The 140,202-nt window shown below is 49.2% G+C and overlaps 1 protein-coding gene across 3 annotated transcripts; it reads left to right on the forward strand.

Moving 5' to 3' along the window:
• The first annotated feature begins 28,029 nt into the window (after nt 1-28,029).
• On the forward strand, nt 28,030-116,900 carry LOC142469116 (uncharacterized). 3 transcript variants are annotated; one of them, XM_075576040.1, is made up of 5 exons: nt 28,030-28,201; nt 81,855-82,049; nt 88,414-88,617; nt 88,808-88,931; nt 115,633-116,900. In XM_075576040.1, the coding sequence occupies exons 2-5, from the start codon at nt 81,975-81,977 to the stop codon at nt 116,445-116,447; spliced, it is 1,218 nt and encodes a 405-aa protein (XP_075432155.1). In that variant the 5' UTR covers nt 28,030-28,201; nt 81,855-81,974; the 3' UTR covers nt 116,448-116,900. The 3 variants fall into 3 exon arrangements, with proteins under 3 accessions (XP_075432155.1, XP_075432154.1, XP_075432156.1); XM_075576039.1 differs by lacking the exon at nt 28,030-28,201 and adding an exon at nt 50,557-50,677; XM_075576041.1 differs by lacking the exon at nt 28,030-28,201 and adding an exon at nt 71,961-72,312.
• Nucleotides 116,901-140,202: the final 23,302 nt, after the last annotated feature.

The raw sequence follows: 140,202 nt of genomic DNA on the forward strand, positions 1-140,202 counted from the left end.
TAGCTAGGACTTGTGCTGAAGCATTATTAACACACCAGCTGCTGTGACAGCTTCAAACTATTTAGGACTATAGCCTTTGACCTTTGTTCATTCTTGTTATTAGAATAGACTTCATATGTAAATGAATACTAAGAGATAGACAAAAATGATCTTCAAGCTCATTCCAGAGTTAGAGCAGTTTTCTTATAAGACACCATTTCAACAATTGTCCTTTAATCATTCATTCAGATGTGTGTATATGTTTAAACTTCTTTTAAGAAAAAGACAATTTCTTACACTGTCTGTCAAGTTTATGACTATTTTTAAGACCCCGTTTTATGGCTGATTGACTATAACCCCTTGCCTTAAATCTTTTGCTCATTTCTATGGATTGGGTTTTAAAATTATCCATAGTCGAGCAATTGCGGCGAAGTCTGATAAACTCACCATTGGGTATACCCCTAATCTGGTGCGCAGGATGAAAACTGCTTGCGTGCAGTATAGTATTGCAGGATGTTGTTTTCCGAAAGATATCGGTCACTATACGACCATCAGAGGCAACACTGATACTGAGGTCAAGGTATTTTACGTTAGTTGCACTTGAGGTGTAAGTGAGCCTGATATTAATGCCGTTGTGATTGAGAACATCGAAGAACTGTTTCAACAGTAATGCAGTGCCCTGCCAAAGAATGAAAATATCATCGATGTATCTCAACCACAACAGCACATGGGACGTGTACTCACTATTGGCTTCCGAAAAGACCTCTTCACGTTCCCACCACCCCAGGAAAAGATTTGCATAGGAGGGCGCACATGTAGCACCCATAGCTGTTCCTCTGATCTGTAAATAATAAGTATTTTTAAATAAAAAGTAATTATGTTTCAGTACGAAATCCAGGAGGTGTATTAAAGTGTTTGTGAGATTAGTACTGAGGTTCTGCATGGATATAAAGAATCTTGTGGCAAAAATGCCGTCTTCATGGCGGATACAGGTATATAGTGTTTCAACGTCACAGGTGACTAATATGGTGTCGTTGTCAACAAACACATTATCCAGCCGTGAGAGTATATCCATGCTGTCTCTGAGAGTATATCCATGCTGTCCCTGAGAGTATATCCATGCTGTCCCTGAGAGTATATCCATGCTGTCCCTGAGAGTATATCCATGCTGTCCCTGAGATAAGAGGGTAAAGTTTCCACAGATAAACGTAAAAATGCATCAATGAAACGGCTTATGGGCTCACATAGCCCTCCTATACCTGATACAATTGGTCTTCCCGGGGGGTGGGAGAGGCTCTTGTGGATTTTGGGCAAAAGATATAATGTTGGTGTAATTGGGTGCTTAGTGATTAGGTCGTCATAATGACGTCTATTGATAACACCCTCTGTCAATGCCTCAAGAACCAAAGCATCAAGCTCTTCCTTAAACTTTGCGGTAGGGTAACCCCGCAGTTCCCTATAACAGTGTTTATCACGAAGTTGTTTAAGTGCTTCCGCTTCATATAAATCTCTTTTTTTTTTTTTTTCTATTTTTCATTATTCAGTGTTTGAGTGCACCTCTTTGACCCTACTTTTTCTTTTTCTTAGTCATATATTTAAGTTTTACTCTGAGTCAACTGGGAGATATGGAGTCGCGACGCAAGTCCAAAGAAGCCGAACTGACAACTGCATTGAGTGTGAAAAGAAGTGCAGAAGGACAGCTTCAAGAGCTGAAAAATCAAATAGCTGGTCTTAATGAGATTTTAGGGGATCCCACGAAACGGCAGTCACAAAAGGAGACCATGGAGCGTGAATTCTATGTTCCCACTTACCCATGTGAAAAGTCTGCAACCGTCCTTGATGCCCACATTCCTGATGTCCATGCCTCTGCAATGGAGTTGAACGTATCCATTGGGAAGTTCCAGATTCCAAAACTAAAAGAGATATATTGGTCACAAAAAGAGACCACGAAGAGTGAACTCTGTGTCCCCAATGACTCATGTCAAAAGGCTGCAGCCGTCCTTGATGCCCACATTCCTGATGTCTCTGCCCCTGCTTTTGGGCTGAACGCACCCATTCGGAGGTTCCTTGCAGCAACCAATGTACCTGTGGAGTACCCTCTGCCCGCTGACAAACCACCAGAGGTGGGTCACCTTGAGTCCACTTTTCATCAAGGCCTCCGGGAAGAGCCTGGAGGATCATCCGGAGAACACTCTCGAGAGGGGGGAGTAATGTCAGGGTCGTCTAGACATCCTGCCTAGCCATAGCTTCCTTGTCCACTGGGTGTGCTGCTGCCTTCTGTTGGCTCTGGGTTCCTCTGTCTGTCTGTCTTCTTGTTGCTCCTGTCTCTGTCCTTTATAGCTTGTTTCTTGTCTGTTACTTTTGCCTTTGCTTGAAGTCAGACTCCTACAGTATTGCCCATGGCTCTGATCCTGATCTGTTTTCTGTACCTGTACCTGTACTTGAGTCTGTTCACAGTAAAAGCCCTTGCTAGTAATCTGGCTTGTCCCTGTTTGTTCCTGCACCCCGGTCTCAGTCCCTGCTCCCTGTTCTCAGTCCCTGTCCTGCCCCACCTGTCCTGTTCCAGTCTCCTCGTTGCCGACCTCTGCTTGTTACCTGACTTCGCTACCTGCCGCTTGCCTCGGACCTCTGCTTGTTACCTGACTTCGCTACCTGCCACCTGCCTCGGACCCCTGCTTGTGACTCCTACTACGCTCGTGCTGTTCCGGCCACTGAGATCCTACCCGCCACAGGAGTCTCCCGTGACACACACACAGCGCCTGTCAGGAATCGGTGTCCTCCGTACTCCCCACACAGAGCACTCTCTCCCCTCAGGGAGCCCCTGGACACACGAAACAATCCTGCCTTACCGACCTCTGCGGCTCCCCGCCCCTGCCGCCATCGCGGGATCACTTCCCTCGGCGATTCCTCTGCTCAGCGCCAGGCGCGCCCATGCCCTCCCGCGTGCACACCTGCACCAGCCACTGGCTCGGTCCACACGTGTTCACGTGTTACGGAGCACGCTCATTCTGCACACTCTTCTTCCCGTCCCCCGGACCTCAGGCTCCGCCCCCGCACACCACACGAGCATACTCAGGTTACCAACAAGACTCACCTGGCCTGTTATGCCTGCACCAATCTGCAGTGTCTCCCTGTAGCTCTTCCTGTCCCGCCTCCGTTCCTAATTGGACCTTCCTGCTTTATCTAGCTCCTCTCTGCTCTCAGTCTTTGCTCGACATAGTCTCTGTATGGAAGTACTTCTGGATTCTCTCAGTGTTTTCACAGGTTCTGATGCGGCTTGTACGACTACACCCACTGGCTCTCGATCTCGGCACTCCTTGGACAACGCTCACTCTGGTATCTCCTTGAACACGGCTTGGACTACGACCTATCTCCGCTCTCCACTCCCTGACCTCGGCAAGGCATTCTTCACTCTATCTCTACAACCATACCGGCAAGTATTGTCTACCTTACTACACCTGGCCTGGCAACACTTTATACCACACTCCGGACACGCTCCCTTTGCTGCAGGTGCGTGTATTACCACTTCCCCCTTCAGCTCAGGGGACGGGTCTGGTCTGCGGGCAGCACCAGCGTAACATTATGTCGAGCCCACAAGACGCAGACCAGACCGAACTTCAACAGTTTCTCTCCAATCTGCTTCAGCAAAACCAGGCCATGGCGGATCAAATTGTGGCACTTACACGCCAGGTCGCAGTACTCTCAGACCGAGTACCGACCGCGACCTCGCCAGATGTAAGCCCCCACTCCGCAAGCGCAGTTAGCAGCTCCGATGTAAGGATTCCTCCCCCCAAGCCTTATGCAGGTGAACCGCAAGAATGTAGGGGTTTCCTAAACCAGTGTGAGGTGCAGTTTGAAATGGCCCCCCATCTCTACAATACTGGTTGCAAGAAGGTAGCCTACATTTATAACCTCCTCACTGGCAGCACCCTAGCTTGGGCTTCCCCGGTTTTGGAGCGACGTTCTGATCTTACCCAAGATTACCTGGCATTTAAAGCAGAGTTCCTACAAGTATTCGATTCCCCCGCTCGTCGGGAGATGGCATCTATTTTTCTTCTCCAGATCACTCAGGGACGGCGAATGGTGACACAGTATGCTGTGGAATTCCGGACTCTAGCAGCCGAGACTAACTGGGGACAAGAGGCTCTCGTCTCCGTTTTCTGGCAAGGCCTGGCAGATCCCATCAAGGATGAACTTTCTCGCCAATCCAGGCCTGATCAATTGGAGGTCCTCATTGATTTGGCCGTCCGAGTGGATCAACGTATCCAGGTACGCCGCTCAGAGCATCAGCGCACTCGCTTCCATAACTTTCAAGTTCCGTTCTCCAGTACTCCCAGCAGCACTCCTGCTCCCCCAAGTGCTACCACACCGCTTCGTCCTGCACTGGAGTTGCCAGAGCCAATGCAATTGGGGGTACAACGCATCCGCACACCGATACGGCAGTTCCGCCACGCCGGGGGATTGTGTTTCTACTGCGGATCCATGGAGCATCTGGTTCGGGAGTGTCCACTGCGTCCGGGAAACGGAAACACCCAGTGAGTACAGAGGGGCTCTCTCTGGGTGTAATGTCTCCACGTCCCCTTCATAAAGGTGAACTCCCTAAGAAACTTACATTTCCAGTCTCCCTTTCAGGCGATAAGTTCCAGACTTCTACTGCCGCTTTCATTGACTCAGGAGCTGGAGAAAACTTCATGGACCTTGAATTCGTCAGGTTAAACCGCATACCGCTCTAGAGGAAGAAGGTTCCCATCGCACTCGTCGGTATCGATGGATGTCCTCTTACCCCGGCCCACATCTCCTTAGAGACGGCCCCCTTGCTTCTGTCCTCACATCTGCACAAGGAGATCTTAGTTCTCGATGCCATTCACGCTCCTGGGATACACATCACACTTGGTCTTCCTTGGCTACAGCTTAACAATCCTCTCATTGACTGGACTTCCTCTGCTCCCATCTCCTGGAGGCCGAGGTCAGGCGAGACTCATCAACTGCTGGCCAATACCTCTGTTCCCAAAGTTATTCTACCTTCTGTTTACCACCAATTCCGGGACGTTTTCAATAAGGTACAGTCAGACCTTTTGCCGCCACACAGGACTTACGATTGTACGATCGATCTGGTTCCAGGTTACTCCCTACCCAAGTCCAAGACCTACCCCTTGTCGTTACCAGAATCTCACGCTATGGATGAATATATCCAGGAGAATCTCAAGAAAGGCTTTATTCGTCACTCCAATTCCCCAGCAGGGGCTGGGTTTTTCTTCGTCAAGAAAAAGGACGGATCGTTGAGGCCTTGCATCGATTACAGGGGTTTGAACCACATAACTATCAAAAATCGTTACCCCCTTCCCCTTATTACCGAACTATTCGATAAATTACAGGGGGCCAAGATTTTTTCCAAGTTGGATCTACGTGGTGCCTATAACCTGGTGCGCATCAGGAACGGGGATGAATGGAAAACGGCCTTCAACACGCGTAGTGGACACTACGAGTATCTTGTAATGCCTTTCGGCTTATGTAATGCTCCGTCTGTCTTCCAGGATTTCATCAATGATGTTTTTCGTAAGGTACTCAATATTTTTGTTATAGTATACTTGGATGATATCCTGATTTTTTCCAAAGATCTCCAGGACCATATACGCCACACCTCCTACGTCCTTTCCCGTCTTCGTGAACACCATTTGTACTCCAAACTGGAGAAGTGCACCTTTCATCAGACATCTACTCCGTTCCTGGGGTACATCATTTCCGATGAGGGGTTTATGATGGACTCCGGTAAACTTCAAGCAGTCACTGAATGGCCAAGACACAAGTCTCTCAAGGCCATATAACGTGTTTTAGGGTTCGCTAATTAGTATCGTAAATTTATACGGAGTTTTTCTACCATTGTGGCACCCCTCACTGCGCTCACCAAAAAAGGAGCTGATCGTTCTGCTTGGTCATCAGAGGCCATCTCCGCCTTCGAGACACTCAAGGAAGCTTTTATATCCGCACCTATTCTCCGTCATCCCAACATTGAACTTCCCTACGTCCTGGAGGTCGGCGCTTCTGATTGCGGCGCTGGAGCCGTTCTTTTTCAGAGACCCATGCCTCAAGATAAGTTACATCCCTGTGCATATTTTTACAAGAAATTCTCATCCGCCAAGAGGAACTATGACGTGGGTAACAGGGAACTTCTGGCCGTGAAGATGGCTCTTCAAGAGTGGAGACACCTGCTGGAGGGGTTGAAAGAGCCGTTTACTATTCTCACGGACCACAAGAACCTTCTTTACATAGAAAACGCTCGACGCCTTGGTCCACGACAGGCTCGTTGGGCTCTTTTTTTTCTCGATTCGATTTTCACCTTTCCTATATTCCCGGGACTAAGAACATAAAGGCAGACGCACTCTCCCGAATATATTCTTCTGAAGAGAGACCAGAGGAACCTTTGGAGACTATCCTTCCGCATGAGAGGATTCTCGCCACGTCTTCTTTCAAGAATCTTGACAAGATTTTGTACTCCCAGAGACGCATTCCCAAGGACTTGGTCGTTCCCGACAACAAACTCTTCGTAGCTTCCAAGTTTGTTCCAGAGGTCCTGTCTTGGGGTCACTCCTCTAAATCTGCAGGTCATCCAGGTTTTAAGAAGACTACTGATCTCATTTGTCAGAATTTCTGGTGGCCAAGGATGTCTCAAGATATTCTGGAGTTTACCCGCGCCTGCCCCATGTGCGCTCAAAGCAAGACTCTCCGTCAAAAGCCTCAGGGTTTTCTGTTACCTCTTCCAGTTCCCGACCGCCCGTGGTCCCACATTTCTATGGACTTTACCGTGGAGTTGCCCAGGTCCAGTGGAATGAACACTATCTTGGTGGTCGTGGACAGGTTCTCGAAGATGTCCCATTTTATTCCACTTAAAGGATTACCCACCTCCCCCGCCCTTGCTGATATCTTTACGGAGCAGATTTTCTGGATTCATGGGATCCCTTCGTCCATTGTTTCTGACAGAGGATCTCAGTTCGTATCCAAATTTTGGAGAGCTTTCACCAAGAGATTGGGCATCTCTTCTTCTTTCTCTTCCGCCTATCATCCTCAGTCCAATGGACAAACGGAGAGAATCAATCAATCCCTGGAGAAGTACCTGAGATGTTTCATATCCGATTTCCAGGATGATTGGGCTCAACTCCTTTCTTGGGCAGAGTATGCCGTCAATTCTGCCAAAAACGAGGCCACCCGGGAGTCGCACTTCTTTATAAATTATGGGTTCCACCCTCCTTGTCTTCCCATCCCCAACATCCCTTCTGGAGTACCAGCCGTAGATGAACGCATTTCTTCCCTCCAAACGCATGGTCCAGGATTCCGTCTACCCTTCTCGACTCCTCCCGCAGATCGAAACTACAGGCCGATCGTCGTCGTCGTTCGGCGCCCAGTTACAAACCAGGGGATTTGGTATGGCTCTCCTCTAAGAATATCCACCTCAAGGGTACCATCTCCTAAACTGGCACCTAAGTTCCTGGGTCCCTTCCATATTTGTGAACAAATCAATCCCGTGGCAAACCGGCTCCAACTCCCACCCAGTATGAAGATTCCCAATGTCTTTCATGTGTCCCTCTTAAAACCATTGATCTCCAGTCACTTCTTTCCGGATCAGACTCGTAAACCGAACCCCATTACTGTCCAAAATAACAAGGAATACGAAGTTCACTCTCTTTTGGATTCTTGCCTATCCAGGGGCCAGCTCCAGTTCTTGGTGCAGTGGAAGGGCTTTGGCCCTGAAGAGAGATCCTGGGTACCTTTAAAGGACATTCATGCCCCGGCCCTTCTTAAGTCCTTCAGGAAAAAGTTTCCAGAGAAACTGTTCATGGACCGTCCTGAGGCCGTTCCTGAAGAGGGGGTTACTGTCAGGAATCGGCGTCCTCCGCGCTCCCCACACAGAGCACTCTCTCCCCTCAGGGAGCCCCATGACACACAAAACAACCCTGCCTTACCGACCTCTGCGGCTCCCCGCACCTGCCACCGTCGCGGGATCACTCCTCTCGGCGATTCCTCTGCTCAGCGCCAGGCGAGCCCACGCCCTTCCGCGCGCACACCTGCACCATTCACTGGCTCGGTCCACGCGCGTACACGTGTTACGGAGCGCGCTCATTCTGCACACTCTTCTTCCCGTCCCCCGGACCTCAGGCTCCGCCCCCGCTCACCACACGAGTATACTCAGGTTACCAACAAGACTCACCTGGCCTGTTATGCCTGCACCAATCTGCAGTGTCTCCCTGTAGCTCTTCCTGTCCCGCCTCCGTTCCTAATTGGACCTTCCTGCTTTATCTAGCTTCTCTCTGCTCTCAGTCTTTGCTCGACATAGTCTCTGTATGGAAGTACTTCTGGATTCTCTCAGTGTTTTCACAGGTTCTGACGCGGCTTGTACGACTACCCCCTCTGGCTCTCGATCTCGGCACTCCTTGGACAACGCTCACTCTGGTAACCCCTTGAACACGGCTTGGACTACGACCTATCTCCGCTCTCCACTCCCTGACCTCGGCAAGGCATTCTTCACTTTATCTCTACAACCGGTACCGGCAAGTATTGTCTACCTTACTACACCTGGCCTGGCAACACTTTATACCACACTCCGGACACGCTCCCTTTGCTGCGGGTGTGTGTATTACCACTTCCCCCTTCAGCTCAGGGAACGGGTCTGGTCTGCGGGCAGCATCGGCGTAACAGCGACACACACAGCGACACACACAGAGACACACACACACACAGAGACAATCTAGTTGGGGCAGACTATATACTTTGGAGGCACATGAACGGACTTCACACTGGGTCAGTTGTTTACCTACTTAGTGCTCTGTTGGGCTCGCTATGTGTGACTATTCTATGGACTGTGAGCCACACTTGGGGGGTCTCCAAGGGTGTTTAATAGCCCCAGTCTTTGCTTACAGGGTTAAAATATCTACTACAACTGAGCCATATCTGCTTCAGTGCTCCTCTGTATTGCTACACTTACATCTTTCAGCTGTGTGTACTTTACACTCTAGCCTAGTGTGAATACCTGTTTACACTAATGAGGCGAGGTCTCTTTTCACCACATTATAGTAGTATCCTCACCTGCTGATTTGGATATCTATCTATATAGTGTGCTGTACCAACGAGGCAGACCAGGCTAGTGTCTGGGTTGATACACGACCTTGTTACAGTGACCACATGACTTTGGTTTCTTGGGGACAGTAGTTGATTTATCCACTAGTCCACCGCTGCTTGTTACACACTGAGGTTTACTCGCAGTCACATTTACCGATCCAGAACACTGACCATAGTGTTCACACCTTGGATCCTAGCGTTTAATACTCCTTTTAAAACCCATTATTTTTATTTGGTTATTAAAGAGTTGATTTTTTTAACTATTTCATTTCACATCCAGTTGGTGTCTGAGTGCCCATACTACTAGGTTTCTTTTCTTTGTCTGTCCTTCTTCATTAATTACCTTGGGAGCACCTTCACCACACACTACTATTGGCAGCTGCGGGGGTTCACCTATTAGCAGTGGTCGACAAATCACCAAAAAATCTACTCGCCACCTAGTACCACACGTGTGCTGCTTGGGCCAATAGGAGCTCGCCACGATGTTAAATCCACTCGCCTGGGGCGAGCAAATGTATAGGTTTGTCGAACACTGCCTATTAGTATACGTTTGTTTTACACTGCCAGATAATATTGTGTACATGAATTATCAAATGTGACAGAGTGATGGTGCAAACGCAGGCGCTAAAAACAATACTAGTGATCACTAAAAATAAAGTGAAAATATTTTAACAATAAATATTAAGTGACTTTCAGTGATTAAAATAGTGCAAAAAACAAAAAGATTGATAAAGGTTGTAACTCCCTGCTCAGACCCTCTGGAAGGGACTGTCTTCACTGGTCCCAGATGATCGATATATATTCTCACAACCCAGGGGGAGCATATAGGAGAAAAACAACAGAAAAACAATCTAAGTGCAGACGGTTATGTTCAATGGGAATATGGTGAATATCTTGGCTCTTCTGTGCAGCCTACTCACAGGATAGTAGTATTGTAAGGGCAACAACAAGTAGCATGGATTGGTGAAATCTTCTGTATGCAGACAGGATCAGGCTCTCACTCAGAAGTCAGGTCAGTTTAGGACATGGAGAGATAAAGAAAAATCTCCATAGTGCAGATCAATGGTATAAAAATAATTCTTTATATTAATGCTTAAAAATGCACACTTACAATATAAAAGAATTAAAACAACATGTATCACTCAAAGTGAATGTGGATAGATTGAGATAGTGCCGCAGCTCACCACACCGCCTCCGTTCTGTGATCTGTATATATCTGTCCGTCTGTTGTCTCTCCTGCGCTGCAGCGTTCAGAGCTCAACTTCGGCACTGTCTCCAGTGCGATACGTCACTTCCGGTCTCCTCAGGGGGGGGGGGGGGGAGGGGGGAGGGGACTCCGTCACGTCACTTCCGGTTTGGCTTGTGATGGACAGCTGCTGGCACCAATCCTCTCTTCCTGGGTGGGTTTACTCTACGCGTTTCGCCAATAGGAAAGTGGCTTCGTCAGGAGTATGACACCCCCCTCCCTTGAGTTCTTAATATACCACGATCAATTATTACTGATATTAACCCTTACACGGCATGTGAAATAGGGAGAATCTGGAGTGGGATATGATGCATACACATTATCACTTAAAAAAAGGGAACATTAGGAGGCGCATGCGCGACGGCTGGAGTGCATGAACGTGTGAGCCATTAGCTCCGTTCTCAGCCGGCGGCAATTTTAAATAAAAAAGCAGCAAAACAGCACAATCAAGCCCCAATTCATATCTCCACACTGCCTCAAAGTCCCAGGATGCCGAGAACGACCCGCTCAAAGAGTACATCAGCGGTCCTGACAGATTACTTTACTAAAGGAGATCCAGCGCGGGCCCCCAGCCAGGAGGGAATGGCGCCAAGTGATTCCGAATCGGAAGAGGAGGAAGATGTCGGCCAAGACACCAGCAGAGACAACCAAATTATGAGACGCAGAGACATGAGAGAGTTCTGCTTAGACATCAAAAAGTGCTTTCAGTCTGAAGTGGCAGCCCTGAGAGCTGATATCTGCGGTATAGGAGAGCGCACAGACTCTCTTGAAAAAAAAATGGACGCCACAGTCAAAGCACTCCACAAAACAGACAGACAGGTGGCACAAATGAGGGAAACAGTCAGGGATATATTGGATCGGCAGGAGGATGCGGACAATAGGGATCGGAGGAACAATGTGAGGATCCGGGGGGTTCCAGAGACTGAAATGGATCCGGAGGACTTTATGTGCAGATGGCTCCAAAACATAATGCCCGACCGTTCGGAAGCAGACCTGCACCTGGACCGCTGCCACAGGGCATTGAGGTCGAGACCACAGCAAAATGCCCCCCCAAGAGACATAATAGCCCGTTTTCACTTTTTTAGAGTGAAGGAGGCATTCTGCCAAATGACCAGATCTCAGGGAGACTTTGAGGGTTATAAACTGCAGGTCTATCAAGACATCTCACCCACTACCCTGCTGAAAAGACAACAAATTGCCCCCGTAACTAAAGTGCTGAGAGAGGCTGGGACCCGCTACCGTTGGCTGTACCCGTTTGGGTTAATGGTGATACAAAATGGCGCTGCCACCACGCTGCGGAGACTAGAAGATGGCAGCAGCTTCCTCACCAAACTAGGGCTCCAGGACAAAATACCCGCAGAACTAGCCACAGGGGGAGCTGCACCCGACACTTCATGGAAGGAGGTGAGAAAAGCCGACAAGCGACGTCAACCCCACAGCCCGAAATGAAATCGGGACCTGAGCCGCAAATAAAGACAAACACCCTACCTGTTCCCGTTCCAGTTACTGTTCCATAGTTAAAGAAGCAGTTCAAGACCCGTTCAGGTCAGTTCCATGGCTCCCCGCAGCTTCGGCAGCACCTCTCCACGAATGGCGGCCATCTTGGAGCAGCTCCCGATCCACAATGAGAGGGGAGGGGCCGGAGGAAGGAGACTGAGGAGGCAAATCTCGCGAGAGGACGGCCTGCCACTACCAAGATGGCGACGGTCGTCGTCACCAGGGGAGGAGCTGCAAAGCATCACGAGAGGTTCCCGACTGCACAGGAGCCACAGACGGAGGGTTTGGAGGCTGAGCAGCAGACCTGTCGAGCTGGATTGAGTCCCGTGGCAAGGAAGAAGCAGAAGAGGGGAGGGGGGCTTAAAATGTTTCCAGTTACTCAAGGTTTAACACAACACACCACAGTACATTAATAAATAAAGTGACAGGAGGAGAAGGTGTAGCACAAAAGGTATAGTATACTAAAAAAAAAAAAAAAAAAAAAAATGATGAATAATAGTTTAATTTTTATTATTACCTTATTACTGTTTACTGTTAATGAAGAGTAATAAGTGATGTTTAAAAAAAAAAAAAAAAGTAAGAGGTCAAGGGGGACCAAACAAAAGCTAGGGGAGGGATTCCGAGTTAGTTATAGGGAGGGAGGGGAGCTGGAGGTAAGCTAGGTTACGTAGTTAGGAACGCGAATAAGTTGGGGGGGGGGGTTTTGACGATAGAGTCAGTTCTTTAAAAGTGCTAGAGGATAGCTCATGGCAAGAGATACCACGTACATAATGGTAAAATTTGTTTGCCGGCGGGGGCTTCAGTCTGGCCGTCGCTGTGCGTCTACAGACTCGGGCCGGGGTGGATGCCCAGGTAGCCGAGAAAGTCCTTGGGAGAGGGTGGAACGGAGGAGCCCTGTGGAGGGGAGGAGGGAGCCAGGGGCGCGGGAGGAGTTCCACCTACCCGAAGGCAAGGTGGGGGTGGTGGTCTGGGACCATTATTACCTCACCCACATGGTTGTTCATATCAATGTTGTTTTTTTCCCTTTATGTGTCCTATGTCCCATATGTCTTTCCCCTACCCTTCCCCCCCTCCGGCCGGAGAGGCAACCCGCTGCCATTGAGCGCACCGCTGTGCACTGCAGAGAGGCCGAGTACTCCCGCGGGGCACCGGACACCCCATCTGAAGACACACAGGACAAGAGGTGAGAACACACGCACCTCATGTCACTAACATTTATCTCACACAACGCCAAGGGGCTGAATTGCCCGCGTAAGCGGAAAATAGCGCTCACCGACTATAAACGTAAGGGTGCGGACATTGTGTTGCTGCAGGAAACATACTTCAGTACCACCAGTTTCCCCAAATATTTTGATAAGCAATTTAGACAAGTTTACCTAGCGTCCGCAAGGGTAAAAAAACGCGGAGTAGCGATACTGATACATAATAGGGTGGGACTGGTGGTGGATGAGGTGAAGAGGGACAAGGAGGGTAGGTTCCTGTTACTCACAGGGTCCATTAACCAGCAACCGCTCACGATCGCCGTAATATATGCCCCTAATGGACAAGACCCGGCCTTCTTCGCCTCATCCTTTGAAACTATCCGCAAACACGCTAAAGGCGCATTAATTATAGGGGGAGACTTTAACACGGTATCAAACGCAGCCCTAGATCGCTCAGGGCCCTACAGAGGCCGAACGGATCCTGGATCCAGGGCCCTCGAACAGGGACTGCGCGATCTACAGCTGGTCGACATCTGGAGGGAACTCCATCCCCTCACCAGAAACTATACTTTCTACTCACACCCACACGACTCATTTAGTAGAATCGATTACTTCTTTGTCTCTAGTAGACTGGTCCCAAAGATCGCCCATGCGGGAATCCACGATATTTCGTGGTCCGATCACGCACCAATAGAGCTACGGTGCACACAGATAGGACTGGACAGGCCAGGAGCAAACTGGAAATTAAATGAATCCCTTCTAAAAATCCCGGATCTACAGATCAGGATTGGAGACGAAATCCAAACATTCTTTAGAGAAAACAAAGGAAGCGTTAGCTCTCACATAACCCTCTGGGAGGCACACAAAGCAACAATAAGGGGGAACCTGATTAGTATTGCGGCCCGTAAGAAAAAAGAGAGCAACGCTAAAATCAGGAAAGAACACGCGGAGCTAAAGACACTGTGGGATAAATATAAAATCACCCCAGACCCTGCCACCCGCCAACAGATTGGCGACGCTCAGACTAAACTAAATCTACTTCTGGCCTCTCAGGCGGAGAAGTCGTTGAGTTGGACTAAGAGAAGATTCTTTGAAAAAGCAAACAAACCAGATACCCTGCTGGCTAATATGATCAGCGCTAAAACCAGTAATTATAATATCCAGGCCCTACGGCTGGAGTCAGGCAACATCACGGCCAACCCGCAAAACATTGTAGCGGAGTTCAAAACATACTACGCGAAATTATATGATGGGGACAAAGTAGCCCATTCGGCTGGCACGGACAAAGCCCTGAAAGATTTCTTGAAGGGCTTGAATCTACCGGGCCTGAGTAGGTTGGACAGAGAGGCAATGGGTAGTGACTTTACAACGGAGGAAATATTGGAGGTTATCAAACACCTAAAACCCTCTAAAGCCCCGGGTCCCGACGGTTTCTCGAATCTTTATTATAAGAAATTCGGCAAATTCTTAACCCCGTTCCTTCGCAACATGTTTAATCAAGTACTGGGAGGCACCCCTTTCCCCAAACAAATGCTCCAAGCGTCCATCTCGGTAATACACAAACAGGGAAAAGACCCGTTGGACTGCAAAAGCTACAGACCAATATCCCTGATCAATTCGGACATTAAAATATATGCCAAACTCCTGGCCAATAGATTGGGTCTCATCCTACCCAGACTGGTGCACCCAGATCAAGTCGGGTTTGTCCCGGGTCGACAGTCTTCAGACAATACTCGACGAATCATTGATCTGTTAGAAATAGCCAATGCCAGATCAATACCAGTTATGGCGCTCAGTCTGGATGCAGAAAAAGCATTTGATAGGATAGACTGGCCATACCTTGAGGCCACGCTTGGAGCGTTTGGGATGGGAGAGAAACTAACTAAAGCAATTTTCGCCCTTTACGAGAATCCGTTGGCAAGGGTTACCCACCAGGGGTTCGTCTCGGACCCCTTCCAAATTAAGAGCGGAACAAGACAGGGCTGCCCGCTCTCCCCCCTCCTCTTTGCTTTGTGTATGGAGCCACTGGCCGCCCACATACGCGAGAGCAAAGACATCACGGGTATAGACATTGGAAACCAGTCGCATAAGGTGGCACTCTATGCGGATGACGTGTTCCTGACTATATCTAGACCCCTTACCTCTCTGCCAAATCTTTTTGACCTGCTGGGGAGATTCAACAGGATCTCTGGATTCAAAATAAACCAGTCCAAATCTGATGCCATGAATATTAATCTCCCCACGCACATGGAGAAGCTGATCGCCTTAAATTTTAATTTTAATTGGCAACCGAAAAACATTAGATACCTGGGGATCAACGTCACCAAGTCCTATGACACGCTATATCAGGCAAACTATCCCAAATTGACACAGACTTTGAGAGGGGACCTCAAAAGATGGTCCACCCACAATATTTCGTGGATCGGAAAGATCCACTGCGTTAAGATGAACCTGCTTCCACGCATCCTATACCTCTTCCAAACCCTCCCAGTGCCGATAGGATTGAAGGATGTCCTCTCACTTCAATCAGCTATAGATAAATTTATCTGGGGAGGCAAGAAAGCGAGGGTGGGAAAACAAATTATGCGTAAACGAACGGAAGCAGGAGGGCTGGCGGTACCTTGTTTGTTGTCCTACTACAAAGCGGCGCAATTATGCCAAATCGTGCAATGGCACACGAATCCAGACTCAAAAAGATGGGTCGCCCTAGAAAAGGAGCTCTGCTCCCCTGTGGCTCTGGAACATGTAATCTGGCTCCCCAAAAAGGCACGGACTGGTGCCAAACTGCCGCTATCCTCCATGAACAACTCGATTTCGGTTTGGGAGGCCACACGTATGAGATGTAGCCTGACCCATAAAGCGTCAGGTATGACCCCACTTTGGGATAACCCACTTTTTGCTCCGGGCCGGACCAGCGCAGACTTTTCTATCTGGAAAAAAAGCAAAATTAACAGGCTAATAGATCTGGGGGGAAAACGAGGCGTTCAAACATTCGATTTACTTAAAGAATACCAAAACATTCCCAACGCCGAGTTCTTTAGATACCTCCAGCTCAGAGCGTTTTATCAATCAGTGCAGCCCCACATACCAATGACGAATTTTGAAAAGCTCTGTCGTTCGGGGACATCCACCAAGGGACTCACATCGCAGATGTACGGGGAAGTAATCGGTTCTAGTAAGACAGTGACGGACAAAACGGGGTATATGATTAAATGGGAAAAGGACTTAGGGGAGGAAATTGATGTAGAGGAATGGACAAAAATTGTGACGGCGACTTCAAAAAGCTCAATGTGCACGACTTTGAGGGAGAATGCATATAAAGTTATGATGAGATGGTACCACCCCCCCACTAAATTAGCTAAATTTCTGCCCAGCTACTCCCCATTGTGCCCAAGACAATGTGGACAACAAGCAGACTTGCTCCACGTGCTGTGGTCTTGCCCCAAACTTACGCCGGTCTGGGATTCAGTTAATGATTGGCTGAATAGGATCCTCGGCACATCCACCCCCGTCGACCCATGGCGGTTCCTTTTGAACAGGCCGCAAAAAGGTCTCTCCAGGGGAGCAAATAAACTGGCGGTACATTTCGCAACGGCGGTGAGGGGGGAGATCGCAGCGCGTTGGAAACAAAAAGAAATCCCAATAATCGCAAAGATCAGGAACCGAATTTGGTCAGTTTGCCAGATGGAGAAATTGACGAGTCTGGTCAATGACACTGGCACAAATTTCTTAAAAGTCTGGTCACCATGGTTGGCAAAGACAAACATACAGGGGGTAGATAGGGCCACGATTTGGCATTGATAGATGTAAAATGCATTCTCCCTTAAAGAGGCCCTAAGACACCTCGACGGTCCACGAGCACACACAGTTCATGGGTGGACAGAGAGTGTGGGGTACACTGGTTGCCCACCGGACTATCGGTTTTCTTAATTGCAGAGAGCCAGCGGTCGCACGTTTAGAAACGGAACCTCGGTCGGAGATCCCTTCCCACCCCCCTCCCCCCCCCCATTTCCCCCTCCCGGCTGGGAGCTATATGTAGTTTGTCGGTTAGTCTGTCTGTCTCCCCGTTTGTCCAAAGTACACAGATATTACGCATGCTGCATGTTCCCCAATTACAGGAGGCACGTTTCCCTCCAAATGTTTACCATGAATGCATGACATGTATGTTCACACAATTTAAAAATAAAAAATTTCAAGTTGAAAAAAAAAAAAAAAAGGGAACATTAATGATGGATGCCATGGAGATGAATAGAAATTTGAGTGGATGTGGCCATACATCTATCTATTAGATGGGAAATATCTTATGAAATCATATTCATCAGGCCAGCAGGATATTGCTTATATAGCAATGAGAAAAAACAATGAGGTCAAAAAAGCAGCTATATGCACAAGGACCAATAAAAAGGCTCATATGCAGATTAGGGGAGGGAAAAAGTATATATGTATATGGGATGGAACTAACAATGTGAATGCATCACAGCTTGGTGCTCCATGATGCTGAATACATTAAGTATCAGAGACTGAGTGATGTCTCTGAACATGCCATTATACATATACAATAGAACATATATTAACTTGTCAATTCTAGCGATAGGGCAAATTAATAATAATAATGATTAACAAGGCACAATGTAGTATGGAATTATAGGATGGGGTGAACTCCTTCCCAGTACATATATAAAAATATATAAAAAATGCATGATAAAGATACATAACAAACCATAATAAAAAAACATAATAAGAGACGACGTGTTGAATTCCTATATGGAACAGGGGTGGATGACAAATGGAAGAAGAGAAACAGCATCAGAACCAAACAATTATCTCAAGAAAGGTGTAATGTCTATTTCCATGTTCAAACCTCTAGGGGAAAGGGTTCGCAACTTATGGATCCAAAAGGACTCTCTTTTAATAAGTTCTAGATTTCTGTCGCCCCCTCGCCAATGTTGTTTCACAGACTCTATAGCCATATAGGTTAGTCTCCTAGAGTCTTCCTGATGTTTCTCCAGAAAAGGGTTAGAGACACTACGTGTAACCAGATTTCTTTTTATACTGCTGAGATGGTCCAGTATTCTGGTCCTAACTGGTCTTTCTGTCTTGCCTATATACTGCATTTTGCATGGGCACTCGAGCATATAAATGACGTGGTCTGTTCTACAAGTTATACAAGATTCAATCTGGAATGTTTCTTTGGTAATATTTGAACAGAATGCTGTCTTGTTTTTAGCTTTAAACTCGCATGCTCTGCATGTATTGCAGCCAAAGAATCCTTTTCCAGTGTGGAGCCAATTAGTAGAATTGAGATTTTCTCTTTTTTTTTTTTTGTTTCAATTTTTTTATTAGGCAGTTATAACAGTCAACATATTTTCTATGACAGTCCATTTGTGGCCTAACACAATTTTTAACATATTAAAGAAAAGTCTCGACGTCCCCCTGTTCCTCCAGGGTCTGTCGGGGTGACGCGAGAGTTGAAGTAGAAAAGGGAAGAGAAGGAGGGTAAAAGAGAGAGCGGGGGGGAGGGGGAGGGGAGTAGTTGTACCACTCCCTCGCCTTGGCATGTGCATTTAGTCTCCGTTACCCATTGTGGCTCATACCTCTATCCTTAAATGGCGTTTCTGTGTGTCAGGGCCATTCTAGTGAACCACGGGTCCCATATATTGTAGAAGGCCGTGGTGGACCGTTTCAGAAATGCTGACAGCCTCTCCATTTCCTTTACTTCGTTAATTCTATTTATTACTGTCTGCTTGGAGGGGGGGGACACTTTCTTCCAGGCGGCTGCCACCGCACATCTAGCCGCCGTGAGAATAAAGGAGATCAATTTGCCTGTTGGTCGGTCCAGTGTTTCTAGGGGCCTGGCCAATAGGTAGGTCAGCGGTTCAACCGGGATTGTGAGGTCTGTGACCTCTTTTATAAGATTGTGTATAGTTTCCCAGTATTTCTGAATTTCTGGACATGACCACCAGATGTGGGCCATGTCCCCCTTTTGACCGCAGCCTCTCCAGCACAGATCCGAGGCCAGGGGGTAGATTTGGTTAATTTTGGCTGGGGTGAGATACCAGCGAAACAGTATTTTATATAGATTCTCTTTTATTGTGGTACATATGGAAGTTCCTGAAGCTGTTTCCCAAATACTTTCCCAATCCTCTCGGTCTTTAAAGATATCCAATTCTGCTGCCCAATGCAGCATATAGTCATGTGTGGGGGCTTCTGAGGCACTCTCCAGTTCTGCACAGATTTGAGTTGTTAGACCTTTCTGATGGCCGGACTCCCTGCAGAGCCTTACAAAGCCAGTGAGAGGTGGAAATTCCAACGTTGGGGATAATGTTTGGGTAAAGTGCCGAATTTGTAGGTATTTGAAAACATTCAGCCCTACTATCTCATATTTGGTTTGTAAGTTTTGATAACTCAGGAACTCCCCGAAGCTCAAGAGGTCGACAATTGCTCTAATATTTTTGGTTTCAAATTGATCAAATTGTCTGGGCTCACATCCAGGTGGGAATTTTGGATTTTTGTAGATTGGTGTGAGTTGGGAGCGAGGTGTCGTGAGCTTAAATTTATATCTGCATTTCGTCCAGGTCTCCCAAGTGTGTCTCATCGGGCCTAGTTTGAATTTGTTGCTTAGCATGTCTTCCCTGCTCATGGACCAAAGGCAAGCTGGTAGTGAAGGCGTCCCGGCATAGTGTGTTTCTATACCTAGCCAACAGTATTGTTTTGGGATAGCGTTCCATACCATTACCTGCCGTAGTTGTGCGGCTAGGTAGTATCTTGTTATGTCTGGAACTACTAGGCCTCCTCTCCCCCTTGAGGTCAAGAGAACCTTTTTGGCGACTCTAGGCTTTTTGCCTTGCCAGATAAAGTGGAAGATTAATTTTTGAATATTTTTTAATTCTGAGCCAGGGATGGGAACCGGGAGGGTCTGGAAATAGTATAGTAACCTAGGGAGTATGTTCATTTTGACCGAGACCATCCTCCCGATCCATGATATCTGGTTTCCTCCCCATTTATCTAAGTCTTGCTTAATTTTTTTGAACAGGGCCGGATAGTTATATTGGTATAGTGTTTGGTAGGTCCTCGATATCTTAACTCCCAAGTATTTGATATAAGAGGAGTTCCAACGATAGTTAAAATTTAATTTGAGGAGTTCCACCTCTGACTCCGGCAGGCTGAGGTTCAGGGCCTCCGATTTGTCGTTGTTTATCTTATATCCCGAGATTTGTCCAAAGTCTCGGAGCTCTTTTTGGAGGTTGGGCAGGGAGATTTGGGGTTTGGAAAGGGTTAGGATGACATCGTCCGCGAATAGGGATATTTTGTGCTGCCTGTGTCCAATTTCTATTCCTTGGATGTCTCTATTGAGTCGTATTGCTGATGCCAGTGGTTCTATGGTTAGCGCAAAGAGGAGAGGAGATAAGGGGCATCCCTGTCGAGTACCATTGGTGATCTCAAACCTCTGGTTATTGCCCCCTGGTAGTTTTACCGTTGCTGATGGGTTTTGGTATAATCTACGGACCCCCTCTAGGTATGCGTCTTTGAAGCCAAATTTGCGCATAGTTTGGTCCAGGAATTGCCAGTTTATTCTATCGAACGCCTTCTTTGCATCTAGGCTTAACAAAAGTGCTTTGGTCCCTGTGAGGTGTACATGTTCGATGATGTTGATTATCTTCTGAGTGTTATCCGAGGCTTGTCTGCCCTTGACAAATCCGACCTGGTCAATATTAATTAATCTCGGCAAGATGGGATTTAATCTGTTTGCTAAAATTTTACTATATAATTTGAGATCACTGTTGAGGAGGGAGATTGGACGATAGCTTCCACACTGCATCGGGTCTCTGCCTTCCTTATGTATAATGGCCAGGTTGGCTAAAGACATTGATGTGGGAATATAGTTCCCTTCCATGAAATAGTTAAATGTTTTTAGAAGATGCTTAGATAGTGTGGGCAAGAATCTTTTATAGTAGACGTTGGTGAAACCGTCAGGGCCAGGAGACTTAGTGATCTTTAGTGATTTGACGGCCTCCTCCAGTTCCTCTTTTGTGATCTCAGCATTGAGGACTGTGTTTTCCTCCTCCGTTAAAGTGGGGAGCTGACATTTGTTCAAATATTGTGTTATGGCCTCTATGGCTATTGGTGCGGGGCGGTCATTTTTAGATCTTAAATTATATAACTCAGTATAGTATTTTGTAAATTCCTCTGCAATTTTCTTGCCACTATATTGTATCTCGCCAGATTTACTTTTGATAGCTGTTATTTGAGATCTCTTTTGCACCCCTCTTAGTTTACTTGCTAAGAGTCTATCAGCCGTGTTTCCCTTGTCGTAATAGAGTTGGTTTGTCCATTTGAGGGCTTTTTCTACATCCTCCAGCTGAATCTGCCTAAGTTTTGTTCTAGCTGTAGCCAGCGTTTTATATAATTTCTGTGTAGGGTTGGCCTTATGGGCTTGTTCTATGGTTTTGATGCTATCTGTAAGTTCCTTGATTTGTGTTAGGCGAGCTTTTTTCCTATGGGAGGCGATGGAAATAAATTTCCCTCTGATGTTTGCCTTATGGGCTTCCCATAGGATTGCTGGAGAGGAGACTGTTCCTGCGTTGAAAAAGAAATAGTCCTTAAGTGAGGCTCTAATTTCTCTTTCTATCTCTGGGTGGTTTAATAGCGAATCATTAAGTCTCCAGGAATAGCTTGTTGTTTTTTCAAAGGGGAGTGATAGTGTTAAGGTGATTGGGGCGTGATCCGACCAGGTGATTGAGCCAATGTCTGATTCAATGGCTGCCGCCATCACGTTTTTTGTGGTCAAGAAATAGTCTATTCGAGAGTAAGTCTGGTGAGGAGCTGAGAAAAAGGTATAGTCTCTCTGGCCTTGATGTTGGGATCTCCACACGTCCACTAGTGAAAATTCGTTTAGAATTCCCCTAAACCTTTTCCCCTTGATCTGGGAGTAGGTTGTACGGAGGGGACCCATCGTGGTTGATCTATCCTCGGTAGGGTTTATGACCATATTTAGGTCACCCCCTACTATCATCGATGATAGATATTCCGGGTCTACGCCCTCGAGAACCGCTTGGAGAAATTCTGTTTGGTTCTCGTTTGGGGCGTATACATTGATCAGGGCAATTGTCGAGACCGCTAAGGAGCCATAAACCACAAGGAATCTACCCTCTGGGTCCGCTGTCGTTTTGATATGATTGAATGGGGTGCCTTGTCAGATTAGGATAGCCACACCCCTCTTTTTACTACTAAATGAAGCAAAAAAGCTTGTTGGGAACATTTTTTTGAATAAATTTGGGGGGTCTTGAGATGTGAAGTGTGTCTCCTGTAATAATATGATGTCCCCCCCTGATTTTTTCATGTCCTGAAGGGCCAATCTCCGCTTCCTGTTGTTTTGCAACCCTTTGACGTTTAAAGATCTCACTTTAATCGGGGCTATTGCCATTGTAATATTTTATTTTTGTGGGTCGTGGACTCGGGGTCTCATCTTTCCCACTAGTTGAGACCTTGCTCCTGTTTCCTGGGAGTGTGATATATTTTCGTCTATGGGCTTGGTGAGTGGAAGGTGTAACTTCTTTATTGGCCTTTTGCGGTTTGCTGTTGAGCTGCCAAGGGGAGGGGGGGGGCAGAGGAGGGGGGGGAGGGGGGAAAGGTCTGCTGGGACAGGGTCAGCAGATGGAAGAGAAGTAGGATTAGGCCTTGTACAGGTCCTAAAGTGATAGTGCCCTGTCTCCTGGAGACCGGCATTCGGAAAATTTGCCCGTTCTGGGGTGGGTCCGGAGCCCGAGGCCGGAGTGCAACAGGGAGGTCCTGGCCCTCTGCTGCGTATGTTGCCCTTCAACCCCTCGACCCTTGGTTACAGGTGGATATGTTGAGGGGGGGGGAGGGATGGGGGGGACCAGGGGGGGGGGAACAAGGTAAAGGTGTGGGGGGGGGGGGAGGGGGTGGAAAAAAAAGGGGGGGGGAGGGGGAGGAGGAGGGGGGAGGGGAGGGGGGGGGAGTGACGGGTGAGGAAGGGGGGGGGAGGGATTTTTGGCCGGGTAGAGAGTAGAGAGCAGAGGGGGGGGGGGGAGCCGTGGGGGAGGGACTATAGAGGGAAGAGCAGTGAGGTGAGGAGAAGGGCTGAGGAGGTGAGGGGTTGGGGGGGGGAAAGAGGGGAGGAGAGGGAGGGGAAAGTAAGTAGGGGGGGAAAGAGGGAGGTAGGTCCGGATCTTTAGTTGGTCAGATGCAAACCATATTTCACATTTCACATTTACCCCATCTTTTGCTGGGGTATGAAGCTCAGTGCATATTATACATACATATATATATTAGTACATTTGTTGAAATTGGGGAAGGGGAGGGGGGGTGTCTCCACGGGGCAGGCCGGGGGGGGGGGGGGAGGGCACGCGGGGGGCAAAGGTGGGGGGGACAAGGACAGGGGGGGGGAGAGAGGGGAAGGGAGGGGCGGGGGCGGGGCCCGCTGTTTGGGTGGGTGGCTGACTGTGAGTACAATTAAGTCAACATGGTCGAGGCCTAGCTTTTGACATATGGTATGCATGTGATAATACAGTGTCGCTGAGGCAAGACACAGACCGCAACGGATGTTACTGGAACCTGCTGGTTCTTCCTTAGCGCCTTCGTTTCATCTCTGTTCTCGGTCTGTCTGTTGGAATGGCAGGAGTTGGGGGAAAGCTCCGGATTCAGCGATTCTTGCGGTGATTCCGTTCAGGTTAGTAAGGGGGGATAGGGAGGGGGGGGTGAGGGAGTACGAGGGCGGGGAGGAAGGGGGGGAGGGGGGAGTTATTGATAGACTGGGGGGGGGAGAGGGAAATGTAGGGGGCTGGGTGGGGGGAGTGGGGACAGGAGGGAAACGGGTAGGGGTGAGATAGGGGGTGCGCTTCTATAAACTCCTAGCAATTTTGAACTTATAGGGATGGGGGATAGCTAGTGTCACTCTCGCTTCAGTCCTTACGCACAGCTTAGTGTCATTTATTAGGTTTTAAGGACTCTGAGGACTCAGGGATTGCCTGCGCATGGGGCGTTGTTCCAGGGAACGCGGATGCCTCGCTTGTAGGGGTAATGTACTTACAGTTTCGGGGGGGGGCGGTGCCCTACCTGGTGTGGACCTGTTTGCCAGCCTCTCATAGGGCTTATTGCCTTGAGGTGCCGGCTGCTGTTACTCGGGGGTTGGTGAGGAGTGGGGGCGACGGGGGTAGAGGGGGCCATGGGGTTCCCCATTGATCTTTGCTCCTCATGTAAGATTCTCTTCCCTCCCCACTCCCGCAACAGTGAGCCCCCCCCCCTCCCAAATAGAAGGCCTCTTTAATACGGCTCCGGCTGACAGCCTTGTGTCGGTCTTGCGGCCGGCTCCTCTTGGGCGGATGAGCGGCCTCTCACAGTGGACACTGCGGCTTGGCAGGCGGTCTTCTTTGTTCACTGCTACAGGTAGGTACGGCGTCTCCCTCTGTTATGCGTGGTCCTCGTTGTGGCTGCCTGTCTAGTAGTCGCTTTGGCTTATGGGCAGGAATCTTGCTGAGTCCTCGTGTGGCGTTCTTGTGACACTATAGCGCTGAAACTGGGAGAACAGAAAACAGAAAGATTCGTTTTGTATGCCTTTATTTTCTTTGTTTTCGACCTGCGAGGCGCTCTGAGATCCTCACTGAGGGACCCTCATTCTCCTGTTCATGGGAGTCGGGTGGATCAGCATTCCACGACGGGGGGGGGGGGGGGGGAGACAGGCCCACTGCTTTCGCCAGTCGGGACATCTCAGCAGGGTGTCTAACGACATGTGTCTTCCCATTTCTGATGATTATTAGTTTAAATGGGAACCCCCATTTGTACTTGATCCCATTGTCTCTGAGGAGGGTGGTCAGGGGTTTTAAGTCCATCCTCTTGTTGATGGTTTGCTTTGCTAAATCATTGAAGATTTGCAGATGGTCATCTTGGTAGGTGAGCGGATCTTTCTTCCTGCAGGCTGCCATAAGCTTCTCTTTGGTGGTGTAGTGGTGTAGCCGGACTATGGTGTCCCTGGTCTTATTTGGGTCGTCTGACCTTGGCCCGAGGGCACGATGGGCCCTATCCATCTCAAAGTCCTTTTTGTCCAGGTCTGCGCACAGCGAGGAGAAGAGCCCTAGGAGGTATGGCTGTAGTTGATCTGACTGGATCGCCTCTGGAATTCCGCGGATCCACAGGTTCTGTCGTCTCTCGCGGTTTTCCTGGTCCTCGAGGTTATCTTTCAGGTATCTAATCTTCATTCCTAGCCGGAAGATTTCATTGTCTGCAGCTGTTTGTGTCTGGAGAGATTCCTCCATTTTAGTTTCTAGTGTTGTCGTCCGTTCAGCGAGGCCTGCTATTTCGTGCCTCAGTTCTGTTACGGCAGCCTTCAGGTCTTGCTGTATAGAAGTGTGCAGTTTGTCTAGCATGCCCTTCATCAGATCTTGCATGAATTCCCTTGTTGGAATAGTCTCTGGGCTTTGCGCTCGCTCCCTTTGTTCTCGGGCCGCGGCCTGCTGCTTAGGGCCTCGTGTGTTCGTTGGCCCGGCGCCATCTTGGTTTCTCGGGGTAAGCTCCGAGCTCCGCTGAGATGGCGAAAAGAAGTTTATTGAGCCCTGGCCGGGCGGCGCTTTTTGCTTCGCAGCCATTGCGGGGTGTTTATCCTGCTAGGGGTTATGTTTTTGGGGTCGGGGGGTGGGGTGAAGGGCGCTTGTATAGCGGTTTATGCGCGCGGGCCGGCGGAGCTCAGCTCTCACACGTCCATCTTCTCTGGCGTGCCGGACACTCCCATCCGAGATTTTCTCTTTTTAAAGCACTCGGTGCTAATTTATTTTTTCGGTTACTAGCCTTCCTGAAGATAATGTTTGTTTTTTCTGGGATCACATTCCCTAGGATTGGGTCGTTCCTGAGTATACCCCAGTGTTTACCAACGATATTTCTTATTTCATTTGCCTCCCCGCTATAATTAGTTAGGAAGGCAAAGTCAAATTTCTCATTTCTTGTTGTTGTTTTAACCTTAGTTTTTAACAGGTCTTCCCTATCCTTTGCATCTACTCTCTTCAGGGCCTCATCTAATTTCTCTTCCTTATATTTATTTTTCATAAACCTGTTTTTCAGCTGATTAGCTTGTACATGAAATGTCTCTTTGTCACTGCAGTTTCTCTTTAGCCTTGTGAACTGCCCAGATGGGACACCATCCAACCATCTATCAGTGTCCTTAAAATACGTTTGAGTTTTAATGATATCTTCTTCTATGAAGATCACACGATCTAAAAAGTTTAAACTGCACTGACTATAATTACTCGTGAACTTTAAATTACTCTCATTGATATTTAAAGAGTCCAAAAAGCTTACAAGAGTCTCCTGACCCCCCCTCCATATTGGAAACACATCGTCAATGAAACGGCGCCAGAGGACCAGGTCCGCCACAAGCTCGCCACAATGCCAGATCTTCTCGTCTTCCCAGATGGCCATAAACAGGTTGGCGTAGCTTGGGGCGAACCTGGTCCCCATCGCCATTTATTTCCTTTGTTCATATTAATATACTAGAGCCATTTTAGCAAATAACTAATGTGTGGGTTTGGCTCTTTTAACAATGTACTGGCATTAGGGTTTCTAGCTAAGCAATGCCCATTGCAAGCACACATAGTGCATGTGATATATTGATCTAATGCTTTTAAGTGCAGTGTTCTTATTGTGCCTTTAAACCATATATTGCAATTATTAGACATGCATAGGGCAGGCAATATATGTGAGGATGTTATCCTTACCTGTGTTACTCACCTCACCCCCTAATTGGCCGCGTGTGGAACGCAGGCAGTTCATACACCATCTACAGCATGTGTATGAGATGACGTCATACACGCGACGTCGCGCCACAGCATGGAACGCACTAGCTGATAATGGAACGCAGTGCGCAACCAATGGAAGACGGAAAAAAGGCGCAAATTTTAAATGCACTTATAGAGAAAGGACAGCAGGACTTTTAGAAACCCCCTGGAAGAAGTCTTATTAGACGAAACGCGTTGGGACATTATTTTCTCATTTGCAGAGACTGCACTAGACCCTTGGGAGCTGTCTGGAGCGCTGTACCTCCTCTATGTGATATCCCCTGGTGTATGGCCATCACTGGGGTGTATTGAGAGTTGGGATCCAGTTGTTTCAGTGTAGCGTTTTTTGGTAATCTGGGTACAGTTGTTTTTAGCTTTTATCACATAAAGATTTTATTTTATTTTCCCCTGCGTCCTTTTCCTTTCTAAACTGGAAGTATCCTGTGATTCCATAACCACTCTCTGAAGTTGGTTACTTTAACAACCAAAAGCTAATTATTTTCACATAAAATGTGAGTGCACATTTTGCTCTAGTATTCAATTATTACTCACATATACAGTATTACACTATTTGTGTTTCATCTGTCCCATTGAGAATATCCTGCTACCGGTGAGCCTGCCCGACACTGCGAGTCCTGCTGCTGGTACACATCATCAGAGGTGTCCTGATAACGGAGAGTCTGCAACACCAGTGTGGTTAAACCGAAATGCCCGCTTGATTTCACCAAATGTGAGTGCAATACTTTCTCTGCTCATACTGCTATATACAATATTACACTATTGTGTGTCTCTTGTTCTCTTTATATACTTCCAATTCTGGTGAGATTGTGCGCATTTGGAACCCCCCCCCCTTAGTCTCTGGAGGGCAAACTTTTCAGGCTTCAAAAAGAATCCGGTTTCTCTGCTATTTCGAACAGAGCAATTTTGAAAAGCCGACCTTAGCTTTATCGACACAAGTCACTAGATGGTCTGTGTCACAGGAGAAAAAATAGTAGATGGCAGTGCAGCTGTCTTGGAGGAAAATATGAACCAGAACTGCCAGCTTGCTAAGTACAAAAATTTACATGTGTCACAGGAGAACAGGTATTTACACCTACCTACGTGTCAATAGGCGAAACTAGTAGGGTTTTTGTCCCTCTGGAGACTCCGTAGCTGATTCTGTAGCTGGCAAGGAAGCACTGTCCCCCGTGAACCACCGCACCTGCTGCGCGCACAGATGCGGAAGTGCCGACGGCCGCAACTTCACAACGCCGATCGGAGCATCAAGGCGGATAGCAGGGACTAACATCATCACCTTTCCTGTTCCAGAGCTGTTCGGAAGTCTCAGAGTGGCGAGAGTGTGCCCTTTAAAGCACTCATTGCGATTTTATCTTTGGGAGAATGTGAGTGTGCCTTTCCCCAATTTAAATCCATCTGTTTTGTGCATTAAATTGCATTATGCTATGTACTCTCCATGTGTCTTTTAAGAGAGATAATCACGTGATCAGACCATCCTCCTGCAGATGTTTGTGTGTGATTTGTTCACCTAATCACTAGCACATCACCTTCACTGGTTTATTTCTGGTTTATTGTTAAGCACTCTACTGCACATTTATTTATACATCCATTATAGTGCTGGCTAGCTGCCAGGGACCCAAGGGTAACCATAGGGCTTAACCTTTATTATATAGCCTGGTTACCCTTGCCCGTCACACCCTGCACATAGGAAAGGCTTGATCTCAATCCCCAGACCCCAGTAAGTGTGTTTATTTCTGTCTTTTGAGTTTGTTGTATTTCCGAGGTTTTTATCAAATAAACCCCATTTTATTTCCCTGCCTTATTTTGCCTATTGAATGATCCCGGTATAAATGTGTTAAAAGACCTGGTCTCCCGTGACAGCGGCCCCTCCACAAGAAAGCGAACAGGGCCTCTGCGGATGTGAGGTGGAGCATTGAGGAATGTATTCCCGTTTTGGAGAGTGTAAGCGCTTTGTGATGTTGTGCGGTGCTGGCTCCGGCCAGAATAAATTCTCTTTATTGAACTGCTTTGTCCTGTCTATTGCCTTGATACCGTGGTGACGTTCTGGCCTTCCGTGACAATGATAACTAAGGACACAGGTCTAAGATAAGATTCCAACTTGAGAGGCTGTGTGAGTGAAAAAAAAAATATTAAATTAATAGAACAGCTTGATTTAGAAATATAGTTCACAAAAGTAAGGAAGACCAAAGAGTTTCTTATTAATGTGTGTTATACATTTGTGTTTTGTTGCCTTTATTTTGGTGCTGCTGCCTTTTCCCCTGTATAGTTTGTATGGGACATGTGGCATCTCTGGCAGTTTCAGCCCCCACCTAAGTAAACATATGTGTGATTTGAGAAGTGATGCTAGAGTCCTAATGATTTGGATTTAATTCACCAATTATATTTAAGGGAATCCACGAGACGTATGTAACACATATCTGGAGTTGAAACCTTTGTCTGATTCAGATCATGTGAAAAATCCAGGTCTCCAGAATAGAGATCAATTCTAAAGCAATACTGCCACCGTGTGGTCTTTGTTTGAATGGCAGATATTAAAGCGTTGGCGTCTTTTTACCGTCTCTTCATATATATCTGTTGCTTCCGAGACCAACAAGACGATGTTTTTACACATTAAATGTGTGGTTGCATTTATGTTCATAGATTAAAAAAAAAAAAAAAAGAGAGAGACTAATTAATGCATAAAAAAAGCGATCGATATTTATGCGATTTACAGTTATGACAAAAGGATCAGAAAGTCACTTAAAGTGCTAAAGAAAATCGGATTTCATTCTTTCCTTAACAAATGCTGATACATGAAGCCCAATATATGGGACTATTGAATGGAACATAGAATGAGTGACTATTATGTGAAGCATTTGTTTTGGGGACTCTGTTTTAAGAGCATAAATAATTTGACAGCAATATAATATAGACTAATTAATGCTTGAACATTGTCAATGATTTAGGTAAATATATAAAACAAAGGTAATCTCTTTTCTTAGCAGTGTAAATTAATACAAGTAATGCGTTTATCAGATACATGTTCCTTTGCAGACTGTACAAATGTGTAATGTACACCATGTGTATATGGATCAAACAATGACAATCACTTACAGGGCCGCCAACAGAAATCATGGGGCCCAGGACAAATTAAAGGAGCAGCCCCCCCCCCAACCCATAGCGCACCAACCATGAAAATAATTTTTTTTAGGGCGCAACTTTTACTTAACTGTTTTCTTCTTATTGTAATACGGAAAAACACATTACAATGCAATCTGTTTATTTTTATATTTTCAACAAAAGACAGGTGACTGAGTGACTGGTTGAGTGAGTGACTGGGTGGGTGGGTGAGTGACTGGGTGGGTGGGTGAGTGACTGGGTGGGTTGGTGACTGGGTGGGTGGGTGACTGGGTTGGTGGGTGACTGGGTGGGTGGGTGACTGGGTTGGATGGGTGACTGGGTTGGGTGGGTGACTTTGGTGGGTGGGTGACTTTGGTGGGTGGGTTGGTGACTGGGTGGGTAACTGGGTGGGTGACTTTTAGTGACTGGGTGACTTGGTGGGTTAGTGACTGGGTGGGTGGGTTAGTGACTGGGTGTCTGGGTGGGTGAGTTAGTGTGACTGGGTGACTGGGTGGGTGACAGTGACTGGGTGGGTGACAGTGACTGAGTGGGTGACTTACCTTGACAGGCTGGGTGCTGCTTCCTTCTTCCTTGCCCTTTAAATCCTGGCTCTTTAAATCCCCCTAAGATGTATATGGGTATCTATTATTTTCTCATGCTGACGGCCCAAGTGCTTGGGCCTCATGGCAAGTGGGCCTGTCACTCACCACCCAACCACCCTTGTTTCTTAAGTGTTATGGTTGGGCTTGGTAGCACAGGGGGCAGGCTAAGAGGGGTCATATTTAAGTGAGGTCGTGAACGGGAGGGGGCCTTTCACCTGGTCCCTCTGGAGTAAAACATCAATGGATTCTGTGAGCTCTGCGGTGCTTCCTGCGGTCCGTGCACCTTCCCTCTCGCCACAGATGTTGTTGAGGGCGCAGTCAGAGGGGCCAGAATGGCAGTGGTCAGCTGTTTTCGGCTCCCCACCTGGGCATATTTTTGGTGGGGAGCTTTAACCTGAGCCACTAAGAGAGCCGTGAGGAATGCAGCAGTGCCTTGGAGGAGCAGCCGGCGGCGGGCTGCCCTTTGCCATCTAACAGCTCATCCACGCGGGGCATGGGATAAACATCTGACAGCGTTCCTGCATTGGATCACAAAAGCTGTATGGTGCTCAAACATGAGCCTCTGGCTGCATAGCCCATGGGCATAAACGCTTTGTATAGTGTCCCCTGGAGGTCCCAGATAATCCAGACCAAAATACTCCAACCCTGAAATGAAACCACTTCCACTAGGTACCGAATAGCTGGAAAAGATCCCACTGGAATGATGTGGGACCTTCACTGGCTTGTGACCAGACATAGACATCGGTTGGGCAAGTATTGATAATTCAGGTAAGTAGGTTGGAATAACTCACATTTGTGTGGTCTTCAGTGGAATTTCCTCCGTGGGTGCGTGCTGCCGTTACTCCACAATGATCAGACATCCAAGAAAAGGGGAGATGGAGCACAGCTGAAGATAAATAAACTGCTTGGGAGAGTGGGACCTGGGTTTATTTATCTTATTTATCTTCAGCTGTGCTCCATCTCTCCTTTTCTTGGAAGCGTTCCTGCATTGAGCTGCCGGTAGTCCACACAGAAGCGGGTGGTCCCGCCCTTTTTAGGTACTAGGACTACCGGACAAGCCCAAGGGCTCTGGGGTGGAACAATTACCCCTAGGGCCAGCATTTCCACTACTTCACTCTCTATATTGCCCTTCACCTCTGCCGATACCCGATAGGCATGCTTATGCAGAGGTCGCAGCTCAGCAGGTGATCGGTGATATGTGTTCTGCCTGGCTTGTCCGTGAACAGAACCCTATACTGCTCTAGCATAACCCTCACCTGTACCTTCTGCTGTGCACTGAGCTTGGACCCTATCTCTACCTGCGCTATGGTGCCCCCTGCCTAGATTCCCCTAGGAGGTCAGGCAGAGCATTGCTTTCCGGGTCCCCCATCGGTGGGCTACAAATAGCCAGCACTGTTGCCACACTCTGAAAAATACTCCTTTAGCATATTAATGTGATAGGTCCTAGTTCTTCCTGTCTCTCCATCTAACTGTACAACATAGTTGCACTTATTCATCTTTCTCAGAACCATGTACGGTCCAGACAAGGCAGTCATTAATTTGTTCTGCCGAGTGGGCTTTAGAACAAGAACTTGCTGTCCTGGGATGAATGATCCGTTACGGGCATTCTGGTCATACCAAGCTTTCTGCTTGGTCTGAGCCTCCCTGAGGTTAGCCTGTGCACACCCCATAAGCATTTCTAGCCGGTCTCTGAGATCTACTACATACTGGAGCACAGATGAATCCGTATTAGTAGTCTCCCCTTCCCATCCCTCATGGAATAGGTCAGGAGGTCCCCGTACCCAGCGACCATATACTAGCTCAAAGGGAGAGAACCCGGTAGATTCTTGCGATATCTCGGTATGCAAACAGCAAATGCTGTAGGTAAATCTCCCAGTCCTTCCCTTCAGCTTCTATAAAAGCTTGCAGAATCTGCTTCAGGGTACTATTAAACCTATCACATAGACCGTTGGTCTGGGGATGGTAAGGGGTCATGCGCTGGTGCTTCACCCCGCACGCGTTCCAGAGACACTATAGCAATTCACTCATGAATTTTGACCCTTGATCGGTTAGCATCTCACTAGGGAAACCTACTCTAGTGAATATAACTAGCAATGCTTTCACTACTGCCCTAGCATCGATGGAGGCAAGTGCTACATCTGCAGGGTACCGGGTGGCAAAATCCACCACCGTGAGAATGTAACGCTTGCCCGACTACCTGGGGATCATGAAGGGTCCCACTATGTCCATAGCCACCCTCTGGAAAGGTTCCCTAATTACCAGTAATAGGTTCAGGGGTGCCCTCACCCGATCCCCCTCCTTACCTACTCACTGGCAGGCATCACAGGAGCGGCAGAAATCTGCCACAGCCCCTGTTGCCCCCGGCCAGTAGTAATGCTGTAACAGCCGGGCTCTCGCCCGAGTGACCCCCTGATGCCCCGCTAGTGGAATCGAGTGGGCTACCGGTAACAACTGGTGCCTATACTCCCTCGGTACCACTAACTGTCGCCTACTGGTTAAGACCCTATCTAGACCCATAGCCGTCTGCTCTCTATATAAGAGCCCGCGGTGCCATGAGAACTGTTCTGACCCACTGTCTGAGTTAGGCTTGGATGCCCGGAGCCTCATGCGCTCCAAGCTGGGGTCATGTAAGGTCCGCAGCTAAGCCCCGCCCCTCAGGCGCGTCACGTGGTAGGGATGCCGGGCCGCGCATGCTTGGAGCTGTGCTCACACGTAGTGGCAGAGGCGTGGAGGTGCGACCCCGGCGGGGACGCAACACACCCGCGCCGTCACGTGTCATCAGGCCGCGTTGCGCACCTCCCATGCGTACGTCACTGAACCAGCTATCAGCTGACCACTGGAATGCACACACCTGATTCAGATTCCCTACTTCTCTCTCAGTGCACCGCCATTGGAGGAATTCCCTCACACCCCTGTCCTTTGATTGGATCCTTGCCCTTCTTATACTGGGCTCTCCCACTTCCTCATTGCTGAGCATAAACTTCTATTTATGCGTTGTGCTCGCTGCTGTTCGTTTTTTCCTGTTCTGTTCGTGCTTTGACCCTAGCTTGCTTGGACCAGTCCTGTCTCCAGTCCTGAACTTGGCTTCACTGTGGATTCCTACTATCTCCAACCCTTTGACCTCGGCTACCATTCTACCCTCTCTGCTCCTGGACCACGGCTTACGGACAATGTGGCGGTGAGAGGGTTAACCATGCCAATAATAAAGGTATTATGCCCGGCTGGTTAACACTAAACCGTGTTGGGACAGAAGGGGTTAAAATGTATTTCACCCATCAGCCTGGTTTCCCCTACACAACCTTTATTGTCCCTGTTTTTCAGCTCTGAAGCTAGCTGCAGTTAAATGAATGAAAATGTGCTAACTGTATTTGTAACACAAGGGGGAGCTTCTAGCGCTGAACCAAGCGCTAAGTGAAGAAGCGTGCCTGTGAATAAGTGGCTGATTTGAAGATGGGGATCACTTCCTAAGCCGTAGACCTCTAAACCGCAAAGTCAATTGGATAAGTGGTTTGCGGTCTAGCTAAAGTGCCGTCTTGTCAAAATGTATCCAGCGGTCTCGTTATCCACATAAGCTGAATTGTTGGCGTGAGTCTGTGGTTACCGATCAAAAGCCAGCATGGATACATTGTATGCCGGCTTGTAACCTAGACCAAGTATAGGTCAAACCGCAAACCACATCACAGAGCCCATTCAATTAAGTGGATAACTTGCGCTAGGAAAGAGCTAGCACTCTAATTTTTGGCGTGCAGTTAGTTACGCATGTACCATGAACATACATATGAATTTTATATTTGTTACATATGCAGAACATACCTTTATAAACATACTGTATTTCAATGGAGTTTTAAATGCAAAGGCAGGAAACCCTTTCCGCCGGTCCGGCAATGAATCCTTTAGCATGCCCACATGTTATGGATGAATGAGCTGAGGGATTTTTCATCTCTGGACTTCAAAGGGCACCCTGCTAAGGTGGTGCCCCAGTGTCTAGAGAAGTCCGGAGTTGAAAAGCCTCAGAGACCCTAGGTGCTAGGATGGCCGGGATACTGTTAAGTACCAGATACCGGTGCAAAGTATGGGTACTTCACACTTGGTAGCCAAACCCCTGGCTTACTGTCGCCAGGAAAGGGGTTGGGCCGGTATGCTAAGCAGCTCAGGTGCGAGATTCACGCATGCTCATATCAGACAGGGAAGCAACTTCTGCCCGTTCTACGAACTCCTGGCAAGTCGGGGATAGGCGGGAAAAGGTATTCCCACAAGAGGATTGGGTGTAGATGTTAGGTATAGGACCCTTAATCCTATAAAAATGCCTGCAGCCCAGTCCCAGGCAGATTCATCTCAGATTTTACCAAGAAGCGTTCAAGTAAAGCGTCAGCGGTTCTGGAGTGTGAGGGGTTAACTACACCATAACGATGGAAATCCTCCCAGGGGAGGTCTATACGCCGCACAGCCGTAGAACAAGGACTCCAAAGAAGGCTGATCAGTGATTCATAAAAAACTTTAATGAAACAAAGTGCAAACGGATCCTCTTGACGCGTTTCGGCCCGAAACTTTGTTTCATTAAAGTTTTTTATGAATCACTAATCAGCCTTCTTTGGAGTCCTTGTTCTACGGCTGTGCGGCGTATAGACCTCCCCTGGGAGGATTTCCAGTGTTCCGGTGCCTGCTGCCTGCACGCCGGGCTGTGACTGGTGCATCTGCGTCCCCCTGCTATTCCCGGAAGTACCGGCACTGCCGTCGGTCAGGTGACCACCCACCACGATCGAGCGGATGCAGGGTTGGCGGCAGAAGAAAGTGCTGGTGGCGTGAGAGGATCACTTCATCCAGAGGAGTTGCAAGCAGAGGGATATGCAGCATTTCCAAGCAAGAGGACAGACCAGCCACTTCACTACATCCCCCAGCTGTAAGTTGTTTCCTTCTATGTTTTCTCAAACTTTATTGTGCTTACAGTTAGCCAGTTGCTGAGAATTACACTTGAGAAGGCTACACTGGGGGACAGTGGCGATCATCACCCACTTTTATTGTTGTTTAAACAGCAGTTTACAGCTGCAGCTACATTTTCTGAGCGCCTGGTGGGTTAACTTGCAGTTTACCCGTTTCACACTTACACCATAACGATGAATGGCACCCCTCTTCCAGAATTTGTTTGAGCTAAGGATTCCCGAACGAATCCTGTAAGGACATTACGAAATACTTCCTTTTGTCGGAGATATAGGGCTGGCAAGTTGCGCCCCTAGCCAAGGACTGTCGCACGGCTCACATTGCGCACCTGCCCAGAGACTGGTTCATTCAGTGGACATTTTATTTCGTTTCCCCATCCCAGTAAGTGTATATTTACTGTAATTGTGAAGTATTGTGTGTTTCTCTTAAAAGGAAATAAATTACAATTTATTTTACCCGCCTTGTACTGCTTAGTCCAGAATCCCAGTATTATTTGTTGGTAAGACGTGGTCTACCGTGACAGGCTTATATATTAACTGGTGGCAGCGGTGGGACGCTGACTGAGCCTATGGTATAGTCTCCTGCGGGATTCTATAACATAGTGGGGGAAAATCGTAGATTGCGAGCTTCCCAGACAAGTGGTAACTTACACACGCTTCACAAGAGCACAGATAATTCACCTTGCCCTTTGCCCAAACCCCTGTGCCAACATCACACCATGATTAACCTTTCAGGAAGGTTCCGATCCTGGGACCGAGCACTGATCGTGGAGAGATGTGAGGGCTACTGTATGGATTGCCGACAGACGGTCGGTCAAAGCCGCAACTGGAGGAGGACTTGGAGAATCATGAAGCCAGAATAGCTCCAAAAGAGGGGCCTGGCCCCGTAGCTGCTGTGGCAGCAGACACCAATCAGCCCGGAGTGCAGGAGGTCGATCCAGCTCTGGGGCTGCAAGGACATGGGGAGGGAACAAGTGACCGCCTGAGTAATGGTGGCATGGAGCCAGCGGGTGCAGAGGAGGTAGTCACTGCGGCTACCGGACTTACCGCCTCTGGGCTCACAGCACTCCTGACCGCATGGGGAGAAAAGGCTACAGCAGCGGAGGTTATACAGTTGCTGGCCGCAGTGCACGGAAAAGCCCCACACCCACCTTGTCAACGGGGAACAGGATATTCCCCAGGTGGACCACCACAGCTTCAGCAAGTTCGTGGATGGCACGGATGAGATAGATGCCTTTCTCAATGACTTTGAAATGCAGTGTCTCCGGTCAGGGTCCCACGACGGGACATGGTGCCGAGACTGTGTCCATTGTTGTCCGGTAAAGCCAAGCGGACTGTGCAGGATATTCCACGCGTGGATGCCGATGACTACGGTCATATAAAAAGTATGCTGCTCACACAGTATGCCCTCACCCTAGAAGCCTACAGGGGCAAGTTCTGGACTGGGGAGAAATACCCTCGGGAATCCTATGTGGACTATGGAGCCCACATGGCTTTGCAGGGGACCCAGTGGGTAGAGGGTTACGGGATCACCAAGTTCCATACAGTACACTACTGGACTTGATGTTCCAGGAGCAGCTACTGCAGCAGCTTCCCTTGGACGTGAGGGCATGGGTCATTGACCACAAACCAAAAACCCATGTGGATGCTGCGAGGATGGCGGACGAGTATGTGGCCAGCAGGGCTCTGATGACCAAGAGAGCGACTCCCAAAGATGTGGCCAGCCCGGCCAAGGGAGCCAAAACCACCCCTCAGTGGACCCGCAAGCCTGCAGCAGAAGGCAATGCACCCAAAGCTGCAGAGTTTAGACACGAGAGGCAGTGTTTTACCTGCAAAAAGGTCGGACATCTCAGGCCAGACTGTCCAGACCGGGACCGGTCCGGGGGACCCCATCAGGGGCAACGATCACCAGCTGGGAGGCCGGTCACCCGTGTGCGACTGGCACACACAGAGGAGCCCAGCACAGCCGTGGAATCAACCCAGAGAGGACGTCCACGGGAGAACCTGCACTTGCCACCTCGGGACCAGCAGCGGAGATCGGGGGACATCAGGTTGCACCAGTCAGGATGCAGCCCAAAGATGTCCAGCAGAAGCATCTGCGGAAGGTGACCATCGGGGACCGGCAGGTGAACAGCTTGCTGGACTCCGGTGCCACCGTGACTCTGGTACGCCCTGATATGGTGCGGCCAGAGGATTTTCTCCCTGGCACCGGGATTCAAGTGACCATGCCCGATGGAGGACCGCGGTCCATCCAGGTTGCCCGGGTCTTTTTGGTTTGGGGTGCCGGACGTGGCATGAGGGAGGTAGGGGTATTGCCCGGGTTAGATGCCGAGATCGTCCTTGACAATGACCTGGGGCATGTAACCTGCGTTTTCACAACCGAGCTGGCCCCTGTGGCAGCGATCACCAGGAGCCAGGCAGCCAAGACCGCAGCAGAACCAGCCCCTGTCCCCCTGCATTTGGGACCTACAGTTCCAGGGGTCTCTGCGGAGACCCGACAGGTAAGCCAGACTAAGTCGCACACTGACCCTGACTTACTGTTCCCTTTACCTGTTCCCAGTCCCCCCGACTTAGCCTTGACAAGCGGATGACCAGAGCTAGGTACCCAGCTTAGGGATGCGGTGTGATCTGACCCCAGCCTGGAGGACATGAGACTTCGGGCGTCCGAGTCTAATGCAAGGATTACTTCTTGTGGCACTGCAGGCTCCTGTATAGAGAGCAAGGGACCACGGGGTTAGATGAGGTCTTGACCGATAAGCGACAGCTACCCACGGAGTATAGGCAGCAGTTGTTGCGGGTAGCCCACTCTATTCCACTAGCGGGGCAACAGGGGGTCACTCGGACGAGAACCCGGCTGTTGCAGTGTTACTACTGGCTGGGGGCCACCCTCCCCCTCCTCCCCCACCCACCTCCCTCTGTCTCTCTCCCACCACCTTCCTCCCTCCCAACAACCTCCTCCCTCCGTCTCTCTCCCCCCCTCCACCCTGCCCCCTCCTCCGTCTTTGTCCCCCACCCTCCTCCCGCAGTCTCTCTCCCCACACCCTCCTCCTGCACTCTCCCCCTCCCTCCCCCATCTCCCTGCTCTCTCCCTCCTCCTGCAGTCTCTCTCCCCCCTCCCTCCCGCAGTCTCTCTGCTCCCCCTCCCTCCTCCCGCAGTCTCTCTGCTCCCCCTCCCTCCTCCTGCAGTCTCCCTTCCCCCTCCCTCCCCCTCCCCCAGTCACTCTCCCCCCTCCCTCTTTCTCCCTCCCTCCCTCCACCCGCAGTCTCTCTCCCCATCTCCCTCAGTCTCTCCCCGCCCTCCCGCAGTCTCTCTCCCCCCTCTGTGTCTCCCCACCTACCACCTCCCCTTGCCCCCCCTTTTCCCCTCCCTCCCCCGTCTCTCTCCCCCCTCCTCCCGCAGTCTCTCTCCCTCCTCCCGCAGTCTCTCTCCCTCCTCCCGCAGTCCCTCTCCCCCACCTCCTCCCAGTTTCTCTCCCTCCTCCCGCAGTCTCTCTCCCCCTCCCTCCTCCCAGTCTCTCTCCCCCTCCCTCCTCTTGCAGTTTCTCTCCCTCCCCCTCCATCTCTCTAACCCTCTCTCTCCGTCTCTCTCCCCCCTCCCTCCGTCTCTCTCCCCACCTCCCTCCGTCTCTCTCCCCACCTCCCACGTCTCCCCCCCTCCCCCTCCGTCTCTCCCCCCCCCTACCGTCTCTCCCCCCCTCCCTACCGTCTCTCCCCCCTCCCTGTCTCTCCCCCCTCCATCCTGTCTCCCCCCGCCCTCCGTCTCTCCCCCCCACCATCCTCTCTCCCAACACCCTCCGTCTCTTTCCCCCCTCCCTCCGTCTCCTACCCCTCCCTCCTCCCGCAGTCTCTCTCCGCCCACCCTACTCCTGCAGTCTCTCCCCCCTCTCCCTCTGTCTCTCTCCCTCTCCCCTCCCTCCTCCCGTGGTCTCTCCCCCCCTCCCTCCCTCAGTCTCTCCCCCCTCCCTCTTTCTCCCCCACTCCCTCCACCCGCAGTCTCTCCCCCCTCCCGCAGACTCTCCCCCCTCCATCTTCCCGTAGTCTATCTCCCCCTCCCTCCTCACGCAGTCTCTCTGCCCCCCTCCCTCCTCCCGCAGTCTCTCTCCCCCTCTCTCCTCCTTCAGTCTCTCTCCCACCCTCCATCCTCCCACAGTCTCTCCCCCCTATCGCAGTCTCTCTCCCCTCCCTCCTCCCGCAGTCTCTCTCCCCCCTCTCTCCCCCCTCCCGCAGTCTCTCTCCCCCCTCCCGCAGTCTCTCTCCCCCTCCCTCCTCCCGCAGTCTCTCTCCCACCCTCCCTCCTCCCGCAGTCTCTCTCCCACCCTCCCTCCTCCCGCAGTCTCTCCCCCCTCTCGCAGTCTCTCCCCCCTCCTGCAGCCTTTCTCCCCCTTCCCGCAGTCTCTCTCCCCCTCCCTCCTCTCGCAGTTCCTCCTCCCTCCGTCTCTCCCCCTCCCTCCGTCTCTCCCCTCCACCCTCCGTCTCCCCCCTACACCCTCCTCCCTCCCTCTCTCCTAACCCCCCTCCGTCTCTCTCCCCCAACCCTCCTGTCCCCCACCCTCCTCCTCCCTCCTCCCCACCCTCCTCCTCCAGTCTCTCTCCCCCCACCTTGTCTCTATCCCCCCACCCTCCTCCTTTCGTATCTCTCCCCCCACCCACCTCCCTCCGTCTCTCTCCCCCCACCCTTCCACCCCACCCTCCTCCCTCCGTCTCTCCCCCCACCCTCCTCCCTCCGTCTATCCCCCCACCCTTCTCCCTCCCACCCTCCTCCCCTATCCCCCCACCCTCTGTCTCCCCCCTCCTCCTCCCTGTCTCTCTCTCCCCCTCCTCCATCGCCCCTCCCTCCTTCTTCTTCCCCCCCTCCCTCCTCCTCCTTCCCCCCCTCCTCCCCCAGTCTCTCTCCCCCTCCTCTCGCAGTCTCTCTCCCCCTCCTCCAGCAGTCTCTCTCCCCCTCCTTCCGCAGTCTCTCCCCCCTCCCTCCTCCCGCAGTCTCTCTCCCCCCTCCTCCCACAGTCTCTCTCCCCCCCTCCTCCCGCAATCTCTCTCCCCCTCAGTCTCTCTCCCCCCTCCTCCAGCAGTCTCTCTCCACCTCCTCCCGCAGTCTCTCACCCCCTCCCTCCCTCCTCCCGCAGTCTCTCTCCCCCCTCGCGCAGTCTCTCTCCCTCCTCCTTCCCGCAGTCTCTCCCCCTCCCTCAGCGTCTCTCCCCCCTCCCTCCTCCCGCAGTCTCTCTCCCCCCTCCTGCAGTCTCTCCCCCCTACCGCAGTCTCTCTCCTCCCCTCCTTCCTCCCGCAGTCTCTCTCCCCCCCTCCCTCCTCCCGCAGTCTCTCTCTCCCCCTCAATCCTCCCACAGTCTCTCTCCCCCCTCCCTCCTCCCGCAGTCTCTCTCCCCCTCCCTCCATCCCTCTCCCACCCTCCCTCCTCCCCAGTCTCTCTCCCACCCTCCCGTCTCTCTCACACCCTCCCTCCTCCCCAGTCTCTCTGCCCCCTCCCTCTTCCCGCAGTCTCTCTCCCACTCCCTCTTCCCATAGTCTCTCTCCCCCTCCCTCTTCCCGCAGTCTCTCTCCCAACTCCCTCCCTCTTCCTCCCACAGTCTCTCTCCCTCCTCCCTCCTGCAGTCTCTCTCCCTCCTCCCTCCCGCAGTCTGTCTCCCGCAGTCTCTCTCCCCCCTCCTGCAGTCTCTCTCCCCCCCTCCCGCAGTCTCTCTCCCTCCTCCCTCCCGCAGTCTGTCTCCCGCAGTCTCTCTCCCCCCTCCTGCAGTCTCTCTCCCCCCTCCCGCAGTCTCTCTCCCCCCTTCCCGCAGTCTCTCCCCCCTCCCGCAGTCTCTCTCCCCCTCCCGCAGTCTCTCTCCCCCCTCCCGCAGTCTCTCTCCCCCTCCCGCAGTTTCTCCCCCCTCCCGCAGTCTCTCTCCCCCTCCCGCAGTCTCTCTCCCCCCTCCCTCCTCCTCCCGCAATCTCTCTCCCCCTCCTTCCTCCCGCAGTCTCTCCCCCCTCCTCCCGCAGTCTCTCTCCCCCTCCCGCAGTCTCTCTCCCCCCTCCCTCCTCCTCCCGCAATCTCTCTCCCCCTCCTTCCTCCCGCAGTCTCTCCCTCCTCCTCCCGCAATCTCTCTCCCCCTCCTTCCTCCCGCAGTCTCTCCCCCCTCCTCGCACAGTCTCTCTCCCCCATCCCTCCCGCAGTCTCTCTCCCCATCCCTCCCGCAGTCTCTCCCCCCTCCCTCCCGCAGTCTCTCTCCCCTTCCCTCCCGCAGTCTCTCTCCCCCTCTCCCACCTCCCGCAGTCTCTCTCCCCCCTCCCCCAAAGTCTCTCTCCCCCCTCCCTCCTCCCGCAGTCTCTCTCCCCCTCCCTCCTCCAGCAGTCGGTCTCCCCCGTCCCTCCTCCCAGTCTCTCTCCCCCTCCCTCCTCCCCAATCTCTCCCCCTCTCTCCTCCCGCAGTCTCTCTCCCACCCTCCCTCCTCCCGCAGTCTCTCCTCCCTCCGTCTCTCCCCCTCCCGCAGTCTCTCCCCCCTCTCGCACTCTCCCCCTCCTGCAGCCTTCTCTCCCCCCTCCCGCAGTCTCTCTCCCCCTCCCTCCTCCCGCAGTCCCTCCTCCCTCCGTGTCTCCCCCTCCCTCCATCTCTCCCCCCTCCCTCCGTCTCTCTCCCCTCCACCCTGCTCTCCCCTCCACGATCCGTCTCTCCCCTACACCCTCCTCCCTCCCTCTCTCCCCCCACCACCCTCCGTCTCTCTCCCTCAACCCTCCTGCCCCCACCCTCCTCCTCCCTCCTCCCCACCCTCCTCCTCCCTCCTCCCCACCCTCCTCCTCCCGTCTCTCTCCCCCCACCCACCTCCCTCCGTCTCTCTCCCCCCACCCTTCCACCCCACCCTCCTCCCTCCGTCTCTCCCCACCCTCCTCCCTCCGTCTCTCTCCCCCCACCCTCCTCCCTCCCACCCTCCTCCCCTATCCCCCTACCCTCCGTCTCCCCCTCCTCCTCCCTCCGTCTCTCTCTCCCCCTCCTCCATCGCCCCTCCCTCCCTCCTCCTTCCCCCCCTCCTCCCGCAGTCTCTCTCCCCACACCTCCTCCCTCCATCTCTCTCTCCCCCTCCTCCATCGCCCCTCCCTCCTCCTCTTTCCCCCCTCCTCCTCCTCCCGCAGTCTCTCTCCCCCCTCCTCCTCCCCTCCGCCTCTCTCTCTCCCTCCTCCATCGCCCCTCCCTCCTCCTCCTCCCGCAGTCTCTCTCCCCCCTCAGTCTCTCTCCCCCTCCTCCCGCAGTCTCTCTCCCCCTCCTCCCGCAGTCTCTCTCCCCCTCCTCCCTCCTCCCGTAGTCTCTCTCCCCCCTCCCTCCCGCAGTCTCTCTCCCCCTCCCTTACTCCTCGCGCAGTCTCTCTCCCCCCTCGCGCAGTCTCTCCTTCCTCCTTCCCGCAGACTCTCTCCCCCTCCCCCCTCCTCAGCCTCTCTCCCCCTCCTCCTCCCTCCGCCTCTCTCTCTCCCCTCCTCCATCGCCCCTCCCTCCTCCTCCTCCCGCAGTCTCTCTCCCCCCTCAGTCTCTCTCCCCCCTCCTCCCGCAGTCTCTCTCCCCCTCCTCCCGCAGTCTCTCTCCCCCTCCCTCCCTCCTCCCGTAGTCTCTCTCCCCCCTCCTCCCGCAGTCTCTCTCCCCCTCCCTTACTCCTCGCGCAGTCTCTCTCCCCCCTCGCGCAGTCTCTCCTTCCTCCTTCCCGCAGACTCTCTCCCCCTCCCCCCTCCTCAGCCTCTCTCCCCCCTCCCTCCTCCCGCAGTCTCTCTCCCCCCTCCTCCTCCCGCAGTCTCTCTCCCCCCTACAGCAGTCTCTCCCCCCTCCTGCAGTCTCTCTCTCCCCCCCTCCCTCGCTCGCAGCAGTCTCTCTCCCCCCTCCCGCAGTCGCTCTCCCCCTCCCGCAGTCTCTCTCCCCCCTCCCCAAAGTCTCTCTCCCCCTCTCCCTCCGTTTCTCTCCCCCTCCCTCCTCCCCAGTCTCTCTCACCCTCCCTCCTCCCCATTCTCTCTCCCCCCCTCCTCCCGTCTCTCTCCCCCCCTCCTCCTGTCTCTCTCCCCCTCCCTCCTCCCCAGTCTCTCTCCCCCTCCCGTGTCTCTCCCCCTCCCTCCTCCCGTCTCTCTCCCCCCTCCCTCCTCCCGTCTCTCTCCCCCTCCTGCAGTCTCTCTTCCCCCTCCCCCTCCTGCTGTCTCTCTCCCCCTCCCTCCTCCCGCAGTTTCTCTCCCCCCTCCCTCCTCCCGCAGTTTCTCTCCCCCCTCCCGCATTCTCTCTCCCCCCTCCCTCCTCCCGCAGTCTCTCTCCCCCCTCCCCCCACAGTCTCTCTCCCTCCTCCCTCTCTCTGCTCCTCCCACAGTCTCTCTCTCCCCTCCTCCCGCAGTCTCTCTCCTCCACCTCCCGCAGTCTCTCTCCCCCTCCCTCCTCCCGCAGTCTCTCTCCCCCTCCCTCCCTCCTCCCGCAGTCTCTCTCCGACCTCCTTCCTCCCGCAGTCTCTCTCCCTCCCTCCCTCCTCCCGTAGTCTCTCGCCCCCCCTCCCCTCCTGCAGTCTCTCTCCCCCTCCCTCCTCTCGCAGTCTCTCTCCCCCCTCCCTCCTCCCGCAGTCTCTCTCCCCCCCTCCCTCAGTCTCTCTCCCCCTCCCTCCCCCCAAAGTCTCTCTCCCTTTCCCTCCCCCAAAGTCTCTCCCCCCTCCTCCGTCTCTCTCCCGACTCCCTCCTCCCCAGTCTCTCCTCCCCTCCCTCCTTCCCACTCTCTCTCCCACCTCCCTCTTCCCGTCTCTCTCCTCCCCTCCCTCCTCCCCAGTCTCTCTGCCCCCTCCCTCCTCCCAGTCTCTCTCCCCCCTCCTCCTCCCCAGTCTCTCTCCCCCTCCCTAGTCTCCCTCCCCCTCCCTCCTCCCCAGTCTCTCCCCCCCTCCCTCCTCCCGCAGTCTCTCTCCCCCTCCCTCCTCGCGCAGTCTCTCTCCCCCATCCCTCCGCAGTCTCTCTCCCCCATCCCTCCCGCAGTCTCTCTCCACCTCCCTCCGTCTCTCCCCCCCTCCCTCCCTCCGTCTCTCTCCCCTTCCCTCCCGCAGTCTCTCTCCCCCTCTCCCTCCTCCCGCAGTCTCTCCCCCTCCCCAAAGTCTCTCTCCCCCTCCCTCCTCCCGCAGTCTCTCTCCCCCTCCCTCCTCCAGCAGTCTGTCTCCCCCGTCCCTCCTCCCCAGTCTCTCTCCCCCTCCCCCCTCCCCAATCTCTCCCCCTCCCTCCTCCCAGTCTGTCTCCCCCGTCCCTCCTCCCCAGTCTCTCTCCCCCTCCCTCCTCCCCAATCTCTCCCCCTCCCTCCTCCCGCAGTCTCTCTCCCACCCTCCCTCCTCCCGCAGTCTCTCCTCCCTCCGTCTCTCCCCCTCCCGCAGTCTCTCCCCCCTCTCGCAGTCTCTCCCCCCTCCTGCAGCCTTCTCACCCCCCTCCCGCAGTCTCTCTCCCCTCCCTCCTCCCGCAGTCCCTCCTCCCTCCATGTCTCCCCCTCCTTCCGTCTCTCCCCCCTCCCGCAGTCTCTCTCCCCTCCACCCTCCTCTCCCCTCCACGATCCGTCTCTCCCCTACACCCTCCTCCCTCCCTCTCTCCCCCCACCACCCTCCGTCTCTCTCCTCAACCCTCCTGCACCCCACCCTCCTCCTCCCTCCTCCCCACCCTCCTCCTCCCATCTCTCTCCCCCCACCCTCCTCCTTCCGTATCTCTCCCCCCACCCACCTCCCTCCGTCTCTCTCCACCCACCCTTCCACCCCACCCTCCTCCCTCCGTCTCTCCCCCACCCTCCTCCCTCCCGTCTCTCTCCCCCCACCCTCGTCCCTCCACCCTCCTCCCCTATCCCCCCACCTCCGTCTCCCCCTCCTCCCTCCGTCTCTCTCTCCCCCTCCTCCATCGCCCCTCCCTCCTCCTCCTTCCCCCCCTCCTCCCGCAGTCTCTCTCCCCACTCCTCCTCCCTCCGTCTCTCTAACCCCCTCCTCCATCGCCCCTCCCTCCTCCTCTTTCCCCCCTCCTCCTCCTCCCGCAGTCTCTCTCCCCCCTCCTCCTCCCTCCGCCTCTCTCTCTCCCACCTCCATCGCCCCTCCCTCCTCCTCCTCCCGCAGTCTCTCTCCCCCTCAGTCTCTCTCCCCCCTCCTCCCGCAGTCTCTCTCCCCCTCCTCCCGCAGTCTCTCTCCCCCTCCCTCCTCCCGTAGTCTCTCTCCCCCCTCCCTCCCGCAGTCTCTCTCCTCCCTCACTTACTCCTCGCGCAGTCTCTCTCCCCCCTCGCGCAGTCTCTCCTTCCTCCTTCCCGCAGACTCTCTCCCCCTCCCTCAGCCTCTCTCCCCCCCTCCCTCCTCCCGCAGTCTCTCTCCCCTCTCCCTCCTTCCGCAGTCTCTCTCCCCCCTCCCTCCTCCCGCAGTCTCTCTCCCCCTCCCTCCTCCTGCAGTCTCTCTCCCCCCTTCCTCCTCCCGCAGTCTCTCCCCCCCCCTCCCTCCTCCCGCAGTCTCTCTCCCCCCTCCCTCTTCCCGCAGTCTCTCTCCCCCTCCCCCCTCCCGCAGTCTCTCTCCCCCCCTCCCGCAGTCTCTCCCCCTCTCCCGCAGTCTCTCTCCCCCTACCGCAGTCTCACTCCCCCTCCCGCAGTCTCTCTCCCCCCTCCCTTCTCCTCCCGCAGTCTCTCTCCCCCTCCCTCCTCCCGCAGTCTCTCTCCCCCCTCCTCCCGCAGTCTCTCTCCCCCCTCCTCCTGCAGTCTCTCTCCCCCCACCTCCCGCAGTCTCTCTCCCCCCACCTCCCGCAGTCTCTCTCCCCCCACCTCCCGCAGTCTCTCTCCCCTCCATCCTCCCGCAGTCTCTCTCCTCCCTCCCTCCTCCCGCAGTCTCTCCCCTCCTCCTCCCGCCCCCTCCTCCCGCAGTCTCTCTCCCCCCACCTCCCGCAGTCTCTCCCCCCCCCTCCTCCCGCAGTCTCTCTCCCCCCACCTCCCGCAGTCTCTCTCCCCCCACCTACCGCAGTCTCTCTCCCCTCTCCCTCCTCCCGCAGTCTCTCTCCCCCATCCCTCCTGCAGTCTCTCTCCCCCCATCCCTCCGTCTCTCCCCCCTCCCTCCCGCAGTCTCTCTCCCCCTCTCCCTCCTCCCGCAGTCTCTCTCCCCCCTCCCCCAAAGTCTCTCTCCCCCCTCCCTCCTCCCGCAGTCTCTCTCCCCCTCCCTCCTCCAGCAGTCTGTCTCCCCCCCGTGTCTCCTCCCAGTCTCTCTCCCCCCTCCCTCCTCCCCAGTCTCTCTCCCCCCCTCGCGCCTCCCGTCTCTCTCCCCCCTCCCTCCTCGCGCAGTCTCTCCCCCCTCCTCGCGCAGTCTCTCTCCCCCCCCTCCCTCCCGCAGTCTCTCTCCCCCCCCTCCTCGCGCAGTCTCTCTCCCCCCCTCCCTCCCGCAGTCTCTCCCCCTCCCTCCTCCCGCAGTCTCTCTCCCCCCTCCTCGCGCAGTCTCTCTCCCCCCCTCGCTCGCGCAGTCTCTCTCCCCCCTCCCTCCCGCAGTTGCGATCCCCCTCCCGCAGTCTCTCTCCCCCTCCCCAAAGTCTCCCTCTCCCTCCGTTTCTCTCCCCCCTCCCTCACTCCAGTCTCTCTCCACCCTCCCTTCTCCCCATTCTCTCTCCCCCCTCCTCCCGTCTCTCTCCCCCCCTCCTCCTGTCTCTCTCCCCCTCCCTCCTCCCCAGTCTCTCACCCCCTCCCGTGTCTCTCCCCCCTCCCCTCCTCTCTCCCCCCTCCTGCAGTCTCTCTTCCCCCTCCCTCTTCCCGCCGTCTCTCTCCCCCCTCCCTCTTCCCGCAGTCTTTCTCCCCCCGCACTCTTCTTGCAGTCTCTCTCCCTCCTCCTGCAGTCTCCCTCCCCCCTCCCGCTGTCTCTCTCCCCCTCCCTCCTCCCGCAGTCTCTCTCCCCCCTCCCTCCTCCTGCAGTTTCTCTCCCCCCTCCCGCATTCTCTCTCCCCCCTCCCTCCTCCCGCAGTCTCTCTCCCCCCTCCTCCCACAGTCTCTCTCCCTCCTCCCTCTCTCTCCCCTCCTCCGCAGTCTCTCTCCTCCACCTCCCGCAGTCTCTCTCCCCCTCCCTCCCTCCTCCCGCAGTCTCTCCCCCTCCCTCCTCCCGCAGTCTCTCTCCGACCTCCTTCCTCCCGCAGTCTCTCTCCCCCCTCCTGCAGTCTCTCTTCCCCCTCCCTCTTCCCGCCGTCTCTCTCCCCCTCCCTCTTCCCGCAGTCTTTCTCCCCCCGCACTCTTCTTGCAGTCTCTCTCCCTCCTCCTGCAGTCTCTCTCCCCCCTCCCGCTGTCTCTCTCCCCTCCCTCCTCCCGCAGTCTCTCTCCCCCCTCCCTCCTCCCGCAGTTTCTCTCCCCCCTCCCTCCTCCCGCAGTCTCTCTCCCCCCTCCTCCCACAGTCTCTCTCCCTCCTCCCTCTCTCTCCCCTCCTCCCGCAGTCTCTCTCCTCCACCTCCCGCAGTCTCTCTCCCCCTCCCTCCTCCCGCAGTCTCTCTCCGACCTCCTTCCTCCCGCAGTCTCTCTCCCTCCCTCCCTCCTCCCGTAGTCTCTCCCCCCCTCCCTCCTGCAGTCTCTCTCCCCCCTCCCTCCTCCCGCAGTCTCTCTCCCCCCTCCCTCCTCCCGCAGTCTCTCTCCCCCCTCCCTCAGTCTCTCTCCCCCTCCCTCCCCCCAAAGTCTCTCTCCCTTTCCCTCCCCCAAAGTCTCTCCCCCCTCCCCCGTCTCTCTCCCCCTCCCTCCTCCCCAGTCTCTCTCCCCCCTCCCTCCTCCCCAGATTCTCTCCCCCCTCCCTCTTCCCGTCTCTCTCCCCCCCTCCCTCCTCCCCAGTCTCTCTGCCCCCTCCCTCCTCCCCAGTCTCTCTCCCCCTCCCTCCTCCCCAGTCTCTCTCCCCCCTCCCTAGTCTCTCTCCCCCCTCCCTCCTCCCCAGTCTCTCCCCCACTCCCTCTTCCCGCAGTCTCTCTCCCCCTCCCACTTCCCGCAGTCTCTCTCCCCATCCCTCTTCCCGCAGTCTCTCTCCCCCTCCCTCCTTCTGCAGTCTCTCTCCCCCCTCCCTCCTCCCGCAGTCTCTCCCCCCTCCCTCCTCCCTCCTCCCGCAGTCTCTCTCCCCCTCCTCCCGCAGTCTCTCCCTCTCCTCCCGCAGTCTCTCTCTCCCCTCCTCCCGCAGTCTCTCCCCCCTCCCTCTTCCCGCAGTCTCTCTCCCCCCTCCCTTCTTCTGCAGTCTCTCTCCCTCTCCCTCCGTCTCTCTCCCCCCCCTCCTCCCACAGTCTCTCTCCCCCTCCCTCCTCCCGCAGTCTCTCTCCCCCTCCCTCCCTCCTCCCATAGTCTCTCTCCCCCCTCCCCCCTCCCGCAGTCTCTCTCTCCCCCCTCCCTCCTCCCGCAGTCTCTCTCCCCTTCCCTCCCCAAGTCTCTCTCACCCTCCCTCCCCCTCCCTCCCCAAGTCTCTCTCACCCTCCCTCCCCCCAAAGTCTCATCCCCCTCCCCCCGCAGTCTCTCTCCCCACCTCCCCCCTCCCGCAGTCTCTCTCCCCCCCCTCCCTCCTCCCGCAGTCTCTCTCCCCCCCTCCCTCCTCCCGCAGTCTCTCTCCCCCTCCCCCTCCTCCCGCAGTCTCTCTCCCCCTCCCTCTTCCCGCAGTCTCTCTCCCCCTCCCTCTTCCCGAAGTCTCTCTCCCCCCTCCCTCTTCCTGCAGTCTCTCTCCCCTCTCTTCCCGCAGTCTCTCTTCCTCCTCCCTCCCTCTTCCTCCCGCATTCTCTCTCCCTCCCGCATTCTCTCTCCCTCCCGCATTCTCTCTCCCTCCTCCCTCCCGCAGTCTCTCTCCCCCTCCCTCCTCCTCCCGCAGTCTCTCTCCCCCCTCCCGCAGTCTCTCTCCCCCCTCCCTCCTCCCGCAGTCTCTCTCCCCCCCTCCCGCAGTCTCTCTCCCTCCTCTCTCCCGCAGTCTCTCCCCCCCCTCCCGCAGTCTCTCTCCCCCCTCCCGCAGTCTCTCTCCCGCCCTCCTGCAGTCTCTCTCCCTCCTCCCTCCCGCAGTCTCTCTCCCCCCCTCCCGCAGTCTCTCTCCCCCCTCTCGCAGTCTCTCTCCCCCCTCCCGCACTCTCTCCCCTCTCTCGCAGTCTCTCTCCCCTCCTCCCGCAGTCTCTCTCCCCCCTCCCGCAGTCTCTCTCCCCCCTCCCGCAGTCTCTCTCCCCCCTCCCGCAGTCTCTCTCCCCCCTCCCGCAGTCTCTCTCCCCCTCCCGCACTCTCTCCCCTCTCTCGCAGTCTCTCTCCCCCCCTCCCGCAGTCTCTCTCCCCCCTCTCGCAGTCTCTCTCCCCCCCTCCCGCAGTCTCTCTCCCCCCTCTCACAGTCTCTCTCCCCCCCTCCCGCACTCTCTCCCCTCTCTCGCAGTCTCTCTCCCCTCCTCCCGCAGTCTCTCTCCCCCCTCCCGCAGTCTCTCTCCCCCCTCCCACAGTCTCTCTCCCCCCTCCCGCAGTCTCTCTCCCCCTCCCGCACTCTCTCCCCTCTCTCGCAGTCTCTCTCCCCTCCTCCCGCAGTCTCTCTCCCTCCTCCCGCAGTCTCTCTCCCTCCTCCCGCAGTCTCTCTTCCCCCCCTCCCGCAGTCTCTCCCCCCTCCCGCAGTCTCTCTCCCCCTCCCGCAGTCTCTCTCCCCCCTCCCGCAGTCTCTCTCCCCCCCATCCGCAGTCTCTCTCCCCCTCCCGCAGTCTCTCTCCCCCTCCTGCAGTCTCTCCCCCCCTCCCGCAGTCTCTCTCCCCCCTCCCGCAGTCTCTCTCCCCCCTCCCGCAGTCTCTCTCCCCCCCTCCCGCACTCTCTCCCCTCTCCCACACTCTCTCCCCTCTCCCGCACTCTCTCTCCCCCCTCCCGCACTCTCTCTCCCCCCTCCCGCAGTCTCTCTCCCCCTCCTGCAGTCTCTCTCCCCCCTCCTGCAGTCTCACCCGTAATAATTACTTATATAAATATATGTTGTTCATCTATCTAGACTATTTATATACTATAGTAACATCACATGACATGCAGCAGCCAATCACATGATCAATTTTGTATACAGTACAGTACAGAGTACACACTTTGCTGTCACTGCTCTAACTTCACAATATGATTGGTTGCTGCCTGTCATGTGACCTCACGTCTCTGCAGCGCTTCAACACAATAGTATTTGCAGATAGATGAACTACAAGTCCCATCATTCCATAAGTACATGACAGCCAATCAGTGCAGCGCTTTGGTAACCGCACCTCTTCCCCTCCCACACATGGCTGCAGCAAGGTAAGTTCTGATACTGTGTGTTATATATATCATATATACAAGGTACACACACACACACACACACACACACACACACACACACACACACACACACACACACACACACACACACACACACACACACACACACACACACACACACACACACACACACACACACACACACACGATCCGCAGCACTCACCAGATGTTAGTCAATTGCAAAAAAGTTTAATTGAACAAATCAAGCATTAGGGGACTGTCTTGTGTATGTGTGTGTATATATATATAACAAGGTATGACCTGATACTGTGTGACTGTGTGTGTGTGTGTGTGTGTGTGTGTGTGTGTGTGTGTACACCTTACATATATATATGTAACGGGTTTTGTGAACCGGCCTGACCCCCCCAATCTCATATTGGCCCCTGTGGGCTAACCAGTCCCCATTACGGTGTAGTGTCTGGTGGTGCACCTGTTGGCAACAGGACTCCTGAGTCTCCCGCATGATGGTGTGTGGGGATTTGCCAACCCAGACAGGCAGCTGAGGTAGTGTGCTGAGTTCTACCTATATCCAGTGCAGCGCCTCCACCTCATCAGGGTCCCTTCGGACACTTGGGGATGGTCCTGGCGAGGAACTCCTCTGTGGTGCCCCTCTCCGTGCAATAACTCCACACTTGCACACGAGAGTGTTGTTAATCAAGGACATCTTTATTTGTACGGTGGGCCAGCTGCCCTCCACAATGGGGTGTATTTAGCCCTCCATTGTTCACCGTACTTCCCTTTGAAAGGTGTGTCCTCCTAATGTAGGGATTCCCTATCCCCGCAGGGATACTTCACCTGTGCCAGGTCCCTGGTCACAGTCTTATTAGTCCTTTTATTACCCTAACTCTGATCTTCCTCTGATAACTTCTAGACTAGACAGAACAGAACTGACCTAACTTTTGCTCAGTGCTGTGCCTTATGTATCCTCTGGGGGCTGACACAACTCTGACATCACCAACCAGGGAGTCAGAGCCTGTGACCACTCCCATCCATACATAGGGCACCTCACCAGGGTGTGAGGGCAAACCTCCATGATTACTGCTGGCATGCCCATAACTTACCAGGCCTTACTGTCAGCAGGAGAGATGACTGCAACCATTTTACAGCATGGTTATATTCTCCCCCTGGTGAATCCCACCGGCTCCGGCTGGGACCTAAATTTGAACACCTTTCGTCAGGAAGCACTGTAAAATGGAACATCATTATTAGAACATCACACAGGTTCATAATAACACAAGGAAACAGTACGCATCACGCCAAGCACGCCCCGACCAGCAGCCACAATCCCGCGTAATGCCCTAGTACCTCCTAATAATAGTGTCTTGGGTCCGGTTTCTTTACCTCTCGACCCCCCATGTCTAGGACAGTCACATGGTAGCTACGCTGCGACCCTCTCTCAGGCCTGTATACTACCCTATGCTTGTATACGCTCCTCCCAATGCTCCAAACCCTTATAAGGTGCTCTATCCTCTCTTCTGCCTTGCTACCAGTAATGGCACCCCCTTTGTTGACCATGTACTCCTCAATGGTCTCCCTTAACCACTTATCCCTATTCTCCTCTATCTCCTCCATGAGGGGTTCAGGAACATACGGGTACTCCAACCCATGAGAGTACTTGTACTTCGCAATGATCGCCCTTTCCGCCCTACTACTCCTAGTTAGGTTGGCGTTCCCTGCTTTCCCTGGTAACACCCATGATAGGGGCTCATCCGGATCTACGGGGTCATCTAATATACCGGGGCCCATGGGCTCGATTTCGTTTCGGTCTATCATAAGCCACCGGTATTGCATCTCTTTCTTTCGTTCTGCGGGCATGAAATCCCCTCTAGCCCACCAGTAGTCTACAATGTCATCCTTGCGTAGCAAAAACCGCATGCGGTCCATCCAACCCACGTACCCCTCAAATAAGGGTGCCCACCACCGGGTCTCTTTGGGTTTCTCATTCCACTCCTGAGAGTCTCCCTCTTCAGTACCTCCCCAGGAGCACACCCCAGAAGTCCCTGCAGAACGGGGCCTGGACCACCTCTCGTGTTTCGGGGCCTCCCCAGCAGGTATATCCTCCTCTTCCGGCACCCACCGGGACTTAGTTACCCGTCCCAATTGTCCTCCTCCCCGGGATCCCTCCCCGGAATCAAAACTACTCGTTCTATCCCCAGTCCGGTTCTCTCCAACCCCCAAAGACCCGTCCGACACCCCCAAGCTAGAGGATGATCCCCGGGAACAGGTGACTGGGACAGGGGCCTTAGCTAGGGCATGGGGTCGGGCATAGGGGTAGGCAGTCGGAAGCCACGGGGTTCCGACCCGCTCGCCTTCCTGAGATTGTCCCGTACCACTGGACAGTGGTATCGCCGGTGGCGTCTCACCCCTCTCCGGCCTCCGCGTACTCCGGTTTTCTTATTCGATCGGGAACCACCACCCGATCGCTGAGCTGCGTGTTCTCTGCTCCCACTGGTTCCGCCGCCTCTGCCGGAAACGCTGTCGTCACTGGAAGCGGAAGCGTCGCCATCTTGGGATGGACCCCCATGCGGGATCTCTTCCTCCACAATCAGGTCCGGAAGTCCCTCTGCGTCCCCGTGCGCCGTCCGGGCCTGGCACGGCCTCTCCTCCTCTAACGGGGGTATCGGAGCCTGGCAAGGACAAGGGCTAGCCTTACCAGTCCGCAGGTTGGGCGTTGATCGCCCGTTGCCACTGGACCCGCCGGTCCCGAGAACAGCTGGGCTCCGCCTTTACGGTCTCTGCTCCACCGGGGACACCCGACTCCGCCCACTGTCGCTGCCGGTAAGTGGCCGTTTAGTCCCGTTTCCCCCACCGGGCACTGCCACCGGCCAGACCAGGGTACTTATTGGCTCTTTGGGCCCCTCGTCCGAGGGATCCGCACTTAAGGTACTTGGGGTCACCGAGCGCGGCAACCGCCTTCTCTTCTCACGGTCAGTTGCCAAACCGACCAAATCACACTCCTCAGGGTCTGTACTTTTGGTCCATAGCGCACCGGGAAACTCGCCGGACAGCATAGCAGTATTCCCCCCAGGATCATTGTCCTGTATGGGCACGAAGGTGGGCATGGGCCACAGATATTGTGTGGCACACTGGGGACAGCGCGCGGCCGTGCTCATGGCGCCGCCGGGCAGCCGGCATTGTAGGCAGAGGCCTACTACTGTCTCCGCGCCCCCCACACGTATCACTAGTACCCCGCCGGGTATCGCGTAGGGTTGGGTCGAAACCATCCGGTTCGCATCTGGGGAGCAGGCCATATTCTTGGTAGGAGCTACCCGTAATACTGGTCTGTCCTGAGCGCTGGTTCCGCACGAGTGACCAACAGGGGTTGAATGGTCAGCCACTCCTTGGATTAGTTCCGCCCTCCTCTGACACAATTGGAATCCGCCCCCAGTGGTAGCAATTATGGGCGGGTCCCACAAGGGAATAGGATGTCCTTTAATTAAGGCCGCGCCTCTCTCAGTCCTAGAGGGCGCGACCACAGCCTTCGCGCGTTTTTCCCCAACAGGGTGGGGCTCTGTTTTTGCCGCCAACTCCAGCCGCTTCCTTGCAGCTGCCTTGCGTGCAAAGTATCCTTCTTTCTTACACCCAATTTCAGCTGCCGGAACTTCTTTTGGTAGTGGTGTCGTCAGCGCACCAGCTTCTGGGCCCACGGGGCATAGCTGGAAGCCACTCCCCCTGGTAGATATTAGGGGAGGGTCCCACAGACTAAGTGGTTGACTCAGCACTGGGGCTGAGCGAGTCTCTGTCCATGAAGGCGCGGCCGCAGCTTTCGCGCCATACCCCCCACGCGGTCTCCCAGAGAAGCGGGAGCCGCCATTTTGTAAGTCCTTTCCATCCGCCATAATTTCAATGTCCTCTACACAGTCCTCCAGGGCGGCACCCCGTTGTCCTAGGCAGGACCAGAACGGTGCGGCCACAGCTTTCGCTCCACTCCAGAGCAGGCTTGAAAAAGACAGTTCAGCAACAGCTTGCTCTTTAGTGGGGCGCACGCCACGTGTGCTTTCCCCATTAACCTTCGGTCGCCATTTTGGACTATCCGCACCGCGCGGATCCTCCATTCTTGCGGTCGCCGTTCTCTCATAACAGTTATCGTACATGGGGGCTCCTCTCTGCGGGGCAGCCACCACACCGGTACAATAAAGATGTCTCTGATGCACCACCAATGTATACCTAATGTAGGCTGGACTCATGTATGCACTACCTCAGGCTAGGCTCACTCTCTCAGTGTCTGCTGTATCTCCTTCCTCCCAGTCTGTGCTCCCTACGGTAAGAGGTCTGGAATGGGCTAGAGTACTCTGGGGCTTCCATGCAGTACTGGGGCGTCTACCTGTCTTGGTTAGCCTAGTGCAGACCCTCTCCAGGATTCCTGACCATGTTAACAGGCTATCCCTTCTGGCATCCTACCAACTAGCGCTACCTCAAGGTGACTAGGACAGCTATAGCCCGGCTCCAAACCCCCAACTCCTTTCAGGCCCCTAGGTAGTCCCTGCGAACTGACACACGCCATCAGCCCCCTTGACCGCCCCTAGGTCCGTCCCAACACAGCACAAAGTGGCAGCAGACACTTCTCCCTGTTTCCAAGTGACCTAGCAAAAAGCCTGTCCTGTTGACAGATCTACTTCTCTCAGCAGCGCCTCCAAATGTAACGGGTTTTGTGAACCGGCCTGACCCCCCCAATCTCATATTGGCCCCTGTGGTCTAACCAGTCCCCATTACGGTGTAGTGTCTGGTGGCGCACCTGTTGGCAACAGGACTCCTGAGTCTCCCGCATGATGGTGTGTGGGGATTTGCCAACCCAGACAGGCAGCTGAGGTAGTGTGCTGAGTCCTACCTATATCCAGTGCAGCGCCTCCACCTCATCAGGGTCCCTTCGGTCACTTGGGGATGGTCCTGGCGAGGAACTCCTCTGTGGTGCCCCTCTCCGTGCAATAACTCCACACTTGCACACGAGAGTGTTGTTAATCAAGGACATCTTTATTTGTACGGTGGGCCAGCTGCCCTCCACAATGGGGTGTATTTAGCCCTGCATTGTTCACCGTACTTCCCTTTGAAAGGTGTGTCCTCCTAATGTAGGGATTCCCTATCCCCGCAGGGATACTTCACCTGTGCCAGGTTCCTGGTCACAGTCTCATTAGTCCTTTTATTACCCTAACTCTGATCTTCCTCTGATAACTTCTAGACTAGACAGAACAGAACTGACCTAACTTTTGCTCAGTGCTGTGCCTTATGTATCCTCTGGGGGCTGACACAACTCTGACATCACCAACCAGGGAGTCAGAGCCTGTGACCACTCCCATCCATACATAGGGCATCTCACCAGGGTGTGAGGGCAAACCTCCATGATTACTGCTGGCATGCCCATAACTTACCAGGCCTTACTGTCAGCAGGAGAGATGACTGCAACCATTTTACAGCATGGTTACATATATATACTTTATCCACCTTTAAGACGCACCTTAAGACACACTTGCTTAAAGAAGCATATGAGTAGCACTGTAGATATTACTAGACAAATGATACCTAAAGTTTGGCCCCCTGCAGAAGCACTTACCAAAATGCCCTCCTTCTGTTTCTGTACGTTCCTCCTACATACCAATTAGATTGTAAGCTCCTCGGAGCAGGGACTCCTAAATGTTACGTTTATCTGAAGCACTTATTCCCATGACCTGTTATTTATATTATATTATTTGTTATTTATATGATTACCACGTGTATTACTACTGTAAAGCGCTATGTACATTAATGGCGCTATACAAATAAAGACATACAATATATATATATATATGACAAACAGAAAAAGAAAGCTGCGCCTCTGATTAAGGTGAACCAATAAATAAATGAATATACTTGCTAAAATTAAATATAAAGTACAATATCTACACAGTGTTGACTAATAATAGTGAATCCCTAAATAATTCAATTCTAGCAAAAATATATAAAACCTGTAAATCATATATAAAGATTGTACATATAATTATATTACAACGTAATAGAAAAAGCAAAAAAGTGATAAACCAGTCCTCAGAATAGTTCCAATGAAAATGTGGGTGCTGGTGTAAAGGGTCTCCGGCTGCTCTCAATGTGGACAAACCACGTCCACAGGGAATCTAGAAGGAAAAAAAGAGAGAGCGCACGCCCATAGCGTAAAATTGTATATTTAATGAGGGGAAGGGGAGGAGGGGGTGAAAAATGCACTTACAAAAGTACAATAAAATCAAGCATTGTGTGATTTAATCACCACCATCTTGTTAATGCTGCATCATCTTGGGGCAATCCCAGTCTCCAAATATAAAGGATCGGCGTCCCAGCAGGTTTCCAGGGCTGGTGATGCTGTATAAGAGTCCAAGAAAGTGGCTCCGTATTGTTTAAGCCTCTGTAGCACTCGCGCATGGATCAGTCTGCTCCAGCGCTCGGTAATGACGTAAGTGTCAATGCGTCCGACGTGATGACGCTCCCTGACGCGTTTCGTCACTCACGGGTAACTCTTAGCACTCTTTCATTGCACATCCCTGAGGAAGGTCACGTTTAGCTGACCGAAACGTTGGATGCAGTGCCTTTATTTTACATCAATACAGTTGTTTCTACTACTTGGCTGTGTGCTGTCTCTTCTTTCCGGATCCACCATCTGGTAATATCTGATATATGTATATTTGTATGTATTTGTATTTGTATTTATATGTATGTATGTATGTGTATATATATATATATATACAGTATATATATATACAGTGTTCGACAAACCTATACATTTGCTCGCCCCGGGCGAGTGGATTTAACCCCTGGGCGAGTAAATATTGGCCCAAGCAGCACACGTTTGGTACTAGGTGGCGAGTAGATTTTTTTGTGTGGCGAGTAGATTTTTTGGTGATTTGTCAACCACTATATATATATATATATATATATATATATATATATATATATGTATGTATGTATGTATGTATGTATGTATATATATATGTGTATGTATGTATGTATATATATATGTGTATGTATGTATGTATATATATATATATGTGTATGTATGTATATATATATATATATGTGTATGTATGTGTATATATATATATATAGATATGCCTGTGTAAACACAAAATAAGAAAAAGAAACCTCACAAAGAGGGCATTAGCCTTTATTGTTTTTTCATATCATCTCCTCATTGTACGACCGGCTGGTTGTTAATCACTGTGGGCTCTTGGTCCCCATGGTGGTTTCATAGATTGAGGTTTTGTTTATTTTTCTCCTTATTTTTGTGTTGTAAGAGTTAGTCCTATTGTTATTTTTTGTCCATTGATACTCTTTGAGTCCAGTAGTTAGGGTTTCAGTCAGTTTTCTGTTTTTTTTCTTTATATATTGATTCAATAAATTTATTATTATTTTGCATTATAAGTCTGAGTGCTTTTTGTGAGGTTTCTTTTTCTTCTTTTGTGTTTACATACATTATTAATTCCTCCAGCACCGCCAGCAGAGGTATTCTGTTATTTTCAGTTATGCTCTGTTTTGGTTTAGATAGCATGTATATGTATTGGTTGTTCTGATGCGGTATTCATATTTGTGCGTCATATATATATATATATATATATATATATATATATATATATATATATATATATATATATATATATATATATATATATATATATATACATATATATATACATATATATATACATATATATATATACAGTGGTTGACAAATCACCAAAAAATCTACTCGCCACACAAAAAAATCTACTCGCCACCTAGTACCAAACGTGTGCTGCTTGGGCCAATATTTACTCGCCCGGGGGTTAAATCCACTCGCCCGGGGCGAGCAAATGTATAGGTTTGTCAAACACTGTATATATATACATATATATATATGTGTAACGGATATTCCACCCCACCCATTCACAGATATAGTGCGGGTGCGGGGAACTTAGTGTTACCAGATGTGGTGCTTTACCTGTTAGGCTCACAGGAGGGCTGAGCCTCCGCCACGGGGAACCTGGGGCAATTATACTAAGAGTAACCCTGTACTCGGTGCAGCGCCTCCACCTGCGATGGTTCCTAGCAGAGCAGGAATTGTTCCTCGCAGGACACATATAAATAACCAGCACAACGTATATAAACAATCAATGACTTTACTTGCAGCAACCATGAACGTACTTGCATATCATAACCATAACAGATGCACATATATCAACAGGTGTCCCTCCCTAGAGGAGACACTGACTACTGCGTCTCGCAGGACGCTCCCACCTACACCGGGTGATCCCACCCCGTGTCCAGTAATCCCCACACAATGTCCCGCACTCTTACAGAGAGAGGATATGTGTGACTGCGCAGTCACTATTAAAGCTAATAGGATTGTTGGTGCACTTGTTACGGATTACCTGCCGAGCACTCCAGTGCTCGGGCCTGCAACTGGCTTCGCAAAGGATCAGACGAGCTCCTACACGACATCCAGGATCCACCCGCGTGGTGATCCGTCAGGGGCGATCTCACCCTGAAGATAGTCCAGCTCTCTTTATGGCAGAGACTTGAGCCCAAGTCTCTCAGCAGGAAACGCAGCGTCAGCTGTGTCCCTAACTAACAAATAGCTAATGGGGCAGGGTCCCTAACCTAGGGCCTGTCCCTACAACACTCAGCTACTGTGACTCAGGGCTATCTGGGGCCTAGGGGACTGCTGGCCTAGTGCAGGGAGTCACTGACTCCTGCACCCTACCTCCTTCCCCTAGCTGCTCCGGTCACCAACTGCCCAAACGTGCTGCGAGCCCGTGAAATGTATCTCTTTGCTGAGCAGGGAGATACTGTAGCCCTATTGGCTCCCTGGGGTCATGTGGCTCTGCCTCTGTGCACCCTGGGGGCTGACTACCCTCACTGCGCATGCGCGACCTGTCTGTGGGCCTCCCGGCGCTCCTAGCCCCTGCGCATGCGCAACGCACCTGGCAATGGCGGCGCCCTGCTCCGCGTGCCGCCGGGACCCTAGCGACGCGGCCCTAGCAACGGCCCGATCGCATCCCCGGCAACCGCCCGCATCTCCGAGGTAATGCGCTGGTCGCGCTTCTGCCCCCACACCTCGCGAGCGGCGGCTGTGAGCCCAAGAAGGAGGGGGTCAACGTGCAAAAAGGGGAACATGGCTACATCCTCCCCCTGGTGAAAATCCCAACGTCCTCGCTTGGAAACCAACTCAACCACTTACAGAAATTATATAATAAAAATGCACTTCAAAATATAACTTAGCACATGCATTGACTCTAAACGATATTGCACAATTCTGTGAGCATCACAATCACAGATTGGATCTTGATCCGAGACCACTGCTGAGCCTCATAATGGGGTGCCCCAATTTGATCATAGGTTACCTGAGTTGGAGGGTACCTGACTCTTTGGCTCCTTCGGAGCTGTTCTTCTGCAACTCCCTCGGGGGAGTAATAAACAAAGTCCTGAGGCTCAGCCTCTTCCCTTGAGGGGAGAAATGTCTCTGAACAGTCTCTGTTAGGCACAAAGCACGGGCTCTGTGCATCCAAAGGCTGGCGTGTTGGTGCCACCTTAGTAGGCATTGGCCTACCGGGCCTTTTACCCGTAGCTCCTCCGGGAGATGCCCCTTCTGTGGAGTAGTCCCTTTGAGAGGGTCCTTCCATAGGATCTTCAGGATTTTCAGAGTGGGTCTCGTTATGGACAGTCTCTTGACCCATCTCTGATAAGTCGGACTCACCGTTGAGCAGTATCTCTGCTTCCTCATCTCCCACTTGTGGAATGGGGAGAAGATGATTACGGTGCCATACCTTTACCCGGCCTTCAGTGTCTTTGATGCGATAGACCGGGAGGCCAGGTATCTGAGATTCTATTTCATATACCCCGTCTCTCCATCGGTCGGCCAGTTTGTGTTTTCCCGGGACTCCCAGATTTCGAAGCAGCACAGCGTCCCCAGGACGAAGTTCCAGATATTTGACCTTATGGTCGTATAGCCTTTTATTTCCAGCATTCAGCTTAGCTGTAGACTTCTCAGCCTGTTGATAAGCCTGCTGTAAACTGTCTTTAAGTCTTTGTACGTATTTGAAATGGGTAGCATTGTGTATCCCATCCGTCAAGACTCTAAGACGTACATCCACTGGCAGTCTCGCCTCTCGCCCAAACATGAGGAAGTATGGGGAGAATTCAGTTGACTCGTGTCTGGTACAATTGTAAGCATGCACCAGGGCCTCCACGTGTCGACTCCATTCAGTTCCGAGCATGTCCAGTAAGGTTCGATTAAATCGTTCTGGCAGGGCATCTCCTTTGGGGTGATATGGGGTCGTTCGTGATTTGGCGATGTTCAGCATTTTGAGCAGTTCGCGGATCAACGTGCTCTCGAAGTCCCGACCTTGGTCTGAGTGAAGGCGGTTGGGAAGACCGTAGTGTACGAAGTACTTCTCCCATAATATTTTTGCCACTTTGATGGCTTTCTGATCTTTCGTAGGGAAGGCCTGGGCATACCGTGTATAATGGTCCGTGATGACCAGCACGTTGCATATTCCCCGGCTATCGGCCTCTATGCACAGAAAGTCCATGCACACAAGGTCCATTGGGCTAGAACTCTTCAGATGGCCCATGGGAGCTGCTCTGGTGGGCAGGGTCTTGCGCTGTATACACCTAGTACAACGGCGACAGTGGCGTTCTACGGCCTCTCGCATCATGGGCCAGAAAAAGCGGTCTCTGACCAACCCAAAGGTCTTCTCGATACCGAGATGTCCATGCTCATCATGTAGGGACTTCAACACCATGTATTGCAAGTTCTTAGGAAGGACTAGTTGTCGCCTATCCGGGTGGTTGTGGTATTGCACCACCCGATAGAGTAAGCAGTTGTCTATTTCGAATTTATCCACTTCCCGCATGAGCAAGGCCACCAAGTCATTGGGAGCACGCTTCAGAAGGGCTGGGTTCTTCCTTTCAACGGCTTGCCTAATGATACTAATGACAGGATCTCGTATTTGGTAGTACACCAGTTCTTTCCACCGCAACACTTTATCCTGCGTTATGTTCATCCCTTTTGGATTGCAGTGGGCGGCTGGGAGAGCCTGCGACTGGCATCCCAAAGAATCTGCAACCCTTAATTCTGAGAAGGCCACTTGCTCGTGGACGATGGCGGCAGTACTACACATAGCTCGCACCCCGGGTCCTGGGAGTTCTTCCCATTCCTCATAATCTTGAGTAGCACTTAGCCCTGGCCGTTGGGAGAGGACATCAGCCCCGACATTCAAGGGTCCCGGCTTGTACTTCAGGGAGAAGCGGTAATTGTACAGAGCGGCCAGCCATCGGTGTCCTGCTGCATCCAATTTGGCCGAGGTATTGATGTACGTGAGGGGATTGTTATCCGTCCTTACCTCAAACGTAACCCCGTAAAGGTAATCATGGAGCTTCTCGGTGATCGCCCACTTGAGAGCCAGGAACTCCAACTTGTGGACGGGGTATCTCTGCTCACTGGGTGTCAGACTGCGGCTGATGTAGGCTACAGGCCGAAGGCCCTCAGGGTGCTTCTGGTGCAGGACAGCACCCAGTCCATTGAGGCTGGCATCCACATGCAGAACATATGGTTGTTCGGGATCAGCATACGCATGTACCGGCGCTTCGGTCAGACATTTCTTCAACTTCAGGAAGGCCTGTTCACACTCAGACGTCCATTTATCACCAAACGGTTGGCGAGCCGATACGGCCTTCCTTCCGGTCTCTTCGGGGTATATCTTCAAAAGATTGTTCAGGGGTTTAGCTCTACTAGAGTACCCTTCCACGAAGCGACGATAATACCCACAGAACCCCAGGAAGGATCTTAGTTCTGTGACATTCTCGGGACGCGGCCAGTTCATGACAGCTTCTACTTTGGCTGGGTCGGTGGCAATCCCTTGAGCAGACACGATGTGCCCCACGTAGGTCACTGAGGTGTGACAAAACCGGCACTTGTCTAGGGACAATTTCAGCCCTTCCTTCCCAAGACGGTCTATCACTTTAAGCAGCCTTTCTTCATGCTCTTCCAGAGTTCTTCCGAAGACAATGATGTCGTCCAGGTAGACGAGACACTCCCGAGGGTTCATGTCCCCGATAGTCTTCTCCATCAGTCGTTGGAAGGTAGTAGGGGCCCCACATATAACCTTGGGGCATACGTGTAAATTGGTAAAACCCCATGGTACAGACAAAGGCTGTTTTCTCCGGATCCTTTGCAATCACAGGTACATGATAGTACCCGGATCGTAGATCGAGCACGCTGAACCATTGGCTTCCGTTCAGAGCATTCAGGATCTCTTCAATGCGCGGAAGGTTGTACTGATCCGGTATCGTACGATTGTCCAGGGTTCGATAGTCGACACACAGTCGTACGGATCCGTTCTTTTTCCTCACCACCACTATGGGTGACGCGTAGGGGCCCCTAGACTCCGTCAAAATTCCAGCGGTCTTCATTTCCTGTATGGCGTTCCTCACATCGTCCACATCCCGCGGGGCGATGCGACGAGAGCGTTCCCAGAACGGTGGGGCATCACTCAGTCGAATGGTATGTTGGGCGCTGCGACTGCACCCCACATCCATCTCACTCGTGGAGAACACAGTCCGTCGTTTATTCAACTGGGTTGTCAGCCGCTCTTTCCACTCAGTGGGCAATGTCGACTCGCCGAAGTTGAAGTTCAGATCGACTAACCGCTCATTCACTGCCGCCGCATTCACCTGGGGCGTTGTTTCCACAGGGCTGACTGGATATATGTAACCCAGACTCTGGTCGACATCAAGTTCCATCGGGAAGGGGGAGATGTTCTGCACATACACGTGGGTGCGTAGAGGGATTTTAGTCGTCCACTCCCTCACTTCGGGTAGTACCCTATACCCTCTCTGAACTTCTTCCTCAGGGGTACTCTCCAGAGAGAAAAGCTGATCACTCTCGTCTCGTTCGGGATAACAACACCAGACGGCCATTCGTTGCACTCCCCCTGGTAAAATGGTCGTAACTCCGCGTTGACGATTGTAGATATCCCCGTGGCGCTCCAAGGCATATACCCGGTTACACTCCTCTCGTAGAACGGGGTCTAGGAGCAAATGGGCCAGTGGCAACTCGTTGGTCTCTTTCAGGTAGGATCTGATCACAGCTTGCACTATATCAGTATTGGTCCCCAAGATGATCGGATACTTGCACTGGTCTTGAGGCTCCGGGCATTCCATGGCCGCTACGTGCATGGGGAGTCTCTTGCCGGTGTTCAGTTGGAGTATTTCTAGTTCAACCCTTGCAATCCCGTCGATGGGGTAGTCTTCATTACTTAACCCCCTGACCTTCATATGTTCGGCCGACTTCAGGGGGCAGTGTCTAAGGTGCTGGTCATAGAACTTGCGGTATATAATAGTCACTTGGGACCCGGTGTCCAGTAAGGCAGAGGCGTAGATTCCCCCCAGTACAACAGGCACTATGGCTGGGGGGCCTACTTGACGGTACGCATCCCCGGGTAAGGTGTCAGACGAAGCCTCTTCGGGTACCATAGGGGTTTCTGGATCCGACTCTGCCAGTCGCCTGCTGCAGACCATTGCCCAGGCTGAATTCTCTCTATTTGGAGGTTTTTCCTCCGGGGGGTCCTCCCTTTCTGGACAGTCACTGGAGAAGTGGCCCTTCTTACCGCAGTTATAGCAAGTGATTTCTCTGCGTTCTGGACGAATCCTGTACAGGGAAGATGATTTCCCGGAAGGTCTAGATTTGGAGACCGGGACCTTGGCTGCGCCCTCTTCATCCTGGATTGGGGTTTTCTTGGCCTTTGCCGCAGCAGCCCCCGGAGGTTCACTCGTTGGAGACTCCTTAGTCTTCTTGGGAGTATGCAACTGGGCGTGGGCTTCATGTTCATTTATCTCATCTATTAGCTTCTCCCAGGAAGGGGGATCACCTCGCATCAAAGAGCACCTCATCATGAGTACAATATGATGTTTGGGTAGAGCTCCTCTCAGAAATTGCTCACGGCGATACTCATCCACCTCTGCGGCCGTAATACGTTTCCTTTTACGCAGCTCCCATAAGACTGCTTGAATCCTCTGTAGGAAATCAGATAGCTCCTCTCCGTCTTTTTGGCAAAGGTTGTAGTACCTCTTCATCAATTGTCCTATGTCTTCGGTTCGCCCGTAAGCCCGCACAAGAGTCTGTAGCATTTGATGTGCGGTGACGTCCGCATGCTGATCTTTAGCCATCTGTATTGTGGTGGATGCGGGAGGATGCAGGCATTCCATTATGCGTTGCCGCTTCACCAACTCAGAGCACGTCCACTCTTCTAGAACCTGAGAAGTGTATTTCCTCCAGACTTCAAACGCTTCTTCGCCCGTCGGGGTCGGCTTGGTCCCCGAAAAGATTTTTAGCTTGCGATACTGCTGTTGGGTCGGAGCTTCGGATTTGGCCGCCCCCATGTCTAGGATAGTCTGAGCTAGCATTCGGATTTCATCCCCAAATTTAAAGGACGGGTTGGCAATACTTAACGGTGGACTGTAATCGGTGGTCGCAGCCCGGTCGGCCCTGCAATAACTCTCAGGAGGGGAAGGTGATGTAGGCATAGCAACCTCTTCTAAGTTCTTGTGAGAGCTGCGGGGTTCAGATTTTATGGGCAGTTCAGGGTAGACAACAATACAGCAGGAACCGGTTAGCCTTCCGAGCCACAAGCTGGACGGACCCTGGTCTTCAGTTATATCTTGGCGTATACTCACTAACACGGAGCAATACTACTGGTCCTCCTACTTACGTTGCTCTAACACTTCTATTGTGGCAGCATCCCGGAGATTTGGGTGCTGCCTTAGGGCCATTTGTATGGACGAAGACAGAGTATCAATAGGGACCCGGCTCACCGCGAGCGTGTGGGGCGGCGGCACTTCTGAGTCATACACTTCTGAGCGCGATGGGTACGGTAATGGTGGTGACATTTTGAGAGAAAAAAAAAATGGAACAGGGCACCCCAGGTCTTTATCTCAGCAGCGCCTCCAAATGTAACGGATATTCCACCCCACCCAATCGCAGATATAGTGTGGGTGCGGGAAACTTAGTGTTACCAGATGTGGTGCTTTACCTGTTAGGCTCACAGGAGGGCTGAGCCTCCGCCACGCGGAACCTGGGGCAATTATACTAAGAGTAACCCTGTACTCGGTGCAGCGCCTCCACCTGCGATGGTTCCTAGCAGAGCAGGAATTGTTCCGCGCAGGACACATATAAATAACCAGCACAACGTATATAAACAATCAATGACTTTACTTGCAGCAACCATGAACGTACTTGCATATCATAACCATAACAGATGCACATATATCAACAGGTGTCCCTCCCTAGAGGAGACACTGACTACTGCGTCTCGCAGGACGCTCCCACCTACAACGGGTGATCCCACCCCGTGTCCAGTAATCCCCACACAATGTCCCGCACTCTTACAGAGAGAGGATATGTGTGACTGCGCAGTCACTATTAAAGCTAATAGGATTGTTGGTGCACTTGTTGTTACGGATTACCTGCCGAGCACTCCAGTGCTCGGGCCTGCAACTGGCTTCGCAAAGGATCAGACGAGCTCCTACACGACATCCAGGATCCACCCGCGTGGTGATCCGTCAGGGGCGATCCCACCCTGAAGATAGTCCAGCTCTCTTTATGGCAGAGACTTGAGCCCAAGTCTCTCAGCAGGAAATGCAGCGTCCGCTGTGTCCCTAACTAACAAACAGCTAATGGGGCAGGGTCCCTAACCTAGGGCCTGTCCCTACAACACTCAGCTACTGTGACTCAGGGCTATCTGGGGCCTAGGGGACTGCTGGCCTAGTGCAGGGAGTCACTGACTCCTGCACCCTACCTCCTTCCCCTAGCTGCTCCAGTCACCAACTGCCCAAACGTGCTGAAAGCCCGCGAAATGTATCTCTTTGCTGAGCAGGGAGATACTGTAGCCCTATTGGCTCCCTGGGGTCATGTGGCTCTGCCCCTGTACTCCCTGGGGGCTGACTACCCTCACTGCGCATGCGCGACCTGTCTGTGGGCCTCCCGGCGCTCCTAGCCCCTGCGCATGCGCAATGCACCTGGTAATGGCGGCGCCCTGCTCCGCGAGCCGCCGGGACCCTAGCGACGCGACCGCAGCCCTAGCAACGGCCCGATCGCGTCCCCGACAACCGGCCGCATCTCCGAGGTAACGCGCTGCTCGCGCATCTGCCCCCACACCTCGCGAGCGGCGGCTGCGAGCCCAAGAAGGAGGGGGGTCAACGTGCAAAAAGGGGAACCTGGCTACATATATATATATATTTATATATATATATATATATATATGTCTCATGTGAAAAAGAAAGTACATCCTCTTTGAATTCCATGGGTTTATCAGGACATAATAACAATCATCTGTTCCTTAGCAGGTCTACAAATTAGGTAAATACAACCTCAGATGAACAACAACACATGACATATTACACCGTGTCATGATTTATTTAACAAAAATAAAGCCAAAATGGAGAAGCTATGTGTGAAAAACTAAGTACACCCGTACTGCTTCCATAGGAATTAAGATGCTAAGTAGCAGACAGGTGCTATTAATCAAATGCCCTTGATTAATTGATCATCAAGTGTGACCACCTCTATAAAAGCCAAAGTTTTAGCAGTTTGCTGGTCTGGAGCATTCAGGTGTGTTAACACAATGCCAAGGAGGAAAGACATCAGCAATAATCTTAGAGAAGCAATTGTTGCTGCCCATCAATCAGGGAACGGTTATAATGCCATTTCCAAACAATTTGAAGTCCATCATTCTACAGTGAGAAAGATTATTCAAAAGTTGAAAACATTCAAGACAGTTGCCAATCTTCCCAGGAGTGGACATCCCAGCAAATTCACCCCAAGGTCAGACCGTGCAATGCTCAGAGAAATTGCAAAAAAAACCCCCAAGAGTTACATCTCAGACTCTACAGGCCTCAGTTAGCATGTTAAATGTTAAAGTTCATGACAGTACAATTAGAAAAAGACGAACAAGTATGGTTTGTTTGGAAGGCTTGCCAGGAGAAAGCCGCTTCTCTCTAAAAAGAACATGGCAACATGGCTCAGGTTTGCAAAGTTGCATCTGAACAAACCACAAAACTTCTGGAACAATGTCCTTTGGACAAACGAGACCAAAGTGGAGATGTTTGGTCATAATGCACAGCGCCACGTCTGGCGGAAACCAAACACAGTATATCAGCATAAACACCTCATACAACTGTCAAGCACAGTGGTGGAGGGGTGATGATTTGGGATTGTTTTTGCAGCCACAGGACCTGGGAACCTTGCAGTCATTGAGTCGACCATGAACTCCTTTGTATACCAAAGTATTCTAGAGTCAAATGTGAGGCCATCTGTCCGACAGCTAAAGCTTGGCCGAAATTGGGTCATGCAACAGGACAAAGATCCCAAGCACACCAGCAAATCTACAACAGAATGGCTGAAAAAGAAAAGAATCAAGGTGTTACAATGGCCCAGTCAAAGTCCAGACCTCAACCTGATTGAAATATTGAATCATAAGGTATACTTAGTTTTTCATACATGGTTTCTCCATTTTGGCTTTATTTTTGTTAAATAAATCATGACACGGTGTAATATGTCATGTGTTGTTCATCTGAGGTTGTATTTACCTAATTTTAAGACCTGCTAAGGAACAGGTGATTGTTATTATGTCCTGATACACTGGCGACACACTTTATTCGAGCTTGGCTAGTCCCACGAATTCGGGTATACCCGGGTGTATTGAGGTTTGTGACTGTTTTCTGCCCGAGTACATTGAGTTATTTTCCAAGCAGGGATTGAAGCATTTTATTCCCGCTGGCTGCAATACTGCACAGTATATATATATAAACTGCATTACAATTCATGAATTTATGCCATCTGGTAGACACACGAAGCATTGCAGCCTATTAAATCCTAATCATTATCATTTAACAGATCAGCCGCCCATCAGCCAGGCATGAACCCAGGCAGGGAAGGCAAATGCAACGGGGCTTGTCAGAGGTTAGGAGTGGCGCATTCCAGGTATCTGCCAGGTACATACCGGGTATTTGCTCGAATAAAGTGTGTCGGTGCAGTATGTAAAACCATAGAATTCAAAGAGGGGGTACTTTTTTTTCACACCACTGTAGATCCAATGTTGGTCTTTCTCCCTCCTAATAGAGGTAAATGAGAATTTTAATCCTAATAGAGGTATATTAGTATTTTATCTGGTAGTGTTAGGACCTGCGAACTAGGTCTGCCTTGTCATGGCTCGCAGGCTTACAATGCTTTGGCAATAGGGTTAAACTAAATTACCCTTTTTCAAGAGAATACTATTAGGTCCGGAAATAATTGGACTCTGATACAATTTTCATAATTTTGGCTCTGTACGCCACCACAATGGATTTGAAATTAAACAACCGAGATGCAATAGAAGTGCAGACTTTCAGCTTTAATTCAAGGGGTTGAACAAAAATATTGTATGAAACGTTTAGGAATTGCAACCATTTTCATACACAGTCCCCATATTTCAGGGGCTCAAATGTAATTGGACAAATTAACACAATCATAACTAAAATGTTCATTTTTAATACTTTGTCGAGAATCTGGAATGCATGGACATCACCAAACGCTGGGTTTCCTCCTTTGTGATGCTTTGCCAGGCCTTTACTGCAGCTGTCTTCAGTTGTTGTTTGTTTGTGGGTCTTTCTGCCTTAAGTTTTGTCTTCAGCAAGTGAAATGCATGCTCGATCGGGTTGAGATCAGATGATTGACTCGGCCATTGCAGAATATTCCACTTCTTTACCTTAAAAAACTCCTGGGTTGCTTTCGCAATATGTTTTGGGTCATTGTCCATCTGTACAGTGAAGCACCGTCCTATCAACTTCGCTGAATTTGGCTGAATCTGAGCAGACAATATATCCCTATACACTTCAGAATTCACCCGGCTGCTTCTGTATTCTGTCACATCATCAATAAACACTAGTGACTCTGTGCCATGTAAGCCATGCATGCCCATGCCATCACACTGCCTCAACCGTGTTTTACAGATGATGTGGTATGCTTCGGATCATGAGCCGTTCCAAGCCTTCTCCATACTTTTTTCTTCCTATCATTCTGGTACAGGTTTATCTTGTTTTCATCTGTCCAAAGAATGCTATTCCAGAACTGGGTTGGCTTTTTTAGATATTGTTTGGCAAAGTCTAATCTGTCCTTTCTATTCTTGAGGCTTATGAATGGTTTGCACCTTGTGGTGAACCCTCTGTATATGCTCTCGTGAAGTCTTCTCTTTATGGTAGACTTGGATAATGATATGCCTACCTCCTGGAGAGTGTTCTTCACTTGGCTGGATGTTGTGAAGGGGTTTTTCTTTACCATGGAAAGGATCCTACGATCATCCACCACTGTTGTCTTCCGTGGACGTCCAGACCTTTTTGTGTTGCAGAGCTCACCAGTGCGTTCTTTTTTACTCAGAATGTACCAAACTGTTGATTTGGCCACTCCTAATGTTCCTGCTATATCTCTGATGGATTTTCTTTTTTTTTGCAGCCTAACGATGCCCTGTTTCACTTGCATTGAGAGCTCCTTTGACCGCATGTTGTGGGTTCACAGCAACAGCTTCCAAATGCCAATGCCACACCTGGAATCAACTCCAGACCTTTTACCTGCTTAATTGATGATGAAATAACGAAGGAATAGCCCACACCTGTCCATGAAACAGCTTTTGAGTCAATAGTCCAATTACTTTTGGTCCATTGAAAAAGAGGGGGCTACATATTAAAGAGATGTAATTCCTAAACCCTTCCTCCAATTTGGATGTGAATACCCTTAAATTAAAGCTGATAGACTGCACTTTAAGCCCATATTCATTATTTAACTGTAACTTGAATTTATTTTGGTACACAGCTGAAATAACAAAACTTATATCAGTGTCCAATTATTTCCGGACCTAACTGTATATAAGTATTTTACTGTGTATTTTTGTCATATTGGATGTAGCATTGGGCTTCCCTGTCGCTTTTTGTATTAATCCCAACACTGCCTGCGCTGGTACCAGGGCTTATGTGTTGGGCATGGCAGATTAATAGCCAAGAAGAAGACATGGCTACACACTCCCCCTGGTAGAATCTCACGGACCACACTGAGAACCTAATTTTCTGTATCATCCTTCAGCTGGAACAATCTGAAACAAAGCATAACAATTGACACTTATACAATTGGTAGTACAACAGGAGATAGCGTTCAGTTGATAGCATACACTTACAACAGTGAGGCGTAACAGATCACTCCCATACATGGAATATCTTACCCCCTCTAATAATTATAATGGTAAGGGTCAGGCTTTTTAACTAACCTGCCCTCGTAGTCAGGAACGGTCACCGAGTACACCCTTTTTGAACCCCGCTCAGATATATATTCTTTGCGGTCCATATAGATGCCTCGACCTACCCTCCTTACACTCATTAGGTAGCAGACTCAAATCTTCTGTAAAATACCTGGAGTCACTACACGTAGTGGCTAGGTGTTCCAGAACAGCATCACTTAACCATCTGTCTCGGTGAGCCTCCATCTCCCTCATGATGGGCTCAGGGACATTGGGGTAGTCGAACCCATGAGACTGCCAGAACAGTTGGACTATTAACCTATCAGTCCTCTTAAGCTTTGTTAATGTACGGCCACAGGCCTGGCCCGGTAGTACCCAAAATAATGGCTCCTGAGAGGGTTACTCATGGAAATTTTATGACTAAGCTTGTGGGTTGTATCACCCCTAGCTTGATCTTTTTCTCTCTCTCCTCCGCAATGAACTCCCCTTCCTCCAACCAGTGTTCTACAATGTCCTCACTGATTAACAGGAACCAGGTCCTGTTCATGTAGGGGACATACCCTTGGAACATGGGGTCCCACCACTGTAATACCTTCCCCACATTTGTAGTACTGACTGTGACACATTAGACTCAGATTCAGAAGCCACCCTAGAGGATACTCCCGATGTCTCTGATAATACTAACAGGTCTGACCCTTCCCCTGCAAAGGTTAAAAAGTCTGTCCACCTCCCTCCTTCAGGATGTTCTTCGTCGGAGCTCACCCAGTCTCTCCAGTCCTGGGAGGGTTTGCACACTTTCTTGTTGCCCTGGGCCCGGGTGTTAATAGTCTTTGGCCCTGCAACATTTTTGAGAAGGTCAATGTTAGTAGGCCTACCACGGCCTGTTACCGCCAGCACCTGGTGCTTCTCAGGGTCCGTAGAGGACTTATGCCCTCGGCGCGCTCGTGGTGTCACTGAATGGTTAAATCAAGTGAAACTGTACTCACCGGAGCGGGCATGGCAGGGTCCTCGTCCGCCCTGGCTGTCGCCTCCACGGTGAGGACTTCCAGCTGCACTGGATGTGTGTCGATGTCCTCCGGTTGCACTGAAAGGGCTTTGTCATCCTCCGCGTAGGAAGAAGTAACGGCCGAAACCTCCTCGCTGGATCCCTCCGCTGGAGCCTTGAAGGAAAAAGACACATCCTCACCGCTCCTCTGAATCCTGGCAGTCGTGTGGTCCTCCCGGCCGGGAACAGGCACGTCCGACGCCGTCTCTGTCGGAGCCGCCACGGCCGTAGCGCTCCTCTGCTGCTTGGGTTGCACTGTCGCTCGTAGTGATATCATCGGCACAGGACTCCGTTCCTGCTCGGTCCTGAAGGTAGGCGTTTTTTCCGCAGCCGCGCTGGAGTGATGCTCCGGCTGGAGCATCACCCCGAATCGCCTTCCGCTGCTGTCATCGTCCGATGTTGGGTGGGACACACCCCCAGGGGAAGAGGACCGGGACACCTCGTGGTCGCTGGTGACAGCTTGCCAGCAGCAGTCCCGCTCCTGCGCCACCAGTGGAAGTGCCAAAGCCTCCTGGGCGGTCATCTTACCCGGTAAGTCTTTTGCTGGTTCCTGAACAGGGACACACTTTTCCCTTGGAGCGTCCGTGTAACGGACGTGCTCGCCACAAACCGGGACCGGACCGCAGGGCTGAGGTGGGGATGTGAATACACCGACCTTAGACCACCAAGCCGGTTCAGAATTGCTCAGTCCGTAGTCAATCGTAGCAGGGCAGGGTTGGAGAAGCCAGGGTAATCCATAGACACGCCAGGGTCAGGGTTGGAGACGGTAGGGTAGTCGATGTCCAGGCTGGAGTTCGGCAACAGGAAGTCAGGTGCACACCGCTTCAGCGTAGCAGTTGAAGCGCAAGAATGGCCTCTGCGCGAGGAGCGGGAGCGGCCCATGATAAGGTCTCTGCAAGGAGAGAATTCAGGTCTCAGGAACAAGGCAAGGCTGGCACTGGGGATCCAGAGCTTCAGCACATGAACCAGGAAGCAGACCTCTGCCTGGGGGGAATGCTGCAGGTCTCGGGAAAAAGGCTAAGGCAGGTGTGTTTGTGGCAAACACAGTTACACCCAAGTGAATCTTGGTTTATGCTCAGCAATGAGGGAAAGGGGAAGCCCAGTATAATAAGGGCAGATAGCCAATCCCAAAACAGGGGTGTGTGGGAATTCCTCCAATGCCAGAGCAGAGAGACAGAGCTGCATTGATTGCAAGCACAGGTGATAGTGCTTGCAAATCCAAGGGAAGGTCTATCTGAGAGCTCACCAACTCTGCAAGAGTGAGCTCCAGCCAAAACCAGGAACGGATTCCTTACAGTCCGCTCCCGAGGTCGCAGTCCAGGCTGCACTTTTCTGTAGTAAGGTCGCCTCTTTTCTCTGGTCCGGTAGAGCAAGCAGCGACACCTTTGGCTTTAGATGTGGGGTTTCACACTGTGGACACTTTGATGTCAGGCTCGCCGCTCTGCCAGGAAAGTCGCAGCAGGGGCAGATACATTGAAGGTAGCTCTCCCCGTTAACTTCTACTACCAGGAAGCCTCCTTGTAGCTGATATTGTGACACTTTACACCCGCTTATGGTAGAGTTAATTTCGGCAGTAGTAGTGGGATTAGCTCTTCTCAGCTTGCTCACCATGAGGAACTGAGGGTACAGTAGCTTGCATCCGGCTCCTCCCACAGTGGTGACAGTCTCTTTGGGTGGTTACAGTGCTCCCTCCCTGTGGTGGATTTAGCAGTTTGGGCACAATGTAACAGGCGTGGCCTCGGCTTTCGCGCTGAGCCACTCGCAGCAGGTGGGCGCGGCTCCTGCTTTTGTGCCAAACTGGACACTTTGCAGGACGTGGCTTGGCTTCGCGCCAAGCCCTGCAAAATTTTGCAACTGGAAAAGCTTGCAACTTGCAAACTCCTCCACACGGTCCTCCCAATTTTGGTGGGAACCGCTCCTCACACATGCTGCAGATGTTCTCTGTTGGAGAATATACCCCGGGGTAGGCAAAAACCCCTCCAGTACTCTGCACACGTTGAGTCCATTCCAAGTACACTGTGGCTCCCTGTGCTGTGAGCTGCTAATAGCATTGTGGTGTAAATTATTTATTTATTTATTTATAAAATATTTTACCAGGAAGTAATACATTGAGAGTTACCTCTCGTTTTCAAGTATGTCCTGGGCACAGAGTGAAGACAAATAATACATGGTTACAAATACAGTTACATAAATGAACAGGGTATACATTATATACAAGACATTGCATGCACAGTTAAAGAAAATATATATTATGGGCGTATGAAACAGTTGCAGACCAGATTAAAATGTGAGACAGCCTTAGATTTGAAGGAACTTAAACTGGTGGTGGATGTGAGAGTCTCTGGTAGGCTGTTCCAGTTTTGGGGTGCACAGTAAGAGAAGGAAGAACGTCCGGATACTTTGTTGAGCCTTGGGACCATGAACAGTCTTTTGGAGTCTGATCTCAGGTGATAAGTGCTGCATGTGGTAGGGGTGAGGAGCTTGTTCAGATAGCTGGGTAGCTTGCCCATAAAAAATTTAAAGGCAAGACAGGAAAGGTGAACTTTGCGCCTAGACTCTAGTGATGACCAATCTAGTTCTTTGAGCATTTCGCAGTGATGTGTGTTGTAGTTGCATTGGAGAACAAAACGACAAATGGAATTGTAGAGGTCAAGTTTGCTAAGGTGGGTTTGATGTGGCAAGCCATATACTATGTCTCCATAGTCAATAATTGGCATTAGCATCTGCTGTGCGATACGCTTTATGACCAGGAGACTTAGGAAGGATTTGTTCCTGTAAAGTACCCCTAGTTTGGCATAGGTCTTGGTTGTCAGGGTATCAATGTGCATTCCGAATGTTAAGTGGGAGTCAAACCATAAGCCCAGGTATTTAAAACTAGTGACAGGGGTTAGGGTGTTGTTAGCGTTGGTTCTAATCAGGAGCTCAGTCGCTAGAAGCTTTAAAAATTTAGTCTTGGTCCCAAATACCATTGTTACATTCTTGTCAGTGTGTAAAAACAGTTTGTTTAGGGAAATCCAGTTTCCGAGTCTCAAAAAGTCAGACTGAAGTATGTGTTGAAGGTCACAGAGGCTATGGCTGTGTGCATATAGGATTGTGTCATCTGCATACATGTGTACTGAGGCTTCCTTACAAGCTGTGGGAAGATCATTAATGAACACTGAGAAGAGTAGGGGGCCCAGAACAGAGCCTTGCGGGACACCAAAGGTGATATCCAGGGGGTTGGAGTTGGTCGTGGAGATGAGCGCATACAAAGAGAGAGAGAAAAAAATATGTACTGTGCACAGGTGGTTTCTTTTAAGGGTAAGGGGTGGTTGGTAGGTGAATATAAAATATATAAATAGAAATTCTAGATCTACTGACACGGGCGTTGTCTTTGCCCACGGTTGGTTGCTTCCCACCATCACCTGATGTCATCAACGGCTATGGTGTTCTCGTCACAGTAGCACCAGAAAAAATAAATACATAAATAACAAAACACAGTGGCCCAAGATGAGCAATGAGTCAGAGTCACCTCTGGGTATTGTGTGGGGGGGGGGGGGAGATAGGTCTTGAATAAAATTAAATTCTATATATACTCACACGGGCGTGTGTGAGTAGCAATCACTCAGCGGTGTCTTTTGTCAGTTGCTTCTCTCCGTCAGTGGACATGCGTGAGTAACAGTCGCTAAGCGTGATCTGTGTGCACCAGAGGCTGCTCCCCTCTTTTCAGCTGGCATGTGTAGGTGAGGGACACTTAAGTAGATTTTACTGCCGGCTTCCTTCTATTGTTAGGTGTCCATGTCTTCAGTGTATAAACTGATGTATGACTCGTAGTGGAGAGAGACCAAGGGGGTGTTGTCACGGGAGAGGGTATTTGGCCCGGTAATAAAGGGGTTACACCCCAGCTGGCCACCCCCACCATCGTGTGGGAGGCGAGGGATTAAATGTAATAATGATTACATGTGTTTTTATTCCCCTGCATCAGTACAAAATGTGTTCCCCCCCCCCCCCCTTTGATTGAATGTATTTTCCTGATTACATGTGTTTTTACTCTTACAGTGTATGCACCAAGCACATACACTGGGATCAGGTCGGGAGGGAAGGTGTTAACTGTGTTTGAATGTTTATGGCCCTTTGTTCCCCTTCCCGCCTTTTTGGCCACCATTTGCAGTGACATACAGACTGCCATGTATTCTTATGCAAAGTTTACAGGGCTGTTGCAATTACTGCTGTTTTTGAAATTAGGTTTTGGACCTAAAAACATTATTTCCGGTTCGGTAAAGATTAACCGAACGTAGTATTTTTGATATTTATAAATTGTGATACATTTCTGTATAGTCTGGGCTACCCAATTAGCCCACGAAAGTTCCTGGCCATTTGAAATTATAATGAGCCATCAGGCGCCGGTGTGTCTGGGTGCCTTGTCCTGGTCAAAGCTTCACCCCCCAGATTAAGTATGCAGGGGGAAGAAAGAGCAGGATGTGGGTACTTGTATTAAGTGCCATTATTCACACTTAAAGTCAGAATTTCCCTGTCCAGATCCCCATCTGGCAGACTTGGAGGTGCCATCTTTTTAGTGTGGGGCTAAGGAAATGGATCTCTGACTAGAGGAATTCCAACCCCCTGTGGGCAGGTACTACTTTGCTTCCCACGTGAGTTGGCAAAAGGTAATTGGACCCAGGTAATTGTTCTCCAATGCCTGAGCTCCAATGTTAGGGATAGAGCCCAAATCGCATAAAAACGATTGCAAGCTCTATGCCCATTGTCTTTCGTGTCTTCATTTTGTATCCTGTAATGCCTGATGAACTGCTAACCTGAATCCTGATTATTTCATGGTCCCCTTCCTAAGTAAGTGTATATATTCTGTTTGTTATTTGTCCAATATTGTGTGTCCACCTGTTTTTAAGGAATACAATCTCTTTATTATATCACAGTCGTATTCAATTCAACCCAGTTATTTTGGTGTATATTATAACCCTGTAAGCGATCGTGACAGGCGTACAATGTATAAAACAAAATATGAACCAGATGCAATACAACAAACCAAGGGGTGAAGGGAATGGTGAAAACCAAATAATGCTGAGGCAAAACACTTACACGGGCATGTGTAAGTGAAGGACACTAAAATAATCTGTACTGCAGGCTTCCTCCCGTCGTTTGGTGTCTGCGTCTTGAGATTTGACTCGCAGTAAACCCAGGGAAGGAGAGAGACCAATGCAGTATGCAGTATAGGGAAGCTTTATTACACAACAGTGAGAGAAAATAGTAGTACTGGGTGACTTACATAAAAATAAAAACGGTGAACACTGCAGTCCAGGCTACGGAGACTGCTCACCTGCACTGTTCACCATTTTCATTTTGATTTATTTTTATGTAAGTCACACAGTACTACTATTTTCTTTTATTGTTGTGAAATAAACCTTCTCTATACGGCATACTGCATTGGTCAAGACGCAGACCCCAAACGACGGGAGGAAGCCAGCAGTACAGATCATTTTAGTGTCCTTCACTTACACATGCCCGTGTAAGTGTTTTGCCTCAGCATTATTTGGTTTTCACAATTCCCTTAGCTTTTATAAATCCACCAGGTTATTATTTCACCAGAAGAATCGTGTTGTCTTCTCACTAACCACGGGGTGTGTGTGTGTGTGTACCAACTACAGACTTCTGTATACCGCAAACCTACAGACAGAGCCAGCTATTTGAGGGACAACAGCTTCCACCCGACACACACCAAACATGCAACCATCTAAAGTCAAGCCATACGATACAACCGGATATGCTCCGACACAGCAGACAGAGACCAGCGGATTAAAGCCTTGAGATCAGACTTTATAAACCGTGGATATAACCACAGAATTGTAGACCAGCAAATTCACAAAGCCACCAGAATACCAAGAAGTGATCTCCTTGAATACAAACAGAAGGAGACAAGCGACAGGATACCTTTGGTGGTCACATATAACCCACACCTAGGAGCCCTACGCAAGATCGCCAGGAAACTACAACCCATCCTCCAGGAAAATACAAGACTGCAACAGGTCTTCCCTGAAGCACCCTTATTATCATACAGACAACCCCATAATCTCAAGAATATTATGGTGAGGAGTAAAGTATTCAGCAGTACAACTGAATGCGGGACAAAACCATGCCAAGACCCAAGATTCAAAACCTGCGCAATGCTCTACACAGCGGACACAATACAAATACCACACAGGAATCGGGAATACAAAATCAGAGGAAGGTTCACCTGTTCCTCCAGCAATGTCGTGTACCTCATCATGTGCATGAAATGCCCAGGGGGCTGCTAATACATAGGTGAGACAGGGCAGGGGCTAAACAAGAGAATGAACCTGCATCGCCACAGCATCACACGCGGAACAAGAGACAGTCCTGTTGGCGAACATTTCTCTGACTCTGGCCATAAGATGAACGATCTGAGGGTTGCCATACTCAAAGGTAATCTTAAAAAACCCGAAAGAGAGACGGTTGCATGAATACAAATTTATGCAACTGTTCGGGACACTTAGCAGTGGCCTAAACAGAGATCGAAATTTTATGAGTCATTATTGACACAAGTGAACTCTCTTCCCATGAGCGCTAAAGGCCATGTCTGTACATACTGTGCTATATGTATGCACACACAGCTGTCTCTCACACATACTAATACTCCTTGTTTTTCCATCCCTATACACCAATAGGGACCACAAGGTATCCACACACACTTTTAGTTGTGCTACAAACTCTCACATTTCCACACCCACCCACACCATTTATATCCACTCCCACTCCACACACACCTTTTGTAAAGCACTGTATATACTGTGGGCTCTCCATTCATTTTTATTCACACTGATACACATACACATACACACTCTTTCTTCACTTGCTTTCAGGAACCTTTTGACACCACTAGCCATAAAACACATCCACACCGGGGGAAGGACCAGCACAGATAACATTCCAAGAAACACTGTTTTTAAGTATACCCTTGCTTCATTCATTGTAACATCGCCGGAAGAAGAGATCAGTGTATCTCGAAAGCTCGCACAAATAAAAGCATTTCGTTAGCCACAGAACGGTATCATCTATTTATTTTTTGATTATTGAAGCTCGGCTAACACGGTACTGATACCTCTACATGTGTGTATATATATATCTATATATATATATATATATATATATATATATATATATATACAGTGTTCGACAAACCTATACATTTGCTCGCCCCGGGCGAGTGGATTTAACCCCCTGGCGAGTAAATATTGGCCCAAGCAGCACACGTTTGGTACTAGGTGGCGAGTAGATTTTTTTGTGTGGCGAGTAGATTTTTTTGTGTGGCGAGTAGATTTTTTGGTGATTTGTCAACCACTGTATATATATATATATATATATATATATATATATATATATATATATATATATATATGAGAGAAAATGAGAAAAAAACAGGCGCACACCTAGTGCATTAAAGTAATACAATCATTTTATGGAACATTAAAAAATAGACAAATGCCCACTCACAAATCAAACAATAAAAAAGAGCAGTTATGAGATTGGCCCTCATAAGCCACTGGCAGCGTCTCGATCAGCAATGGAGTTTTCCTCCTCCACACGTGTAGTACAGACTCCTTCACCGGAAGTGACGTCCTCCCGGCGTGTGCCCCGCAACAGGAAGTCCCTCCGGGAACCAAAGATCTTGCCTTCTTTCTTCTGGCTGTTGTACCATCAAGAGTAGTGGAGATCTGCCCGCTGCTTCTTGTCTGTCTCGCCACTCACGATACTGCGTCCGCAATCTGCTGTGTTTAGTGGGAAAGTGCCTCCTCCGTCTCAGCCACGCCCTACGCGTTTCGTCATCAAGGATGACTTCATCCTTGATGACGAAACGCGTAGGGCGTGGCTGAGACGGAGGAGGCACTTTCCCACTAAACACAGCAGATTGCGGACGCAGTATCGTGAGTGGCGAGACAGACAAGAAGCAGCGGGCAGATCTCCACTACTCTTGATGGTACAACAGCCAGAAGAAAGAAGGCAAGATCTTTGGTTCCCGGAGGGACTTCCTGTTGCGGGGCACACGCCGGGAGGACGTCACTTCCGGTGAAGGAGTCTGTACTACACGTGTGGAGGAGGAAAACTCCATTGCTGATCGAGACGCTGCCAGTGGCTTATGAGGGCCAATCTCATAACTGCTCTTTTTTATTGTTTGATTTGTGAGTGGGCATTTGTCTATTTTTTAATGTTCCATAAAATGATTGTATTACTTTAATGCACTAGGTGTGCGCCTGTTTTTTTCTCATTTTCTCTCATAGGTATTTCCAAGGGAGTTGTGTCCCTTTCAAACGGGCTGCCTTTACCTGGATGCACTCTATTGGAACGGGACTCTATGTTTTTTAAGGTTTTTGGTATACATCTAAAGCTATTCATTTTTATTTTTTAGTATTAAAGTTTTTTTGTCACTTTTATATATTTTTTATAGCATTTTTTATTAAAATTTTATTAGTCATTTTTTAACATAGGATCCATCTTATATTATTAACCCCCCCCTGGCCACCCCATTGGTTGTTTCAACACAGTAGCTAATTCACTCACAATTTATAGGTTGTTATAGTAGGCGCTCCTTAAATGTTTTTGTTTTGTTTTGTTATATATATATATATATATATATATATATATATATATATATATATATAGTGGTCGACAAATCATCAAAAAATCTACTCGCCGAACAAAAAAAATCTACTCGCCACCTAGTACCAAATGTGTGCTGCTTGGGCCAATAGGAGCTCGCCACGATGTTAAATCCACTCGCCCGGGGCGAGCAAATGTATAGGTTTGTCGAACACTGTATATATATATATATATATATATATATGTCATTGGTATTGAAGTTTGCACTCACAATTTCACAGAAGGCAGATGCCCATCTCATAGAAGAAATGTAGGCATATAGTGACCAGGGGGATTGTAGGCAGACGCTCACAGAGGTATGCAAGGGAGACTGGTTATGGTGAAATTAAATAAGGCTTTTATTGCGCCTGTTTCCTTAACATCAGGAAACCATCCAAACAAGGGGTAAAGAAAGCTTCTATTCACTTGGGAGTATTTCTTGTGAAATACTATGCAGTCCACAACTCCCTTAGATAAGCATGTCTCCCAGCCCCAAACATATAGCATGAAATGAACAGATATAAAAAAATCTTATAAATGAAAGTCTTATCTTTTTTCCTTGTGGTTTGAAGGGAAAATCTTCTCTGTCCCTGGTTGCTACCTTTTCTTCAGGGTTTGTCAGCATTCAGGTTTAGAAGTTTCCCCAGTGTCTTGAAAGCAGCTCTGCTGTTTCTTCTGGCAGGGCTCAAGACAAGTGTCCCCATGTCAGTCTCACAAGTTGTGAGAGTCAAGGACAATCTTCTCTGCTCTGTCTCCAAGTTCAGCTCAGGTGTGAGCTAAGGAGTCTCTCTTCCTGTCTCAAAAGACAGGTTTTTCTAAGCAATCTAATCAGGCAGGTGGTGTTTGTTAATTGACTACCAGCAGTTAACCACCACACTGCTGGATTAGAGGCACATTACCTGAACAGGGATAACTCCCCTGTTAAAGGGATCCTGATAACAAACAGACAGCACACCGCAGATATGATCCAAAAAAATGTGTATTGTGAACACAAGGCAGCCAACGTTTCGGTCCTCGTAGAAGGACCTTCCCCCATAGGCCCCAGCTAACCCCTTCCAGATTGTGGTTGCTGTAGGGAAGGCCCCACAGTCTCTCACATCTGTCTCCCCCAACAAATCGTCTCAGACAGGAGAGACACGTATTCCATTGTATCCTTTCCTTTCTCTGCAAGTTTACATATACAGCCCTCTTTCTCCATTTATAGGATGAAAATACTGTGACGGACAAATACTATATATATCACTAACTACCGAGGTCACTACGTGGTAAAAAAAATTTCCACAAGAACTAGAGACCATTCTTGGATTATCTGACTAATTTGCTGATGATGGACGAGAAAAATATGACTGGAAGGATCTTGAATCACACCCTGGAGATCATCTACCTCCTGACTGGAGAGGTGAGGGCTGCTGGACAATGTCATAATGACACCACTCTTATCTCCTTCACTACAACAGGGACCCGCAGAGTGTTAATATGGGAGGTGGTTGAGAAGCAATGTCCGAGAGACAGATATAATTAGACAAAGCAAGAACCCAGGAGCAGCCAAGATGTTTGGTCATATGGGGAGCCTAGGACCACCTACAGACATGCTTGGGCAGCAGGAGAACACACATTCAGATAGGGCAGAGAAGGATGTACTTTGGCATGGGTATGGACCCAGTGATTGGATGTACTTGGGTTCAAGAAGATGTTTGTGCAGAGGGATATCTGGGAGACATTTCATATATTATACATATATTCTAAAATGTATGTATTGCACCTGTGCTACATTATTTTTTACTTCATAACTTTGCCGCCTGACTTCCTTTCTCTCTTCTGACACACTTACCATCATCCTGGGAGACTTTTACATACCTATTGGCAATCACAATGTCACATCAGCCTCCCTATTGCTTTCCTTTACCTTCCCCTTTGGTCTCTCCCAGTTGACTACCTCTCCTACTCACAGCAATGATCACTCACTTCACCTTGTTTTCTCCCGCTTGTGCTTAGTCTTGAACTCCTCTAACACTCCCTAACCTTTAGCCTCACTCTATCCTCTGCAACATCTACATCACCTAATTCCACATTTACATACAGAACCTACATGCTCTAGGCCCTTCTAATTTTTCAAACCTTTACAACCTCTTCTCACTCTGATCTCTACCTTTTCCTGTCCTGGCCTTGCATCCTCTCTATATAAAACAGTACACTTTCATGAGCCTTAAACAAAAAAGTTCCTGAGCTCCTGCACCCACATGTTGTCCCCCAATAATTCAAGCCACAACCATGGCACACAAATGTTACTTGCTACCGTGAAAAGTGCTAATCACTGCTGTGGAAATCACTCTCCAAAGCTGATTTCCTCCACTATAAATTCATACTCTCCTCCTATAACACTGCCCTTTCCCTTGCCTAGCAAACCTATGTTTTTCTTATACTAACTCTATCCTCTCACCCTCGTTGCTACTAACTCTCTCCACAATCTCCTGGATGTCCCATCTTTTCTTGAAGCTTAACATGTCCAAAACACAACTACTATTCGTTCCCCCTTCCATTGTCCACCCTACACCCATTCTATCCCTCACTTAATAATACCACTACCTCTTCAGCACCCCAAAACCACCGACTAGTGGTTGTCTTTGACTCTACCCTCTGCTTCCTCCCTCCCATTCTATTCCTCATTAAGTCCTGCCACCTCCACCTCAGAAATATTGCAAGAATACGCCCTTTTCTCACTCATGATGCAACTAAAATCCTAATTCACTCACTCATCTTGTCCCGCCTTCACTACTGCAACATTCTCCTAGTCCGTATTCCCCTCGTTCTCCTAGTCGGCATTTGTCGCGGGAGACCAGGACATTACACCCTTTTAACCAGGATCATTTCACTGAGCAAAACCAAAGAGTAAAACACATTGTGATTTATGTAGTGGAAACAGACATACACGCGCACACACACACACACACACACACACACACACACACACACACACACACACACACACACACACACACACACACACACACACACACACACACACACACACACACACACACACACACACACATACATACACACACTGGGTTACAAGTAGCAGGAAGAAAACACACTTCCTTGGACCTGGGATACAAAACTAGACTCTCCTAAGGGCAGGGAATCCTCACCCTGATCACAGTTGCAAAACAGGACAGAAAATATCCAGGCAGCTTTCTGCTGAAGCCTCTTTTCTTTCTTGCTGCAGACTGAAACTGGACACTTAGCATATGAGAATCTTAGATGACTTATTTAGAACTCACTTAAAACTTGGAACACAACTTGGAACACTCTGGGCTGGCTGCTAACTTTTTTATATATCCTTTCCAAAGCCATCCCCACAGTATTACCGCCAACCCGCAGAGTGGGAACTTTACTGCTAGCCACTGAGCTGTTTGCCAGTCTTGTGAAGGCGTGCAACTGGAGCTTCAACAGGGCACAGGGGCATGTGCGAAAACCACCATCTGGCCTACTAGCCATGCAGAACCCACCGCAGGGCATGGTGCCTCCACGTCTAGGGAGGTGACTACTGGCCGGGTGGCCTGTATTCATCCCAGGACGTTGGTACTTCACTCAGCCATCCTGTCCAGATGGCGTTCACACTTCTGGCCACAAGTGTGACTTTCATGTACGGGCCTAGGGCAGACTTCATGGCACCACACCCTTGTAGCCCATAAGCCCCCCTCAGAGTCCAAACAGTGAAAGACCCAGCTTAGGTTTCGATGTACCAGCATACTATATTTTAAAACCTATCAGTTTAATAAAATATACTTTATACATTTTCTTTTTAAAATGTCCTAGGTCTTTTGGTGTGAGGGATAAAGTGATAATGGGAACTGTTTCATCCCCACTAGCTATATCCCTTATTCTCTGCAAACGTAGATTTCTTTTTTTATTTTAATAAAAGCGCCACAATCTTATACATGACTGGAGCAACCCCTGAACCCCTATACCAGGGTTAAGGTGGTCAGGGCATGATCTCGGCATCCCCCCTTATACACGGGGACCCCTGGTATGTTGCAGAGATACATTAACCCCTTAGTCCCCATTTACCTTGCGGGACTGTGCTGCGAGAAAACAGAGTGCAACAAAGTGCAAATAGGGTGGCGCAGTGATAAAGGGCATAAAATAGTGCCGTCAATATGTGGATATAACATAAAAACTTAAACAAAGTGCAATAATGTATAATCATAAAGTGACTAGAGAACAGTGTGAAAAAATAAAGAGATTTGCAGCTCAAAACCCTTTAAGTAGATGGTCTGTTGAATCCACTTCAAACGTTGATGGCTTCAAGGTGTGAGGGAGCGCAGGTTCAATATGTAATAAAAGATGCATAAAACATAGTGCAAATATAGTTTGTAACCATCGAATATATTGGATACTCGATCAAATGGAGACTTACGTGGTATCAATCAAATAATGGCGTTTCAGAGATCAGTGGCAATGAGCTTGACTCTGGTGTATGGAATATGCAGGAACTTCAGTCAGATAGGATAGTATACGGTGTCACTCAGGGATATTCACCAATCAGGGTAAGAGAGAAAAGACATCCATAGCGTAATCCAGTACAAGAAATGATTTTATAGAAACAATTAAAAAATGAACACTTATACAGTGTCATACGAAATAAGAAACATAAAATGCTGATGTCATCAGATTGGGTTGCTCCCCGCTACCTCCGTCACAGACCTCTCCGCTTCAGCTCACCGCTGTCTGCATCAGTCGTGTGTGACTCCTGACGAAGCTACACACCTAGTGAAACGCGTGACGTCATCAGAAGGCTCCATACCGTTCCCCCTTGGATGTTGCGCCGAGCTGTTCCGTAGACGGAAGAACTGGCACAAAGACCCTCCTATCATCAGGATACTTACCTGCAGCTTCATAAACGACTGATGAAGACAGTGGTGAGCTGAAGCGGAGAGGTCTGTGATGGAGGTAGCGGAGAGCAACCCAATCTGATGACATCAGCATTTTATGTGTCTTATTTCGTACTAGCTGATATACCCGGCGTTGCCCGGGATGTAATTTTGGGGGGGGGGGGGGGGCGACAGGGTTGGGCTTCCCCCCCCTCTTGACAGCTAGGTGGGTGACTGAGTTGACTGAGTGGGTGGGTGGGTCGGTAACTGAGTGGGTGGGTGACTTTGTGTCAGTGACTGGGTGGGTGGGTGACTTTGGGTCGGTGGGTGACTTTGGGTCGGTGGGTGGGTGACTTTGGGTTGGTGGGTGGGTGACTTTGGGTCAGTGGGTGACTTTGGGTCGGTGACTTCAGGTCGGTGGGTGGGTGGCTTTGGGTCGGTGGGTGGGTAACTTTGGGTTGGTGGGTCGGTGGGTGACTTTCGGTCGGTGGGTGGGTGACTTTGGGTCGGTGGGTGACTTTGGGTCGGTGGGTGGGTGACTTTGGGTTGGTGGGTGGGTGACTTTGGGTCGGTGGGTGACTTTGGGTCGGTGACTTCAGGTCGGTGGGTGGGTGGCTTTGGGTCGGTGGGTGGGTAACTTTGGGTTGGTGGGTCGGTGGGTGACTTTCGGTCGGTGGGTGGGTGACTTTGGGTCGGTGGGTGACTTTGGGTCAGTGGGTGGGTGACTTTGGGTAGGTGACTTTGGGTCGGTGGGTGGGTGCTTTGGGTCAGTGGGTGGGTGACTTTGGGTTGGTGGGTCGGTGGGTGACTTTGGGTCAGTGGGTGGGTTGGTTGGCTTTGGGTCGGTGGGTGGGTGACTTTGGGTTGGTGGGTGACTTTGGGTCGGTGGGTGACTTTGGGTCGGTGGGTGACTTTGGGTCAGTGACTGGGTGGGTGGGTGACTTTGGGTCAGTGGGTGACTTTGGGTCAGTGACTGGGTGGGTGGGTGACTTTGGGTCGGTGGGTGGGTGACTTTGGGTCGGTTGACTTTGGGTGGGTGGGTGACTTTGGGTCAGTGGGTGGGTGACTTTGGGTGGGTGGGTGACTTTGGGTTGGTGGGTGGGTGACTTTGGGTTGGTGGGTGGGTGACTTTGGGTTGGTGACTGGGTGACTTTTTCTGGGTCGGTGACTGGGACCGTATACTATCCTATCTGACTGAAGTTCCTGCATATTCCATACACCAGAGTCAAGCTCATTGCCACTGATCTCTGAAATGCCTTTATTTGATTGATACCACGTGGGACTGTGCTGCAGCAGGCATCCTAGTGGTGAGTCGCAAGAACGTTTTCAGGGTAGGAGTTCGACCGGAGCAATGTGCCTCCATGTATCCGAGAATCTTACCTGATTCCCGGGTACATCTTTGGGGTTATCCTGTAACTCCGGAACCCTGCTACATAGTCACAATCTGTAAAGACTTTCTACGCCAACCCTACCCTGAAACTCATAGCCTACAAATCTCCTGGTCCCAGCACCCCTGGAAAGGTAAAAACACAGACATTATTTATTGTCGCATCATTTTACACACAGTCACAATAATGCATATATGACAGTCAGGTCCAGGAGCTGACACTCTAGGAACCCAAAACACGGATCAGGGACAGGGCAACCATGTGGACTTAACCTTTTATCAGTGAGCCTGGTTACCCCTTCATCATCACAACATTCCCCTTCGTTCTCCTAGTCGGCATTCCCCTCATCCAAACTCCAATCCATCCACAATGCTGCTGCAAGACTGATCTACAGTATCTCACTGCTCCACATCTGCTGCTCCACTATGCAAATCCCTCCACTGGCTTCCTATATCCTCAAGACTTCTCCCATGCTGCAATCTTTCTCTTGCATTCCCTACCAGGTATCTCACGCTCCTCAAGCTATTAGACATTACAAAGCTCCCTGAAAACTCACCTTTTAAAGGATGACTATCTGGCAATTCTATAACATATACAACCCTCCCCTCCTTCCCCCAAGCCTATTGGGACCAGCAATGTGGCTGGACCAAACGCCATGCCATCCGACAACCCCTAACATTCACACCCTTAAACCTTAATGGGATCAGCTTTGCGGTTGGCCCATTGGCTGAGTATGCTTATTCTGAGGAATACTCAGCCCCTCCATCTCCAGCCACTTTACCTTTTGTTATAACATTGCCCCTTATTCCCTCTACATTGTAAGCTGTCCCAAGCATGGCCCTCCTCTCCTTTTGTATCTGTAACTGCGCTTGTTTGTCCTTATTTGATACGTTATTCTGCTTATGTAATTTATATAATTGATTCCCCCATTGTACCACACTGCGGAATATGTTGGCGCCTTATAAGTAAACGTTAATAATAAAATGAATAATATCCTCAGAATGTCACAAGTCCTGTAATTACATATCATTCTTAATGTGGTGTTTGCACAATCCATGATCTTTGTGCTCATATAGGCACAGTGGGGTCAAGGTGTTTGGTGCAGTCGTTAGTCATATAATTGACAGAATTTGTGAGGATGCTACTGAATAGATTACTTGAGTATAGTGCTGTTAACGAGATTTGACCTCTCGCTGCAATGAACAAATCTGCAGGAACATGAGACATACAGTGGCGGCCGCCTTTAACCTCCTGCGGCCGTTTCCCCGCGATTTTTAAAATCGCGAGCAGATGCGGCATGTTTTGGGCGCTGCGGGCGCTTTCATGGTTTAGCGCTATTAGCGCTGTCTGATGAATGCGGCTGACGCGCGGCAAAGTCCGTTACAAAAGGAAAACATCCCCGAATTTTTTCGAGGATGTTGGAGGATAAAAGGGGCCGCAACAGTATCAACGTTTGTCTCTTGCTCTGCACACTGATATTTAATACTGTCTCAATATGTAGGATTATAGTGTTGTGAAGAAGCACGGTGAGCATGTCACAGACAGCAGCATTCCCTGTACACCAGAAGGTTTCGGCAGGACCCTGAGACCCATCATGGATCATTCAACTAACTCACCGGTATATGAGAGAAACGATGACAAGAAGCTGATGACTGAGAAGATCCTGGAACACACCAACATGATCATTCGCCTGCTGACCGGAGAGGTGAGAGCTGCTGGACAGTGTTAGATGTTACCAACCTTATTTCTTCTTTCAGCCTTTTGTTGAGGAACCTTTGTTCTATGTATCTGTATTTTCCTCTCTGCCATGCTCACCTGTCTTTCCATGTGTTAAAGATTCTTACAGGAGCAATTGTTATGTTTGGATATTTAGTAGGTGAATCTCTGTGTTTCAGGTACCTATAAAGTGTGATGCTGTTGCTGTCTATTTCTCCATGGAGGAGTGGGAGTATTTAGGAGGACACAAGGAGCTTTACGAGGACGTCATGAGGGAGAGTCACCAGACCTTCAGCTCACTGGGTAACAGGAGTTTTTCTGTTATTCTAATGGAGATGTCAGACATGTTTGAATACAGCAAACAGGAGCTCAAGTTACACTTTGTTTTGTTTATTGTGATGTTTATTTCATGAATAAGAAACAAGTTACAAATCAGGGCAAACCGAGTGTCAGTGGTCTCTGCGCTCCCAGGCTGGAGCTCTACCTGCCTGCCACAGGGGCTGCTGGTACTGCATTGCTGTCTCTACAAGAATCCTCCTGGGGATACTGATTGTCTAATGTAGTGGTGCGCAAACTGGGGGGCGCGAGAATTTCTAGGGAGGGGGGGCGCGGGCGGTTACAGAAGCCCCGCGCTCTTCCCCACGGCATTTAAATTAAATGCCGGGGGAGGCGTGAGGCCACTGTAACTCACTTACCTACTCTCTGCCGGGTCTTCGGCGTCGCATCACCATGGTAATGCGGCTTCAAATGACGCTGCAGGGTCATACAGAGGCGGCACATTTTATTTGAGTGCGGCTAGCTCCGCAAGCCTGGGGATGCCCCGGCATGCTAGCCGCACTCCCTCGGCGTGCGGTCACGCGTCATCGGGTGCCTGCGCCCCCTGCACGCGCGTCCAGGGCTCCCCGAGGGAGCCCTGGTGTCCCGCGATGTGGGGGACGGCGGCAGGGGGTTCTGGGGGACCCGGCGGACCCGGCAGCGGGAGGGAGAAAGCCCCGATCGGAGGGTGCTCCTCCGTGTCTTCGGCGCGCGCCCGGCACCCTCTGGCGCGCGCCAGGTTACTGCTGCGGCCGAGAACGGGCAAATGCTCGAATAAACTCGGCCGCAGCAGTATGACATCACTGGTCGCCATGGCAACGCGCGTCAAATGATGTGACGGGGTCACGTGATGTCACGTGACCCGCGACATCATTGGACAGGGGGCGCGAATGCTGCAGCTCCTGGGCAGGGTGGTGCAGCTCAAGAAGTTTGCGCACCCCTGGTCTAATGCTCAGCTCTGTCCCTCATCTCCAGCCAGCCCTTTATAAACTCCCATTCCTACTTCTCCCTGTCTGTTTATTGTGGTTCACCCTGTATGCAAGTTTGCCTTCCCTTTCTCTGGCAAGAGGTCTGTTTACTGATGCTACCTGGTTACCGCCAGCCCTGACCTTTTTCCTGACCACGTGCTAGCCTGTCCTAGCTTCTGGACTCCAACTCCGTAGTTGCTCCCCGTGACAGAATAAACAGGCCCTTCATGGAGCCCGTGGAACAGGATCCGCTCTGGCTCAGTAAGTGACCACCATGGCACATGTTATTAATGACCTAATTGGACTGATTGTTTCCTTACTAAAAGATGAGGCCCTCTCCTGGGTATCCCATCTTTTGGAGCAAGATAGTCCTTTGTTAGGGAACCTGCAAGACTTCCTGGATGCTATGAGCCTTGTGTTTGATGACTAATTACGACTCTACTTCAGAAGTAATTCTGATTAACCTCTGCCAGGGTAGGCGTACAGCTGCTGAATATGAAGTGGAATTCCATAGATGGGTAGCTGACACAACCTGGAACGAATTAGCACAGAGGTTCCATTTTCACAGAGGCCTGTCTGATCAGATAAAGGATGAACTCGCTCCAACGGTATTGGAAGACTGTTTTCACCTCTGTATTCAGATAGACCTAAGGAGTTCAGAGAGGAGACTAGAGAGACAAGGTTTCATTTCTGGCAGTCCTTGTTTAAGAAGGTGTAAGTCTTCCTGCATGACAAGGGTGTTGAGAATGACCGTTTCCTCAGCTCCAGAAGCTAAATCAATACAGGTGAATACTATTCAAAGACCAAACCGCTCTACGGAAAGAAGCTGATGTCACTCTGAAGACTTATGTTTGTATTGTGGCAACCTTGGGCATTACCTAGCCAGTAGCCCTAACAAGCCTAGCAGCCCTACATCTGCTCAAGGTCCCGAAAGATCAAATACCGCAAATGCCGTTAAATCTGACCAGTTACAGTCTCTGTCACAACTCGTATTTTTTACCACTCGAGGATAGCAACGTCCCCATCCGGCATCCCCACTTCCTTCTGACTATTATTCTTAAGGTCAGTACTTGCCGCATCTCTACCACTGCTATAATTGACTCAGGTGTGTGGGGAAATTTTATGGACCTCTAATTTACCAAAGATACTTTTGTTTAGTCTAGGCCAAAGACACTACTGTTGTCAGGGGGACTCCTGGTGCAGGATGGACATCAGTGGCCAGGACAGCAGGCAATAAGTGAAGGCATAGTCAGGGTCACAGGCAGTGGTTCAGGGCATGCAGTAAGGTGGTAGTCGGGTCATGGGCAGAGGTCGACAGCAAGGAAACAGGATGGGAACAGGTAACAGGAACAGGACGGGACAAGCCGAATACAGGCAAGGATCTTTATTAACTAAACAGGCTATGGCAGAAAGAGTCTCTAAAACCACAAAACAAAGGTAAACCAGAAGACCTGAAACTATTAGAGTACCAAGAGAAAACCACAGAGGAATCCCAGAGAAGACAGGAGCAGAAGCACACAACCGGAAGACAAACAAGGAAACTGTGAGAGAGGGAGAGCCAACTAGGTATATCCCTGACATTACTCTCCCCTCTCGAGTGTTCTGCGGATGATTTTCCATGCTCTTCAGGGTGACCTCGATGGACAGCCAGCTCATGGTGGGCCACTTCTGATAGTTTATTGACGGGCAAAAGGGATAAGTTCAGCAGCTCCAAAGCAATGTCCCATGAAAATCTGATTTTGATAGCATCATAGATGGATTTGGATGACATCACAGGAATCGTAAACTCTGAATCTGACTTGCCGCTCAGCCGACTGTAAATACATAGATACCAGTTCATGATGAGGATCTGAATATGTGGACATGAAGAGTGACAGCAAAGCAGGGGACCTAGGCACAGGCAATTTAAGCTCATCAGATGGCTGACAGAAGGATTCAAATCTCTCCGAAGGAGCACAGAGCACGACGCAGAAAGCACAGAGGATTGGTTAGAAGCATAACGCATAAGTTCCAGTGAAGCAACTCCACTACTCAGATCAGCACGCAGAAGACTCAAGGGCAATCTACTTATCAAGGTCTAGTCCAGTTACACACAGCCATCTATCAGCGACAGGCAAAGTAGTGAGATAATTCTCGTTGGGTTGGCTGTTGATAGAAGGCCAGTACCTTGGGATAATTGAGTGTCAGGCTGCATCAACACAGATGCCAGGGAACCTGTGAGCAGTAAACTTGTCTTTGCAGTGGGGATCATAGAATCAACAGAGGAATCATCAGATACTGAAGGGTAATCAGAAAGAAATGTGCTTGTTTTAACAGCGAGAGCATAGGAATCAGCAATGGGTACATCAGGCTCTGCACAGGAATCAATGAGGGATGTAGTCTCCTTAACCCAGGAGAGGGCTTTGAATCTTCACATGCATTGTGCTGTTATCTTTTTCCTTGTTGCTTATGTGACCATCTGCATCTGGCTCAGCATCATTGATCTCCAGCAGCTCAACCTTGGTGGAGCTCTTCTCAGCTCTGACTGTATCCCGTGACATCTCTCTTTTACAGTCGGCAGATTTGTAGTCTTTCTCGATGCATTAATTTATTCAAACAAAAGCACCACTGAATAACCAGTGATGCCTTTCTCATTCTAGTGAGGAAAAAAGAGAGATCCAGCGCTCCACGGATTTCAAGAAAATGAATTTATTGTGCCACACGACGTTTCGACCAACAGGTCTTTTTCAAGTGATAAGGCATACTCAAATGAGGGTCTACCTAGTATATATACCCTCCAACATTAATCAAACAAGTGAAAAACAAGTGAAAACAGTTACATAATCACCCCAGCTGCTCCCAATCCGCTTCCCCTGATCAGTGCTATCTCCATGCATAGCCATAACAGTCCATGAGAGTTCATTTCCGGTTCCTGTGTCCATTTCCGGTCTGTTCGTTCCAGTGACGTCACGGGACTCTTCTGCGCATGCCCATGCATTCCAGCGTCGTCATCGTCTCCCGGTCGATCTACAGTGACATCAGTCTTCTTGCCTGAGTAGTTTATCCTTCCCTCGTGATGCTGTGGGGGCTGTGTGTTCGCTCTATGAGCTGTAAGCCTTCCTTCCTTCTGCGTCTCGATGTGGGAGGTGCTCCTGCGTCCTGCTTCTTCACTGTGAGATCTCTGGAATCTTGTAGTCCTTAATGTGTCCTGAAAATTGGACTTTACTTCTTTCTCTCTTTTCCTGCAATAAAAGTCCTTTAGTATGTGATCAGGGGTAGCTCTATGTAGTGTGCTCCAGTGTAAATTTAAAATGTGCATAATAAACATTTATTAAAAGTTTATGGAATGCTTATCAATCTATTAATCAAGTCCTTACTCACTTTAAAGGCTTCTCACCAACAGCAGCCATGCCATATAAGAAACAATTTTATCTCCTATTAAGAAAACAGTTGTATGATATGTAGTCATTTAGCCCTTTTGGATAAACTGTGTCCAACGTGTATGTCCAGTATGTCTCTCGCTGTAATAAAAGTGTGTCTACATCAAATCCTGTGGACTTTCTTTGTATTAGTTCTATCCCCATTACACGAAGGGATGAGACTGGGTGGTTGTGGTTTGTACAGTGGTCAATAAAAACCGTATTCTCCGATTTATTATTTATCCTGCTCTTATGCTCAATAAATCTGGTTTTTAGACTCCTTTTTGTTTTACCCACATATAAAAGTCCACAAGGACATTTAATGATATAAATGACTTGTGTGGTAGTGCAGGTGATACGCTTATTGATTTAAAATTTTGCACCACTTCTCGGATGACAAAATACATCACCTGTCATTAAACTGTTGCATACCGAACAATTAAAACACTTGTAGCAGCCTGCTTTTGGGTTACTTAAGAAATGTGTACTCACATAGTGCTCTTTTTTATCTGCTTTTATAAGAATATCCTTGATGTTCTCTCCTCTTTTATAGGCAAATCTCGGTGTTTCTTTACATATGTTTCCTAATATCTGATCTGTTTGAAGAATTTTCCAATGTTTTTGTATGGTTTGTTTAATAAATTTACTTGCAGTGGTCTATTTGCTGACAAAGGTCATTTTATCCTCTTTGGCTATTGGCCTAGTTACCATTAGTGGTTCCTTATACAAAGATTTTTTCACTTTGGATGCTTTATGTCCCCTTTCAGTAAATCTGGTTTTTATATCTGCTATGGTTCTAGCTAGATGTATAGGCCTGTCAACAATTTTTCCCGCTCTGATTTTTTGCGAATATGGTAACATCCTTTTTAATGGGTCTGGATGAAAACTAGATCCATGTAATGTAGCATTTCTATCCGTAGGTTTACGAAAAAGGTCTGTGTGTACCTCATGTCCATCATATGTGATCATTACATCTAGATATGATATTTGAGATTTGCTCCAATTCTTAGTAAATCTTATTGACGTAGGTATTTCTGCCAAATATGTGAAGAACTCAATAAGTTCATTTTCTGTTCCCTCCCAGATAAAAAAGAGGTCGTCTATATAGCGACAATAGAAGAGCATTTTACCAAAGAATTGTGTGTCATAGATGTATTTTTATTCAAAATGTGCCATGTATAAGTTAGCATAGGATGGTGCTACATTGCTACCCATGGCGGTACCTGTGGTCTGCAAATAAAAATTGTTCTCAAATTTAAAAGAATTTTTGTGCAAGATAAAGTGTAACAGTAGCATGATGTAATCAGTTGGTGGTCCTTTATGGTGACTTAATTCTAATTTTTCCCTAACCACTTTTAAACCTTCTGAATGAGGGATGACCGTATAGAGACTAGTGACATTCATGGTCACTAGAAATACTTCTCTATCTTTGAACTCAATTGATCTTATTTTATTTAAAAAATCAAACGTGTCTTTTATATACGATCTACCCTCTCTCACTAATGGTTGTAAAAAAGTGTCTACAAACATTGACAATGGCTGGTTGATGGAATTTGTGGCAGATATGATCGGTCTACCTGGGGGATTATGCAGACTTTTATGTATCTTTGGTAGTAGATTCAGCACTGGTCGGCGTGGGTGGTCCATTGTTAAGAATTCTACCTCCTTTTCTGTTAGCCATGTATTACCCAAACCCAATCGTAAGATTTGTTTTATTTCTTCTTGGTATGGGTTTGTGGGATCATGTGTTAATTTCACATAGCAGTTTGTGTCTGCTAGTTGTCTGTCGGCTTCTGCCCTATACTGTTCATAATTTTGGAGAACGAGGGCCCCTCCTTTGTCTGCCCTTTTCAGGATGATCTTGGGGTTATCGGCTAAATGTTTTAAACACTGCTTTTGACTGATGTTAAGGTTGTATTGTATGCGATGTTTTTTCTTAAAATATGTGTTTATATCATGTTTCACCAAATTCATGTATGCTTGTACTGCTGAATTCTTAACAGGAGGTACAAACGTAGATTTTAATTTACATACCGTTTCTTCAGTCAGATTTTGAGTGGCTACTGATGGCTGCTGCTGTTGCATGGCCGGTCCCCTGTTGAGAAAAAAAGATTTAAGGTTTAGTTTTCTCTCCATCTTAAAAAGCTCCACCTCTAAATCAAATCTGTTTGCTCTAGTGGTGGGTACAAATGAGGGACCTCTAGACAGAACCTCCAATTCTGTATCGGACAGTGAGTAATCAGAGAGATTGATAACAAGACTATGCACACTACTTATTGCCGGGGTCTCAAGACGGGCGGTGTCCGCTGGTTTTCGTCTCCCCCTCCTTGTCTTTTTTCTTTTGCTTTTTCCCCATCCCTCTCCCTCCTCCTAAAAAAGAAGCAGAGTTGGAGGGTCCTGGTGTCTGTCCCCGTGTCTCATCAGCAGATGAACTGGCCTCTTGGTCATTGGAGAAATTTTCTCCTCTTTTTGGATTTTTTCTTGCCTTTCCTTTATTTGTGGATCTGGTGCGTTTATCTTGCTTAGTCCATATGTAAACACTATTTTCTTTATAGTCTCCCACTACTTTTTTGAATTTCTGTTTTTTGAAATGGACTTGTGGACTTTTATATGTGGGTAAAACAAAAAGGAGTCTAAAAAACAGATTTATTGAGCATAAGAGCAGGATAAATAATAAATCGGAGAATACGGTTTTTATTGACCACTGTACAAACCACAACCACCCAGTCTCATCCCTTCGTGTAATGGGGATAGAACTAATACAAAGAAAGTCCACAGGATTTGATGTAGACACACTTTTATTACAGCGACAGACATACTGGACATACACGTTGGACACAGTTTATCCAAAAGGGCTAAATGACTACATATCATACAACTGTTTTCTTAATAGGAGATAAAATTGTTTCTTATACTGTATGGCATGGCTGCTGTTGGTGAGAAAACAAACAGTAGATGGCGCTCTAATACTAGAATTAATCAAGGTGAAATAGTATAATATACAAAAGTGCAATGTGATAATAAATAAAAATCAACAAGTGCAAGTAGGGGTACAAATAAAACACTCAAACCCTTAGATGGACTGTTTCAAGGTCCAGAAACAGTATGTACAGGAAATCAGGGGAGCAGTTGCACCTTAAAATAAAAACAAAATCTACATGGTGTAATATTGTTAACACAGTGAAGTGGTTTCTAAGAAAACTTAGAAAACTAGATAAGGAGGCTATAGCACGTATAACCAGCCAGACAGAATGGTAAAACCATAGGAGGATCTGAGATCTCAAGTAGAGACAAAAACACAGGGATAAAACAAACACTTTATCCACAAATATAAGAATTGGAGGCTTACAGGATCCAAAAGGATATACAGCATAGGGAGTATGTAATCTTCAGATCACTTCTCATCGCCGATCGCTGCTGCTGCTGCACGCCACCCAGACTGCGTCTCGAACAGCCGTCACGTCACTTCCGGAATTCCGGCCGGTTGGAGATGACGTCACGGGCTCAACGTTCTCTCTCTCTCAGTCTCAGGGTCACACTCAACGCGTTTCGACGCTCTAAAGTGACGTCCTGATGAAGACATCACTTTAGAGCGTCGAAACGCGTTGAGTGTGACCCTGAGACTGAGAGAGAGAGAACGTTGAGCCCGTGACGTCATCTCCAACCGGCCGGAATTCCGGAAGTGACGTGACGGCTGTTCGAGACGCAGTCTGGGTGGCGTGCAGCAGCAGCAGCGATCGGCGATGAGAAGTGATCTGAAGATTACATACTCCCTATGCTGTATATCCTTTTGGATCCTGTAAGCCTCCAATTCTTATATTTGTGGATAAAGTGTTTGTTTTATCCCTGTGTTTTTGTCTCTACTTGAGATCTCAGATCCTCCTATGGTTTTACCATTCTGTCTGGCTGGTTATACGTGCTATAGCCTCCTTATCTAGTTTTCTAAGTTTTCTTAGAAACCACTTCACTGTGTTAACAATATTACACCATGTAGATTTTGTTTTTATTTTAAGGTGCAACTGCTCCCCTGATTTCCTGTACATGCTGTTGGTGAGAAGCCTTTAAAGTGAGTAAGGACTTGATTAATAGATTGATAAGCATTCCATAAACTTTTAATAAATGTTTATTATGCACATTTTAAATTTACACTGGAGCACACTACATAGAGCTACCCCTGATCACATACTAAAGGACTTTTATTGCAGGAAAAGAGAGAAATAAGTAAAGTCCAATTTTCAGGACACATTAAGGACTACAAGATTCCAGAGATCTCACAGTGAAGAAACAGGACGCAGGAGCACCTCCCACATAGAGACGCAGAAGGAAGGAAGGCTTACAGCTCATAGAGCGAACACACAGCCCCCACAGCATCACGGGGGAAGGATAAACTACTCAGGCAAGAAGACTGACGTCACTGTAGATCGACCGGGAGACGATGACGACGCTGGAACGCATGGGCATGCGCAGAAGAGTCCCGTGACGTCACTGGAACGAACAGACCGGAAATGGACACAGGAACCGGAAATGAACTCTCATGGACTGTTATGGCTATGCATGGAGATAGCACTGATCAGGGGAAGCGGATTGGGAGCAGCTGGGGTGATTATGTAACTGTTTTCACTTGTTTTTCACTTGTTTGATTAATGTTGGAGGGTATATATACTAGGTAGACCCTCATTTGAGTATGCCTTATCACTTGAAAAAGACCTGTTGGTCGAAACGTCGTGTGGCACAATAAATTCATTTTCTTGAAATCCGTGGAGCGCTGGATCTCTCTTTTTTCCTCAGTGTACTTTGGAATTTCCTGGCAGGTACTTCCTTGAACCAGCAGCACCGGTAAACTGTATGTATTTATTCATATATTGTGGTGTGCAGCCTTAAACCCTTTTACATTGTTTCTCATTCTAGTCACAGACGGAATCTTGATAGCAGTGGCTTTCATAACGAGAAATCTATTTTGGATCATGTAGGCACGGTAGAAAGACTGGATCTGAATTACATTTCAGTCGTAACTTGGCCATTCTTTCCAGCATCTTGTAGAAAGCAGACTGTAGCACTGAGACAGCATTGTGAATGTGCCTATAGAAACACACATCTTGCTTGGTTGGGATGCAGGATCTATATACAAACTGAATCACACAAGCAACTTTCTTCATATTCCTGTAGCATCTTTGTAGGAGAATTAAAAATGACAGCAGCGCACAGCCAAGGGAGTCAGGGTCAAAATAGTGGCAAAAATAAATGTATTAGTTGGACATCACCAAAAGGGGGGTGCAGAGACCCTCCTACGCGTTTTGCACCTTTGGGTGCTTTATCAAGGAGCTCCCTTGGCTGTGTACTGCTGTCATTTTTGCTTCTCCTACATCTGATATTTTCACCTGCAGCTTTTCACGCCCCCAACAGAGACATGAGGAGTGGGTAAGGAATAAGAAAATCAAAGGAAAATGTGAGAACTATGTCTTGTTGAAGAAATTGATCAAAATAGACATTCCCAATGAGGTTTCAGATGTGTGGGTTTTGTTTCACTCACCTTGACCTTCAGGGTATGTCTTTGTACTCCAATCAAATGTTAGAAAGTTTCAGCAACAATCACACATTTGCTTCAAATGTTCATATTTCATCCTTTGTTGTTGCATTCTCCAAATCGACGGAAGAATGGAGGCTTACAGCGATAACACTGACAAGCCTTCTTCCCTCTGTAGGTAGCCTGTATGACGACAGTTGCAGAGTGTTTGCGCAGATAACTTTCTCTTTCCATCTTTCTTTGTATAAAAGCTCTGTAGTATCTCTGAATGTTTGGATGCTTCACTTACTTTCAGAGTGCTCTGATTTTAGAAAATTCTAACTGGAAACATAGGGAGTTGCCTCTTTCTTCTTTCAGGGTGCCCACTGCTTCACCCAGTTCTTCCAATTGCATCCATGACCTTTCTTCTACTAATAGTTTCTTCTCCTCTCCTAATTCATGGAGTTTCATATTTCCTTCACTGACCTGAGCAGTCAAAATGGAATGTATTTCTTTAGATTCTTACATTCTTGGTTTACAGTTTCTACATGTCACGGTAGACCAGGTCTTTTAACACCATTTATATTTAAGGGATCAGTCACAGGGCAAAACAAGGCAGTGAAATAAAATTAAATTTATTTGGGATAAGACCTCGGAAACGTACAAGAATACAAAATACAAAAATATACACACTTACGGGGGTCTGGGGAATGAGATCTACCTTTCCTAGGTGCAGTGACCCACTTCAAATGAGTTTCCCCTGTTCGCTTCTCTGCTTCAGGATATCGGAGTGTGAACACACAGCAGCCCCTATGACATGTATCTCCAGCTGGTCACAGTCCAACTCCACACTCCTTCCCAGAGTGTCTCTCAGATGGTCCTCTGAGGGAATCTCCACACTCCTTCCCAGAATGTCTCTCCCTCTGAGGGATAACTAACTCCTGCTCTGACTAGGAGTGTTCCTTATATACCCCTTGGTGGCTATCCTTTAACATTGAGCAAGGATAGCCAGCCAAGAGAAACAGTGCCTGGGACTCAAACCTGGTAACTGATTCTATTAACTAGTGCCTTACCTTTGTTCTGACCATATCTTTTCTATTTAACTGTTTGTCACGGGAGACCAGCACTTTTAACACATTTATACCCAGGATCATATGATTGAGCAAAGCAAGGAGATAAAATAAATTGTAATTTTATTTCACAAATGGACATATACACAATGTTACACAATTACACTCAAAATACAATTACTGGAATGGGGGCAAATGAAATAGTTGGTTTCCAGAACGAAAAGTTGTGAAATAAAGTCTTTAGGAGCAATTTCCCAGGAGCGGGTGTTGCTCGCAAAACTGCTTGGAAGTGTCCTCGGTCAGCAGCGCCAAATGCAACTGCTGTTTACTCAGACGGAGCTGCTTCTTTCGTTCTGCCACTGCTGTAATGGCACTTGGAACCTTTAGATCTTATGAAGCCTTGAGTCTTGTTATGAATCTTATAGAACTCAGGTGAATCTTAGGTGAATCTTTTTGTTACTTCTTAAGAACTGATTCCCGATGGGCTGCAGCGATTTTTATAGAGTTTAAATCTCTATACCTAACCAGTGCAGCTAATCTCTCCGTGGGGATAACTTTTCCCACCTATCCCGGAGTTGCCAATAGTTCATAAACCTGGCAGAGGTGGCTCGAACCTCGCACCTCTGCCTCTTAGCATATGAGACCAAACCTCCTTACCTGGCGACATTAAGTCTGGGCTTGGCAGCCATTTGCCAAACTGCCTGGACTTCACACTAAGATGGGGGTGTTTGGGTTATCCTGCCCAACTTGACACCTTAGGACCTTTGAGCCTTTCATCTCCGGACCTCCACAGACATTGTGGCATCAAACCAGCGGGATGCCTTAGAAGTCCAGAGCTGCAGATCTCAGCTCATTCACAGTGATTTACTAACACGCATTCCTAAGTGGAGTACTGCAGTAAAATGAATGTTTCCCTGCCTCTGGTGTCTTGAATGAAAGCCCAAATGTGCCTAACATGTTTACACAATTAAAATAGGGGGACTTTCATTCATCAATTTTTATAAAAAGTTATACAAATTGAGTTATGGGGATTTCCATGTTTTTCCCCGAACGACGCTCACAGCAAGTTTCAGCGCGCTAGGAGCTTCCTAACAAAAGTTAGCAAAAACCCACTCTCTGCTCTGCTAAGCGCTGGACTTTAAAAACATTTTCTCATTTTAGTTTGCTGTGTAAAACAGCTCTACATTATACACCATACTTAGAAAACATGTTTCTCTTGTCACCTTATACCTGATGGGAGATACTCTGAACCCCGCACTGGTTTCTGGGCATATACCGGGGACTCTTTGACTGTGATTTATTCTCCTGCCCGGTCTTACTGTTCTGGTCTGTGCTGAAGCAGGGAAATCTGGCGCTGAGCTTCAAACTGCTTTCTAGAGATGATTTTGTCCGATGGTCTGTGTCTTCGTGTCCCCAGGAATCTGGTAGGGTTCCTGAGTACATGTTTTGGGGTAATCAGCAACTCTGGCCCCCTTCTACCCAAACACACCCTGACAACATTTTACCATAAAATCACCCCTGAAACTCACGCCCTGTGAATCTCCGCTGGCTGGCACTCCTGGAACAGTAAAATACACATACATTGTTATTACAATACAGTGTACATGCCATAACTGGGTTGCAGAGGTGACACTTCAAACTCCCTAATATGTTCAGGGGCACCCAGCCGGGCATAATACCTCTTATTATTGGCCTGGGTACCCCCTCACCGTAACACAGTTCAGCTAAAGGGATTACATAGAAATGATAGAAACAGGCACATAACATCCATAGAAATTATAGGAACATTACATAGAAATGATAGGAACAGGCACATAACATCACTTACATTTGCAGGGCTGACGTTAATTCCATCACCACACAATGCCAACTACTGTATCTAGCTGGGAGGAATTGCTAACACAGGCATAGATACAGTCATAAGGTAATTATGGAAAAGACAGGACTAAGACTTACACACAGCAAGCCCAAATCACATCATAAGACAATGCCAGCTTTCTAAACTGCGGTTAGGATGGTCACAAGGAATAAAAGAATACATTCTTTGAAATACATTCTTACAGACATGGATTACATGTAAACATTCCCTGTTCTTCCCCAGATATTAAAGATATTTGGCTGGGTGAAATGTTACTAGGACAGCCAAATTACACTTTTTTAGGGGTAAATAGCTGGGATTTCTCTTTATTAGGTCCCCAGCTACCCCTACCGTCACACCTCCCCCTCAAGATGAAGGCACCAGGACAGTTACCATCTCATGTGGCTTTCTGAGCCTGACAGAAATTGAGGTTCTTGAGGTAAGACAAAGTCTTTCTGGCTGCTGAGGGTTCTTGCCCCCTCCATGGTCTACATCTATCAGGTCTCTGATCAGATGTATAAACACACTGGTTTCCCCACTCCACCCGAGGGGTCCACACTGATCACTGTCACGGGAGACCAAAAATTTACACCTTTATACCGGGATCATATCTCTAAGCAAAACCAAGAAGTAAAATAAATTGTAATTTATTCCATTGAAACAGACGTACACACAGTGAATTACAATAAAAAAGAGGAAAAGCACTTATTGGGGGCCTGGGCTACAAAACTAACCTTTCCTATTTGCAATAGCATAGAAAACAAAGTCTTTACAAAGTCCTTTAGATGATCGGGACTAAGCCCGAAAAGTCCTGGAACTGAAATCGGGATGTAGATCCTGATGCCACCGCTGTATCCACTCTGGAGGTGCTGAAATCCCTTGACTGGGAGCGAGTACCAAACGTCCTGGTGCTCTTTACGGCATGTAGTTCCAGCCGCGACCACTACAAACTATTCTGAGAACTTGGCCCCTAAAAGTGGGACTTAGAAAAATTCTCACCGTGAAATTTCCGAAGCCGGCTCACTGACATTTCTCACAGAGCATCTTTGAATTTACTGCTGCTGTCTTGGTGCTTAGATTCTCCCGGGGTGATTGGCTGCAAGGTTTCTTTTAGGATTTCAGTCCCATTCACAGAATACCTCAACCAATCGGAGCGTGGGAATATTTCCACCAGCCTATCAGCGATTTGCGGGTACCCTGAAGCTGGGCGGGCACGGATTTCAATTCTGCAAAGGTGCATGCACCAACCTGGCACCTCTGCCACTTAGTATATTGAACCCCCCGCCGGGACCAGGCTCCTCAGAGTCTGGGGCCGGGCAAATAGTCGCCGGATAGCCCTTATTCATGTCAGGACGTGGGTACTCAAGTATAACTCCGGAACTCTGCCCTCTCTAACACCTTGACATCTCTGAGACTTTCAAGTCCGGGACCCAAGCAGACTCGGTGGCACCAGGCCTGGTGGCCACCTGGTCTCTCGGGACCAGGGACTTGGAAATTCCCCAGCTCATATACAGTGCATAAAACATATATACCTTTATACACCAGATTAATAAAAATCTCACAAGATTCTTCTAAGTCCCTCGTTCCCTAGGATCTACTGAAGACACGCGCACGTTCATTTTCAGAGCTCCTTGACCTTCCTATAATAAGTTGCTTCAAATAACGCTTAGGTTAAGTTTCAGAGTTGCTTCTATTGTACCGAAGCTGGACTTAGAAATAATTTCACTCTCGCAAACCTCATGGATGGCTGGAGACACCCCAAACCCCTATACCAGGTTCGGGGTTTTGGGGCATATACTATGGGGGACTCCCCCTAAACCAGGGACCCTTGACTATACCCGGGATACACCAATCCCTATGCCCCCTTTTAGCGTTCTGGTCTGTGCTGAAGCAGGGAAACCTGGCGGGGAGTCGCGTAACTGCTTTTCAGGGAGGACTTTGTCTGGAGGTCTGAGTCCACATGTAGCCGGGAATTCAACTCGGTTCCCGGCTACATTTTTGGGGTGGCCACCAACTCTGGACCCCATCTAGCTGAACAAAATCCGACAACACTTTTATAGCAAAATCCACTCTGAAACTCATAACCTGAGACCCTCCGCTGGTTAGCACTCCTGGAAAGGCAAAAGACACACATTCTTTATTGTCGCATATTTTTATACAATGCATGGCAGTACATATGCAACAGTCAGGCCCAAGAGCTGACACTCTAGGACCCCAAAACATGGATCAGGGGCAACCAGGTGGGCATGACCATTATTAGTGAGCCTGGTTACCCCCTCACTGTCACACCTTACGTTTAAATTTCTGTGGATTTAATCATGCCTTCATTTCATTCATCTTATTGTCTAACTGATTCAATGATTTTGTATGGTTTGCAACCAATAGTCTTATTAATTGATACAAGCAACTATCAAGAATTGTATTCCATGCACTCATGAAAAACTGGTCATCGAGATCAAAGAAGGTTGTTTGAGAAATCTCAAACCTCTGGGTTTCCTTTCACATTGAAGATATTTCTCCCTAGTGATCATATCCCACCATTTCTATGTCTCTAAGAACAGCATCTTTTCAAACCTGGAAAATATATATCATGTATGCTGTTTTCTCTACAGAGAGAGAATTAGGAATCGCTCAAAGACCCATGAAGTTTACAAGTGCTATGATGGAAGTGGAGTCAGAGACCAAGGGGTTCATGCAGTAAGCAGCGGAAAGACAATTTTTGCCACTTTCCCGCCAAAAATGGCTACCCCTATTCAGTAAGGGGCGAGAAAGTGGCGAGAATCAAAAAAAACGCCAGTTTGGTTGGCGGTTTTTTTCCCCGCCGGTGGCGAGGTGAGAATGCACTTTCCGCCTAAAATTGAAACATTTTCCGCCACGCTGTATTCTAGTAGTGGCGAGTAGCTTAGCGGAGCTATTCGCCACTCTAGAATGGCATTTTTCTGGCAAATCAGCCACGCAAGAAAAAGTTTGCAAGTTGATGGTGAGAGGCAGCGGATGAGTGGCGAATCGGCACTTCTGGCCTTTTTCCTGGCTGGGTTTGATGCCGGTGGTCTCCGGAGCTGATACCATTAATACCAGCACCTGACCCCCCCAGCATGCATCCGAGGCAGGAAAAATGCATTTAAAGGCCACTTCATTACCCTAGCGGCTAACCGCTAAGGCAATGAAGGGGTTAAACTGCCGTGCCAGGTTTATTGTGGGTAGCGGGGGTGTGTGAAGGGGGTATTTGGCCCTTGTTGTTTGTTTAGGGCTTGCGGAGGGGGTTGCGAGTGCGCTTAACCCCTTCACGACCATAGCAGTTAATACCGCTACGGTCATGAAGGGGCTAAACCCTCCCGCTACCCACCCGCAAGCCCTAAACAAACCACCGTTGGGGCTAATACCCCCTTCACCCACCCCCGCTACCCACAATAAAAAGAAAACACACACAACAGCCCCACACGAACTAAAGAAATATATATATATATATATATAAATATATATATATATATATATATATATATATATTACACCAACAACACCTATACACCCCTAACATACAGTATAGTAATGGGCACAATGACTATTATCCACAAATGGATAATAGTGCATGTGTCCATTTAAAATACATACAGAACAATAAGACATTAAATACATGTAGCACACACCCATGTCCGGCTGCCACGATGAAGGCCATCCTCATCTTCATCCTGCTAATGCCCCATCCGCTTCTGCAAAACAGACACAAGAATAAAAACATCCAATGTAATGTCCCCTAACCCCTTAATCACCATAGCGGTTATTAACCGCTAGAGTCATTAAGGGGTTAACCCACCCTCACCCACATACCCTACCCCACTACCCCCCCACCCCCTGAGGCCTAACCACCCTCACCCACTACCCACAAGGGAGTCCTACCACATACCCTTGGGGCCAATACCCCCTCCCCCCACCCCAACACATACAGTACAATAATGTGACAAATAACTATTATCCACATAGGGATAATACATTATTTGGCCATTATTATATACATTAAATACCATAGTAAAATAAAGAAAATTCTACTAACCTCTTCAATAAGAAGGCCCCGTCGCCAGCATCATCCTTGTGGTCCGTTGTCAAAATAATACATAGCCAATAAATTGCAATGACATTCACATATCAATGAACCCCTTAATCACCTTATCGGGTACTAACCGCAAAGGTAATTAAGGGGTTAAGCCATCCTGGCAATGGCAATACCACTGATCCATAACATCCTCAATGAAATAAAATGCAATTTCCTACACAAATCTAATGTAATCATCCAATCTAATATCCGTTTGCAATCCAGGGGGAGCATATAAGGGAAATAAAACAAAATACAATCTAAGTGCAGACAGTTTGATAACTTCTAGATTAGTTCAGTGATTAATCTTGGCTCGTATGTGTGGCCTACTTACAAGATGTAAGTCAAAAACGGGCATTGGTCACAGTGGAGGACTTCTAATCCAATGAATAATGGAGACTTCCACTCTCAGCAAAGCAGCGGTGTATATAGAAGAGAAAAGATATCCATAGTGCAGACCAATCATAAAAAACGTGACTTTATGGGGTTGTAAAAATTGAACACTTACAATAAAAACATATAAATAATGTGTGTATCACAATACTGTGACCGAGGAGAGATTGCTGTTAACTTCTGGCTCACCCACCACCTCCGGTTTATGGACTCTGCGTGGGACGCCGCTGCATTGGACTCTCCACCTCCTGAGATCCCTCTGGGGTGTACTGGTCCCGTCAGCTCCGTTCCTCGTGTAGGACGCCGCTCTGTTCTTTTCCTGGAGCTCCCTCTCGGGTGGGCTGTCCTGTCTCCTCCGGTTAGCTCCGATACTGCTGCGGCCGAGTTTATTCGAGCATTTGCCCGTTCTCGGCCGCAGCAGTAACCTGGCGCGCGCCGGAGGGTGCCGGGCGCGCGCCGAAGCCTCGGAGGAGAGGCCCGCCGATCGGGGCTTCCCCCTCTCCTTACCGGGTCCGCCGGGTCCCCCGGAACGTCCCGCCGCCGTCGTGACATCCACGCGACACCAGGGCTCCCTCGGGGAGCCCTGGGCACGCGTACAGGCTGAGGGAGTGCGGCTCACAAGCCGGGACATTTCCCGGCTTGCGGAATGAGCCGCACTCGGATAAAGTGTGCCGCCTGTGTACGTCACTTCCGGTTGGCCGCGATCCGTCACTTCCGGTAGTGGGTCTGCAATCTCTAACACTGCTTCTCTCCTCCTCTGATGCTTTAGATTGAATGATTACATTTGATTTGTTTACGAAATAGCATTGTATTTCATTGAGGATGTTATGGATAAGTGGTATTTTTATTGGAGCATGTTTTGGTTAACCCGGAGACATTTATTTGTATATTGGTTCATCATGTGTGTGTATATGTATATATATGTATATATAAATATATATATATATATATATATATATATATATATATATACACATGAAATTCAGTCAGCACACAGTAGTTGAAAATGTTGTAATAGCAGATGCTAGTCCCATAGAGAGTAAATATGATACGAACCAATCCAAAGACCAGTAAAGAGACAGCAGACCGCACGGGGTTAATCCAATAGTATATATTCACAACATGAAATACACGTAAGCCAACGTTTCGGTCCCACAGAGAGACCTTCCTCAGGGCTGTGTAACCCACAAGTGCAAGTGACCAAACATATATACCCCCACCCATAGTGCAATGCAAACAAAGGGAACCAATCACCAACATGCAATCAGACATAATATGCAACATAGCTGTGCTCCGTGCCCCCTCCCCTATTACCTGAATATCCATATGATTCATCATGACATGAGAGCAGGCACTTAAGCTATCAGAAGAGAGACACCCTGAGACACTGGTCTCAGAGTCTACTGCCCGTGCGGGGGAACGTCGCGCGCCGCTCATGCGCAGTGGGCCAAAACACATTGGCTGCCGGGGCGCCAGCAAGGAGAGCGCGCCGCGCATCACAGCTGTGAGCAGACGCCTCACTTACTCTCCCTGGCAACCAGGGACGCCGGCAGCGCAAATCGCGCATGCGCAGTCTGGAAAACCGCCTCGGTGCACAGTTACCCACACACTGACAGCTATAATGGGCTAAACAGAGTAGTATGACACAGAGCGTTAAGGTGAACCACAGGGGGACAGATAGAGGTACAGAGCACAAGGAGCGCATAGCATCACCATAATATATAAAGACAAAGGAAGTGTAAAAGTGCAGAGGGAGTGATACAACAGAGTATGAGTAACAAACATACATAAGGCATAATGTAAAACTAAGTCAAAGCAGGGAGACAACTACAGAAAACAGCTAAGTGAGAGCTCCTCATTCAGGCCACCAGGTGTCATAGTCCTTAGTTCATAAATAAGCCTTGCTTCCTGTTTAAGCAAAGTCCTGCCCCTGTCACCCCCACAGGGGGGGACTGGAACCTGCAGAATAGGCATACAACGAAGTGTAGCCAATGTGTGTCTCTTTTCTTTGAAATGTCTAGCCACAGGTAGACACTTCAGATCTATATCAGAGGCATCACTCAATAGGGCTTTTCTGATGTTTGAACGGTGCATGGCCATACGCTCTTTCAGCATCCTTACCGTCTTCCCGATGTACAGCAATACTCAAGGACACTTAATAAAGTACACCACGAATTTTGACTCACAGTTCAGTGGTTGTTTGATTTTAATCGGTGCGCCACTATGCGGGTGATCGTGTCATGGCTGCACCAACTGCCACTATATGCAGCTGGGCCCTAGCTACAATCACCCGCATAGTGGCGCACCGATTAAAATGTGGCTAGACATTTCAAAGAAAAGAGACACACATTGGCTACACTTCGTTGTATGCCTATTCTGCAGGTTCCAGTCCCCCCCCGTGGGGGTGACAGGGGCAGGACTTTGCTTAAACAGGAAGCAAGGCTTATACATGAACTAAGGACTATGACACCTGGTGGCCTGAATTAGGAGCTCTCACTTAGCTGCTTTCTGTAGTTGTCTCCCTGCTTTGACTTAGTTTTACATTATGCCTTATGTATGTTTGTCACTCATACTCTGTTGTATCACTCCCTCTGCACTTTTACACTTCCTTTGTCTTTATATATTATGGTGATGCTATGCGCTCCTTGTGCTCTGTACCTCTATCTGTCCCCCTGTGGTTCACCTTAACGCTCTGTGTTTTACTACTCTGTTTAGCCCATTATACACTGGCGACACACTTTATTCGAGCTTGGCTAGTCCCACGAATTCGGGTATACCCGGGTGTATTGAGGTTTGTGACTGTTTTCTGCCCGAGTACATTGAGTTATTTTCCAAGCAGGGATTGAAGCATTTTATTCCCGCTGGCTGCAATACTGCACAGTATATATATATAAACTGCATTACAATTCATGAATTTATGCCATCTGGTAGACACGCGAAGCATTGCAGCCTATTAAATCCTAATCATTATCATTTAACAGATCAGCCGCCCATCAGCCAGGCATGAACCCAGGCTGGGAAGGCAAATGCAACGGGGCTTGTCAGAGGTTAGTAGTGGCTTATTCCAGGTATCTGCCAGGTACATACCGGGTATTTGCTCGAATAAAGTGTGTCGGTGCAGTAGCTGTCAGTGTGTGGGTAACTGAGCACCGAGGCGGTTTTCCAGACTGCGCATGCGCGATTTGTGCTGCCGGCGTCCCTGGTTGCCAGGGAGAGTAAGTGAGGCGTCTGCTCACAGCTGTGATGCGCGGCGCGCTCTCCTTGCTGGCGCCCCGGCAGCCAATGTGTTTTGGCCCACTGCGCATGGGTATGGCCTGTAACTCGGGAAGCAGGGGGTCCCTGGTCCACAAAGCAATGCGGTTCAGCTCAGGGGACCCCCTGCTCACTGTACAGTATTATTAAAAAAATATTCATGCTGCTTCGCTACCATAGCACATAGCCGCAAAGGTAAGGAACGAGTCTTTATTGATATGTGTGTTTTACTCATAGTGTAGATGTGCAGAGGGTCTCCGGAGCTGAACCGCTTTGGTTTTAGGTCCGGGGACCCCCTGCTTCCCGAGACACAGGCCCCTTTAGGGGGTGCCGGTATCCCTCTGCTTTGTTTACATTCCACGGTCACGTGATCGGGACCTTTAAATGCAGAGGGATACCGGCACCTCATAAAGGGGCCTGTATCTCGGGAAGCAGGGGGTCCCCGGACCTGAAACCAATATGGTTCAGCTCAGGAGACCCCGTGCACATGTACACTATGAATAAAAATGGTTTTAACAATAATTTTTAATGTGCCGTTGTTTGCGCCGAGAGAGCAGCGGATCTCTCTCTGCTGCAAACACATCTCGGCAGGGGACAGCTTCTCGGCAGCTTTTCGCCAGGCAGCTGTCTCGCCACCGGTTACTAGCCATTTTATCAAATGGTGGTGGCTAATTCATTCGCCAGGGATTCGCCCCTTACAGCATACAGCGAGTTTAACACGCCAAAAACATGGCTAATTGCTAAACTGGCTAATGCATTTTTTCGCTGCTTACTCATGATGCCCCAAGACGTTTCTCAATGTACATTTTGTTTTATGTAAGCATCGCAAGTAATTAGGATAAATATTACAGTGTTGCCTCAGGGTGATGATGACAATCACCTTGGTCTAGACCAGTGGTTCCCAAACTTTTTTGGTTCAAGGCTCCCCAAGGCGATCAGGATTTTTCCACGGCGCCCAAAGTAAAAACAAAGTTGTATATACATACCTAACAGTTGCAGAGCGCAGTTGGTGTCTCTCTCAGATACACACTCTCTCAGACTCTCCCAGACACACTCTCTCTCTCACTCTCAGACACACACTCTTTCACTCTCTCTCAAACACACTCTCTCACTCTCTCAGACACACTCTCACTCTCTCAGAAAAACCCTCACTCACTCTCAGACACACACTCTCACTCTCAGACACACACTCTCTCTCTCTCTCTCTCTCTCTCTCAGACACACACACTCTCTCTCTCTCTCTGACACACACTCTCTCAGACACACTCTCTCTCTCACTCTCTCAGACACACTCTCTCTCACTCTCTCAGCCACACTCTCTCTCACTCTCTCAGACACACTCTCTCAATCTCTCAGACACACACTCTCCCTCACTCTCTGACACACACTCTCACACACTCTCTCAGACACACTCACTCTCTCAGACAAACTCTCTCTCACTCTCTGACACATTCTCTCTCTCTCAAGCACACACACTCTCTCTCTCTCTCTCTCTCTCTCAGACACTCTTTCTCTCACTCTCTCAGACACACACTCTCACTCTCTCAGACACACTCTCTCACTCTCTCAGACACACTCTCACTCTCAGACACACACTCACTCTCTCTCACACACACACACTCTCTCAGACTCTCTCACTCTCTCAGACACACTCTCACTCTCTCAGAAAAACCCTCACTCACTCTCTCAGACACACACTCTCTCTCTCTCTCTCTCTCTCTCTCTCTCTCTCTCAAACACACTCTCTCACTCGCTCTCTCAGACACACACTCTCTCACTCTCTCAGACACTCTCTCACTCTCTCAGACACACTCTCACTCTCTCAGACACACACTCTCTCTCACTCTCTGACACACTCTCTCTCTCTCAGACACACACACACTCTCTCTCTCTGACACACACTCTCTCAGACACACTCTCTCTCACTCTCTGACACACTTACTCTCACTCTCTCTCACACACACTTTCTCAGACTCTCACTCTCTCAGACTCTCACTCTCTCAGACACACACTCTCACTCTCTCAGACACACACTCTCACTCTCTCAGACACACACTCTCACTCTCTGATACACTCTCACTCTCTCAGACACACACACTCAATCTCTCACTCTCTCAGACACATTCTCTCACTCTCTCAGACACACACTCTTTCCCTCTCTCAGACACACTCTCTCCCACTCTCTCAGACACACTCTCTCCCACTCTCTGACACACTCTCTCCCACTCTCTCAGACACACTCTCTCCCACTCTCTGACACACTCTCTCACTCTCTCAAACACACACTCTCTCACTCTCTCACCCACACACACTCTCTCACTCTCTCAGACACACACACTCACACACACTCACTCAGACACACACTCACTCTCTCAGACACACACTCTCACTCTCTCAGACACTCTCTCACTCTCTCAGACACTCTCTCTCTCACTCTCTCAGACACACTCTCTCACGCTCTCAGACACACACTCTCTCTCTCAGACACACACTCTCACTCTCTCAGACACACACTCTCTCAGACTCTCTCACTCTCTCAGACACGCACTCTCTCACTCTCTGACACACTCTCTCTCACTCTCTCAGACACACTCAGACTCTCTCACTCTCTCAGACAAACTCTCTCAGACACTCTCTCAGACACACACTCTCTCAGACTCTCTGACACCCCCCCTCTCTCTCTCTCTCTCTCTCTCTCTCTCTCTCTCTCTCTCTCACACACAGACACACACAGACACACACACACAGACACACACACACACACACACAGACACACACACACAGACACACACACACACACACACACACACACACACACACACACACACACACACACACACACACACACACACACACACACACACACACACACAGTCACTGATATACACACACACAGTCACTGATATATACATACACACACACACACACACAGTCACTGATATATACACACACAGTCACACACACACACACACACACACACACACACACACACACACACACACACACACACACACACACACACACACACACACACACACACACACCAAGCTTGACCCTACCTGTCCTTCTAACTATCGACCTGTCTCCCTCCTGCCTTTTGCCTCCAAACTCCTTGAACGTCTTGTTTTCTCTCGCTTGCTCCACTTTCTAAACACCCATTCTCTCCTTGACCCTCTACAATCTGGCTTCCGCACTGCTCACTCGACTGAAACAGCCCTCACTAAAATAACCGACGACCTCCATGCTGCCAAAGACAGAGGTCATTACACTCTGCTCATATTACTCGACCTCTCTGCAGCATTTGACACCGTGGACCACCCTCTTCTCCTCCACATTCTCCATACTCTTGGTATTCGGAACAAAGCTCTATCCTGGATCTCCTCTTACCTCTCTCATCGTACTTTCAGTGTCTCTTTTGCTAACACCTCCTCCTCCTCTATTGATCTCTCTGTGGGGGTACCCCAGGGCTCTGTCCTGGGACCCCTTCTCTTTTCTCTTTACACACTCTCTCTAGGTGACCTAATCACATCTTTTGGGTTTAAATATCACCTCTACGCTGACGACACATAAATTTACCTTTCAACCCCTGACCTTACACCTGCTATACAGACCAAGGTTTCTGAATGTCTCTCTGGAATATCATCCTGGATGGCCATCCGCCGACTGAAACTTAACATGGCAAAAACAGAGCTCCTTATACTTCCTCCCAAACCTGGCCCTACTTCCTCCTTCCACATTACTGTTGGAAATACGATCATTCACCCAGTAGCCCAAGCACGCTGCCTAGGGGTCACACTCGATTCCTCTCTCACATTCTCCTCTCACATTCAAAACGTTTCTAAAACCTGTCGCTTTTCCTCCGCAATATCACAAAGACCCGCCCTTTCCTCTGTTACTCGACTGCTAAAACTCTGACACAGGCCCTCATTCTCTCCCGTCTCGATTACTGCAACCTCCTGCTGTCTGGCCTCCCTGCCTCTCACCTGTCTCCCCTACAATCTATCCTAAACACTGCTGCCAGAATCACTCTACTCTTTCCTAAATCTGTCTCTGCGTCTCCCCTCCTGAAATCCCTTTCCTGGCTTCCGATCAAATCCCGCATCTCACACTCAATTCTCCTCACTTTTAAAGCTTTACACTCTTCTGTCCCTCCTTACATCTCAGCCCTAATTTCTCGCTATGCACCATCCCGACTCTTGCGTTCTTCTCAAGGATGACTTCTTTCTACCCCCTTTGTATCTAAAGCCCTCTCCCGCCTTAAACCTTTCTCGCTGACTGCCCCGCATACACTGCATACACTCACTGCATACACTCACTGCACACACTCACAGCACACTGCACACACTCACTTCTCACTGCACACTGCATACACTCGCTGCACACTGTATACACACACAGCACCAGCACACAGCACTCCCAGCACACTGCATACACTCACAGCACGCACAGCCCCAGCACACAGCACACACTCACAGCACACTGCATACACTCATAGTAAACTGCACACACTCACAGCACATACACCACACCACACACACAGCCCCCCCTACCTTTGGTGTCACAGCCCACCTTTGGGTGCATCGTGGGGCTGCTGGGGGGGAGGAATGGTGCAAGGCTGGGGGATCGGCGTGGGGGGGGGTAAGTGCTGCTGTGGGGGGGGGGGTAAGTGCTGCTGTGGGGGGGGTAAGTGCTGCTATGGGGGGGGGTAAGTGCTGCTATGGGGGGGTAAGTGCTGCTGTGGGGGGGGGGTAAGTGCTGCTGTGGGGGAGGATTGAAGGGAGCTGATCCCTGGCTGAGGAACTCAGAAACAGCTGACATCCCAGCAAAGGCTGTGTGAGCTCTCCTCCCCTTTGCAGCTTCTCTGCACAGATCAACTGTTGCAGATGCTGGGTAAGTGCTGCTGTGGGGGGGGAGTGGTGCTGCTGTGGTTTGGGGGGGTGCGTGCTGCTGTTCGTGCGTGCTGCTATTCGTGTGTGCTGCTGTTCGTGCAGCTGTTCGTGCTGCTCTGGGGGGGGGGGATTCTGCTGTCGTTGCTGCTGTGGAGGGGTGGGGGCCTGCAGCTGCGACACTGGGCTCAGGGGGAGCCCCCCTCTCCCTGCCTGTATCTCTGCTGCTGTGGGGGAGGATTGAAGGGAGCTGATCCCTGACCAGGAACTCAACTCAGAAACAGCTGACATCCCGTGAGCTCTCCTCCCCCTCGCAGCTTTTCTGCACAGATCAACTGCTGCAGATGCTAGGTAAGGGTAAGTGCTGCTTCTGCCACTGCGACGCTGGGCTCTGGGAGTGTTATCTCAGCTCTCCCCGTTCGGCAGCGTGGAGTCCCTGATCACGGCAGCCATTTTTTTTTAAATTAGCGCGACCCCAGTTATAACGTGGTCTGATCGGGTGAATCCGAGGACCGCGTTATAACGGGGATTCAGCTGTTCTTAGAAAATAACATTATCCCTACTTCATTTTCACATAACTATGGTTATTCTGTCTCTGATCTGGTTGTATCTTCTGTGATCAATTTTCCATATGTTATTTATCTTAGGCATTCCTTTTGGATAATGTGTATAAGGGGGATTCTTCCTTCATTTGTCCTGTGTATACAGCTTGTCCCTAAATCATGTATTTGGCATCTAAGGAGGAGACAGTTGAGAAAATGTTTGTATCTCTGGAGATTTACTTCCATTGTCAATTTTTCTTTACAATCATCTTGGCCTCATACTGAACATTAACCCCTTTTGTGCAGGAATGCAACATACCAGCAACACCCCGGTCATACTCTGGACTGTGGAACCTCCATATAACAGACACAAAGTCCAACATGGCATCTGCAAACTTTATAGATCTTTGAGTGAATTTCTACTTTTCTTCATACTGTATATCTTTGTGACATCTCACGCTCAGCTATGTTAACCCTGTGTGTAGAAAAAAAAAATCAGTCACCAGTAAGTATTTTAGTTGGTATGCAGAAAATATCTATATAAAAATGTACAGCATGTTAACCCCTGAGGAGCTACAGCTTTTGCCACCGTACTTCTTTAGGTTACATACCAATTTTGTTAGTTATGGACCTATATTTTATAGTCATGGACATGTTCAACCAGAAATGTTAAATCATTTGAGACTCTTAATTAACTTATTTATTCAGATGACATTTTTTTCCCAACAGATGGATCCATGAACAGAAATAGGAATACACCTGCAGGAATTCACACCCCTTTTTTCTCACCAGATTTTGTAAATAAAGATAACAATGTTATTAAAAATTGCTTGAGACAAGATAAACCACAGAGAAAATCTGTGAGAATTATGGCTAAGGAATCCACTTCACGTGAAGAAGGAAATGTCACAACTTCCCACGTTTATACACCCAGAGAACATACAGGGATAGAATGTGCAATAAATTACAAGTGCAGTAAATGTGGTAGAAACTTTAATACAAAATCACCTTACACAAAGCACCAAGAAACACACACAGCAAATGGTCTGTTTAACTGCTCTAAATGTCAGGAATGGTTTACTACTAACTCAGAATGTGTTAAACATCAGCAACTTCAGAAGCGAAACAAGATTTTTGTTTGCTCTGAATGTGGGAAACATTTTACTCTGATGTCACATCTTGTTAAACATCAGCAAATTCACACAGGAGTGAAGCCATTTGTCTGCTCTGAGTGTGGGAAATGTTTTCGCCAGATCTCAAATCTTGTGGTACATAAGCGAAATCACACGGGAGAGAAACCGTTTGCATGTTCTGAATGTGGGAATTGTTTTAACAGTAAAGCAGATCTTATGGTACATAAGAGAATTCACACAGGAGAGAAGCCATTTGCCTGCTTTGAGTGTGGGAAATGTTTTCGCCAGATCTCAAATCTTATGGTACATAAAAGAATTCACACTGGAGAGAAGCCATTTGCCTGCTTTGAGTGTGGGAAATGTTTTCGCCAGATCTCAAATCTTGTGGTACATAAGAGAATTCACACATAAGAGAAAAACATTTGTTTGAACTGAATGTGATAAATGTTTTGCACAGAGTTCAAACTTGTTAAACATCAGAGAATTCACCCAGGAAAAAGGTCATGTATGTGCTCTGAATGTGACAAATGTTTTAACAGGCAATCACATTTTATTACACTTTGTAGTGAGAAACAAAGTTATCTGTGTCAGTGCTCAAGCTTCGTGTAAAATATCCTTGAAAATAAAGAACTTGTATTGAAAAAGGATCATGTGTGTCAACGTAAATGCCACTGTGTTGGTGTGTATAAATGAACTCAAAGATGAGGAGTCAATACTTTGAATGTCCTGGCTGTAGACAAGAGTAGACTGTATATGAACACACTATCTTGTCAAATGCCCTGGACTAACTCCCTAGAGTCACACTATTAGTACACATAGTCTCTCAAATGAAAAAAGAACACAGGCATACTCACAGCAGGTATAGTCTGCAGGCTGTCCAGTTAATCCACGTGCATCACGCTGAAGAGATGTGTTAGTGAAGCAATCCAGATGAGGAAAAAGCAGAGCACTTTGAGAACAAGTAAAAGGGGGGCTTCGAACCTTGCATGAATAAAAAGTCCTTTATTGATCTAGCGACATCAGAAGAAAAAAAATGTACAGCTTGGACGCGTTTCGCGCAACAGGGCTTTGTCAACGAGTATCTTTCCACCTCGAAATACATACATTAATATAGTGTATCTTCCACGTTCACCCGGAAGTGACACAGCGCCAAATTTGGCGCGAAAAATTTAAGCAGCTGATATCATAGAGTGACGCCACTTCAATCATAGAGTTAACATAGTGTCACCTAGCGGGTGGAGATGGATAAACACACTCAAAGTTTAATATTGTAAATAAGATGTATATTAAAATCAAACAAGACAAAAAGAAAGAAAAACGTACATGCAATGGACGTATGATGAAACTGGCACTTTTCTAGTTTCACATATAAATGATTCTTCCAGAGACGGGACAAAACCAGCTTGGTATGGTGATTGTGTTCAGAGAGAGATTTAGAGAAGATAAGAATGTCGTTAAGATAGACAATGAGAAAAAGATTGAGGAGGTCCCGGAAAATCTCGTTAACAAATTCTTGGAATACTGCCGGGGCATTACAGAGACAAAAGGGCATGACTAAATATTCGTAATGTTCGTCCCGAGTGTTGAAGGTCATCTTCCATTCATCGCCTTTGCGTATACAAATAAGGTTATATGCCCCCCGAAGATCAAATTTGGAAAAAATATTGGAGCCATGTAAACAATCAAAAAGCTCAGAGATGAGTGGTAGAGGATAACGGTTCTTCACAATGATCTTATTAAGCCCTCTGTCGTCTATACACTGGCGACACACTTTATTCGAGCTCGGCTAGTCCCACGAATTCGGGTATACCCGGGTGTATTGAGGTTTGTGACTGTTTTCTGCCCGAGTGCATTGAGTTATTTTCCAAGCAGGGATTGAAGCATTTTATTCCCGCTGGCTGCAATACTGCACAGTATATATATATATATACTGCATTACAATTCATGAATTTATGCCATCTGGTAGACACGCGAAGCATTGCAGCCTATTAAATCCTAATCATTATCATTTAACAGATCAGCCGCCCATCAGCCAGGCATGAACCCAGGCTGGGAAGGCAAATGCAACGGGGCTTGTTAGAGGTGAGGAGTGGCGCATTCCAGGTATCTGCCAGGTACATACCGGGTATTTGCTCGAATAAAGTGTGTCGGTGCAGTACAAGGGCGAAAGACCCATCTTTCTTTTTAACAAAGAAGAAGCTGAAGAGGAAGAGTTCCTAATAAATCCCTTCTTCAAATTTTCTTGAATGTATTCAGACATAGATTTCGTCTCAGGAAGGGAAAGAGGGTAACATCTGGTTTTGGGAAGAACCGAGCCTGGCAAGAGATCTATCGGGCAATCAAACGGCAGATGAGGAGGAAGAACTTCAGAGCGTATCTTGTCGAAGACATCTTTGTATTCAGCATATACTTCGGGTAGAGTAGATTTGTCCTCCTTGGGAATCTTTAACCTGCAGATCTGTTGCCTCGGAGTGATACAAGATTTGAAACATTGTGGACTCCACTGTATCGGTCCTTTGTTAGTCCAGTCCAACTGTGGATTGTGTCACTGAAGCCAGGGAAGGCCCAAGATTACCTCAACGGATGGTGTATGAATAACATCCAGAGAGATTTCCTCCTTATGTCCGTCCTCTGTAACAAGAGAGAAGTCACAAGTCTTTAAGGAGATAAAGGCCAGCTGGAGAGGGTGTCCGTCGATGGCTTCCAACCTGACAGGCACAGTTTTCTGGAGAAGAGGAATTTTGTTCCTTAAAGCGAAGTCTTGGTCAATAAAATTACCTCCTGAGCCGGAGTCCACGAAAGCGGAAGTAGAGACCTGTAACTTGGCACCCTAAAGGAGAACGGGTAGCATGATCCGGTTTGGCAAAGTTTCCTGGGAAGAAGGGAAAGAGATAGTGCCCAATGTGACCCAGTTATACCTCATTGAGCGCTGGCATTTCCCGGCTTGAGTGGACAATGAACCAATTGATGACCACAATAATGACAAAGGCCGCTGTCCCGCCAGCGTTGTTTCTCAGTAAAGGATAATCGGTAGCTTCCCAGCTGTATAGGTTCAGGATCATTAGAAAGTGAAGGATCTATAGGAACAAGATTATGGATAGAGGATCTGGCCGGAAGAGGCTGGGAGTTAGAGCGTTCAAACTTTCTCTCCTGGAGACTCTGGTCGACACGGATACATACCGCAATGAGATCCTCTAATTTAGTAGGTCTGTCTTGAGCAGCCAGTTGTTCCTTGAGGGACTCGGTTAGACCCTGCCAGAAAGCTGCAGACAACACCTCATCATTCTAATTAGTCTCAGCAGCAATCATCCTGAACTCCGGGGTGTATTTAGCGACTGGAGGGGAACCTTTGGAAATATGAAAAAGAGAGGAGGCCGCTGTAACAGGGGACTTATCCCTGTTCAGTAATGTGCCTTTAATCTAGCAGTGTGGTAGTTAATTACTAAACACCACCTGCCTGATTAGATTGTTTACAAAAAGCCTGCCTTTGAGACAGGAAGTGACTCTCCTTAGCTCTGACTGAGAGCTGACCTTTGGAGCTGACCGGTCTTGAGCTCTGCACAGCAGAGCTGATTTCAAGACACAGGGAAAACTACTACACCTGAAGCTGAACCAGGAAGTGAGAAGATTTTCCCTCCAAGAAACAGATACGACTTTTATTCTTAAGAGACTGCTTATATCTGCTTACTTTCATGCTATATGTTTTGGGGCTGCGAGACATGCTTAACTAATGGAGATGTGAACTAATTGCACAGGATTTCACTAGAAATACTCCCAAGTGAATGGAAGCTTTGTTCCCCCCCCTGTGTTTGGATAATTTCCTGATGAAAAGGAACAGGCACAATAAAGCCTATTATAATTTCACATTATAAAGCCTCCTAATTGTGTACCTCTGTGAACGTCCGTCTACAGCTGCAGTGATCCTGTGTCCTAGGGTATCAAACACCTGCTTGAATTCTCTTATGAAGCGGGGGGTAATCCTGTGTAATCTCTGGTCTTTGTTCTCAAACAGGCGATGCCCAGGCCAAGGTGTCACTGGTCAACAGAGAAACAATGTAAGCTACTTTAGACCTTGCAGAGGGAAAACGAGAGGGGGTTAATTCGATTTGAATCTCACACTGATTAAGGAAACCTCTGCACTCCTGGGGGGTCACCAGCATAGCGGTTAGACTTAGGAAGACGCAGTTCAGGGAACATGGTATACTCCGGAGTGGAAGAAACAGTTGCTGTAGGTCTCGGGCCTCTAACTTGCTGCTGTAGAGAAAGTTTTGCAAAGTCATGGCATAGGGAAGATTGTGTAGAATAACCTCCTATGGCGCTGAGGATAGGAAATGGAATAAAGTCTTGTGCAATGGTTTTCTTCTTGTATTAGGAACCTCAGAGAGGGAGACAAGAGATAAACAAAGAACACCACAATAGTGTATTACCCTTTGGACAATAGATAATGTGATGGATAAGGTATAAGGTATAAAGAGCATTTATTAGTTAAAACAATTGTTAATACAATTGGAGTAAAACATGTATTATGCTAATAAACAGTAGATCAATCTCCTGCTGAGTAAATGAGAAAAGCTCCCAAGCGCTTGTGCTTAAGGAAGCTATGTTGCTCCGCCTTTGGTAAAAACTGAAACCCTACTCACCGTCCATGAGTAGGACATGTGCAATGGTTCGGGGTCTTTTGCCAGGACAAACCGCTCGCCGTGGGGTGCAGAACATCTGTTCGTGCGGGGAGATCTCCTGCAATGCATGGCATAGGGAACTGACTTGAACCTCTAAGTGAGCAAGATGGTTCAAGGGATTTGTTTGGCCCACCTCAGTGAGGTTTACGTTCCTTGGGCTGAGCATACTGCAAGGTTCTTTTAGTTCTATAAAAATAAGTTTTGATCCATCGACCCCTGGGTTATGGGCCCTGCATGCTTCTGCTGCCCACTCTGCTAGACAAAAGAGATTGAGTAATTATGAGAGAGAGAGAGAGAGATTGATTGTTGCACTTTTAAAAATAATCGGCATTACAGAAGAGGCATTATGGCACTGAAAATATGTGAGATATCGATTGTTGCATTTTTGAAGAAAACCGGCATTACAGAAGTCGCAACATGGCACCTAGAATAAACGTTAAGCCCATTTATCTACTATATATTTCTGAAAGTGTCCTATGTGTCCATGTCTGTATGTGTCTCCCTGTGTCCCTCCCTGTGTCCCTAGCGGCAATCTCATTGGACCTTGGCCCAGGCCAATGAGATTGCTCCCTTGGGCCGCCTGCCCCCGCAAACCTCTCATTAGCCTGACACACACACACACACACACACACACACACACACACACACACACACACACACACACACACACACACACACACACACCCCCTCCCCGATGCTCCACTCACCCCCCGATGCTCCACTCACCTTCCCCCCCCTCCCTCACCGATGCTCCACTCACCTTCCCCCCCTCCCTCCCCAATGCTCCACTCACCTCACCCCCCCGATGCTCCACTCACCTCCCCCCCGATGCTCCACTCACCTCCCCCACCCCAATGCTCCACTCACCTCCCCCCCGATGCTCCACTCACCTCCCCACCCCAATGCTCCACTCACCTCCCCCCCGATGCTCCACTCACCTCCCCCCCGATGCTCCACTCACCTCCCCCACCGATGCTCCACACACCTCCCCCCCGATGCTCCACTCACCTCCCCCCCGATGCTCCACTCACCTCCCCCCTGATGCTCCACTCACCTCCCCCCCGATGCTCCACTCACCTCCCCCACCCCGATGCTCCACTCACCTCCCCCCCAATGCTCCACTCACCCCCCCCCGATGCTCCACTCACCTCCCCCCCGATGCTCCACTCACCTCCCCCCTGATGCTCCACTCACCTCCCCCCGATGCTCCACTCACCTCCCCCCCGATGCTCCACTCACCTCCCCCCGATGCTCCACTCACCTCCCCCCTGATGCTCCACTCACCTCCCTCCCCCCCGATGCTCCACTCACCTCCCCCCCGATGCTCCACTCACCTCCCCTCTCCCCCGATGCTCCACTCACCTCCCCCGATGCTCCACTCACCTCCCCCCGATGCTCCACTCACCTCCCCCCCGATGCGCCACTCACCTCCCTTCCGATGCTCCACTCACCTCCTCCCCGATGCTCCACTCACCTCCCCCCCGATGCTCCACTCACCTCCCCCCTCCCCCGATGCTCCACTCACCTCCCCCGATGCTCCACTCACCTCCCCCCAATGTTCCACTCACCTCCCCCCCGATGCTCCACTCACCTCCCCCCCGATGCTCAGCTCACCTCCCCCCCGATGCTCCGCTCACCTCCCCCCCAATACTCACCTCCCCCCCCCTATGCTCCGCTCACCTCCCCCCCGATGCTCTGCTCACCTCCCCCCCAATGCTCCTCTCACCTCCCCCCCGATGCTCTGCTCACCTCCCCACCCCCCTGATGCTCCACTCACCTCCCCCCCGATGCTCCACTCACCTCCCCCGATGCTCCACTCACCTCCCCCCCCCGATGCTCCACTCACCTCCCCCCCCCGATGCTCCACTCACCTCCCCCCCAATGCTCCACTCACCTCCCCCCCGATGCTCCACTCACCTCCCCCCCGATGCTCTACTCACCTCCCCCCTCCCCGGCGGGGGGTCAGGCAGCTGACACGCGGCACCTAAGATGGCGGCGGCCAGAAGGACCCCCTTCCTCCCTCGCGGAGTAACTAAGATGGCGGCGGCCGGAATGAGAGGTGACGTGTGTGTGTGTGTGTCACTGTGTGTGTCACTGTGTGTGTGTGTATGTGTGTGTGTGTGTGACACTGTGTGTGTGACACTGTGTGTGTGTGTGTGTGTGAGTGTGTGTGTGTGTGTGTGTGTGTGTGTGTGTGTGACACTGTGTGTGTGTGTGTGTGTGTGTGTGTGTGTTTGTGTGTGTGTGTGTGTGTGTGTGACACTGTGTGTGACACTGTGGGGGACACTGTGTGTGACACTGTGTGTGTGTGACACTGTGTGTGTGGGACACTGTGTGTGTGTGTGTGTGTGTGTGACACTCTGTGTGTGTATGACACTGTGTGTGTGTGACACTGTGTGTGTGTGACACTGTGTGTGTGTGTGTGTGTGTGTGACACTGTGTGTGTGTGTGTGTGTGTGTGTCACTGTGTGTGTGTGTGTGTGTGTGTGTGTGTGTGTGTGTGTGTGTGTGTGTGTGTGTGTGTGTGTGACACTGTGTGTGTGTGTGTGACACTGTGTGTGTGTGTGACACTGTGTGGGACACTGTGTGTGTCAGGCACTGTAGGGTGGGGACCGGAGCTACAGGGGGGGGGGGTCAGGAGCGTAGAGAGAGAGGGGGAGCTGAGAAACATACAGGGGGAGTGGAGAGGAGGGACCCGGAAATTTTAAGCAACCCCCCCCCCCTCCTGTCCACTGTCCCCCCTCCTGTCCACTGTCCCCCTCCTCCTGTCCACTTTCACCCCCCCTCCTGTCCACTGTCCCCTCCCCCTCCTGTCCACTGTCCACTCCCCCTCCTGTCAACTGTCCCCCCCCTCCTGTCCACTGTCACCCCCCTCCTGTCCACTGTCACCCCCCTCCTGTCCACTGTCACCCCCCCTCCTGTCCACTGTCACCCCCCTCCTGTCCACTGTCACCCCCCTCCTGTCCACTGTCACCACCCCCTCCTGTCCACTGTCCCGTCCCCCTCCTGTCTACTGTCCCATCCCCCTCCTGTCCACTGTCCCGTTCCCCTCCTGTCCACTGTCCCGTCCCCCTCCTGTCCACTGTCGTCCCGTCCCCTCCTGTCCACTGTCGTCCCGTCCCCTCCTGTCCACTGTCGTTCCGTCCCCTCCTGTCCAGTGTCGTCCCCCTCCTGTCCTCTGTCCCCCCCCTCCTGTCCACTGTCCTGTCCCCCTCCTGTCCACTGTCCCATCCCCCTCCTGTCCACTGTCCTGTCCCCCTCCTGTCCACTGTCCCGTCCCCCTCCTGTCCACTGTCCCGTCCCCCTCCTGTCCACTGTCCCGTCCCCCTCCTGTCCACTGTCCCATCCCCCTCCTGTCCACTGTCCCGTCCCCCTCCTGTCCACTGTCCCGTCCCCTCCTGTCCACTGTCCCATCCCCCTCCTGTCTGCTGTCCCGTCCCCCTCCTGTCCACTGTCGTCCCCTCCACCTCCTGTCCACTGTCGTCCTGTCCCCTCCTGTCCACAGTCCTGTCCCCTCCTGTCCACTGTCCCGTCCCCCTCCTGTCCACTGACCCGTCCCCCTCCTGTCCACTGTCCCGTTCCCCTCCTGTCCACTGTCCCGTCCCCCTCCTGACCACTGTCCCGTCCCCCTCCTGTCCACTGTCCCGTCCCCCTCCTGTCTACTGTCCCGTCCCCCTCCTGTCCACTGTCCCATCTCCTCCTGTCCACTGTCCCGTCCCCCTCCTGTCCACTGTCCCATCCCCTCCTGTCCACTGTCCCGTCCCCTCCTGTCCACTGTCCCGTCCCCCTCCTGTCCACTGTCCCGTCTCCCTCCTGTCCACTGTCCCATCCCCCTCCTGTCCACTGTCCCGTCCCCCTCCTGTCCACTGTCCTGTTCCCCACCTGTCCACTGTCCCGTCCCCCTCCTGTCCACTGTCCCGTCCCCTCCTGTCCGCTGTCCCGTCCCCTCCTGTCCGCTGTCCCGTCCCCCTCCTGTCCACTGTCCCATCCCCCTCCTGTCCACTGTCCCGTCCCCCTCCTGTCCACTGTCCCGTCCCCCTCCTGTCCACTGTCATCCCGTCCCCTCCTGTCCACTGTCCCATCCCCTCCTGTCCACTGTCCCGTCCCCTCCTGTCCACTGTCCCCTCCTGTCCACTGTCTCCATCCCCTCCTGTCCCCTGTCCCCATCCCCTCCTGTCCACTGTCCCCGTCCCCTCCTGTCCACTGTCCCCGTCCCCTCCTGTCCACTATCCCGTCCCCTCCTGTCCACTGTCCCGTCCCCTCCTGTCCACTGTCCCGTCCCCTCCTGTCCACTGTCCCGTCCCCTCCTGTCCACTGTCTCCCCCCCTCCTGTCCACTGTCTCCCCCCCTCCTGTCCACTGTCTCCCCCCCCCTCCTGTCCACTGCCCCCCACCCTCCTGTCCTCTGTCCCCCACCCTCCACTGTTCCCCCCTCCTGTCCACTGTCCCCCCCTCCCCTCCTCCTGTCCACTGTCCCCCCCTCCCTTTCCTAGCGGGAAATTTAACTCACGGGCAACGCCGGGTCTCTCAGCTAGTCTTTACTAAAACCTACATTCTAAGTAGTTATATTGATTTTCCTCAAGCAAACATTAATTTGTGGTCAAATTATGTGTGTACAGTGGCGGCCGCCTTTAACCTAAATCGGCTAGATCCGCGGCTCTCAGATTATCTCGGTCAGGAGCGTTTTTTTTGGTCCGGAGTGAATTGCGTTATTTTAGCGCTCGTGATATTAGCATTTTATTCTCGCTGTCTGCAATACTGCAATGCCGTGTAAAAACTCAGGGTGGCGTTTGCGAGCTGTTGTCTTGGAAGTCTAATACCTTCGCGGTTCAACCTACGTCAGTACACAGTCTGTGTGTGCACGCGCAGTAAGTGTAAATTTGCATATTTAAAGTATACATGCATTTGCAGTGCTGTACTGTACAGTATGTCTCATTTGAAAATTGTTGAAACGCATAGGCGTGTACAGTACTGTAACAGTGTCACATTTCGGCATATACAGCGCTCTCCCCTCGCTCAGGATAATTAACTGCACTGCAGGGTATTTCAACTTCTTATCTTCTCTACAATGCAGTACATCTCTCCCACACCATTCCTTTGAACGTGTGTCTGGTTTCAATCACATTCATGCTTGACAGCAGGTGATTACTGCGCATGCACCTGTAACTTCGCCCACCACTGCTTGCTTGAGTGAGTGACCAAAAAAAAAAATTATTCTAATTTTTTTTTCTCCACAAGCCTGCAAAAACCATCTTGATACTGTATTACGATATTCAATCTGTGCTGTAGCTTTTGACTGCGACCCTGTGTGTTTGACTGCACATGGTTGATTTGTGTGCTTTTTACGTACTGTATTTGGGGGTGTAGGGATCATATTATTATGATGAACTGCCTTTTGAAATTAAAGTATGTCATTATCTTTGAACTTCATGCAGCTGTACCCTGTAGCCCCCTCCCCCACGAACACACACAAGGCTCGCTCAAGGATTTGAAACTCCACAGTCATTCATTTTCTGAAGCTTGACATTGTGCTCTTAATCCGTCCATAGCCGAGCATCAATCACCTCACTGCGCCTGCGTGTAATCCTCTTTGAGATGGGAGCAAGCTGATTAGTGCCCATGACTCAACCAACCCCCCCTCCACAGAATCATTAATTTTCTGAAACTTGACATTGTGTTCTTAATCCGTCCATAGCCGAGCGTCAGTCACCTCACTGCGCCTGCGTGTAATCCTCTTTGGGATGGGAGCTAGTTGATTACTGCGCATGCGCCTGTAACTTCACCCATCACTGCTTGCTTGAGTGTGACCACAAAAAAAAAAAATTATTATAATTTTTTAATTGTCATTTTCTCCACAAGCCTGCAAAAACAATCTTGATATTACGATATTCAATCTTCAATCTGTGCTGTAGCTTTTGACTGCGACCCTGTGTGTTTGACTGCACATGGTTGATTTGTGTGCTTTTTATGTACTGTATTTGGGGGTGTAGGAATCAAATTATTATGATGAATCTCCTTTTGAAATTACTGTATTCTATGTCATTTCTTTGAACTGCTGCACAGCTAATCCTTCATGCAGCCCCCTCCCCCACGCACACACACAAGGCTCGCTCAAGGTTTTGAAACTCTTATCGACAGACACCGCCAGAGTCATTAATTTTCTGAAGCTAGGTCATTGTGTTTTTAATCCATCCCTAGCCGAGCGTCAATCACCTCACTGCGCCTGCGTGTAATCCTCTTTGAGATGGGAGCTAGCTGATTACTGCGCATGACTCACCCAACTCCCCCCCCCCCTCCACAGAGTCATTAATTTTCTGAAGCTAGTCATTGTGTTTTTAATCCGTCCCTAGCCGAGCGTCAATCACCTCACTGCGCCTGTGTGTAATCTTCTTTGAGATGGGAGCTATCTGATTACTGCGCATGACTCACCCAACCCCCCCCCCCAACCCTTTGAGGCTTTGTTTACGGTAACGCTTTGGAAAATCCCTTCTCGAATTTGAAATGTAAATCTGATTTGGACAGCATTGTGAGAATTGAGAGTTAAAAAAAACATTAACTGATTCATGTTGTTTTGTCATTCATTCTTTTTCTTTGGTGTACTGTAGGTGTGTGGGGGGGGGGGGTGGTTTGTCAATGATTATGATTAGCAGGAATGTAAATAAATATTTATTTTATTTTATCAGGAACAAAAAAATACAAATATAAAAATAATCATGAATAATACATAATGCAGTCTTTATTAAGTTCTTCTGGCAGATTGAAATTGGATAAACATTTATAAAACACTTATAAAACATGGATAAACATGAATAATGCACATTTATAATAATATTATTTAATAATTTATAATTTATATTATATATATAGTAATATTATTTTTTCCGTCTTTATCTTCTTCCTCATTCTGTGTACAGTACAGTAGTTCATTGAGAGAGGAGAGGTTTTGTGTACATCATTACTGCTGTTTATATACTGTACACTTGACTGTACAAACAGATTAGAATGTACACAACACACACCCCCTCTCCCCCAGTCCATCCCTTTTTCCTGAAAAGACAAGAAAACAAAAAATTAGTGCAGTTATGTGCGTACTGTATTATGGCATTGTGTGCTGTGTAGTACTACAGTAGATGGCTGGTGCTGCTTTCTCTGGAAAGAAAAAAATTGAGCAGTTAGGTGCATATAGTACTGTATTACTGTATGGCATTGTGTACTGTATAGCTACTCCACATTGGACTACAGTAGGCAGTTAGTACTGTCAAACTAGTCTATACTGGAACTACTGTATACTCTGACTATTAGGAAAGAAAAAATCTGTGCCATACTTACCTGTGTCATACTATACTTACAATACTACAGTACAGTACTACTTTCCTGATGCTTGCCCATTACGCGCGATCACAATGGGCAACACAGTCGCAATATGGTCAATATATTTATTGCAGCGTTCCACGGTGAGTACATCGTTCCAAAAACTCAGTATGCCTTTCGCCAACTGATCCTTTTTGGAGGGTTTCATCACCTTCCGGATATGGTCCTTCAGCTGATGCCTGACCATTTCGATCGGATTGAAGTCTGGTGATCTGTCATTGGAAAAAAAGGACAATTAGTTTAAGAGATACAGTACACAGTAAAAACAGTGGGAAAAATATGAGATGTTACCACACTTACTCCGCTGGCGTCTTCACCCAGTTTATACCGCGCTCAAAGATATGCGCTGTTGACGCGGTGTTCTTCGGATCATTGTCCTCGTAGAAACGGTGACCATCCGGGAACTCGCGTGTGATGTATTCCACTATCTCAGGCACAATTTTGTCTTATAAGAAAGCTTTATTCATGATTCCTATAACAAGAAAAGAAAAGTGCTCAAAAAACTGCACAAAAGTACAGTACAGTGCATAAGGCTACACTAGTACAGTGCATAAGGCTACATTATATTTTATATATTTTACCTTCAAAGAAGACAATGCATCCTGGTCCACGCCTAGAGATGGCACCCCACACATGCATCTTCACGGGGTGTTTTGGCCGCGGCTTCATAGATATGCGACCTTTTTTGTGGAATGCAAAGGTGACAAATCTCTCCAGCGATACAGTAAACTTGTCAATGAAGATGCAATCCTGGAAAGTTTCCCCACTGTCGATCCATGCCTGGGCCTGGACCACTCTTTTGATTTTGTTTACATCCCTTATCATGGGGTACGCTCTGTAATGACAAGGAATAAATAATTTTAGCGGTACAGTACAGTTTCCTAAACAACAATTTTACCTCCTGTACTGTCCAGTACTAACCTCACACGTCCATATTTCCATCCAATTCTGCGTCTCATCTTCTTTATGCTGGTCTCGGATACAGTCAGATTGTGATTTTCCTGCAGAGTGTATTTGACCCTTAATGCACTCTTCTCATCATTCTCCTCACTTATTTTGTCGACCAGAAGTGTTGTCTCCCTACAATGTAAAGAAAAACAATCTGGTAAGTTACAGTGCAGTAGGCCACAAGCACAGCACATCATTTGGTGTAAAAATAGTATTTATTTATTTAGTTCTATTAATATGCAAAAGTACGGGGAAAGGTCATAGCTGTGGCCTAAAAGAATCCTATTTGCACTCACTATTTACAAATGCTAGGCTAGGAAAGATTCAATCCTTGGAGTGGCCCCCATAGCCATACATAAACAGTTTAAAACCATATTCATTGAACATATATGCAACAAATGACTAGTAAAAACAACCACTATGTGGCTAAAAATGAGGGGAAGACAGTGGGGTGTGGGGAACGAGTATTTGTATAGTTACCAGAGCAATGAGAGACTTCTAATACTGATCAGGACCAAATGGGGTATAATCCCAAATTCGTGTAGATAGGGGGTAGAGGGTATGTACTGGTTAATTCATATGTCAAAGTATGCTGATAGCTACTGTTTTGGCAACATTGCCAGCCCCATATAATCGTACCTACATGCGAATATTCCGCAGTTGGGTGACGTCACTATGCTATGTATATGAGAGAGGTCACTGGGATATGGCCGCGGCCGGAACATATAATGTACTTTTATGTCCGTTTAGATATTTACACACAGCCTAAGTGCTCAGCTTCTCGCTTGTATAGTAAATCCACTCAGTGCCTCTATTCCCCCAGCACAGGCACGTCACTCACAATCCTGTGACGCCGCTCTACTCTATACACATACTGAACTATGTTCAGTTACAAAAAAGCACTACACATGTTATGAACATATTGTTGTGATGTTCTAATCAGGTACTCAGCTTCTGCTATATGGCTGGTACAAACATACGACCTGATTTCCTCCGTCTCGCTTTGCTCGATTCCCGGGCTCCTGCGCTTCCTGATGACGTCACTGGAAAGACGTCATCACGTACCGACGTACGTTTCACGCTCGTGGCGCTTCGTCAGGGTAATGGGAGTCTATTAATATGCAGCAATATAAAAAATATATATACTGTTGTAATATAAATCTTCCGAAATCACAAAAATATTAGATACAGTAGATCTACAGTACACAATATATTGTTCTATTAATATGCAGCAATATAAAAAATATATATACTGTTGTAATATAAATCAACCGAAATAACTATTAAATTAGATACAGTAGATCTACTGTACAATATTTTATATATAAAAAAAAAAGTTATATAAATATACTTACGCGTTAGTTACCCCTTGTGCCCTTTTGCGTTCTCTGTTTTTTCCGTGTGCATGATAGCTCACGGTGGTTGCTGGCACAACGATGCCAGAAGTAGCTAACCAGCGTTGGATAGCAGCAATTCGGTGTCCGCTCGTTTACCTCTCCTTACTTCGCATGCTGAGCTCCTTGGAAATCTTTTTAACAGACATTGCTGCGGGTAGAAAGAAATACAAACACAAGAATGTATATTCGATGTTTAGTCGATGTGTATTCAATGTGCAGTAAATCCACAAAATTGATGGTGTATTTATACGGCAATGACTCACATTAGAGTACGCCCACTTTCAACAAATGTACCTCATCACCATGCATAAAAGGTTACACACTTTGCATAGCCCACCACTCGATGATCTTTATCTGAACTTTCCCTTGTCCAGATACTGCATTATGCCATCTGCTTCCATGGATCAACCCCGATTCTACGGACGCAGGAACCCACTCGCCTCTGCCGTGCCTGTCATGCAGAAAAAGCGAAAGGCGGCAGCCGTTTCCAAGCCAAGGCCAAAGCAACAGGCTAAGGCCAATAAAGAAAACCTTCTGCTGACCCCAAAGGCTAATGGATTTAATAGACGTCAGCCTTATTATGTCAAGAAGAAATACGGTGATGTACACTCCATGCAAAACAAATGGCAGCCTACCCATCGAACCCGCAGACCACTTCCTCCCATATGCTTTGACGACTCTGCCGCTGCTGTCCCGGAAATCTTCAGCCCGTCTTCTCCACTACTCGTCCTCGACGCTGCCGCCGCCCTCCTGGAAACCCACAGGCCATCTTCGCCAGTTCTATTCGACGACGCTGCCGCTGGTGCCTCTGAAATCCACTTGTCACTTTCTCCTTTGTGCTTAGACGACTCTGCCGCTTCTCGCCCCCGGAAATCTAGAGGTCACTTTCTCCATCCCTCTTCGAAGACACTGCCGCTTCTCTCCCGGATATCCACAGGTCACCTCCTCCACCCTTCTTCGACGACGCTGCTGCTTCTCTCCATGGAACCCCCATCTCATCCTCCATAGCACCCATCCACCCAGATGTCCACAGCACGCCATGCACAAGAAGCAGCTCGTTAGACCAGATGCTGAATGGGATAAGTGTGGATATCCCCGGGAACTCTATTGTGCTGGCAAAGATAGATCTGCTTCTGGAGACCATGCTAAATATGAATATGAAACACCAATAAAATACCTCTAAGTACTGTCTAAGGTACAAACTCACGTGACCTTGCCCATTGTGCCTTCTAGAATGCGTGCTTCTGCCAGTTGAGATGATGCAGGTAGCCACGAATGTAGAAATGCAGCGCACAGCAAAGAAACTGGATCCACGGGACAGCAGCTGTATGATAAAATAAAGTCCTTTATTGAAAAATCATGGTGATGACAGGAATGGGTGCAGGAAAAAAGCCTCTGTCTCAAACGCGTTTCACGCCTGTGTGGCGCTTCTTTGCTGTGCGCTGCATTTCTACATTCGTGGCTACCTGAAGATTTTGTGTACATGTATGCCGTTGAGGAGGACATGACAACATGGTGACCAAGACAGGAGGAAAGCTTCCTCCCAGACAACCTACCCTCGCCTGCCGCCACAAGCACACCCGCTCACAGAAGACCTACATTTGCTTGCATCGATACGGTGACAGACATCATCCTGCGCGATCTGCCATTGGCACTCAGGGAGAAGTATTGGGTGATGAGTGCTGGTGTGCCCCACAAGTATGCCTTGTTACTTTTAAAGCACCACGTGTCCTATTTGATGTACTGCGACTGGGCCTTCAAAGTGAACTACGAAGGAAATCGCCTAAAAAAGGTGCTTCCTGACAATTTAAGAATGACCATACTGGATGAATTGCGGCGCTATTTTTCAATTACAGATCCTGTAATGAAAGGCGTCTGAGACTGCATTAATGGCGTTTTGCGCCATGCAAGGCATCGGCCATGGAACGACAATCTGGTGGGGTACGCATTTGAGTGAGTGTTCAACTGTTGAAAATGTTTTGTAAATGTTTTGTTCCAGTCCCCGAGGGCCGCAAACAGGCCCGGTTTTCAAAGGTTACCCGGAAAACCGGGCCTGTTTGCTGCCCTCGAGGACTGTAGTGGTGCAGGCCTGACTGACTGTTTTGCACACCATCCCACTGTAAATGTTTTGACTTGCCGTTCTTTAATAAAGGAGATGTTGCGTTTTGTATATTTTATGAATAAAGAATTTTTTTTTATAACATGTGACTGTAAACCATACTGACTGACTGTAAATGTTTTTACTTTCTGTAAATAAATGTTTTCACTAGCAGTAAACCATACACCTGTTGATGTTTTGAATTGCTGTGCACTTAAAATGTTTTTACATTGTATAGTATTTCTAAATAAATGTTTTTGTACTTACTCCACCAATAAAAGAACATGATGATTTGTTTTAAATTGTTCCATTGGCTACTTTTTTTTTTCAAATTGTTTTATTAGGCACTGATACAACATGTGATTTACAGTTTCAATACTTTGCCTAATACGTAAACATTTTAACTTTTTCTGGGGTAAAGAAGGGGCAACCTTGGGTGTCCCAGAAGAGGGGTCCTCTGAGAGTGAGGACAGAGGGGCCGGGGGGGAGGGAGGAGGGAGTTAGGGAGGGTTGGGAGTTCACATCCTGGGGGCCCTAAATCTGTGGCCCTTGGTCTTAGTGGGCTGACATTGGGGTTCAGAGGAGACTAGTTTGTTTCTGTACATATTTTCGACCTACCAGGGCCTTCATCTGTTGAGGAGCCACCAGGGTTCCCATATCGTATCGAAGGCGATAAGCTTTTGCCTTAGCATGGCCGTCAACTTCTCCATTACCATCACTCCATTGACCCTTTTTTTAATGGACATTTTGGATGGTGTGGTTTGTCTCTTCCAGGAGGCCGCTATCTCGCATCTAGCCGCAGTTAAGATATGGGAGATTAATTTCCCAGTTGTCCGGACAATACCTGGTATTGGCCTTGCAAGTAGGAAGGTCAGCGGTTCTATAGGTAATTCTAGGTCTGTGACCTCTTTTATCAAATTTTGGACCTTTGCCCAGTACTTAACAATTTCCGGACAGGACCACCAGATGTGGGCCATGTCCCCTCTATGACCGCAGCCTCTCCAACACAAATCTGACGCCAGGGGGTAGATCTGGTTCAACCTCGCTGGGGTGAGGTACCAGTGGTAGAGAATTTTATAGATATTCTCCTTTATAACGGTGCATAGGGACGTTCCTGAGGCTGCCTGCCAAATTTCCTCCCAAATCTCCCTTTCTACTGTAATGTTCAAGTCTGCCGCCCATTTGAGCATGTAGTCGTGGTCTTGGGTGACCGTTGAGTTTTCTATAATAGTATATATATCGGAAATTAATCCCCTTTGGTATGTGTTCGCTTGACACAGTCGTTCAAATTTTGTGAGGGAGGGGAATTCTGGGGACTGGCATATCTTTTGGGCAAAGTGTCGAATTTGTAGGTATTTGAATGTGTCCAATTCCCTGATTTTGTATTTGGCTTTAACTTCTTGGTAACTCAGGAACGTGTCTAGGCTCAGAAGGTCCGCGATCGTCCCGATCCCCCCCTCTTTCAATCGGTCGTATAGCTTAGATCCGCATCCCGGGGGGAATTTTGGGTTGTTGGATAGGGGCGTGAGTTGTGGGTTAGCTGAGCACAGTCCGAGTCTGGTCTTGTGTTTTGACCATATTTCCCATGTAAACAGGGACGCTTGTAATTTTAGGTTGTGCATCTGCCTTTCTCCTTTATCTAAACTCCATAGGCAGGCCTGCAGAGAAGGCATTCTGGCATATTTAGATTCAATATCGATCCAGCAGTGTTTGGCTGGGTCGGCATTCCACATAACAGCTTGTTTCAATTGTGCTGCTATATAGTATTTGTGTATATCTGGGACTGCCATACCCCCCTTTCCTCTTGGCGCCAACAAGACCGATCTTGCTACTCTGGGCCTTTTGCCCTGCCAAATGAAATTAAACATCCTGTTTTGTATGCTCTTTAGATCAGTGCCAGGCACATGGACCGGGAGTGTCTGAAAATAGTATAAAAGTCTAGGGAGAATATTCATCTTAACGGAGACCATTCTCCCAATCCATGATATCTGGTAACCTTGCCACTGTTCCAAATCTTTCTTAATTGTAACCCAAAGCGCTGGGTAGTTATCTTGGTATAGAGCTCTGTAGTGTCTTGATATATTTACTCCCAGATATTTAATATATGAAGGACACCACCGGTAATTGAAATTCAGTTTGAGTAGTTTCACTTCCTCATCCAGTAGGCTAATATTTAAGGCCTCCGATTTTCCACTGTTTATTTTGTACCCAGACACTTTACCAAAGTCCAATAGTTCTCTTTGAAGGTTCGGAAGAGAAGTTTGGGGTCTGGTCAGGGTCAGAATGATATCGTCGGCGAATAGGGATATTTTAAAATTTGTTTCACCTATCTTGATACCCTGTATATTTATATTGTTTCGAATTTTGGTCGCAAGTGGTTCGATCGTGAGAGCAAAAAGAAGAGGAGATAAGGGACAACCCTGCCTTGTGCCATTTTTAATTTGAAATCTCTCGCCCGTTCCACCTGGGAGTTTGACCGCGGCGGAAGGGTTCTGGTAGAGAGCCCGGACTCCTTCCAGGAACTTATCTTTGAAGCCAAATTTTTCCAAGGCCTTATCTAGGAATAACCAGTCTATCCTATCGAATGCCTTCTCTGCATCTAGACTCAGTAGCATTGCCCTTGTTTTGGACATGTGGGGCATGGTCAACTATGTTTATTATTTTACGCGTGTTATCCGCTGCTTGGCGTCCTGTGACAAATCCAACTTGGTCTGAATGGATAAGTCTGGGTAATATGGGGTTTAGCCTGTTCGCGAGAATTTTACTGTACAGTTTTAGATCATTGTTCAAAAGAGATATGGGCCTATAACTTCCACACTGGGTCGGGTCCTTCCCTCTTTGTGGATTATTGCTAAGTTAGCTGAGGACATAGAGTTTGGTATTGGGTTTCCCTCCATGAAGGAGTTAAATAGATTTAGAAGGTGGGGTGTCAGTATAGGTAGGAACTTCTTGTAGTAGGAATTTGTATAGCCGTCAGGTCCCGGCGCTTTGGAGGATTTGGATGCTTTTACCGCAGCTGACAGTTCATCCACTGTTATTTTACCATTTAACCTTTCATTCTCCTCCTCTGTCAGGGAGGGGAGGTTACAATCAGAAAGGTAATTTATTATTGATGTTTCTGCAGTTGACTTTGGAATAGCGGAGTTGGATCTCAGATTGTATAATTTGGTGTAGAATTTGGTAAATTCCTCCGCTATTTTTTTCTCATTATAGACTATCTCACCAGACCTATTCTTGATCGCTGTGATCTGTGATCTTTTTTGTATGCCTCTTAACCTGCTAGCAAGAAGTCTATCGGCTTTGTTCCCTTTGTCGTAATACCTCTGGCCGTCCATTTTAGAGCTTTTTCTACATTTTCTAGTTGTATATCCTTTAGTTTAACTCTGGCAGCTGTCAGTGATTTGTAAATTCTCCTGGACGGGTTCAGTTTGTGTTGCTGCTCTAGTTGTATAATTTTGTCAGTAAGCTCTTTGGTCAGTTTTACTTTGGCTTTCTTCCTATATGATGCTATCGAGATAAGTTGGCCCCTAATGGTCGCTTTGTGGGCTTCCCACAGGGTAGCTGGGGAGTCCACCGACCCTAGGTTTAGTCTGAAATAATTCTTTAGGGCTCTTTTGATCTCTCTTTCTATCTCTTTATTGTTTAAGAGAGAGTCATTTAGTCTCCAGTTATATGTGAATGTTTTTACGAATGGGGCCGTGAGGTTTAGAGAAATTGGGGCGTGATCTGACCATGTGATTGGGCCAATATCTGTGTTGGTTGTTGCTTCTAGAAACATTCTTGGTAGCAAGGAAACAGTCAATACGGGAATAGGTCTGGTGAGGGGCCGAGTAGAAAGTATAATCTCTTTGACCCTGGTGTTGTGCTCTCCAAATATCTACTAGTGAGAATTCCTTTATAATGTCCCTAAAACTTTTTCCCAATCTTATTGCTTGGGGCGGATGCGGACGTCCCGGTGTGGTTGATTTGTCCTCTGCTGGGTTGAGGACCATATTTAGATCTCCTCCTATTATCAGGGAGGACAAATATTCCGGATCAATCTCCTCTAGTACTTTTCTGAGGAAGATTGGCTGATTCTCATTGGGGGCATAGAGGTTGATCAGCGCGATCGCGGATCCTGCCAGAGAGCCATACACCACTACAAATCTACCCTCTGGTCCGTTGTGACTTTTGTTAAATTGAAGGGGGTGCCTTGCCTGATCAAAATGGCTACTCCCCGTTTTTTACTACTGAATGATGAGTAGTAACTCATAGGGTATGCATTTTGGAAAGTTTTGGGCGGCTCCTGCGCAGTAAAATGCGGTCTCCTGGAGAAAGACAATATCACCATTGAGCTTTTTTAATTCTTGAAGGGCTAGCCTTCTTTTCCTATTATTCTGTAGTCCCTTTACATTAAGAGACACTAGTTTAATTGGTCCTTGCTTAGCCATTGTCTCCCTTGTCTATGTGAAGTTTTTTTTATTTTTATTAGCTCCTGTCTCTTCTCACAAGGGTCAGTAGCTGGGTGTTCAGTTAGATGGTATTCTTGTCTTTTGTGGGCCTTAGTTGACCAGGGTGTGAGGGGGGGGAGGGTGTGAGAGGGGGGAGGGGGCCTGCTGGGAAAGTGTCAGCAGGTAACAGTAAGAGATGAAAGTAGACCTTGTTCTGGTCTTAATGGAACAAGACCGATCTAACGGGTAGTCGGTTTGTCGGGTAAAGGACCCTTGGGGGTGGGTCCGGTGACGGTAACCGTCCGGAGTGGGCGAGGTAGAGACCCTATGGTTTCATATTTTACCCGCTTTTTCCCTTCATTTTCTCTGTGAAGAGAGGGGGGACGCGGGGGTGGAACTTATACAATGGGAGTCTTGGTGTAGTGCGGGCACAGTGATCAATATCTGGCTCGCTTTACCCTTCTTTAGTTTGAGAATCCTCTATTAGCTGGGAGGGGATAGTGGGTGGATAGGGCAAGTTTGGGGGGTGGGTGGGGGTAGGGGGGGGAAAGCAGTCATCAGGGGTTAGAGGCAGGGATATGCCTTGGCCCTTTATGCTTGATTTCTTCTGGTAGGTCCTAATTAGACCCCTTATGTTCGGGTGGATGTCTCGTTTAGTGTGGGTTGGCCTGAGTTAGTGGGATTTTACTTTTATCCCTAATGCCTTTCCTAGGGAATGTAGCTATCCTCAGCGGGTGTGAGTTGATCTCCTGGGTAGATCTGAAACTAGGTAGGGGGGTTTATGAGGGGGGACAGAAGAGGGGGGGGTAGGCAGGAGGGGGGGGGGAGTGTTCTTTTTGATAGAGTTTACCTGGGAATTGGTTGCCCCATTTATACATTCTTGATTTACCTATTACTTTAGTGAGGGAACATTCAACATTTATGACTCTTTGCATTTTCCTTTGTTGTCGTGGTCTCAAGAGAGAAGTAGCAATAGTCGAACATATCTCTTTAGCATTATGTACATTATATATATTTATGCATTATGTACATTTTCTGCTATGTTGCATATTACCATGGGTACCTGTGAGTCATGGGTCAGTGCCTCTCCAGAGACTTCCATCATTCTAGTTAGGGTAGGGAGCTAGGAGGGGAGGGGGGTAGAGGGGGCGGGGAGGGAGGGGGGGGAGTAGGGGGGGAAAGGGGGTGGGGGGGCGGAAGGGGGGGAGTGGGGGGTGGGGGAAGGAGGGGGGCGGGAGGGGGTAGGAGGTAGGGGGGGGAGAGGGGGTACATATACATGGCTCATTTGTCTAGTACATACTTTCTGCATTGTATTCCTCTGTGGTATAGACCAGCAACATGACTACCTCTATCTCAGTGGGCTGTAGAGTTCATGGGTATGACCTTTTCAATTGACATACAGCATTACATTCCACGTATTTACTATTGTTTCACGCCGGGTTATTTCCACTTTTGGGAGGGAGATGGGATGGGTGGGGTGGAGGGGGGGGGGTGGGAGAGTAAGGGGGAGCGGGGGGGATGGGAGGGACTGGGGGGGGCTTGGGATGGGGGGGTGATTAGGGATGGGAGGGATGGGGAGGGATGGGGGGGGTGGGGGGTCAGGGATGGGGGGGGTGGGGGGGGAGGGGGGGCCAAGGGGGGTACATATGCATAGACTTTCTGCAATGTGTGCTCCTCTGCAGTGTATCGTGTCAACACGACGGTCTTTACATCAATGGGCTATAAGTATCATGAGTATAACCCCTTTGATCGACATTTAGCATAGCAGTACACATGTTTACTATTGTTTCACATAGGGATATTCCCACCTTTTGATTGGGGGGGCGGTTTCTCTCCAGATCTTACAATCTTTACAATCTTTATACATTGGGAGGGAGGTAGAGGGGATGGGGTGGGGGGGAGGAGGGGGAGGGCGGGGGGTAAATAAAAATATAATAAAAAAAAAGGGGGGGGGGCCGTGAGGATTGGAGGGGGGGAGGTATGGGTAGGGGGGGTAAGCGTAGGGGGGGGGAAGGCATGGGGGAGTGGAAGAGATAGGGGGGGGGTATGGAGGGGAGTATATATATAACTTCTAAACTCTGGTGCATATTATTATTACACTTCTTACCACTACTCTCTCTACAGCAATCTTACTTTGGGGCTTCAGATAGATGAGCCTATTTTTTTTTTTTTTTTTTTTTTGGGGAAATGAGTTGAGGCAAGAGAGGAAGGGTTGGGGTAGAGGTATGGGGGAGCGGGGGGGGGGGGCATGCGGCGTCATCCTTTAGAATATGATATATAGCTTATATTAACCGGGGTGGGGATAAAAAGGGGGGGGGGGAATGCGGATGGGTAGTTTTTAACAAGGGGATTGATTTATCGATTAACTTTTACACAAAGGGTAGCAGTAACAATAGTTAACTAAATTTCTAACCTAACGGCCTTTAACTTTAATTTGGGCAACCATCCTATGTCCAACTAGGCCTTTAAACTAAACTGGGTTACAGACCCGTTCGGTGAACAACCCTCGTTCTGAAGTCCTCAGGGATTAGTGTTCTCGCCGGTAAAGATCGCGTCGCCATCAAGGACCATAGGTTGCACGGCTGGTCTGTGGCCCGGTCCTTGCCTGGTTATAGTTGGATCGGAAAATGGCGGGCGGAGGGCCCGACGGCTCCCCTCCCCTCACTCCGGGGGGGAACGGATGGCGCTCCGGTCACAGGCGGGAAGGGACGTAGTCTCGCGAGGTTCCTGCTGATCTCCTGTGTCAGTATCCAGTGGTCGTCGGTCGATCCGTGTTGCGGTTGCTTCCGTCTCGGGTGAGTACCTCTGGGCTTTTTTCCCCTTTGTCACAGGGGGGATGTCATCGGGAGCTGAAAGGGAGCGGTGCCGCGCTTCACAGGGGCCGCTACTTCATGTTTGTGTGGCGTTGTCCCGCGAGTCTTACCGATGCTCGGGACCGGGGGATCTTCAGGTTCCTGGTTCGGGGGGTGGCGATCTTCGTTTTCCCAGGAGGCAGGGGGGGTTAGTCCAAGGGCTTGGACCAGTGGGGTCATGTCTTCGGGATATCTAATAGTATAAAATTTTCCCTTGTGGTGGATTGTCAATTTGAAGGGAAACCCCCATTTGTATTTTATTCCCTTTTCTCGCAAAAGTAAAGTTAAGGGGCGTAATCCTTTGCGTCTATCCACGGTCTTTTTGGACAGGTCTGTGTAAACTTGGATGTCCTCCCCCCTGGTATTGAATGGGGTCTTTCTCGCGGCATGCG

Source organism: Ascaphus truei, chromosome 18 (genome assembly GCF_040206685.1).
Source record: "Ascaphus truei isolate aAscTru1 chromosome 18, aAscTru1.hap1, whole genome shotgun sequence".
Lineage (NCBI taxonomy): Eukaryota > Metazoa > Chordata > Amphibia > Anura > Ascaphidae > Ascaphus > Ascaphus truei.

Excerpts from the sequence above, each read along its gene's own strand:
- LOC142469116 (XM_075576040.1), top strand. The coding sequence starts at position 81,975 with ATGATGGACGAGAAAAATATGACTGGAAGGATCTTGAATCACACCCTG. Across the intron at positions 82,050-88,413 it reads TCTACCTCCTGACTGGAGAG|GATTATAGTGTTGTGAAGAA; the intron begins GTGAGGGCTGCT and ends CTCAATATGTAG. Across the intron at positions 88,932-115,632 it reads CCAGACCTTCAGCTCACTGG|ATGGATCCATGAACAGAAAT; the intron begins GTAACAGGAGTT and ends TTTTCCCAACAG.